The sequence below is a fragment of the Ambystoma mexicanum genome, chromosome 13, assembly GCF_040938575.1.
Source record: "Ambystoma mexicanum isolate Mex_15411 chromosome 13, UKY_AmexF1_1, whole genome shotgun sequence".
NCBI lineage: Eukaryota > Metazoa > Chordata > Amphibia > Caudata > Ambystomatidae > Ambystoma > Ambystoma mexicanum.
The window spans coordinates 625179693-625323871 of NC_090938.1; the positions used below are offsets into that span (position 1 = coordinate 625179693).

The 144179-nt window shown below is 45.7% G+C and overlaps 1 protein-coding gene across 1 annotated transcript; it reads left to right on the forward strand.

Moving 5' to 3' along the window:
* The first annotated feature begins 13488 nt into the window (after window positions 1-13488).
* Window positions 13489-84782, forward strand: LOC138520469 (keratin, type I cytoskeletal 19-like). The gene is made up of 7 exons (XM_069632842.1): window positions 13489-13945; window positions 63383-63465; window positions 68192-68348; window positions 73446-73607; window positions 74465-74590; window positions 75426-75643; window positions 84707-84782. Exons 1-7 carry the CDS (start codon window positions 13550-13552, stop codon window positions 84765-84767), a joined length of 1203 nt encoding a protein of 400 aa, XP_069488943.1. The 5' UTR covers window positions 13489-13549; the 3' UTR covers window positions 84768-84782.
* The last annotated feature ends 59397 nt before the right edge of the window (window positions 84783-144179 follow it).

A 144179-nucleotide genomic window follows, 5' to 3' on the forward strand; every position in this document is an offset into this window, starting at 1 on the left:
ATGCAGGCACGTGTTGTGCCTCAAATCCTGCTCCCCCGAGTCGGAGGCGAGTTTAGACTTCCATGCGCATTCAAAGCTTGCTTGGCCTCTCGTCTGAGACTGGGAACAGTGGGAACAGGGGCCCATGGGGTGCCAATTGTGGCAGTGCTTTGTGGCAAAGTTAAATGAAAAGTGAAAACAGATACACAGTCCCCTGACTTCTGGTAGTGTTCTTCGCCATCTTTAAGCTACCCCAATGAGTGAGAAATCTGTTTGTACTGAAATGAAATGGGAGAAGTTTGGACATGAAAAGTAAACCAAAAAGACTCCTCCCCATGTCCTCTGTCTAAGAAGAGACCTGCATATGCATATGCCTTCTCAATACAGTTGGGCTCTAATATTGGATAATAGGATTTAACGTTCTCTAAAACACTGAACCCTTTGAAATGGCTACTGCTCCGCAGGAGTCCAGGGATGGGTAGTTGCTAAACAGCCTACTCTGCCCCACAATACCACTTAACCAGTATTGGCCCCAATCATAAATTGCCTCATTTGGTAACGCGGGCCATGGGCAGGTCTGCTCTTTTAAGGTGCACCAGGGGATCAGGGTGTCTTCAAATACGTCATGTGCCTTATCTCTTTGGCTGAATAGCATTGAGCTAGACTTCTGGGCACTTTACTGCAGTCAGACCGTGTTGAAAACGTCAAGTCTTAAAGTCCCCGCTGTTGGGTTGGCATCGAGTCAGTTCGATGTCTGGGCTCCCATTGGACTGCGTTCATGTTCAAGACAGTTGAGCTAATGTCTTAAAACGATGTGAGGAGACGGTTGAGTCTGCTGCGATTAAAAGCTTTTGCTGGGTCAAGTTGACATTAGAGACTGTGGGTTGATTGTTTCCAGCAGGTCAAGTTGACGTTAGAGTTCAGTTGCTTCCACGGAGACAAGACAGCTATTGGGTCGAGATAAGGCAGTCCGATACAATGGGTCGAATCGACTTCTGGATGGCGGGGATTGCAAGTAAGTCATTCATAGAGCGTAAATTGCCAACACAGCACCAATGGTTCTGTAGTTGATCAAGGCGAGTTGAGCTCATTGAGTCACCTCAAAGATCTCTTTTTGTGATAAAATAGGATCCAAGCTGCTTCTGTACTACTTGGTTTCTTTGAGGCCCAATCCAGGCTCTCCGGGAACAAGTTAAGCCCTATTTCCATACTTCCACTTCAGGAATGTTGTCTGGAGCCTGCTGGGGTTTCTTCACCTCCATTTAGTAGAATCCTGGTTCCAGTGCACAGGCATCAGAGAGGCCTTTGTCCAAAGCAGTTTCATCCCAAATTATATCTTGCAATAGTTAGGGAGCAGAGCTTGCCTCTGCCTTGGGGAGTCTTCTGACTTTTTAATAGATTGTATTCCCAACAGAATTTCAATGAATCTTTCTTCTTCTGAGAATCCAAACAACTAAGGAGAGTGTTTCCTCTCCTTATTAAGGCAAGGGTATTCATCCAAAGCAAGCAAGCTGTTGGGTGTCCAATTAAGGCTGTTGTAAGAAGTATTCTTTGATTTCTGACATCATAACTAGAATGTTTTATTCTTCATGAAATGTAGGGACAGGAGGTTGTGGATGGCATCTAGCAGAAACCAAGATGGTGCAAATTGTCTCTCAGACTACCTCTCTACTCCTACTACTCTATGTTCCTTCACATGTCTACTGACTTCATAATGACTCCACTAATCAGCACCCTGGTGTGTGTCTTTGTAAAGTAAGTTCTGCTTTGAAACATTAAGGGACCTCCCAGGAAGGATTTTGGTGGCCTCGAAGGAAGGGGTTGGACTTCTATTAGGTGACAGTTGTCCCACGTGGCAGTTGTGGGGTCATCCAGGCCAGGCGGGTAATACAGGTCAGCCCTATCATAGCTGAGCCCTGCTCAGCAAGCGGACATTAATATGATATCAAATGCTGTGGCTGTATACTTGTGTTTCCCTAGTAGCCACCCTTAAAAGAACAGACATGACTTACTTTTATATTTTAACATGCCACCCAGTCAATTAGGATACACAGTTATTACGTTTTGAAACAGGTGTGGCAACGAGTACAAGGCCACCTTTACCTGCTGGAACGTAGTGTTCCAGCAGCAGCCAGAAATGTACATGGAACTTTTGAATGTGCCCCGGTGCCTCTGCAGGGGTGATGCTAGGGCTCTCCGGAGACAGTCTCAGCAAAGAACCATGGAAACACCAACATTTCAGCATTGAGCATTATGAAAGGGGGTATGATTAGCTGACCTCCCTTTCCGAAGCAGAATTGGCTGCATCATTTTATTATTATATTTTTTTTAAAGGTACTGTTTTCACACCCTCTCAGGAGACATTTTGTCACAGAGGGGAGTTCAGAGTACATGCCCAGCAATATTTAAACTATCCCAATGAGGAAGAAACATGTTTATACTATAATGAAATTCAGTGAAGATTCTAAACGAATAGCAAGCCAAAAGATCCTCTCCGCATGACCCCGTCTAAGAAAGGCAAAGTACATGTGTATATGCCTAAAACTTTTGTAACTAAGACATAGTGCTTGCAACAGCGCCTCAATGCCCTCGGGCTGAAGCGCTCTTTACAAATTCAAATAAAAAAATGCCTTCCCAATACGATGATATCCTAGCTTGAGAAATAAGTGTGAGGAATTCGACCATCCGCACAGGGAGAGTGTGCTCACCTGGGCTACTTGATTTTTTTAAATGAATGAATGATGGGAGCTCAACCTCCAGAAAATTTGTGGGGCCATTCCCACACATATTTTCCACACTTACCGCACAGCAGAAAAATAGTCATGTAGTCTGGGAGGACATAGCTTACCAGCACCGCCCTTCCCTGTCATATGTAGCTGACACCTGACTGCTGTGGGTACATCAAAAGCCTCTGGCCGTGGGCAGCCTGATTAACATTTCAAGGCCCCATGGATTTGCATCTCCATTGCTAGATCTTGCTGGTGATGGCATATACTCAAGAATGTTTATTAGCAGGCCTCGCGGAGGCTTGAGTGCAGGAAGTGACAAAGGAGAACAGAGAACAACACCTCTTTGTTCCAAGTGGACCAGGGGGGCAGAACCACAATGTACCTGGTACGGAAGAAGTTCTTGGTGCTCGACAGCGTCAATGCGGTTCCAGGGCGCAGTGCAGCCTGTGAGACAGAGTTAGTGGTGAGAGACAGCTGCAGGTACCAGGCGGCAGGCAGTTCGGCAAGCGAGGCTGGACTGATGTTTGCAGGCTGTCCGGCGCAGTGGCTCAGGGCCAAGAATCTTTGTCTCTGTGCTGGTTGGCAGATCTGGAATGCTGGTCGAGGCATCTCGAACGGCTCTGGGGACTGCGGCATGACAACAGTTAGTGGTGCAGTTAGAGGCTGTTCGAGGACTCAACTGTCTCGAAATTTTCCTTAAAATGAAGGATGCTGGATGATGCTTGTGTGGCACTCCTCTTAGCCTCTTCGTAATGGATGAAACCTTCCATAGGGGTTAAATGATGAGGACAACCGCATGAGCAGTGTTTCTCGACAATCATCCGACTGGGGGCAAGTGTGGTTTCTCAACACTCGTGAGTGTTAGTGAGGACAGGGGCTAGTGCGGCATTCCACAGGTCCCAGACCTCAGCACAGTCTCTAAGTGGCCCAGTAATTGTTCTGGCTGTTAGTGAGGTAGCAGCTAGAAATGTCCTTCTCGAGGAGAGGAGACTAGCGCTAGAGGAACAGAAACAGTGGTACAAAGTCACCATAGAGCTGTGCAAGCTGGTACTTGAATATCAGAAAGAGGCCAACAGGTCCGCCTCTAGCGAGAACCGCAGTAATGGCTCAAACCAGAGTTCCCGGGATAAGCCCTGATGGCACATCCCCAAAGATTTAATACAGGTTTATGAGGTGGGGAAGGATATTTTTGACTTGTTTTAAGCGCTCAAGCTGGCATTCTAGCTGCAGGAGGTGGATGAGGTACTGTGGGGTGCAGCCCTGATGAGTCGCTTACCGACACCAGGGACTGATGCAATTCTTCAGTTAACTCCTGAGGAAAGGCCTGTTTATGAGAGCATGTATGTAGCCCTCTTTAGGAATTTCTGTAAAACCACAGAACAGTAACTAAAGAGCTTCAGAAAGCTCGGAAAGAAAAGTGGGCAGACTTTAGAAGCGTTCACGCACTTGTCGTTGAAATATCTGAGCGGGTGGGTGACTGGCAACAAAGTTGACACATTTAAAGGGATGTACAATTTGATTGCGTGTGAGCATGTGTTGAAAAATTGTGAGGTTGACCTACACCAGCATCTAGTGGACACAGATGCTATCACAGATCCTAGGGAGCTTGCAAAGGGTGTCGACAGATTTCTGAGTACTTGAGTCCAGAAAAAGGCTCAGGCGAGCACACAAAAACCAGAAGAGAAATCAGCAGACAAAAAAGTAAACAAGGATGGGAAGGACAAAGGTCCAACCCAATCTTATTCAAAGTCAGGTCCCCAAAAGAGCGAAGGGGAAACCCCCAACTCTAGTTCAGCTGTGCACACCGAAAAGAAGAGCGCGGGCACCCCTAACACTGGGACACCTGCGTTCTCACCACCCAAAGGTTGTTTTGTGTGTAAGGAGCTGGGCCATAGGAAAGGGGATCCTGCTTGCAAGGACTTACCCAAGCAAGCCATAGTGAATGTTGGACTCATGGGAGAGGCCATCAATAGTGTGGGCCTCTCAGAGGGGGGTTGCCCACTAGGCCAGGGAGTGGCAGAATGTGGATTGGTTACACTGAGTGGGAACGGTACCAGATCTCCAGAGGAGACCCCAGTTCCCAATAATACTTAACTCTATCAATGGACACAAAACGCTTGCGGTCCGAGCCACTGTAGCTAGCATCACCTCTATCACCCGGCAGTGGGTACAGCTACGGTCAGTATATTGATGGGCCTGAGTTGTGCGTAAGTGAATTTGATGGTAAGAGTAAGTTCCCCTTGGCTAAAGTAGAGTTCAGCTGGCAAGTTGTAATGACCCAGGACCGTGTAGCGGTGAAAGACTCCATCCCTGCCCCATGTCTATTGGGTAATGATATTCCTGATCATGAAATAGTTGCAGCAGCTACAAAATCGAGGGCCAAAGACAAGGCCAGTTTGAACACTCTGAAAGCCTTCGGGCCTGTAGTGTTTCCAGAGGACTTGTTGGAAGGTACAGCGTGGCCGTTAGCCCCTAGTTTAATTTTACAGACTACTAAGTCACCTACTCATGTGGGAGAGGGGAGAGTAGCCACGGAGGAGCCTACTTTGGTAGCAGGGGACCCAGTGACTTCAGAGTTGCTTGCCTGGCGTAGTGCAGGTACCTGAGATGGAGGACCAGGTGGGCGCAGATCTGAAGGGCCTGCCCAAGCTGGATGAGTTTGCATCAGCTGGCGGCCTTCAGTCTAGAATGGCAAAGTACATGGAACAGTCAACCAAGAATCTAAAGGCCAGTCAAGAGCTGATGAAGCACTGGCACGACCATAAGGCGACAGTGACAGTCTATTCTCCAGGCCAGTGGGTTTGGATTATGGAGCCTGTCAAACTCAGTGCCTTTCAGGACAAATGGATCGGGCTTTAATGTGTGCTGTAAAAGGTCAGTGAGGTGAATTATCTCATTGATGTGAAAGGACCTAAACAGATGTGCAGGTTTTTTCACGTCGACCGGCTAAAACCCCATCATAGCTGGGAAGGCTCGGTCATGGTGTTAGTGACTGACAGAGTGACTGAGGAGGAGACTGATCCCCTCCCAGACCCCCTGCACACTGAATCCACAGATGGGTCCGTTGAAGGTGTCAACCTTGCAACAGACCTGTCAAAACAGCAACTGGCAGACTGTCGCCGTTTACTGGGACCGTTTGCCGGTATGTTTTCGTTGACTTCAGGTCACGCAGATTGATTCACCCATGATGTGGACACTGGAGACAGTAAACCGGTGTAGAGTAGAATTCACTGGATGTCCGATAAGGTCAGGGACACCATCAAGGAGGAAGTTTCCAAGATGTTGTCCCTAGGAGTGATAGAGCCAACCCACAGTCCCTGGGCTAGCCCAGTGGTACTGCTCCATAAAAAGACCAGTAGTGAGAAGACTGAAGTTCACTTTTGTGTGGACTACAAGGGGTTCAATTCTGTCACGAAGACAGATGCTCACCCCATTCCTCGGTCAGATGAGCTCATTGACAAGCTTGGCGCTGCCAAGTACATGAGTACCTTTGACCTCAAAGCGGGGTATTGGCAGGTTGGCTTGACAGATGGAGCGAAGGAGAGGTCAGCATTCTCAACCCCGGAAGGACATTATCAGTTCAATGTGATGCCCTAAAGATTGAAGAATGCCTCTGCCACTTTTCAGAGGATGGCTAACCAGGTTTTGTCCAGACTGGAAATCTTCAGTGTCGCCTATCTAGATGACATTGCTGTGTTCAGCCACACCTGGGAGGATCATGTATCCCACCTGAAACAAGTGCTTCAGGCACTGCAGAATGCAGGCCTGACTATCAAGGCCACAAAGTGCCAGATAGCGCAGGGTACCGTGACTTACCTAGACCAGCTGGTCGGTGGAGGTAAGAAACAACCTCTTGAAGCGAAGATACATGCTGTGAAGGATTGGGACATGGCCACCACACAGACACAGGTGAGGTCGTTCATCAGAGCGTATGGGACCATTGCCATGCCCCTAACGTTGAAAAAGATGCCAAAAAAGGTAACTTGAACCCCCGCCTGTCAAACCTCCTTTCAGGATTTAAAGGATGGATTGTGCATGGACCCCATTCTGAAAGTGCCAGACTATGGTCAGGAATTCATTATCCAGACATGCGCTTGTGATTTGGGGATTGGAGCAGTGTTAGCGTAGCTGAACTCTGAAGGTGTAGAGCAACCTGTTGCCTACATCAGCAGGCGGTTGACAAAAAGGGAAAGGAACTGGGCTGTCATAGAAAAAGAGGCCTATGGGGTCATAAAGAAGCTGAAACTCTACGTGTTCGAGTCTCACTTTACGATCCATACGGACCGCAAGCCTCTGTGATGGCTAATGGCCATGTAAGGGGAGAACCCTAAGCTTTTGTGGTGGACCATATCCCTACATGGATTAGATATGGACACCCAGCACAAACCAGGCATCCAGCATGGAAATGCAGATGGCCTCATCTGGTACTTTCGCCTTGATGATGAACCAGACCCTCTGTAGGGTGGTGGTTCACATGTTGAGGCTGGCGGGCAGGTGTGGAATTTGACCATCCACACAGGGAGAGAGCACTCGCCTGGGCTATGTGATTTATTGTTTATTCAAAAGAATGAATGATGGGAGATCAACCTCCAGAAAATATGTGGGGCCATTCCCGCACATATTTTCCATGCCCACCGAACAGCATAAAAATAGTCATGTACTCTGGGAGGACACATCTTACCAGTGCCGCCCTCCCCTGTCATGTGCAGCTGACACCTGACCACTGTGGGTACATCAAAAGCCTCTGGTTATGGGCAGACTGATTAGCATTTCAAGGCACCATGGATTTGCATCTCCATTGTTAGACCTTGCTGGTGGTGGTGAATACTGAAGAAAGTTAATTAACAGACCTCAGGGAGGCCTGGGTGCAGGAAGTGACAATGGAGACCAGAGACCAAAACCTCTTTGTAATGCAATGTGTCAACTTGGTACTAACACCCCTCCTTTGTATGACAGGGCAGTGAATGTCCTGTCTGGGACCACTCCTTTCAGAGCAGGGAAATATGTGAATTGTAGGAGAGGAATGTCTGCTTGCAACCCACTATTCAAAGGAGGTCCGTGTTTGACCAATTTCTGCATTGGGCTTATTTAATTAGACACTTCATGTACAGCAGACAGGAAGATGGGTGGGACTTCAAAATATATGTTGTCATCTTTCCCCTGTCTGTTGCAAGCGCTCTGATTCTGACCTGAAGCATCACTGAAGATTGTTAGTGGGGACCCAGGATTGGTTCATTACGGTGGGCTTAGCCTGCACCAATAATTGGGGCCTGTTTGGCTTTAAAAGGGGGCTGAGCCCCTCACTGATCAGATCATCTGAAGACTTTGCAAGGAGTAAGAAGATGGACTCATTTGGACCTGAGCTGAAGGTACAGTCTACCTTGCATCTTCCGCCAGTGAAGGAAGACCAGAAGTTCCAAGAGGGAAGCAATATCCGTCCCCTAAACATCTCCCAGGGAACAGAGGGAGACACTGGACTCAGAGGACCCATCCAGAAGCTCCAGAACCAGTACCCAGCCAGTACCCAGCCAGTACCCAGCAGGCACACAGCGTGCCCTGCTAGGTTCTGACAACAGGCTTCCTAGGTGGGAAGTTCCTGAGAGTCTCTGGACACAGGACAAGGCAGTTGCCTGATAATACCCTCCTGAGCTTTGGGCCGTCTGCCTTGAAAGGACACGAACCCTGTGAATAAGCTAAGAGGAATGCCACACAAGAATCATCCAGCGTCCATCTTTTTAAGGACAATTTTGAGACGGTCGAGTCCTCGAACCGCATCCGCTGCACCGCTGACTGTTGTCACGCTGCAGTCACCAGAGCCGTCCAAGACGCCACGACCAGCATTCCTGATCTGCCAAGCAGCACAGAGACAACGATTATTGGTCCTGAGCCGCCGCTCCGGACAGCCTGCAGACCTCCGTCCAACCTTGCTTGCCAAACTGCTTGCCGCCTGGAACTCGCAGCTGTCTGTCTCACGGGCTGCAAATAGCCCTGGATCCACCTCAACGCTGTCGAGCACCAAGAACTTCTTCAGCACCAGGTACATTGTGGTTCTGCCCCTCCTGATCCTTCTCCAAAGGCCCCTACAGATGGTTATGACTCTTTGCCCCTTTGGTGTTGAAACCAAATAATCTTGAACTATAAGAATGATTACTTTACCATCTACCCTCCTGTCAGTATCAAGAGTGCATCCCTTTGCTTCTGTCCTCTGGGTTCCTTTACAGTGTGGGTTGTAATTGTAGTTTGCTAGAACTGTCTGCTGTAGTAGTAATAAAGTAGATATTTCTATACAACATTGACTGGACAGTCCCTTTTATCATTGGGTAATAATTGTATTTTCGCTTTATTGAAACTAACCAACGATACATCCTGCCGTTCCGTCCACGTTACCAAAATTGGACAAGGAGGTCTTATAATTTACTTGTATTTCAATCTTTTCTGATCCCTACTGGTGTACTAGAGGTGTGAGGTTGATTGATGGTTTAAAAACCGATATTCATCCCTGGACCACTGGTGCCCCCGAAGTTGATTCGTCACAATAGGATTTAACATTGTCTAAAACAATGCTCTTTGTCGCGAAAATCCCTGTACAATTTCCCCTCCCCAGCACATGGCATCCAGCGGTATAGCTTCTTTTCTGGTTGGATTGTAAACCATCACAGAATGTGAGGCTGCCCAGACTCCTATGCCTTTGTTACACCCCGAACAGAAGAGTGTTAAAATCCAGCAGAGAGAGCAATGAAAAATGATTGCGGGAGAGGTTGTTTCTGTTGATTTATCACATTGTTTATAAATAGCCCCTATGTGGTTGTGTTAGGGCAGTTTTTGAACAAATGCTAATACCGTGGACTATTGCACTGCGATCGGGGGGGGCAACGTTTTTGCAATGAGGCTCCTGATCCAGTAACCTGTATCCTTGCTGATGTTCACCTGGCCCTGCTTGGAACTTGGCAAAACAATATAATAAATAAGTCAGACAACTTATTCTTTGTTTATAAACTGTTGAGATAAGTCTCATAAGCACAATGACTGCAGCTAAACACCTTCTTTATTTTATTGTTTAGAGCGCAGACCTTGCTCGAGAGCAGTGGCGCGCTGTTCAGAGTGTGGGCAGACAGTGTATGGGTTAGCATCTGTTAACGGTAGCACAGTACTGAGAGTCGGAGTCCGTGCATCGGTATGTGCGTCCATTGGACATAGTCCTTGGTCAGATGGTATGATATGATATTTCATTTATATAGCGCTCGTACACAAATGTTTCAGAGCGCGACAAGACAAGGGAGTGAAACAAGGGAGAACAAAAACAATGATCTTACTAGGCCCAGTGACATTGAGAACGCGCAAGTGCATGGGAGGGGGGAAAAGGGAAAAGTGCATGGAAGGGGGGAGAGTTGGAAAAGTGTGGAGCAAAGGAACAAAAAAGATAAATAATAAATAAGTCAATAAAACAAGGCAACAAACAGTGCTAGTGCTGGGTTTTAGGCAGGGTATGTCTGATAAGTACGGGGAAGAAATGTTTTTTTAAAAAAAATAAATCGGGGGTGGGGGCGCTGCATGGTTGCAGATACAGACCCCCAGTGCAAGGGATTGCCCAGAGGCAGTGCGGGTGGGTGGCAGGGTGAGCAGGTATCTGGACTTGAAAGGCAAAGGGTTGACATGATGCACCGTGCCGAGAGACGATCAGCAGGGGAGAATGCAGAAGCAAAGAGGAAGGTCTTGGGGTGCTTCCAGAACCGGAGATTGTTTTCCTCAAGTTTCAGAGTGTCAGGGAGGCTGTTCCAGAGGGAGGCACCAGCCGAAGTCAGAGATCTACCCCCAGCTTGTTTCTTAGTAAAACAAACTGACACTGAGGGAGTTGGTGGTAGAGGAGCGAAGAGCTCGAGAGGGCAGGTACTTATGAAAGGATAGCTGCAGGTATTTTCAACTCAGGCCCCAGAAGGCCTTGTGGACAATGCAGAGGGTTTGGAATTTAATCTTTGCGTCCACTGGGTGCCAATGGAGAGATTTCAGGGCTGGAGACATACGATCCCAGGGCTTGAGGCCAAGGACAAGTCTTGCAGTCCTGCTCTGGATAAGTTGCAAAGGGCGGAGAGTAGAAGCAAGTATATTTAGAAAGAAGCTGTTACAATGGCACAACCTAGAGAGAACCAGGGCTCAGGAGACAGTGAGCTTCTGGGGGAAGGAGAGGAAAGGCAGACTACCTCTAAGGAGGTGCAGTAGGAAGTTTGACTTTTTTGAGACATCAGAGATGTGGGCAGAGAAGGAAACGTGGAGTCAAAGATGTCCCTGAGGTTCTTAGCCTTGTAGGTGGGGGTAGGAGGAGGGCCAAGGAGACCGGCCAGAGAGTGAGGGGAAAGGAGGGTGAAGGTGTGCCAATGATGAGGATCTCCGTCTTGCTGGCATTCAGGTAGAGATCGTTGGTGGCACACCAATCCTGAATGGCAGTTAGGCAGTCAGAGATGAGAGAAGGCGAGGAGGTGACAGAGGGAAGCCTGAAAATGAGTTGAGAGTCATCAGCATAGCAGTGGAAATTGGAGCAGAAAATGGCAATTCAGTGGGCAATAGTTGCCAGGTATTGGTTGAAAAGCCAGGGTGAGAGGTTAGACCCTTGGGAGACCCACAGATAGAAAGGGAGCTAGATTAGAGGAAGGACCCAAGTTGGACCTGGGAGGGTCGATCAGAGAGGAAAGAGGTCAGTCAGGCCACATCTTGATCAGTGATACCCAGGTTGTCACAGAGACACTTTAGCAGGATGGTATGGTTGACTATGTTGAAGGCAGAAGAGAGATCGAGTAGGAAAAGGACAGAGGGGATATTAGAATCAAGGTTGGAGAGCAGATCTTCACAAATGTTCAAGAGAGCAGTTTCTGTGCTTCTGGCAGATCTAAAGCCAGACTGATGGTCGTGGAGACAGCCAACAGAGTCAGAGTGAAGGTTAAGCTGAGAGATGGCCAGATTTTCCAGGCGTTTGCCCAGAAAAGGAGTAATGGAGATTGGGCGATAGATGGCGGGGCAAGAAAGATCAGCTGTGGGTTTCTTGAGAAGAAGATGCACAAGAGAGTGCTTCAGAGGGAAGTGGAAGGCTCCTGAGGCAAAAGAGTGGTTTCAGAAATCAGCAAGTGCTGGAGCGAGGGTATCAATGTGGTCCTTGATGGTTTTAGAGGAACAGGGGTGAAACTGTTTTATGAGGCTTTGATAGATTGGATTTGGCTATCAACCTCGTCGGGGGAGAAAAGAGGAAAGGATGAGAAAGTGGGAGGATGTGGCTGAAGGAGGGTGAGCGTTCAGAGCAGGAGAAGGGAGAGGAGGGAGGGGAGATGGTGGACAGAATGTTCTGGATTTTTTAGATGAAGTGAGATGCAAGGGCATTGCAAAGAGCCTGTGAGGCGACAGGAGGAGTAGAGGCTTCAGCAAGGTTGGCCAGCTCCTTGCAGATTTGAAAGAGTTCAGCCGAGTTGTTAGATGCCGCAGAGATGCAGGCTTGGATGTGGGCTCTCTTCTTAGTGTGGACAAAGAGTCAGTATTGTCTTTGGAGCAGGCGACAGGCCAGTTTGTCAGAGGATGAACAAGAAGCCCTCTATTTCCTCTCGGCCGCCATACACTTACTTTTAAGTGTAGCTTGGTCAGAGTCATATCAAGAATTGCACTTGGCTTTGGGCTTCAAACAGATCCTCAAGAACATCAAGAGTATAAGAAATGGAAGAAAAGAGCACAGATAGGGCTTTATCAGGATGTGAGTCAGCCAGAGGTGGGGAGGGGGGAAGAAGGTAGCGAGGAAAGCCTCCAGTGACACACGCTTTATCAGCGGATGTCCGAGAAGGTAGGTGGCAGTGTTGGGGTAGGCTTGCCCTGAGGGAGTAGAGGGAGAGCTGAGAGGAGAGGAGGGAGTGACTGCTCCAGGAGAAAGGAGTAGTCAGAGGGGTAGAGAGGAGGAGGTCAGTGGAGATCAAGACATCAAGTGTGTGCAAAAGCCACGTTTTGAGAGATTTGCAAAACTGGAGAATCGGGGCATTCTGAGTTGACACCAGGATCGAGTTCCAGAGTGTGGGTGCGTGACAAGAGAAGGATTGTTTGCAGAGCCTCTCTTTGCAGACCTTGTGCCAGAGAGGAGGCGATGTGATATGTTTGTGCATTTACCAGCGAAGTAGAAAAACTGCAAAGCTGTGCCTTGCTCAGAACATGTGCCAGAGCCCTTGAGACTTAGCCGCAAACATCTGTCCTACCAGTATAGGGTGATACTGTGCCAGGATTGTGTTTGCTGTATTAAATGAGATTCTCTTGCCAGGTGAATGTCACTGACGACCCTAAGGGGTAGCTCTGCATTGGCCAAGCAGCCTTTGGCACGTGATCACATCCAGGGGGAAAGAACCAATGGCTACTCTTCTCTGTAAACATGCTCTGGGTAAAATGTTATAAAAACATACACATCGACTTCTACCACTGCACGTTTTTACACGTTTCCTTCAAATGTGCGTTTATCTGTCATCCATCACATAACCAGCAGAAAATAAGTATATGGTGCTGATTTATTGATTGGTGAATTTTGTCATTGTCTGACGGCATAAACGGTGCTTAACCGTTGAGCCATCCCAGGAGAATTATTAATTTATCAATTCTGTTGCCACCTTTTTGCATCTCTATGCGGCACACAAGTCAGTCCATAGTTCAGTTTCGCTCTGCGCTGCTATCAGTTCTCAGAAAGAAAGATAATAAAGAGGGTGGGTCTGGTGGCAAATAAGCCTTCCACCTGCTCTATAAAAACCGAAGGCAGCGTTTGCTTCCGCGCAGTCCACACTCCAGCCGTAGACTCCAGCTCTGACTTAGACTCCTCACTCTCCGTCACAATGGCCAATAGGGTAGTTGTCCAAAGATCCAGCTCCTCTTCGTCAACCCGCTTACCCAGTGCGGGCTACAGAGTTGCTGCTGTGAGTCAGATGGCCCCCAGCGTCTATGGCGGAGCAGGGGGCTATGGTACCCGGGTTTCCACAAGCTCTGTGCCAGTCAACTACAGCTATATGCAGTTAGGTTCCAAAGACAATATCTTGCTGTCGGGCGGTGAGAAGGTGACCATGCAGAACCTGAACGACCGCCTAGCTGCCTACCTAGACAAGGTGCGCTCCCTGGAGAGCGCCAATAGCCAGCTGGAGATCAAGATCAAGGAACACAGTGGCAAAGTCTCGCCCACCACTGGCCGCGACTTCAGCAAGTACTACCAGACCATCCAGGACCTTCAGGCTCAGGTAGGAAGGCACATGCCCTCTGTTGAGTAGAAGTTTGTAGACCAGACAGCATGCACCCACGCACCGGCTAGTGTAGTATTATCAAACCCCATGGGAAGAATGTAGAAACAGCGGCAATGTGTTTGGTAATCAGTTACTATGACTGCTTCATGACTTTGTTGTTGATCAAGAGAAATAAAACATTAAATTTATTAAATTTAAAATAATAAAGTAGGTCTTAAAATGTTATCAGAGTTGGAGGGCAACCCAACTGCTGGTATAACTTGCCATGGGAAGGGATGAGGCCAGCAGATTAAATTCGATTTTTGTTTTATAGTGGTAAAACCTTGAACATTAGAGAGAGAATAGCAACCAATAATGTTTAAAAAATGTAGCACTCCCAAAAACAGAATACACGGCTCATAAAGTTCATTGTGCAATTATTTAGGGGAAGAGGCCATCTTCTCACGTGACCTCGCACCCCCCTCCCCCCTTCCCACACCCCATTGCTACTAATGGTCCACACAGGTCACTGTTTCCTTATCTCATTTCTACCACCATTGGTTGAAATTATGGGAAGATGGTAATCTTAGAGAGCATCCTTCTGGTGTCTTAGGAGTCCTGGCCTTCCCTCCTTTCAGAGAGGCTTTCCGTCCTGACCGCCCTGGTGGCATTCCGAAAGGCCCCCGCCATTCAAGTCATGCTATCATCAGAGTATCTCAAACAGTGCAGCAACGCTGGCCAGCAGCTAGACTAATGCTTCTAACAGACATAGAAGCCGGTCCACGTCACTCTGGCTCTCCATGGCTCTGCAAAATATGTGCACTTTTATTTCGAGGACTCGCCTGATATAAGCAGTCGGAACGCTGTAGAACAAGGGTATGCTGTAATAGGGTGCAATACAATGGATGAATCTGATGGGGGAAGATTATCAATTGGAAAGGCGTGGAGAGAGGAGATAGAAGTGATGAGAGGCAGAAGATACAGTTTAAGAAGAGATAGGAAGATCCAGCCCTAAATGGTGCCTTTTTTTTTCTCCAACTTTGAGTTCCCACATTCTGACCCCTCCCCGCCCCCCTCCGCCTATCCCTCGCCCTCCCGCCACCTGCACCAGCCCTTGGGTCTGCAGCAGGGCTTCTCTGGATTGACTGATTCTGATTTGTGAGAAGAACCAAGTCTGTTCCCACTGAATCATTTCAGAAGACCCCAATCTTTCCACGCCACTAAGCAACTCCTCCCGCATGTTTCCCGCATGTTTCCCGCCTGTTTTGTGCCAATCTTTACCAGCTTTAGAAAGCAACTCTGCATTTATTGTTTCTGTGCTTCTCTCTCCAGGCTTCCGCCCTATTGATTGTAGCCACTTAGTTCGATTTTCACGACATTTGTGTTGGATAAAATCAGGGAACACTATCCACCCGCCAACGAAGCACTTCTTTTGTTGAGGGGGTGAGGCGTCTACTACCTGTGTACCCAGAATATGACATCACTGTGGAAGCATACCCCTGAACGCATCATCACTGCGTCTCAATATTTCCAGAGTATTTCATCTCTGTGCTACAATCTAACACTGGCACCAGAATGATGCCCAATTAGCTCATGGCTGTACCAGAACAACAAGCCATTGGGCCAGCACTGGGCCGGACTTCCTTATTTTACATTGCGCCAAAACTGCACTAGACTTTTCTAGTAGTATGTTCCTGCCAACATTTCTGTATCATCTCCAGCCTTTGTTAAAGATGTGGTCATGTAAATGCACTTTTCAGATGTTTTTAAGTGCAGATACGTTTTCAAAGGGGAGTTCCAGGAAGTCAGAGCCATTTATTGACACCACTTTTCTTGAACTATCACCTTAAGATGCATTCCCTCAGGATGCTAAAGATTTTTCAAATAGACTTCTTCACAGACCCCTCACTCCACTCACTCCCCTTACTCCCCTTCGCCCCCTCACTCCCCTCACTCCCCTCACTCCCCTTAGCCCCCTCACTCCCCTCACTCCCCTCACTCCCCTTACTCCCCTCACTCCCCTCACTCCCCTCAGCCCCCTAACTCCCCTCACTCCCCTTACTCCCCTCACTCCCCTCACTCGCCTCACCCCCCTCACTCCCCTCACTCCCCTCAGCCCCCTCACTTCCCTCACTCCCCTTACTCCCCTCACTCCCCTTACTCCCCTTAGCCCCCTCACTCCCCTCACTCCCCTCACTCCCCTTAGCCATCTGACTCCCCTCACTCTACTTACTCCCCTCACTCCCCTCACTCCGCTCAGCCCCCTCACTCTCCTCACTCCCCTTACTCCCCTCACTGCCCTCTCTCCCCTCAGCCCCCTCACTCCCCTCACTCCCCTCACCCCCTCACTCCCCTCAGCCCCCTCACTCCCCTCACTCCCCTCACCCTCCTCACTCCCCTCACTCCCCTCACTCCATATGCCTACAAATGTGAAGGCTGCTCTGCCTTCATGGGTGTTTTCAGACTTGACAAACAGAAAGCACAAGCAGCCTCCCCACTCTTTGCCTAAGAATTGAAGCCTTTTACTGCCCACACTTTAAACATGACAGTATTGTTACTTTAAAAGAAAACATGGGCAGACTGTCACTTTTTTTTATGAATTAATATTATGACTTCATATAAAAAGGCATCAGCCAAAGCTGTGTGTACGTGTGTTAAAACATCAAGCAAATTCATCTATTGCAATGTTCTCCCAATAAAAGGGGCACCCCAATCAGCAGATACATTTCACTGAGAGCAGAAGAGATTAAGCCATAATGCTGACAGGCACCATTGGACAGGACTCATAACTGCAGTCTTGTTAAGTCTCCACTCACCATGAACACAATCGCAGGTTATAACTCTGTTCGTATATTGCGATGTATGGCCATCCTGGCCACGACATTCAATCGTACCCTGGCTTTGTGTAAAGTTAAGTTTATAGGTGTGCCAAATGAATGTTGGCTCTACCCCACCGATCTGGTACCTATATTAACAATTTCTTGTGAGATTGGGTGGTGTATAGCTGCATTGGTCACAGAGAAGTGACTAAAGCCCCCAGTCTGGGGCACAGATATTACTTCTTTTCATGTAAAGTGAGACATGGATATTGTAGCTCTGACATCTGATATAGCTTCCAATCATGTTGACATGTATATCCTCATCATTACTCCAACATGAATATCCTTCATTTAAAGATAGGCATGGATGTCCTAGCCATGACCTCTCATGCTCTGTCCCTTCCCATAAATATAGAGAGGAATATCCGAGCCCTGATCTCAGTTATCATTTTGCATCATGCACATTTAGATGTGGCTATGTAGCCATGACCTCAAATATGTCTTTCCTTCTTGTAAAGTAAGTCATGATACCATAGACATGACCACTGAAAGGATTACTCTTTGTGTAAACAAACATGAATATCCTAACTGTGACCTCATATATTACTTCCCTTGATGCAAAGTTAGACATGGATATCCAAGCCATGACCTCTGATATTACTTTGTTTCATGTCAAGTTAAACATTAATATCCCAGCCATGACCTCCAATGTTAGTCCCCCTCATTTTAATAAGACATGAATATTCTAGTCATGTCCCCGGATATTACTTTCCCTCAATTAAAGTTTTAAATGCATAATCTAGCCATGACCTCTGACATGACTTTGCTTCATGTCAAGCTAGACATTGAGATCCTGGCCATGACCTCAGATATGACTTCCCTTCATTTAATGTTTGACCTGATATTTTACCCATGACCTTCAACATGACTTCCCTTCATTAAAGGTTAGACAAGGTTATCCTGGCCATGGCCTCAGACATTACTTCCCTTCATGTAAATTAGACATGGATATTCTATTAATACATTTAGAACATATCCTCTGTTTATTCAGGGTTAGTTTTGGGATGTACTGGTGTAGACCGCTAGACGTAACCTCTTTCATTTTGCAGGAGCATATGGAAATGTTATTCATGGCCAATATTCCTACTGCCTTTTATAGAAAGAACTATTTGATAATTCTAGGAATAGCCTCGGAAGGTCCCATCCTCCCTGTTGAATAAGATTCATCAATGCTAGTCATGCGCTTCAACCTCTTTTTCCCTTTACGTGGCAAAGATGCTCATCCTTACGATGAGTAGGTTGGAGACACGATACTCAAGATCTAACCACTATGCATGCGTAGTGTGATGACACTATTTTACACTCATTGCATATCAGTAATGAGGGCATCATCCTAGCGATGGAACTTGCAAGTAGCATGCCCTCCCCGAAAGAATGACACGACGCCATCTCAGTCATACGTTTGTAACATGACCTTCACCTCTATACAGAACTGAGACATCATAAAATGCATGTCCCCCTATCTTATCAGGATATGAGATGACAGAGTCTTATCATGATTACATGCAGTGCCCTCTCTTTCCACAGAGCAGGATACAGCAATGTTATTCATTAGCTTACCCCCCCACCCTCCCGACATCTTGGCACATAAAATGTACACCATGATTGTCGCGATCAGAGATCATACCATCTCTATCACCATACTCCGTATGGACACTGCCCTCCAAACTTTTTTGCCTTATCTTCTGATAGCATCTTTAACATGTTCTTATTTCACAGGATTATGCCTCAGGCCCGTGAGTCACACCTCTTACCTCATATTTCTTTGAGTAAGACTGTGTAACCCATCCTGTGATAAGGTGGTTGATAGTATCTGCTGCACCACTGCTCACTATCTAATCTTGAAGTTTTTGAGCAAATGCTAATACCGTGGACTATTGCACTGCGATCGGGGGGCAACGTTTTTGCAATGAGGCTCCTGATCCAGCAACCTGTGTCCTTGCTGATGTTCACCTGCACTGCTTGGAACTTGGCAAAACAATATAATAAATAAGTCAGACAACTTATTCTTTGTTTATGAACTGTTGAGATAAGTCTCATATGATATAGTATGATAGTTTATTTATATAGCGCCTATACACAATGTGTTTCAAAGCACTTCAAGGCAAGGGAGGGAACAAGGGAAAATACAATGACATTCTTACAGGCCATGAACAGTAAGGATGTGAAATTAACTATCGTACTCGGCCTGACGACATTTCAGATAGTGCAAGAGCTAAGACATAGATAAGGAAGGGAGGGGGAGAGTGGAAAGAAAATGGAAACAGACAGGTGACTACCATACTAGGCCTGACGACATTTCTGGTAGAGACGGAGAAAAACAAGAGGTGTGGGCGAGGGGTGCAGAAAGGTAGGGGAGGAACAAAACAAGCGACTATCATACTAGGCCTGACAACATTTCAGATAGTGCTGGAGGGGGAGTTGGGGAGGAAAAAACCAGTAAGGGGAGGGGGGGAGGCAGACGAGGTTGCTATCATACTAGGTCCAGGGACAATTCTGATAGAGTAAGTGCTTAGAAGAAAGTAAGGGGAGGAGATAGGAAAAGGGAGAAAGGGGGAGGAGGAGAGAACAGAGAGTAAGCAGTCAAAAAGAGTCGAGAAGCAAGAGGGGAGAGCGAATACAATTGCAGAAGTCAGTAGTAACACAATGTTGCAAGCCAGGATACAAGATGAAGATGGGAACAGAATGATTCAGGCCCACCATGAGTACAAGATGCAAGGGAAGTCCAGAATGAGAGTTGAGAAAGGGTGACGCACCATGAATGAATGAAGTCCAGAAAAGTCAAATCCAGCATTGGCCACAAGACAGTGATGTGAAACCAGAATTTATCAGGACAGACTCCTGCAGAAGTAGGCTTGAGTGGGGTGAGGGGCGAGAAAGGTAGAAGAATCAAGTAAAACAGGCAACACCTGTGTGCGAGAATGGTGGGGGCACAAGGGAACATGACGGGGAGGGACTAGAGGGGGTGGGATGGCCTGTGTGGACAGAGGGAGTAACACATGTTGGTGCATGCTTACCTGCTGTCTGAGCAGGGGTTTGGGCCCTGGGTCCTCCCAGTTGGAACAGGAATTGTCCTTTTCTTCTTCATAAGCACAATGACTGCATCTAAACACCTTCTATATTTTATGGTTTAAGGCGCAGGCCTTGCTCGAGAGCAGTGGCGCGCTGTTCAGAGTGTGGGCAGGCAGCATATGGGTTAGCATCTGTTAACAGTAGTGCAGTAGTGAGAGTCGGGATCTGTGCGTCGGTATGTGCATACATTGGAATTAGTCATTGGTCAGGTGCTATGATATGATATGATATTTTATTTATATCGCGTTCATACACAAGTAATTCAGAGCGTGACAAGGCAAGGGAGGGAAACAAGGGAGAACCAAAACAACGATCTTACTAGGCCAAGTGACATTGAGACCGCGCAAGTGCATGGGAGAGGGAAAAAGGGAAAGTGCATGGAAGGGGGGAGAGTTGGAAAAGTGTGGAGCAAAGGAAACAAACAGATAAATAATGAATAAGTCAATAAAACAAGGCATCAAACAGTGCTAGTGCAGCCAGCAAGTGGCACGTGCTGGGTTTTAAGCAGGGTATGTCTAAGAAGTGCTGACATAAAGCAGGGTGGGGGGTGCTGTATGGTTGCAGATACAGACCCCCAGTGCAAGGGATTGTCCGGAGGCAGTGCGGGTGGGTGGCAAGGTGAGCAGGTATCTGGACTTAAAAGACAATGGGTAGGCATGATGCATGGTGTCGAGACAGGATCAGCAGGGGAGTAGGCAGAAGCAAAGAGGAAGGTCTTGAGTTGCTTCCAGAACCGGAGATGGTTTTCCTCAAGTTTCAGAGTGGCAGGGAGGCTGTTCCAGAGAGAGGCCTAGCCGAAGACAGAGATCTACCCCCAGCTTGTTTCTAAGAAAAACAAACTGACCCTGAGGGAGTTGGAGGTAGAGGAGCGAAGAGCTCGAGAGGGGAGGTACTTATGAAAGGAGAGCTGAAGGTATTTTGGGCCCAGACCACAGAAGGCCTTGTGGACAATGCAGAGGGTTTGGCATGTAATCCTTGCATCCACTGGGTGCCAATGGAGAGATTTCAGGGCTGTAGACATACGATCCCAGGGCTTGAGTCCAAGGACAAGTCTGGCAGTCTTGTTTTGAATAAGTTGCAAAGGGCGGAGAGTAGAGACAGGTAGATTTAGAAAAAGGCTGTTACAATGGTACAACCTAGAGAGAACCAGGGCTCAGGAGACCGTGAGCTTCGGGGGGAAGGGGAGGAAAGGCAGACTAACTCTAAGGAGGTGCAGTAGGAAGTTTGACTTTTTTGAGACATCAGAGATGTGGGCAGAGAAAGAAAGCATGGAGTCAAAGATGACCCTGATGTTCTTAGCCTCATAGTTGGGGGTTGGAGGAGGGCCAAGGGAGACCGGCCAGAGAGTGAGGGGAAAGGAGGGTGAAGGTGTGCCAGTGAGGAGGATCTCCAGCTTGCTGGCATTCAGACCGAGATCGCTAGCGGCACACCAATCCTGAATGGCAGTTAGGCAGTCAGAGATGAGAGAAAAGCGAGGAGGTGGCTGAGGGAAGCCTGAAAATGAATTGAGTGTCGTCAGCATAGCAGTGGAAATTGGAGCAGAAAATGGCAATGCCGTGGGCAAGAGTTACTAGGTATTGGTTGAAAAGCCAGTGTGAGAGGTTAGACCCCTGGGGAACCCCACAGATAGAAAGAGAGATAGATTCGAGGAAGGACCCAAGTTGGACCTGGGAGGGTCGATCACAGTGGAAAGAGGTCAGCCAGGCCAGAGCCTGATCACTGATACCCAGGTTGTCACAGAGACAGTTGAGCAGGATGGTATGGTTGACTACGTTGAAGGCAGAAGAGAGATCGAGTAGGATAAGGACAGAGGGGATGTTAGAATCACGGTTGGAGAGCAGATCTTCACGGATGTTCAAGAGAGCAGTTTCTGTGCTTCTAGCAGCTTTAAAGCCAGACTGATGGTCGTGGAGACAGCCAATAGAGTCAGAGTGAAGATTAAGCTGAGAGATGGCCAGTTTTTCGATGAGTTTGCCCAGAAAAGATTGGGCGATAGATGGCCGGGCAAGAAGGATCAGCTGTGGGTTTCTTGAGAAGAGGGTGCACAAGGGTGTGCTTCAGAGGGAAGTGGAAGGCTCCTGAGACAAAGGAGTGGTTGCAGAAACCGGCAAGGGCCGGAGCGAGGGTATCAATGTGGTCCCTGATGGTTTTAGAGGAACAGGGGTGAACCTGTTTGGATGAGGTTTCCATAGATTGGACTTGTCTAGCAACCTCGTCGGGGGAGAAAAGAGGAAAGGATGAGAAAGAGGCAAGGGGTGGCTGAAGAAGAGTGAGCGTTCAGAGCAGGAGAAGGGAGAGGAGGGGGGGTGGACAGGATGTGCTGGGTTTTCGAGATGGAGTGAGAGGCAAGGACATTGCAAAGAGCCTGTGAGGTGACAGGAGGAGTAGAGACTGCAGCAAGGTTGGCCAGCTCCTTGCATGTTTTAAAGAGTGTAGCCGATTTGTTAAATGCCACAGAGACACAGGCTTGGATGTGGGCTCTCTTCTTAGTGTGGACAGAGAGTCGGTATTGCCTTTGGAGCAGGCGACAGGCCAGTTTGTCAGAGGATGAACAAGAAGCCCTCCATTTCCTCTCGGCCGCCCTACACTTACTTTTAAGTGTAGCTAGGTCAGAGTCATATCAAGAATTGCACTTGGCTTCAAATGGACAGGGGCAAGAGCATCAAGAGTATAAGAAATGGAAGAAAAGAGCACAGATAGGGCTTTATCAGGATGTGAGTCAGCCAGAGGTGGGGAGGGGGGAAGAAGGTAACGAGGAAAGCCTCCAGTGACACATGCTTTATGGGCCGGATGTCCGAGAAGCTAGGTCGTAGTGTTGGGGTAGGCTTGCCCAGGGGGAGGGGAGGGAGAGCTGAGAGAAGAGGAGGGAGGAGGGAGTGATTGCTCCAGGAGAAAGGAGTAGTCAGAGGGGTAGAAAGGGGCAGATCAGAGGAGATCAAGACATCAAGTGTGTGAAAAAGCCATGTTTTGAGAGATTTGTCGAATTGGAGAATCAGGCCATTCTGAGCCGACACTGGGATCAAGTTCCAGAGTGCGGGTGCGAGACAAGAGAAGGATTGTTTGCAGGTCCTCTCTTTTCAGACCTTGTGCCAGAGAGGAAGCGATGTGGTATGTTTCTGCATTTACCCGCAAAGTAGAAAAATTGAAAAGCTGTGCCTTGCTCAGAACATGTGCCAGAGCCCTTGAGACTTAGCCGCAAACATCTGTCCTACCGGTATAGGGTGATACTGTGCCAGGATTTTGTTTGCTGTATTAAATGAGATTCTCTTGCCAGGTGAATGTCACTGACGACCCTAAGGGGTAGCTCTGCATTGGCCAAGCAGCCGTTTGAAGGTGATCATGTTCAGGGGGCAAGAACCAATGGCTACTCTTCTTTGTAAACATGCTCTGGGTAAAATGGTATAAAAACGCATACGCCGACTTCTACCACTGCACGCTTTTGCACGTTTCCTTCAAATGTGCATTTATCTGTCATCCATCACATAACCAGCAGCAAATAAGTATATGGTGTTGATTTCTTGATTGGTGCATTTTGTCATTGTCCGACTGCACAAACGGCGCTAAACCGTTGAGCCATCCCAGGCAAATTATTAATTTATCAATACTGTTCCCACCTTTTTGCATCTCTATGCGGCACGCAGGTCAGTCCATAGTTCAGTTTCGCTCTGCGCTGCTATCAGTTCTCAGAAAGAAAGATAATAAAGTGGGGGGGTCTGGTGGCAAATAAGCCTTCCACCTGCTCTATAAAAACCGAAGGCAAAGTTTGCTTCCCCGCAGTCCACACTCCAGCCGTAGACTCCAGCTCTGACTTAGACTCCTCACTCTCCGTCACAATGGCCAATAGGGTAGTTGTCCAAAGATCCAGCTCCTCTTCGTCAGCCCACTTACCCAGTGCGGGCTACAGAGTTGCTTCTGTGAGTCAGAGGGCCCCCATGGGCTATGGTGGAGCCGGGTTCTATGGTACTCAGGGTTCCCTTAACACCAGCTCTATGCCACCCAACTTCAGCTATATGCAGTTAAGTTCTAAAGACAATGTCTTGCTGTCGGGCAATGAGAAGGTGACCATGCAGAACCTGAATGACCGCCTGGCCGCCTACCTAGACAAGGTGCACTCCCTGGAGAGCGCCAATGGCCAGCTGGAGATCAAGATCAAGGAACACAGTGGCAAAGTCTCGCCCAGCACTGGCCGCGACTTCAGCAAGTACTACCAGACCATCCAGGACCTTCAGGCTCAGGTAGGAAGGCACATGCCCTCTGTTGAGTAGAGGTTTGTAGACCAGACAGCATGCACCCACGCACCGGCTAGTGTAGTATTATCAAACCCCATGGGAAGAATGTAGAAACAGCGGCAATGTGTTTGGTAATCAGTTACTATGACTGCTTCATGACTTTGTTGTTGATCAAGAGAAATAAAACATTACATTTATTAAATTTAAAATAATAAAGTAGGTCTTAAAATTTTATCAGAGTTGGAGGGCAACCCAACTGCTGGTATAACTTGCCATGGGAAGGGATGAGGCCAGCAGATTAAATTCGATTTTTGTTTTATAGTGGTAAAACCTTGAACATTAGAGAGAGAATAGCAACCAATAATTTTTAAAAAATGTAGCACTCCCAAAAACAGAATACACGGCTCATAAAGTTCATTGTGCAATTATTTAGGGGTAGAGGCCATCTTCTAACTTGAACTCGCAGCCCCCCCCCCCCAATCCCCTCCCCTTGCTATTAATGGGCCATACAGGTCACTGTTTCCTTATCTCATTTCTTCCACCATTGGTTGAAATTATGGGAAGATGGTAATCTTAGAGAGCATCCTTCTGGTGTCTTAGGAGTCCTGGCCTTCCCTCCTTTCAGAGAGGCTTTCCGTCCTGACCGCCCTGGTGGCATTCCGAAAGGCCCCCGCCATTCAAGTCATGCTATCATCAGAGTATCTCAAACAGTGCAGCAACGCTGGCCAGCAGCTAGACTAATGCTTCTAACAGACATAGAAGCCGGTCCACGTCACTCTGGCTCTCCATGGCTCTGCAAAATATGTGCACTTTTATTTCGAGGACTCGCCTGATATAAGCAGTCGGAACGCTGTAGAACAAGGGTATGCTGTAATAGGGTGCAGTACAATGGATGAATCTGAAAGGGAAGACTATCAATTGGAAGGGCGTGGAGAGAGGAGATAGAAGTGCTGAGAGGCAGAAGCTACAGTTTAAGAAGAGATAGGCAGATCCAGTCTTAATTAATTAGTTATTGTCTTTTTTTTTTACATCTTTGAGTTGCACACAATCTGACCCTCCTCCTCCGCCCCCTCCCCCTCCCGCCACCTGCACCAGCCCTTGGGTCTGCAGCAGGGCTTCTCTGGATTGACTGATTCTGATGTGTGAGAAGAACCAAATCTGTTCCCACTGAATCATTTCAGACGACCCCAATCTTGCCACGCCGATAAGCAACTCATCCCACATGTTTCCTGCCTGTTTTTGTGCCAATATTTACCGGCTTTAGAGAAGAACTCTGCATTTTTTGTTCTGTGTTTCTCTTTCTCTCTCCAGACCTCCGCCCTATTTATTGTAGCCACTTAGTTCGATTTTCACGACGTTTTGGTTGGAGTAAATCGGTGAAAACAATATCCACCCGCCAACGAAGCACTTCTTTTGTTGAGGGGGTGAGGCGTCTACTACACGTATACCCAGAATATGACATCACTGTGGAAGCATACCCCTGAACGTATCATCACTGCGTCTCAATATTTCCAGAGTATTTCATCTCTGCGCTACCATCTAACACTGGCACCAGAATGATGCCCAATTAGCTCATGGCTGTACCAGAATAACAAGCCATTGGGCCAGCACTGGGCCGGACTTCCTTATTTTACATCGTGGCAAAACTGCACCAGCCATTTCTAGTAGTATGTTCCTGCCAACATGTCTGTATCATCTCCAGCCTTTGTGAAAGATGTGGTCATGTAAATGCACCTTTTAAGATGTTTTAAGTGCAGACACATGTTTTCAAAGGGGAGTGCCAGGAAGTCAGAGCCATTTATTGACACCACTTTTGTTAAACTATCACCTTCAGGTGCATTCCCTCAGGATGGCTAAAGATTTTTCAACAAGACTTCTTCCAAAGCCCCTCACTCCCCTCACTCCCCTTACTCCCCATAGCCCCCTCACTCCCCTTCGCCCCGTCACTCCCCTTACTCACCTCACTCCACACGCCTACAAATATGAAGGCTGTTCTGCCTTCATGGGTGTTTTCAGACTTGAGAAACAGAAAAAAGAAGCAGCCCCCCCCCCGACTCTTTGACTAAGAATGGCAGACTGTCACTTCTTTTATGAATTAATATTATGACTTCATATAAAAAGGCATCAGCCAAAGCTGTGTGTACTTGTGTTAAAATATCAAGCGAATTCAACTATTGTAATATTCTCCCAATAAAAGGGGCACCCCAATCAGCAGATACATTTCACTGAGAGCAGAAGAGATTAAGCCATAATGCTGACAGGCACCATTGGACAGGACTCATAACTGCAGTCTTCTTAAGTCTCCACTCACCATGAACACAATCGCAGCTTATAACTCTGTTCGTATATTGCGATGTATGGCCATCCTGGCCAAGACATTCAATCGTACCCTGGCTTTGTGTAAAGTTAAGGTTATAGATGTGCAAAATTAATTTTGGCTCCACCCCACTGATCTGGTACCTAAATTAACAATTTTGTGTGAGATTGGGTGGCGTATAGCTGCATTGGTCACCGAGAAGTGACCAGAGCCTCCAATCCAGGGCACACACATGTTCTATGTACTAAAGTTTAAGTTAGACATGGTTACCTTAGCCATGAACTGGGATATTATTCCTGTTATTCAAAGTTATACATGGCTATCCAAGTCATGAGCGCTGACATTTCCTTCTTTCATGTATAGTGTAGTTATCTTGGCCATGGCCTCAGATATTACTTTGCTTCATGCGAGGGTAGAAAAGCATATCCTATGTCTGACCTCAGATATTAATTTCTTTCATGTAAAGTGAGATATGGATATTGTAGCTCTGACCTCTGATATAGCTTCCAATCATGTTGAATTACACATTAGTATTCTCATCATTACTCCAACATGAACGTCCTTCATTTAAAAATATGCATGGATGTCCTTGCCATGACCTCTCATGATCTGTCCCTTCCCAAGCATTTAGAGAGGAATATCCGAGCCCTGATCTCATCTATCATTTTCCATCATGCAAATTTAGATGTGGCTATGTAGCCATGACCTCAAATATGGCTTTCTTTCTTGTAATGTAAGTCATGATACCGTAGACATGGCCACTGAAAGGGTTAATCTTTATGTAAACAAACGTGAATATCCTAACTCTGACCTCATATATTACTTCCCTTGATGCAAAGTTAGACATGGATATCCAAGCCATGACCTCTGACATTGCTTTGCTTCATGTCATGTTAAACATTAATATCCCAGCCATGACCTCCAATGTTAGTCCCCCTCATTTTAATAAGACATGAATATTCTAGTCATGTACCAGGATATTACTTTCCTTCAATTAAAGTTTTAAATGCATAATCTACCTATGACCTCTGGCATTACTTTGCTTCAAGTCAAGTTAGACATTGAGATCCTATCTATGACCTCAGATATGACTTCCCTTCATTTAATGTACCAATGACTTTCAACATTACTTCTCTTCATTAAAGGTTAGACAAGGTTGTCCTGGCCATGGCCTCAGACAATACTTTTTTTCATGTAAAGTTGGACATGGATATTCTATTAATACATTTAGATCATATCCTCTGTTTATCCAGGGTTGGTTTTGAGATGCAATGGTGTAGACTGCTAGTCGCAACCTCTTTCCTTTACAGGAGCATATGAAAATATTATTCATGGCCATTAATCTTAGAGCCTTTCTTAGAAAGTACAATTTGATCATTCTGGGAATGGCCTCGGAAGGTCCCATCCTCCCTGTTGAATAAGGTCCATCAAAGCTAGTCATTGACTTCAACCTCTTTTTCCCTTTACGTGGCAAAGATGCTCATCCTTATGAGTAGGTTGGAGACACGATACTCAAGATCTAACCACTATGCATGCGTAGTGTGATGACGCTATGTTACACTCCTTGCATATCAGGATATGAGACGACAAAGTCTTATCGTGATTACATGTGGTGCCCTCTCTGCGCAAAGAGCAGGATACAGCAATGTTATTCATTAGCTTACCCCCCCACCCTCCCGACATCTTGCCGCATAAAATGTAGACCATTGTCGTGATCAGCGATCGTCTCTATCACCATACTCTGTATGCACTCTGCCCTCAAAGCTTTTTTACCTTATCTTCTAACAGCATGTTTAAAATGTTCTTTTTTCACAGGACTATGCCTCAGGCCCATGAGTCACACCTCTTACCTGATATTTTTTTGTAGTAAAACTGTGTAGCCCTCCCTGTGATAAGGTGGTTGATGGTATCTGCTGTGCCACTGCTCACTATCTAATCTTGGCCTAGGGTCCCGCCCAGGCGTCAGCTCTTAAAGCACAGTGACGGGGCATTGTTAGTGCCCTGTCATCTCGTCAGCAAACGGTTTGCAAGTGTTTCGACACTCCGCCCGTCGCTATGCTCACAATCATTACCACTGCATTAGAGACCACTTCAGGGCCCTCTGCACACTTTTACCCATGTCTCAGTTGATAAATGGTCGCTCTTTTCCCTTCTCTCTGTGGCAAAGATTCAAAAGGGTATTGCATTAACAAATTGAAGTTGATGGCCATAAAACACACTACATGAAAAGATTGCTTCACTGCTGTATGCAATGTCTAAACTGCAAACAAATGGCTAGGACTTTTATTTTGAAAAGGTGTCAATCTGCGGTCCTTGGGCATTTCCTACTGCTCTGGTGTCTGAGACCTAAGGAGTTGATATGCTACGTGTCATCTTCTGATCTTGAAGCAGAGGCAGAGATATCACTCAATAAGAGATCAGATTTGCAAAATGGCTATGACATGTAAAAGGTAAGATCAATGGAGCAGTCGCATGTCATTAAACGCTGTTATATGATTGGCTGCAGCAAGCCCTCTGGCCTTTACGAGGTGTTTTCTTCCCAAAAGGGCCGTTTACCACTGGGATGCAAGTCTTTATTACACATTAGCACGCTGTGCAGGTGCTTCAACCAATCAGGTTGCTCAAAACCTGGGCAGATTCTAACAATCCAAGCCCGAGTTCTGAGCAACCCGAGCAGTGGAGGCACCTGCAGCCATCTCCCCTGCCCACTCTTCACCTCCCCACTCTTTCCTTCTCCATTCCCCGCTTCCCTTTGCTTACCTGTAGCAGGGCTGCAACGCTGCGGAACTCACTCCATAACAGAGCCCGACTTCCTGTTCCATAGCTGCCATTTTAGGTAAGGAATGGATGCCTTTGTATGAACCAACGGGTCACGCGCTCGCCGTGACCTTGTTGATTCATCCAAATGTATTGCTGTTGGCACCCCGAGGGATAGACTCAGGGTGCTAATAGCAAGAAGCGCCCGTTTTGGGGCCCTGTGTTAAGGTCCTCACTTCGCTCTGGCCTATAACTTGAGCCCTGGGCCAATACCAGCTGGTTAAGCCCCCAAACAGGTGATTATTGCCATATAAAGATGTATATTGGACAAAGATGGACTGAATAAGGGTCGTAAGCTTTTTCTATTGGTTGTATCCCTGACAGTAAAACATCACCATCCTGCTACTCCCAAGAACTCCTACCAACTTACTACTTAACATGAAGCTTCCCCAGAGGAGTGTCATAATTCTTGAAAGATGACAGCCTAAGCATGTATGCACTGAATGACCTCTTACTGGGAGCTGGGGCTGGTATCTCAGTGGGGTGATGTCATGTCTGTTGAATCCACACACGAGCAAGGCTTCTGAGTTTTGTGACAGTTCCATTTTCTTCTTGGAAACATACCATAATGGTCTCTGCTAGACATATTAGACCTTCTCCAGGTGTGTAGGCTATCCTGTTAAAATGAGGACACCCACTTGGCTAACTCCCACCTCCGGGCCACTACTTTGCATAGCCATCCCAGCAGGCTATATCATGATCTGCTTCAACAAGACACCCAAAAAAGGCAGTGGAGTCACCCCCATCTATAAAGTCTCCCCCCCAATGCATGCAATGGCGCAAATGGGCTAAAACACGGTGGTGTGGAAGGTTGCCCAGAGCAATGCCAGTGGCTCAGATTCATTCAAAACCTTCCACCCATCACTTTTGTGCTTATTGTTTGTCTCACTATGTGGGAGAGGGTATGCCCAGACGTGGGTCCCTTGCTCGCTGCGCCATAGGGAACCAAGCTACACCTCACTGAGGAAACCCAACAAGGCCGAAACATGTCTGGGGTTGCTTGTATTTCCGTGCAGAGGGGACCTGGCCTAGCAGTTTAGGGCTGGGCTGCTACCATTGGTGGCAGTACCTGACTGATTTGCATATGGCTGAACCCCTTTTGCAATGGAGCAGACGGGCTAAAAAACGGTGGTGTGGAAGGTTGCCCAGAGCAATGCCAGTGGTTCAGATTCATTCAAAACCTTCCACCCATCACTTTTGTGCTTACTGTTTGTCTCACTATGTGAGAGAGGGTATGCCCAGACGTGGGTCCCTTGCTGGCTGCGCCATAGGGACCCAAGCTGCACCTCACTGAGGAGGCCCAACAAGGCCAAAACATGTCTGGGGTTGCTTGTGTTTCGGTGCAGAGGGGACCTGGCCTAGCAGTTTCGTGCTGGGCTGCTACCATTGGTGGCAGTACTTGACTGATTTGCATATGGCTGGACCCCTTTTGCAATGGCGCAGACAGGCCAAAAAACAGTGGTGTGGAAAGTTGCCCAGAGCAATGCCAGTGGTTCAGATTCATTCAAAACCTTCCACCCATCACTTTTGTGCTTACTGTTTGTCTCACTATGTGAGAGAGGGTATGCCCAGACGTGGGTCCCTTGCTCACTGCGCCATAGGGAACCAAGCTGCACCTCACTGAGGAGGCCCAACAAGGCCGAAACATGTCTGGGGTTGCTTGTGTTTCCGTGCAGAGGGGACCTGGCCTAGCAGTTTTGGGCTGGGCTACTACCATTGGTGCCAGTACCTGACTGATTTGCATATGGCTGGACCCCTTTTGCAATGGTGCAGATGGGCTAAAAAACGGTGGTGTGGAAGGTTGCCCAGAGCAATGCCAGTGGTTAAGATTAATTCAAAACCTTCCACCCATCACTTTTGTGCTTACTTCCCTCCCACTGCATGCCATCAACACCTGCCCCCTACCGAACTGTGAACCACTCTCAGCCAAATTGAAATGTTCACATAATGCCATAAACACCATTCAACTCATATATCGGCCCTACTCACACGTTCGAAGAGGACCTCATTTAACTCATTTCATCCAAATGCAACTCAACCACACAACTCCTTCTATTAGGTGAGCTTAATTTGGGTTTCAGCAACCCTTCCAACACTGAGGATGCTGCCCTGCCTAACTCTCTGGAAGCCCTAGGTTGCACCCAATTAATCACAGAACCTACACACTCCCATGTTCGTATCCTAGATTGGCTTGTGGTCCCCGCCCACATCAGATACCACCACCTTAGTTGAGCACTACAACATCTTGTTACGCACGTCTGTTGACGAGCTAGCCCCAAAGCTAAAAAACCCAAACAGATTAAACACCTAAATTCTTGGTTTACCCCCAGCCTTCGCTGCACCAGAGCTGCCAAAGGAACGGCAGATGCTGCGTGGCTCAAAGAACCCACGTGGCTAACAAAGCCCTCGTCTTGAACATCTCTCTCCACTATGAACAATCTATCCTCACCTTGAAAGCTGCCACCTATAATGAGAGAATTTCCAAAGCAGGCTCCAGCTCCCGAACACTCTTTGCAATCCTTAAGTAACTAGAGACTCCCATCTCCCCACCCCCCTCCATCATAAAAGACAAAACCTGGTGCATTAGCATCCAACACACCCTTACAGGCAAAATCTTTCAAATACAAGGAAAAATAAAAGCCAATCAGATTACCTTGCCAGCCCCATTACTTTAAGTTTCCTCTCCCCATGGCCCCATAGCCATCCCACATTACAGTTCCAACCAATCACCACTTCTACTCTTGCCAACATCATTAAAGGCCTCAAGCCTTCCTGCTGCAAGGGAGATGCCTGCCCAGCCTCTATGGTAAAGGAATGCACAGAACCTCTTCTCCCCCTCATTGCTACCATTATCAACACATCCTTCTCCACCTGCATGGTCCCTGTCTCGCTCACCAACTACTGACCAATCACAATGGTGCCCTTCCACCTGACAATCATGGACATAGTCGCATACCTGCAGATCCAATCATCCATCGAGCTTCACCACATCCTGGGAACCCGACAGTCAGGCTTCCACCCCAAACATGGGATGGAAACAGCTATCCTAGACTTGAAGAACCAGCTTCACACCACCAAAGACAAGGGCACCCTTTCACCTCTCCTGCTTCTTGACCTTTTGGCTGCATTTGACCTTGTGAACCACAAGATCATATGTAAAACCCTCTCCACCTTAGCCCACTTTTCCCTGGATGCTGCTAAATGGATCTGCTCCTTCCTGGCCAACTGATCCTACCAAGTCTTCAATGAGGAGGCCACCGCCGCCCCCACTTCCCCACCTCCTATGGTGTACCAGAAGCATCCTGTGTCCATGATTGCCACACTCTACAACTTGTACACCAAACCCCTATTCAACCACCTCGGTGCCCTCAGCATCTCCCACACCAACTACGCCAATGACACGCAAATCCTCATCCCTCAGGCGATCATCCCAAAAACACCCACAGAATAAATGCCATCTATGAAACCATCCACTCCAGGATGACTGCACACAGCCTGTGCCTCAACTATGAGAAAACCAGGCTCCTCATCATTGGTACACTGACCTGCCTGGCTAGACTCCATGAGGCTTACAAAACCTTCATCATCGATGGCCATAAGATACCTGCCACATTCTCTATCAAGACCGTAGGCGTCTACCTGGATTCTTCGCTCTGCATAATCCGTCACATCAACCACATCGCCTATTCCTCTGATTTACGCCACCAAACTCATTAACGCTAGCAAACACTTCCTCTCTACTCAGAACCATGTTGAAATTGCCCATGCACTAACAGGACCCAAACTTGATTATTGCAACTCTGTGGCACATCTGAAAAAAACCTGATCAAACAATTAGAAACAATGCATTCTGGGCTGCACTAGACTTTGGTAAACATGTCCACATCTCAGAGGCCAGAAAGGCCGCCCACTGGCTACCAGTCAACGACAGCATCAAGTTCGAGATCCTGTCTATCACCCACCGGTGCATTGCCAAGGATGTCCCCCAATACATGGCCGAAAAAATCAAAAACCACTCCTCAACCAGACCAGCTAGAGCAGCCTACAAAAACTGACTTGTCACGCCAAGATACAACAGGAAAAGAGCGGGAGATGCAACCTTCCTAGTTCGTGCCCCAGCATTTTGGAACGACCTTCCTCCCTATATGTGAAAATGAACCTCCCCCCAATACCTTTAGGAAACAGCTTAAAACATATCTCTTTAAATAACTGCGCTCCCCCTCCCTTATGTGCCTTCCCCTGCTCCTACTGCTTTGTTTTGCTTTCCTCTGTAACCAGCGCTTAGATGCCCATGGGCTTTTTGTGCTTCTCATAATTGTACATAAAAATAAATACAAAATTAATTAATGAAGGCTTTTTATGCTCTTGGCAAATTGCAGTACCAGAATTTAGTTGATGGCTGCACCTATGCTCTCAATGTCAACTTTCATGCTGACATGTTGGTTAAAACTTCATGAGCCAGAATGGAGCATCCTCATTACTGTTTGCCATTTTATGTAAGCCTCAATAAAGGAATTTAGTTCCTGATATAGGAAGGCACATGACCTTGCCAGTAAACCAGCGTTAAATCTTACTGAAGTTCAAAGAACACTGTATCATGTTCTGTGGGTGATCGCCCAAGAGATCCTGCTTCAATCTCTGTCAGAGTGGCAACCTACGGCACAGGCTCTCTTTTTCATTATCGGGGTTATCTTCGACTTCACACTCTCCATCTCTCCTCATATATCTGACGTCTCTAAGAAGTCACACTACCAGCTGCACCTCCTCAGAGGTATTCTTCCCTTCCTCTCCTTCCCCCAGAAGCTCACTGTCTCACGAGCCTTGGTTCTCTCAAAGCTGGACGACTGTAACAGCCTCTATCTTAATCTGCCTGCCTCCACTCTCCGCCCTCTGCAACTCATCCAGAACAGAACTGCGAGACTTGTCCTTGGCCTTAAGCCCAGGGACCGTATCTCTCCAGGACTGAAGTCTCTACACTGGCTCCCAGTGACTGCGAGGATGAAGTTCAAAACCTCTGCATTGTCCACAAGGCCTTCTGGGGCCTGGTGCCTAAATACCTTCAACTCTCTCTTCCTAAATATCTTCCTTCCCGAGCCCTTCGCTCATCCGTCTCCAACTCCCTCAGGGTCAGCCGCTTCTCGAAGCAACGAGCTGGGGGTAGATCTCTCTCCGCGGCAGGGGCCTCCCTCTGGAACAGCCTTCCTGCCTCTCTGAAACTTGAGGAGAACCTTCTACGGTTCCGGAAGCACCTCAAAACCTTCCTCTTTGCATCTGCTTTCTCTCTCCCTCTCCCCTGCTAATTCTTTGCTGAATCTGCACCGAATCTGCAACTGGGCCACTCTCGCCAACCTCGGTCCTGGGCCCAGCCACTCTGCACTTGCACTGCCTCGCTGGCAATCCCTGCACTGCGGGACTGTCTCTATATCCCTACAGCCCCCGTACCCAGCACTTGTCTGCACTTACCTTGCACTTGCCACCAGCTGGCCCTATTCATTTTATTATATATACTTACCTTGTACTGCACTTGCCCCCTCCCCTCCCCTTATGCTTTCTCCCTTCCCCCTTCCTCTGCACTTGCGCTATCTGAATGACACCTGGCCTAGTAGGATCGTTGTCTGTCTTCCCCCGTTTCCCCCTCCCTGCCTCGTCGCACCTTGAAACACTTGAAACGCTTTTGTATAGGCGCGTTACAAATGCCATATCATATCATATCATTATCAATTTTCATTGGAAATCAATCAAATAGTTGCAAAGAATGATTTAAAATATTGCAAAGACAAGTTATAGATAGGATTGAAAGGCTCACTTTAGGATTCTGCTCTACCTAGACAATACTATACATTTGAGAATCAAGAATATTTTCTATTTCCTAAGCGAGAACAGTAAACTCAGTAGTTTAGAAAAGACCATGGGCCTCATTACAAGTGCTACCGGCGCCCTTGTTACCTATCCGCAACATTACCAGTATGCTTGCGGGTGAGACCAGGCATGCAGAGCGGCACCCGCGAGCAGTACCGGATGGCAGCAACGGCCCCGTTATCAACGGGGCCGTTGTTATCATCCTCCACATTCTCATTGAGCCCTATGGGGGCTCAAATGGGAATGGGGACGTACCGGGTCCGAGTCCCGTGAAAGGGATTTACTGGACCCTCCAAGGTCGGAATGGCCTGGTAAATCCCCTTTTGCGGGACCCAGACCTGGGTTTGGGGTAGCCGTGCTCTTATTAAGGGCATGGCTACCTCCAAACTCGTAATGAGGCCCCATGACTTTTAAAATCCCATGACATTCTTTATTGAGACAACACACGAGAACTACAACAAAATGCAAGAGACGGGACAAGGTCAAGGACACCAGCTGGGATAGGCAAAGGCAAACTGATCCATTGCCTCCTAGTTCTTCAGCTCCTTGCAGTCAGTAGTGCTGTCACTTGGGCAGTGTAAGGAACTCATGGTGGCAAGTGTAAAGACATACACAAGTGATCACACACAGTTCAAGGGTGTTTATTAAACTGTAAATGCAGGGTGGAAAATCGCCCTATTTAAACCTAAATCTAAAATACGAGCAAGTGTCGGCCATCAAATGAAAAATAAGGCAGTCCTAGTGGTGTTGTGTCAAATAAAAAGGCCTCTACTAAAGAAAAAAAAAACAATTGCCAATTCCTTACAACTAATTACAGAAAGAGTGTGGGATAGGGTTTCAATAAAGACAGGAGTGTTCACAAATAATAAGTCAGGATGTGATTGTCAGGGATCTCCCTTCCCCACGTTTTCAACACTGGACAAGGTGGGAAATTCAGCACAGCACACGCTCAATCTATCCCAGCATGAGCTGACAGTTTGTTCCAGCTATCATGTTCTTCGATGGTTAAGTCTCTTTTCAATAAAAAGTCTCTTAACTTTGAGGGCCTGATGTATTTGACAACAAACAAACAAACAAAAAGTTCCTTTCCAAATGGACTTTGGGTGAGGACGTTTCACCCCAGTATCTCCCTCGACTGGGCCCGGACCCACTTGATAAGGGGGACAATTCACTTACCCTGGTCATCCAATACTTTTAATTTCACAAGTCTTAATGTCTTTTTAAAAAGTTCTTCAGGCATCCCCCCATTTTGTGTTGGCTTCACTCTTGCCAACTTTGACCAAACTGTTCACTATGGTACTTTAGACTTTGCCCTTTCTCATTAGCATCCCTCTGCCAGGTTCACTCTTGACAACTTTTGCCACACAGGGTTCAAACACTCAATTCACCAAGCGGGATTCATTTCTCTTTCTTTCACAATCATCTGTCAGGACAAAGACTTTCAACCTTACAGAGGATTTTACAAGATCCCTGTATGACCACTTTGACATCTTCTCGCCTTTTCCTAAGGTCTTCTGGTTATGGTAGTCTCTACCATTGGGTAATTGCCCAGAGTTTCCTGTGTACGCACCCATGTGGTGCCAGAGCCTTCTGTTGTTGGTTGTCCCCCTCTTTTCTCAATAGTTCCTTTAAACCTTTCAAAGTTCAAATTAGCCACTTGATACTCTTCGTTCAACACAGTTCGTTTTCTTATTGACTCACCTCTCAACTCATCGGCAGTGATGAACAGCTTGGCTTTCTTCTCTTTCGAGTCAAGGTTGGTATCATGGCGACCAGCGCCTCTCCCCATCTTGGTTATCAGCGGAGAAGGGTCTTGTATACTGTAGACATCTGTTGCAACACACACTAGTTATTGTTTGCGGTCTTATTATTCCTTCTGTGGAGGATTCATGGGCCTTGGTCAGAAAGGGCAAGGTCGCTTCTCTCCTTGTCACCTTCTCGGTATGTGCTGTCTTTTCGCCTCCTCTTGAACTGCCGTGATGAGTTAGCTCTCACGTTGTGCAGTCTGCCTTGCTCGTCCTGTGCTCTCATGCACCACCTATTATCCCTGTGGGGAAGGGCCGTCAGGTGTGTGTGTTTCTGGTCAATTGCCTGAGTCTGCCTGTCCCTTGGAATGAGACATGTCAGGTAAATGGCTCCGGTGTTTGTCTGTTGCCTTTCGTGTTGTCTGAAAGTGTTTGTGTTGAAAAATGGGGGGGCAGTGTTTAGGAATAGCCTACGTGGTACGATGGGGAAAAGTGTTGAAAGAAGGGGGATACAGCGTCTCACTCGTCAGTGTGCAACTCCCACTCTGCAAGAACCTACTCAGGTGATCCTACCTCACTTGTCCACCCCCAGGTACTGGATCCAATAGCGATGGCTGTGTCCTGGCCAACTGGATGACTGCTCCATGGGGACTAGCTAGGGAGACACTTGCAGATTTCTCACAGCTGGTCGAGGCACTTTGAAAGCTATAGGGCTCTGTGACGAATCAACTTCTGGGGCACCAGTGGTCCAGAGATGAATATTGGTTTCTGAACAATAAATCAGACCAACAACTCTAGTACACCAGAAGGGATCTGAACAGATTTGAAACACATGCACTTTGTAAACCTCCTTGCCCGATTTTGATAATGTGGACGTAATGGCAAGCTTATCTATGCAAGATTGTTGATCGTTAGTTAGTTGAAACACAGGAAAAATGCAATTATTATCCAATGATAAAAGGGACTGTCCAGCCAGGGTTGTATACAAATAACTACTTTATTATTATCACAACAGCCAATTCTAGCACACTACACAATACAACCCACCCTGTAAAGGAATGCAGAGGACAGACAGTTTCAAGAAGGAAAGGGAATGCACTCTGGCTACTGACATGGGGGATACTCAGTAAAGTAATGAATCACAATAGTTCAGGGATACTTGATTTCAACACAAAGGGGCAATGGGTCATAAAATGTCACTACGGCCTTTGGAGAAGGACCAGGGGAACAGAATCGCAATGTACCTTGTGCTTGTAGAAGTTCTTGGTGCTCAACAGGGTCGAGTCTGTTTCAGGGCACCTTACAGCTTTTGCGAAACAGTTCAAGATGAGAGAAAGGTGCAGGTTTCAGGCGGCAGGCAGTTCGGCGAGCGATGATGGATTGACGGCTGCAGGCTGGTCTACTCAGCGGCGCAGTGTCAGGAATCGTTGTCTCAGTGCTGGTTGGCATGTCTGAATCACTGTTCGAGGCATCTCAGACAAAGTTAAAGGCTGCGGATTGACAACAACCAGTAGTGCAGTCGGATGAAGCTTGAGGGGCTCGACTGGCTCTAAAATGACCTTTAAGGTGGACGTTGGTTGATGGGTACGTTTATTCATGCCCAAGTTTTTTTTACAGCGGCATTTTTTGCCAAGTATTTTTTGCCAAAAAAAACATTGAAAAAATGGCGGGGAGCTCATATAAGGGCTAGGGTGGAGTGGAATATAGGGAATAAATAATGAGGAGGTGGAGAGTGTGGGGATCCCCCAAATAAAACAAAATTCAATTATCTTTTTTGGCCAAACAATTTTGGCAAAAAATACAGCAGAAAAAAAAATTGCTGATGAATGAAAAAAGAACCGGTTGATGCTTGTCGATGTACATCTCCTAGCTTCTTCACTGGGCTTCTCTCATCCTTTAAGGCGGACAGCCCAAAGCTGAGGAGTGTGTTACAGGCACCGGCCTTGTCCTTGGGTTGGTTCAGAGACTCTCTGGCACTTTCCACCTAGGAAGCTTGCTTGCATAGCCTAGCAGGGCATGCTGTGTGCTGGCTGGGTACCTGTCCTGGAGCTGCTTGGAGGGTCCTCTGGATTTCGTATCTCCCTCTGTTCCCTGGGAGATGTTTAGGGGAAGGATCTTGCTTCCCTCTTTGGAAATCATGGCCTTCCTTCACTGACCGAAGCTCTAAAGCAGACTGTACCTTCACCCAGGGTCCAAAAGTGTTCTTGTTGTTACTCCTTGCAAAGCCTTGAGATGATCTGCCAAAATAGGTGCTCAACCCTCTTTTAAAGTCAAATGAGCCCCATTGATTTGGTGTAGGCTAATTCAACCTTAATGAAGCAATCCTGGATCCTCACCAACAATCTCCTGTATGCGTGAGGTCATAACCAGAGTGCTTTGCAATAGAAAAGTTAAAGGGGTGAGCACGTGTACTACTAAGTCCCACCCATCTTCCTGTCTGTTGTGGATCAAAGGGTCTCTCTGGTTAATAGAGCTCTCTGTGGTTCCTGATTAAAGTGGCAGGTCTCCCTTGAAGCTGTGGCCAGACCAGACTTTTGGTCACTGCCAAACCACATACTCGTACCTTGGGAATGGGGTCGCTCTGCGGAGATGACTACTGTAAACAGCTGTCCAAGACATGACATTTCACTGCCCATAATACTAAGAGGTGGGAGCTGGCTTCAGGTTGACACAGATGCATATCAAAGGTGTTGGGGTTTCCTGTCTTTTGGCATCCCTCCAACCAGACCTCTCTAGGGCCTGCTTGAATTAATTCTCAACAGTATACGAAGTTGCCACCAGCAGGGCCAACAAAGGACAGTGTGGATCCATGGAGCCTTGTCATTTAATCAGGCTGGCCATGGCAGGAGGAAGGTTTTGCCCTCCCCCTTTTGAGATGCCTTGATATACTCCTGGCTGTCACATTCCAGCTAAATTTAACAGGGAGCGTGGCACCAGTAGGCTTTGTTCACCCAGAGTAAATAGGTCTACGTAGTTGTTGTGTGGTGAGCATAGGAAACTGTGTGCAGATTAGCACCACACATTTTCCGGAGGTTGATCTACCATCATTCAATTTCATGTAAAATTTCAAAAAAGCACAGGTGAGTGCACATCCACTGTGCCCTTGGTCGAATTCCTCACAGGCTCAGAGTCACATCATGCAGGTGTGTTTACTGTGGGGTGTGGATACCTGTGATTGACACTAGCATATATGAGTGGTTGTGCAACTGTCATGGCTTTAATGCTTACTCGTGTGGCCTTGGACTCAATAAAGACCTAGTATAGATAGGTTCAACAAGAAGAAACTGTTAGTGTCAAAACGTTACATAGTTCATTATGGTGGCATCGTTCTTGATGACACCAGCCATACATACGGAAATACTCCTATGATAAGAGTAAAGACAGGGCTGTGTAAAAAAGATGAGGCCCAAACTTCCACATTTAACCTGCCCTCAGGCCAGACGGGCCCGTGGAAGTGACTATGTGGTGACTTAAAGTGCTGTACAAAACCTTGGGGTCATCTTTGACTCCACGCTTTCCTTTGACCCAAACATCTCTGATATCTCTAAAATGTCAAACTACCAACTACACCTCCTCAGTGGTGTTCTTCCTATACACTCTGTCGTCCCCCAGAAGCTCACTGTCTCCAGAGCTCTGGTTCTCTCGAGGCTAGACTACTGCAACAGCCTCTTTCTAAATATGCCTGATACTACTCTCTGCCCTCTGCAACTCATCCAGAACAGGACTGCAAAATGTGTCCTTGGCCTCAAGCCCAGGGATCGTATCTCCCCAGCCCTGAAATCTCTTCATTAGCTCCCAGTGGCTTCAAGGATTAAGTTCAAGATCCTATGCATTGTCCACAAGGCCTTCTGGGACCTGGGTGCACAATATCTTCAACTCTCCCTTCAGAAATACCTTCCTACTCAAGCTCTTCGCTGCTCCACTTCCAACTCCCTCAGGGTCAGCCGCTTCTCCAAGCAACGAGATGGTGGTAGATCTATGTCTTTGGCTGGTGCTTCCCTCTGGAATAACCTCCCTTAAACTTGAGAACCATCTTTGTTTCCAGAAAGCACCTCAAGACTTTCATCTTTGCTTCTGCTTTCTCTCTTCCTCTCACTTGCTGATCTGCCTGTTTTTTGCACTGGACTCCTGGCTACCCTCTGAATTCGGGCCTAGTTCCCTGCCCACCCAGATGCATACCAGCACTGCCTCCTGGTAACCCTTGCACTTGGGTCTGTATCTGCAACCCTACAGTTCCCTTAACTGCACTTATCAGACACCCGTTGTCTGCGCTTAATTCTTGCACTTGCCACATGCTGGCCGCACTATCTGTAGTTGTTTATGATCACTTGTTCAGCATTTTCCACTCCTCCCCTCCCCTTGCAATTTCCCACTTACCTCTTCCCTGCACTTGCAGGTTCTCAATGTCACTGGGCCTAGTAAGATTGTTGTTTGTGCTCTCTTGTATCCCTCCCTTGCCTCGTCGTGCTCTGAAACACTTGTCTATGGGCGCAATATAAATAAAATATATCATATCATAAAACCAATCAATGCATAAGTACATATATAGGCATATGGTGTTAAAGAAGCTTGCAAAATGGACACACCTGAAGTACTTGGTGGTGTCTATTTTCTGACAATTTATTCATGTCATGTTTTAGTTTAAGCTCTTACGTGCCACCTATAAACCACAACCTTTGCAGTGGGGTACAGCTATGGGGAGATGACATATTTGTAGGGAACACTTGTAGGTGTTCATTGGTTGTTTACCCACCTATTAACTGTCCATGGACATGATAATCCCTATGGCCATCCCCGTCCACTTTATGCCCCCCCTACCTAAAACACATTCTACTAGTATCTTTGTTTAGCCTGCTTTATCAAGCTGTAACATCAAACCTTGTACTCAAAGTACGTATCAGTGTTATTTCAAAGTAGTTTTCTGAGAGTTAATGGCTTAATTGGAGCTGTAAACTCTCTACTGGTGTAATAAAAATGTCTTAACAAGGTGCCTTCAGCCATTCTATTCATAAGCAGCGTGTGTGCGCTTCACTGAAGTCATGTTAACAACAAGCACTGAAAAAGCAAATAGTTGTGGCTTTTGTACAGGTGCTAGATAGGCATTGGCCAGGCGATGCTATTACATGCCCCGGTACGTATACCATTTAGTACCTGCTACCATTATGCGCCAATTATTAGCATTATGGTAGTGCCTGGCTAAGGCCTTTCTCATGCCTACACAAAAGCCAATGCTTGTTTTAACTGGGATGCTCTGTTCGCAATATCACAGAGGGAACGTACTCGTTGGCGTGTGTTGTAGGCTGCAGAAAAATTGAACAAATGATGTAGCATTAGATATCAGTTGCAGTTAAAATGTCTGTTTTTTGGTGGTCACATGATGTCAGTCTCGAGCAATCTTAAGGGTAAGGCTATTGAGCAAACTCTTGTAAGGCAGAATGTGGGACGTCACAGCGATTACCGGGGAGATGCGATGGAGTCATTGCTGTTATTACAGCGTTGCCATATCTACATGGTAGCATCTTCAGCGTTCAGTGGGATCTATCAGAGGTGGGGGTGTCATGGGCCCCAGGTAGGTGGTGGGTTGGGGGGTGCTATTTGAATAGCTTGATATTGCACAAAGAAGGACGCATACGCATGGAGGATGATTAACAACTTCTTTATTTACCAACAAACAACTCCTAACTGGTGCGCCTTACCCAGCATTCCCTTTCCCCTTCCTCGCCGCGTCATGCGAGGCTCTCCTGTGCGGAGGGCAGGGCTAGTATTAACCCTGTGAGGGCCAGGCAAACCCACCCCCGGACAATATGTCCAACCGTAAACTTTAGCACTCCTCGACTAGGCGCGCTGGTTTCTTGATTATCCGACGCGGCCTCACCTCTTGAGCTTCCGGATCCATCAAGCTCTGTGGTTCCGCGGCAATCTCCATCCTTCCCGCATCGTCTCCAGGTGGGGTCCATGTGTCGTCTCTTGGATCTTGCGGCTCTGGGGTAACAGGTCTCCCTAGTGCCTCTGGGGCTTCTCTCTTGACATAATGCTTGAACTGCTGGCAGTTTCTCATGATGGCTTTCTCTTGGTTCTGGGCGGTGACCATGGTCCCCTTTATCTCAGTGACTCTCATGGGAAGGCAACGATCTTCACTACTGGAAACCGTGAGTGCTCGTCAATCAGGAGTAAGAGGTAGTCGCCTGATTCAGTGGGTCCATAGAAATCCATGGCTACTCTTTCCCATGGGTGGTCAGGTATCTGTGTGTGCTGTAACAGGGCAGGGGCCTCTGCATGTGACGTGCATTGGCAGGCATGGCAGTTCTTTACCCATTCATCGACTGCAGCGTCTAGGAATGGAAACCAAACATGGCATCTTAGTTGTTTTTTTGTGTTCTCGGCCCCCCTTTGTCCTTCATGCGTGGTCCGAACAACTTCGTTCCTTAATGTGGCTGGGATTACGATTCGGCACCCTCTTAGTCTTTCAATCCCTTGTTTGCTCACCCCCGGTTAGCCCAGCATGTCTCTCCGGTAGTCTCTCCACTTGCTGGGTGACGTAAGGCCGATCGCGAGGGCAGTCTGCGGCGGAAGCGGCAGCGACCGTCTCGAGCGACAGAGCTGGTGGCAGGGAGCTGGCTGCGATGTAGTGCATGTAGGCTATGTCTCCTTTGCGCGTAACGGGGGCCCCTACCGGGTGTCGTGACAAATAGTCGGCAGGGTTTATGTCACCTCAGCGTCGGTGGATGATGTCGTAGTCATATTCTTGTAGGCGTATGCCCCATCGCTCGATCCTCAGGGGCATCTTGGTGTGCGGGTTGCCGAATACAGAGAGGAGGGCCTGATGATCTGTGATTAACGTGAATTTTTTCCCAGTTACGAAGTTGTGAAAATGTTCACATGCCCAGACAGCGGCCAAACTCTCTTTTTCTGCTTGGGAGTAGGCTAATTCCGGCGTTGACAGTGCCCTGTTTGTGTAGGCCACCACGTGCCTGGGGTTGACATCCGCGCCACTGGTTTGAGCTAGAATGTCTCCGAGCCCAACTGGACTGGCATCCACAATAACTTCTGTGTGCCATGACGGGTTGAAGTAAGCAAGGAGATGGGCTTCAGTGAGCACATTCTTGATGTCCAGGAAGGGGCAATGACATTCTGGGGTCTATGTAAACACGGCCTCCTTCTGCAGAAGTCTCCGAAGCGGGTCCGTGAGGGAGGCATAGTGAGGTATATACCTCGCGCAGTAACCGGCCATTCCCAGGAAGGAGTGGAAATCTGCAACCAGGTGTGGTTCGCTGACATTGGTGATGGTGTCGACTTTTTCCGGATCTGGCATCATACGTTCACTGGAGAAGATGTGACCGAAAAACTTCAATTTGGTTTTACTAAACCGGCATTTGGCAATGTTCAGCATGAGGCCAGCAGCTTGCAGTGCCTCACAGGTGGCGTAGAGAGCTTTGTCGTGAGCCCCCCTTTGACGACCCGAAGATGAGGATATCATTGCTGTAGTTCAGGGCGCCACGTATGGGTCTGATGATTTGACAGATTGTCTCTTGAAAAATTTCTGCAGCAGACGAAATCCGGAAATTCAGCCTCCGATGCCTGAACAAACCATTGTGCATTGCAAAGGTTGTGATCGCTCTGGAGTCGGGGTGCAACTCGAGTTGATGGTAACCCTGTATTAGATCGAGCTTCGAGAACATCTGGGCATTGTTTAACTGTACAATCATGTCCTCAATGCATGGACCTGGATGCCTTTCATGTTGGATGGCAGTGTTGGATACCCTCATGTCCACGCACAGGGGTATCTTGCCCCCTTCCTTGGGAACGATCACAAGGGGGGACACCCACAGCGTTGGCCCTGTCGCTGGTTCGATGATATCATCATCGAGTAGATGTTGGAGTGCCTCTGACACTGCCTCCTGTAGGTGTAACCCAACCCTCCTGGGATGTTGAGGTACCGGTCTTACGGAGGGGTCTAAGTGGAGTCTGAAGGGGGGACCTTTAAGTTTCCCCAGGCCTGAGCATATCTTTGGACATTTCTGTTCGATGTCCTCCTGCGTGATGAGTTGCTGAGGTTGTCCACACACAAATGTCCCAATGAATCCCTTCAGGTTTTGTTTGTTCGAGGTTGCGGTGATAGTGTCACCAGCTTTGACGTGTATTTCAATCAGTCCTAAGCGGGAAGCTGTGTGGTAACTGAGTAGGCATCGACTTCTCGTCAGTGAGCGAATGACATGGATGGTGGTATCTGCCTGCCTTTCGTTAAGGAGGAGGCGGCGCGTGAATTATCCAATCGTTTACAATGGGGTGTTGGCTCCCCACTGGAAGATCGTGACTGGGATGGCTCTAGCTCTGGTGGGTTTGTCATCTTGGCTTAGTCCTGCTCGCTCATGATGTTGACAGTGGAACCTGAGTCCTCCATGAATTGAAATACGTTGTTTTCCATTTTGATGGGGATTTTGGGAGCTTCTCTGGCTTCTTCGTTGTCGAGAATAAGGTTGACGTATTTGTCCTGATTGTATTGATCGAGGAATGTGTTGTACTGGGACGCTTGCGTGTCCTGGTAATAGCCATCATCGCTATATTCATCTGGTGGATTGTCATATTCGTCCATCAGCTATCGTGGTTGGTCCGTGTGCTCGGGAGTATGTGGGTGGTCATATCCCTGGTACTCATCGATGGCTCTGACAAATTGCAGTGGATTCTGCTGGTAGTATCTTGTCTGTCTGTGTTGCAGGGCTGGTGGTCGAAAAGGTGTCCTGGTGGGTGTCTGCGGGCGAGATGGGGGAAACGGTATCCCCTCCCTGCATACTGAGTGGAAGTGGCCTTCTCTCCCGCAGTTGGAACATCGTTGTGATAGCGCTGGGCATGACCCAGAGTCTGGAAATGCCATTCCGCAATTGTAGCATTGTCTCTGTTGGCACGGTACTTGTGGGGCAGGTGTCCTGTAGGGCTGCTGTCCTCTGTCACCCTGGCGAGGCAGCTGTATGGCTGCTATGAGATTGGATGTGTCTTGCTTGGGGCCACTGGCACCTCCCATGGAAGCCGCTTGGGGATCAACCCTCTGGTAAATGCAGGCGAGATCACTGACTTTTGGGATGGTGAGCGGCTTTTTCAGCAATTGTTTTTTGAGTGTGGGGGAAAGGCAGCCCTCTATGACCCTTAGCCTTATTGCTTCTTCGAGTGAATATGCATCAAATTGGCAGTGTGCCCCTTTCACCCTGAGGCGAGTTAAGAACTCATCGACTGTCTCGTGTTGTTTTTGTGTGCATTGGTTGAATAGGTATCATTCATAGTCCCGGTTCACCTCAATTATCCAGTGCTTTTATTAGGTTTGCGAAATTGTTCTGTTCGACTGCCGGGATTGTCTTTACAATAGTTTTGATCTCGCCCCCTACCAAGTTGAGGAAAATGTCTCTAATGTTGGGGGAATCGCCGTCCCCCGACCCTCTCACAAAATGATGGAAGTCCCCGATCCATTCAGTCCATCTTGGCTCTTTCGTGGTCTGGGCGTCGTTGAGTAGGGTGGAGGCATCTGTAGTTGTATCGACTTCGCTGCACGGGTAGACTGGGGTGACGCCGGGTTGCTCATCCTGTGATGTGAGTGGGGTCTCAGGCGTCACTTTGACAGGTGGTGTGCAGCAAGCTCACTGCTTTATGTTGATCAGAGTCGGGCAGCAGGGCAGGGCACCCGTGGAGGTCGGAGGGGATGCTTGTTTGTACCTGTCTGGCGGAGTCGTGGTCAGGTGCTCACGGTCCTTATGAGGTCCACACAGCAATATGTGCGTAGCTTGTGTTGGCAGTAGTGGTGATATCTTTGCAACCAGGCAGACTGGGTCAGGCAACTCCCTTTGACTGAGGTTGGCCCCAGGGTTGAAAGATAGCATGCAGTTTGTGTGAGAGGAAACGTTCACATCGCAGTGTGGGCCAGGATGTGGTCTCCGTGACTGTCCGATGTCATCAGGTGGAGGAGGAAGCTGGGGCCGGCGGATTGCTTGGGCCCTCTTTTCCGTGGCGGCCGGGCCGCTCGCAACTGCCCATCATGTGGGATCAGGAGGAGGAGTATGCCCCACGTGGCGCTAGATCAATGCGTGCACTCTCTGGGCGCGCGTTTGCTTGGGCCGTGGAGGAGGGGGCTTGGCAGGCTTCCAGGAGGAGGAGCGGGCACCGCGCACTCGTGCTGTCGTCTGAGTGCCGGCAAAGGAAGAGGAGGAGGAGGATGGAACTCGGCGGACTGCCGAAGGAGGGCTTGAGCGGCTCGAGGTCCGAGCGAAGGAAGAGGACTCCGGCGTATGCGGGAATCTCCTCGTCGCCAATATTGCATGGAATGTGCACAAAGAAGGACGCATACACACAGAGGATGATTAACAACTTCTTTATTTACCAACGAACAACTCCGAACTGGCGCTTGGCGGGCCCTACCCAGCATTCCCTTTCCCCTTCCTAGCCGTGTCATGCGAGGCTCTCCTGTGCGGAGGGCGGGGCCAGTATTAACCCTGTGATGGCCAGGCAACAGATATCTTTTCTAAGCAGGGTCCATATGTGTTAGTAAAGGTCCCAAAAACCCTGCTTGTCAGAGATATCTTCAACCTGTAACTCCCTTCAATGACATCCTGCCCATGCATACCTGCCCCCCCACCCCGAACTGCATGGGCACACAAATGATGCATTCTACTGTGCTGGCCATTGTAGCGCCCAGAGGTGTTGCTAGGTCTGGAAAAGTTCTGGGGCTATGCTAATGTAGGGTCTGTTGGAACTCGGGGCTAGCTGGACTTTCGATTGTAGCCCCTGAGCTTCTATCCGGGGCTACAACCAAAAGATCCGGGGCTATAGCCCCCTCAGCCCCCCTCCCCCACCTAGCAACGCCTCTGATAGCACCAAGAGGAATTTGTGAGTTTTACCACTACACTAGCCACTCATTGAGACAAGTAATCGATCTCCATAGTATAAGGTCCTCGGTCGGTGCACAATGATGGTGAGGCTCATGTGGGGCTCTTTTCTGTTCAAAGACACCGAAAGAATCCTGATGTTAAGCGGGGCAGGTGATAAGGGGGCAGAGAGTACGCCGTACGCATGCACAGAGCCTCGCGTCGGTGATGGACTTTGCTGCGTAAACACACGCCCTGTTGTAAACGCTTCATTCAAAGCCATGATGCTTCAGGACCTGGGGTCACACGTTTACAACTTAAGGCACTCGGTGACGCGGTGCGCACAGCCTGAAGGACAAAGAGCTTATTTTATGAGTTGATGACAGGTGCAATAAAATGAGCTCTGTGTGCGCACACAACATCGATTTGAGTTAATCATTGAAAATTTCCACTGCCCTTCATACAATAGTTCCGGGCAAACAACTGTCTGGGGGCGTTACCAGCCGATGGCCAAAAGTGACGAATGTTTTGCCCCTTAATCGATCGAGCGATTCAAGCCTGGATTGCCTGCATACGGGGAGCGCGGTGACGTGTACCCTTTGCACATGGCCAGATGCTCCTGGCGGATTAATTGAGTGGGTTGCAGGCGATTGTGGCAGGGGATGGTGATAGGAAGGATGTGATTTTGGATATCAGGAGGAAGATTGATCAGTGTGTGCATGGGGGAATGGATTTGGAGTTGGCGAGGGTCCCCAATCACAGTGGCATTTTGGGTAATGAGTTGGTGGATCTGGCGGCGGGTGAGGGTATGAGGAGGGGAGCGGTTGATGTGAGGTTGCCTTTGAGTGTGGATGAGGTGAAGGCTGTGATGGTGAGACGGGTCATGGATCAGTGGCAGGAGAGGTGGGTGAGTGGGATGAAGGGCAGGTGGATGTTTGGTGTTTGTGGAAAAGTGTTGGTAAAGGTGGATGCGGGGAGTCTGGAATGGAGGAGGGGGGAGGAGGTGATGCTGAATCGGTTGAGGATAGGGCATGTGGGGCTGAATGACTGTCTGTTTCGAGTGGGGAAGCGTGAGTCGAGGGACTGTGCGGTGTGTGGGGTGCCTGAGACTGTGGGACATTTTTTGCTTAGGTGTGAGAGACATGTTGAAGAGAGAGAATTGATGAGGGTTCGGTTGACTGCGCTAGGTGTGGCTGAGCTGAGTGGGAGGACTTTGCTGGGAGGTGACGGGGTGAGAGGCAGGAGGAGGAGCAGTGTGATGTTGGATTTTGTGAGGCCGACGGGGCGGTGGGAGGAGTTGTGAGTTTATGTAAGCTAAGCAATGATTGGTGGGTCTGGTGCACATCATCCTTTAGGATGGGGAAGTGCCTGCGTGGGTCCGCCCACGCCTCCGATAATAGAAAGAAAGAAAGAAAGAAAGAAAGAAAGAAAGAAAGAAAGAAAGAAAGAAAGAAAGAAAGAAAGAAAGAAAGAAAGAAAGAAAGAAAGAAAGAAAGAAGTGTGTGCCACCATGGAAATGAGTAACTCGGGGGTTGTACAGAGAGTGGCCTTTAACGTGAACAGGAGGTTGGGATTGCCCTTAGCTGGCATAACCCTGCTTCTCCAATGCCCAGGGTGCACACCTTGCGCAAGCTGTGTATCCGGTGCCCCTGACTTGGGCATCAGGAAGGATATTCTGTGTTCTGACATCTATCCCAATAGCCTCCCGTTTAGAGAACGCAGCAAATGTGGAGGAGGTGGCCGCTCTCGTCCTTCCTTCCCACATAATATGGGGATCCCCTGAATTGCTAACACGTAAAGGAAAGTGATGTCTTATTTGCTGCCTGCTGAGGGGACTAGACCAGGCAAACTGGCAGAATTCAGAATTCCCAGCAGCTCACGAAAGGGGCAGTGTTGCCAAACTGTCACAGCGTCAGTTCAGCGGGGTGACAAGGGTGTTTGTCCACTCCCCTCCCCACATCCCATGTGGCACACTATGTTGTCCACTCATGCCGCAGGGGCCCCTTTCATTAAGAGGTCATGCTCCCTCGCCCGCCCTCCCCCAATAGTTTCAGCAAGTTACTCCACTGCAAACTGTGAGTGTGGTTTAAGTTCAAAAAGAGAATTCCCCAAGTTCACACATCGCTTTTATTATTAAAGAGTAAATGTTAAATGTTAAATGTTAAAGGTATTTGTACCGCGCACCGTCACCAACGGAATTGGTCCCTAGGCGCTCAGGCAGATCTGTAAACGATAAAGGTGGGATGGGTTAGTAAGGTGAAGAAGGGAGTAGGATAGTGAGAGGAGTGGTGTTCTGTTGGCAGCTTCAACTTCAGTATACACCTGGTGCTGAGCTTTGGTGCGGGTATCGGATTGGAGTCTGTCCGCGTGTGCTGTTGTTCCGGCGTATGTGTTGTTGCAGTGTTGTGAAGTGCGTGCGGCTTGTTGTGCGAGAGAAGGTTGTGTGAGTTTTTGAGTTAGATAAGTATGCAGAGTTTGAGCTTATATTGGTTAGTGGGTTACCTGACCTTTACCATGCTAACATCCATAGTTCTGTCTGAGTGTGACACCTGTTGGCCCTTCATATTCCCATCTAGATGCGGTGCCGGCCAATGATTAGGACTCCATCCAGGTGTGGTCATGCCAACCCTCACACCCCCATCCAGATGCGGCGCAGGCTAGTGTCTAGAGACCCGTCCAGATGTGGGCATGCAAACATTCACAACTCCATCTGAGCGCCACGCAGGCCGGTGTTCACAATTCTAGGTGTGGCACATGTTAGCATTCACGTTTTATGGGTGTGGGCATGTTGTCCTTCAATCGATCCTATCCAGATGCGACGCAGGCCAACGTCTATCCAGATGCATCTGCCGGTCTGGATATGTTTGTCCGGTACGTACGAGTGGGAGAGTTACTTGGGGCTTTCATCTGGGTCTAGGTATGTGGTCAGTTTCTGCAGCCTTCCTTTGTGGCTATTTTCCATGATGTCTTATGCTCTGTCGAGTGGTTGGTTATTTGGTTTGAGTGTTTGTCCAATTTGAGAGTGGTCGAGGTTGCAGTTATTTTTGTCATTGTTTTAATGTCTGGGCATTCTGGTGCGTCTCCGCTGTGGTTACGCTTTGAAGAGCCATGATTTGAGGAGTTTCCTGAATGCTAAGTGGTTTGTTGTATTCCGTATATTCTTAGGTAGGTCATTCCAGGTTTTGGGTGCCTGGTGAGAGAAGGACGATCCTCCGAGTTTTTTTCTGTTGTAGGGTTTTGGTTCCAGGCGTATGTCGGTGCTTGATCTTAGTGTTCTTGTCGGTTGGTGTAGGTGTAGTTTGTCGCTTAGGAATTCTGCGCCTTGTTTGTGTATTGCTCTGTGTGTGATGCACATGCCCTTGAACTTCATTCGTTGTTTCAGTGGTAGCCAGTGTTGTATTTTTAGCGTGGGTGTGATGTGTTCTCTTCTGGGTAGCTTGAGGAGGAGTCTGGCTGCTGCATTTTGTATGCGTTGCAGTTTTTTTAGAAGTTGTTCGGGCATGCCCAGGTATAGGCTATTGGCATAGTCTACTCTGGACATGATCAGAGCGATGATGGTAAGTATTTTGTTGGCGAATGACAGGAACGGTAGGGTCCTTTTTGCTGCTCGCAGGAGGAGGAAACATTTCTTGATTACCGAGTTTACTTGTGGCTCCAGAGTGAGGTTGTTATCCATCAGGACCCCCAGGTTTTTTACAGTTGAAGAGGGTTCTGGTGTGGTGGCGAGTTCTCTTGGCCAGGGGATGTAGTTGATGTCTATTTGAAACAATCATTATCTCTGTTGTGCCCGGGTTGATTTTGAGATGGTTGAGGTTCATCCAGTTGAATATGTCACGAAGGCAATTCTCTAGTGTGGTGTTTTCTTCTCGGGTGTCTTGTATGTTGAAGATTATTTGCGTATCGACGCCGTAGTTGTAGCATGTGAGGCTGTGTTTTTTTATGAGTTTGATTAATAGGTACATGTAGATGTTGAATAGAAGCGGGGAGAAGGATGATCCTTGTGGTACTCCGCACGTGGAGACTCTGGGTTTGGATTTACAAGGTTTCATCCATATTGTTTCTGTTCTGTTTGTTAGGAAGGATTTGATCAATAGTAGGGCAGTGTCTGTTATCCCTAGTCGTTCTAATCTCTTTATGAGGATGGCGTGGTTGACAGTGTCGAAGGCGGCAGACCGATCAAGAAGAATCAGGGCGCTGCTGTTGTCTTAGTCTGCATTTGTTTTTAGGTCGTCCCATATTGAGAGGAGAGCCGATTCTGTTCCTCTCATAGGTCTGAAGCCAACTTGTGCCTGGTCTAGTAGGCAATGCTCTTCTATGAATTCTTGGGTTATTTGGTAGACGTATGTTTCTAGTAGTTTGGCTATGTAGGGTATGTTGGAGATGGGTCTGTAGTTAGATAAGTCCTCTACGTCTCCTGTTGTGTCTTTGAGTAGCGGCTTGATGTAAGCCGATTTGAAGGCCTGCAGTACTTTACCTGTTGAGATTGAGAGGTTGAGGAGGTTTCTGTGGTATTCCATGGGGGTTCCTTGTTTGAGAATTGTTTTGTATATGTCCGGGGGGCAGGGGTCTTCAGGAGAGCCCGAATTGTTGCTTTGGTTTACCAGTTTGACGAAAGCCTTAACTGATATTTCTGGGAAGTTTCGTAGTTTGTTTGCGTGTTCCTCTTCTGTGTCGGTGGGGTTTGAGCTTTGAACGCTTGGTCTGTTTTGTATGGTGTGTTGGATGGAGGTTATTTTGTTTTTGAAGTGGTCTCCGAGGTCCTCACAAAGTTTTGTCGATGGTATTGGCGTGCTGTTGCAGGCCGGTGGGTTTTTTATTTCGTTTATGATTTTGAATAGTTCTTTTTGAGCGTTTGGTGCTCTGAAGATTCGGTTGTCATAATGTTTCCTCTTCACTTTTTGTATTTCCTTTTTATATGCGCGGATCTGTTGTAGGAATTTCAATTTGTTTGCGGTGGTGTTGTTGTTCCTCCATTCAGATTCTAGTTTTTGGTTTTTCCTTTTCATGGCTTTGAGTAGTGGGGTGAACCATTTTGCTGTAGTTTTCTTGCGTGATGGGGTGAAGGCCTTTTCTTTGGCGATGTCGTCCAGGGTTGTTGCGATCCAGGTATGAAGTAGGGCAACTTTTTTGTCTAGGTCTGCTTCCTCCACGGTTGATGCTTGTGGTTTGCTGAGTTCTAGGAGCTCGGTTAGGTTGGAGTTTTTAATGGTTCTCCAATTTCTTTTTATCATGATGGGTTTCTTTTCTTGTTGCTTTTTGTTAGAGCGGCCGTTGTGATTATGAACGGAATAATGAGGAGGTCGATCCAAAGTATTTGAATTGGGGGTGCCGTGGTAATGAGATCCTTGTTGGCGAAGATTGCTTCAAGTGTGTGCCCTGCTGAGTGGGTTGCTCCTTTGACTTGTTGTAGGTTCATGGCTGCTATTTGGGCGGTTAAGGATTTTTGTGTGGTTGTGGTTTCTTCGTCGAACCAGATGTTGAAATCTCCGAGGATGATCAGATGATTGTACTTGATGGTTAGGGTGGTGATTGCTTCCGTGAAAGCGTCTACGAAAGTCGCACCGTAGGTTGGTGGTCTGTATATCAGTATGAATTTCAGGTGGGTTTTGGGGTTTGCTGAAAGTCGTAGTATTAAGTATTTGCATTTATCGATGTTTAGTGAATCTTCCATTTCGATGACCAGTTGTTCCTTGTGGATGATCGCTAGTCCCCCCACTCTTTTGGATTTTCTGTTTGTTTGGATGCATTTGAAGTCTTCAGGCAGGCAGTTGTTGAGGGTGATCTTGTAGTTGTCGTCTAGCCATGTTTTGGTTACAAATAGGATGTCTATGCCTCCTTCTGACAGGAGGTCGTATATTTCTGTTGAGTGTTTGGACATTGACCTTGCGTTTATTAAATTACAGTGGATTCTCTGGGTGAGATTTTGTTTTGAGGTTATTTGTTGCTCGAGTTTGTAATTGTCTGTGGAGTTTCCGCATTGATATCGCAGGATGAAGAACGGCGACAGCTGCTTCTTCATTGAAGCAGTCTAGTAGGTTGATAACAGGGCTGATTAGTCTTGGTGTTTCTGCTGTGATGCTCCTCGGATGATGATCAGCGGTGGTTTCATCAATGGGTCCGATTGTTGGGTGGGAGGTGGCGTTGCTGGTTGTTGATACTTCGCCGTATTGTGCGGGATGTAGTGGAAATCGATGTTGCCCCTCTGTTCTTGTAATGTAAGGGTTAATGGGGTCAGAGCCCTCCCACTCTCTTGTTGACTGCCCCCGTCTTTTTTCTGCGTGTATCAGGAAATTCTTTGCATGTTTTGAGGTTTCCGTGTTGGGGTGTCGGTGTACCGTGGTTGTTGTGAGGTAAGGTGTGAGTTATAAGGATTTTTCTCTTGTGGTTTTTGTTCCGGTTGTGGCTGTTTTAGGTGTGTTTTCTTCCAATGTGGCTGTTTCTTGTGGGTTCTGTCGGTGTTGTATGTTCGCGTCTCTTGTTGCACGATCTTGTTCTCTTTCTCTGCGTCCATTTCTGGTACGGGCCATTTTCCAGTCTGGGTGCAGGTGTGGTATGGTAGTTGGTCCTCTATGCTGTGCTGTGCGGTCGCAGTGACCTCGGTTTTCCTTCTCTGGATACACTGGGGTGTTCTCTGGCTCAGTGTTGTTTCCGTCGGTGGGTAGGGTATGTTTCCTAAGGGCGCACTGTCGGTGGGGGGCGGGGTTAGGGTGTTAACCGTCTGCTGGTATGGGATTTAGTTGGGTTAGGTAGTGGTGGGTTTCCGGGATTGGTAGAGTGCTGAACTAAGCGCAGTTAGTTTATTTGAGAGATCTGTATAGTGGGTGAGAGTCCCGTCAGTGCAATCTAAATATCACACAGTGCCGTTCGGGGACAAGGCCCCTGCTACGTTTGAGAGAACTGCACAGTGGGGAGAGACGTCCACCAGCGCAATCCAAGCACCACACAAAGCAGTTTAGAGACGGAGCCCCCATTGAGCTTTGAGAGACCCGCGCAGTGGGAGAGAGGCCTATCAGTGCAGTCTCAATAGCCTACACAGTAATTTGGGGAGAGAGCCCCCGCTAAACTTGAGAGACCCGCACAGTGGGAGAGAGGCCCATCAGTGCAACCCAAACATCAAACAATGCAATTAGGAGACAGAACCCCTGCTAGATTTGAGAGACCTGTATAGTGGGAGAGAGGCCTATCAGAGCAATCTGAACCTCATATAATGCAGTTTGGGGACGGAGCCCCTGCTAGATTTCAGAGACCTGTATAGTGGGAGAGAGGCCTATCAGTGCAACCTAAACATCATACAATGCAATTAGGAGACATAATCCCTGTTACTTTGAGAGACCTGTATAGTGGGAGAGAGGCCTATCAGTGCAATCTAAACCTCATATGATGCAGTTTGGGAGACCTGTATAGTGGGAGAGAGGCCTATCAATTCAACCTAAACATCCTACAATTCAATTAGGAGACAGAATCCCTGCTAGATTTGAGAGACCATTATAGTGGGAGAGAGGCCTATCAGTGCAGTCTGAACCTCATATAATGCAGTTTGGGGACAGAGCCCCTTCTAAATTTGAGAGACCTGTATAGTGGGAGAGAGGCCTATCAGTGCTATCTGAACCTCATATGATGCAGTTTGGGAAACCTGTATAGTGGGAGAGAGGCCTATCAGTGCAACCTAAACATCCTACAATGCAATTAGGGGACAGATCCCTGCTATATTTGAGAGACCTGTATAGTGGGAGAGGCGCCTATCAGTGCAACCTAAACATCATACAATGCAATTAGGAGACAGAACCCCTGTTAAATTTGAGAGACCTGTATAGTGGGAGAGAGGCCTATCATTACAATCTGAACCTCATATAATGCAGTTTGGGAGACCTGTATAGTGGGAGAGAGGCCTATCAGTGCAGTCTGAACCTCATACAATGCAGTTTGGGGACGGAGCCCCTGCTAGATTTGAGAGACCTGTATAGTGGGAGAGAGGCCTATCAGTGCAACCTAAACATCATACAATGCAATTAGGAGACAGAACCCCTGTTAACTTTGAGAGACCTGTATAGTGGGAGAGAGGCCTATCAGTGCAACCTAAACATCCTACAATGCAATTAGGAGACAGAATCCCTGCTAGATTTGAGAGACCTGTCTAGTGGGAGAGAGGCCTATCAGTGCAATCTGAACCTCCTATGATGCAGTTTGGGAGACCTTTATAGTGGGAGAGAGGCCTATCAGTGCATTCTGAACCTCATACAATGCAGTTTGGGGACGGAGCCCCTGCTAGATTTGATAGACCTGTATATTGGGAGAGAGGCCTATCAGTGCAGTCTCAACCTCATAATGCAGTTTGGGGACGGAACCCCTTCTAAATTTGAAAGACCTGTATAGTGGGAGAGAGGCCTATCAATGCAACCTAAACATCCTACAATGCAATTACGACACAGACTCCCTGCTAGATTTGAGAGACCTGTACAGTGGGAGAGAGGCCTATCAGTGCAGTCTGAACCTCATATAATGCAGTTTGGGGACGGAGCCCCTGCTAGATTTGAGAGACCTGTATAGTGGGGGAGAGGCCTATCAGTGCAACCTAAACATCCTACAATGCAATTAGGAGACAGAATCCCTGCTAGATTTGAGAGACCTGTATAGTGGGGGAGAGGCATATCAGTGCAATCTAAATCTCATACAATGCAATAGTTTTTTTGCTTTTGGTTTGGTAAGTGGCTGGGAGTCTGGGGTAGAGTAGTTGCTCTAATCCTGAACCAGGCCACTTCTACCTTACAGGTCCTTGTAGTTGCAGGTTGACGGCTGGCCACTGGCTTCCCCTGCGGACACCTGCTGACACCTCCTGGAGCCGCCTCTTTTGGAGCCATCCTTGGCCTTGGGGCCCTTAGCCACAGGGGGCTGCCGGGCAGAGGGCTGCCCTGGGAGGACCAGTGATGAAGTGTGGGTGGGCCAATCAGAGCGGGCCTGGGCGGGTCAGGAGGCGGGAGGGAAGGGGAAAGCAGGAAGAGGGAGCAGGTGGACGTGGGCTGCAGGGGGCACAGGAAGGCCTCGAGGCCTGAAATTAATACAAAAAAAAAACACAAACACTGGCGCTCCTGAAGGGGACTGCCTACTCACCGAGCTCCTGTGCAATTGGAGCCGGTGAGCGAAGCGCGTTGTTGGCCTTCTGTGGCTTTGGTCCGGTGGACCAATCAGAGCGGGCCTGGGCGGGTCAGGAGGCAGGATGGAAGGGGAAAGCAGGAAGAGGGAGTGGGTGGACGCGGGCTGCAGGGGGCACAGAAAGGGCTCGGGGCCTGAAATGAATACAAAAAAAAACAGTAAAGAAAAAAAGGAACTTTTATGTGAATGCAACAGTCCTGAATTCCTACAAACAACCTGACGTTGTAGGTGTACAATACTTTATCTGCAATGTTGTTGTTAGGTTTGGAAAAGTTCCAGGGCTACGTTAATTTTACGGTTGTCAGGACTGGGGGTTAGCTAGCCTTTTTCGTTGTAACCCCTGAGCTTGTATCCGGGGCTACAACCAAAAGACCGGGGGCTATAGCCCCCTCAGCCCCCCAGCCACGCCTCTGGGCACCTTGTTTTTGCCAGACCACCTGGTTTAATACAAAATCACCACCCTAGTAAATCACAACCTCTCTCACAACCCCTCTCATGGCCCCGCCTCCTTTGCAGTAACACCTCTTCCACAGCAAAAAAAGGTCTCTTTCACGTAACAATGTCCCCTCCTTTACTGCAGCCCATGCCCCTGCACATCTGCACACGTGACCACACCGCCACCCTTCGATCAACCCTCCTTGCACACCCCACGCTCAATACCACTAGCCCACACTGCACCCCACCACGCTTGCGTTTATAAGACCAAGCCTCACTCCACTAAACCTCGCCTCCTTCTATCGCAAGAATTCTCTTCCAGAACACCTAGGATTACTGTCACATTTACTTTGATTGGTGATATCTACGTCTCGCCTCAGAATATCAACATGCGTATTTACTCGTAGAACCGGGGGAAACAATAATAAGGGAACAGACGACAGTGGATTCGGGGACATGATAATACATATGAAAGCACGCATAAAGACACCTGTGTACAATGGAACAGGAGAGAATAATTACCAGTCAAGTCAACGGAGAGCCTTACAGAAGTGCATTGGCACTTAGAATACCTCTGTGTTAAGACAGAATCCATAGGTACATAAGTAGCTTTAGAGAATACAATTAGAGCCATTTGACATGTCAAGTTGATAAATCCTGCTGCGGCCACCATAGAGGAGCAATAGTATCTGTGTGACGTGACCGTTTAGACATATGTCACTAGTAGTTTTGGGATCTGTGTAAATATCTCGAAAAAATAAAGACTAACACCGAAAATGTCGATTTTTCACAGGCAAAGTCTCACCGCAGAAACCTCCCCATACGTAATGTATTTCCCCAACCCCCCACATATAATTGTGTGGAAATGCACAGTTAAAAATTCAGCATTTTTGGGCCTCTGTATTTTTTGCTGCAAAAGGATGGGGTGATACCGTAGTATTGTGAGGCCAATCTCAACCAAGTTGCAAAAGACAACCAGGTGTGGTCGGGCCTGCTGTACCTAAAATCCCAAACCACACATCACTGATGATGCCCAGTGAGGCCAACATACGTCGTGGTTGCTTGCACTCTTCTGCACATGGGATTATGAGGCAGTTTGCCCCATTTTTAATGGGACCAAGCCTGATTTGTATAAGGATGTCCCCATTCTGTAATGGCATTAGCAATGGTTTGCAAAATTGCCCTGTGCAACGCCTTTGGTTATGATTTGACTCAAAACAGTTGTTTTTAATGCTTCAGTGGTGCATAAGTACTCCTGGTTAGGATGGGTATGCTCGGATGTGAGTCCAAAGTTGCTCTGCCTTGAGGCCCAAGCTATACCTCACTAACTATGCTAAAGGAGGACAAACAAGCCTATTGGTGCAGGTGGTCTCGTGCAGAAAGGAAGTGACCTACCACTATGGGCTTAACTACCCATTTGGGGTGGGACAAACCATGATTTGCATATGTGTTTCCTCTTCTGTAATATGCAATAGCCCAGCAGGTTGAATAACATTGGCTAGGAGACTTTTTCCAGAGCAATGCCAGTGGTTCTGACTGATTCAAAGCCTTCTGTCTTTCACTCTTCAGATTTGTAATAACACTTATGACCTGAGTTAGATAACAAGTTTTCTTCTGATTAGGATTAGGAAGTGTGAGACCTTTGGCGAAGGGTATGTGATGAACCTGATGATGTCATCACTCCTTTCCCAGAGGTAGCATCTCCTCATTTGGCCAGGGGACGGCAGCCACCACCGGATCCTGACCCTGGAGGTGGCTATTTCAGGGAGGATCACTTGAGAGGAGGTAACCCTCAGGCTGAGGGACAGGAATCATCAGTTGAGACATGCAACCCCCCTTTCTCTTTTAGGGATATCCCCTCCATTCCTCATGCCTTGATGGCATACTGTGATAATCCCCTTCAACAACCCATAAAACCTGCTTGCAGTATGCTTCAATATTCTGTAGCAAACCTAACGACAAAGACTGAGACGAAGCAGAGGACTACCCACGTGAAGATTACTAGGCTGAACCAGAAGGAGCAGTCTAGTGCTTGGATTAAGCAGATTGGCTCCGAGTAACTCCCTTCCTTGAAGCAGGAGTTCAAAGATGGAACAGCTGAGAGCAACAGGGAGATCCAATCAGCTAGCAACTGCTGGGGAAGCAAATATATGCTAAAAAAAATAAATAAAAAAAAAATATTAAGAAGATAAAAACAATTGGGAATATGTCATAATTACCAGTTCTAGTTACGTCATAATCGTTTTCCGTTAACACTACAATACCGTCTTGGAACTGGAGGTAAATTTTCCAGATACCAAGGTTCTGTTTTTTTTTCTTTCTTATGGGCTTCCATAAGATTCCATTGGTTTTGGAGGATTAATCAAGGGCGGTAATTCAGCCAGTGGTAACTCATCCACATTTGGAGGCAAAGAGTAGCAAATTCAGTGCAGTAAAGTGGTGGCAATTCGATTACGGCCACTTCTACTGCACCGCTACACTCGTAATGAGGCCTTATATTTTTTGAAGAAGTGAATGTTTAATGTATATAGGTTTCCTATTTATGACCAAATACTGTACACTGCCTTTCATATGGGTAACAGATGGGACTATTATGGGAGGAGTCTCCAGTCCCAGGGACCTCATTTATTTTAAGTTTATTATTTTCCCCTATTTTATCATTTTTTTGTGCCTAAATATTTGATATATGCCATCAGTTCCATCTTCTAATGTAGTCAACATCTCACCGTCTGGGAGTGAAGAATGGAGAGAGCAAACATTCACCCGATACAGTATTTCAATCAAGGAACAATGTTATCCTGGAGCATGGCATTTTGTATCAGATGGGTGCTTTTCACTTTGGCTGCCTTTAAAAGTGTCAGTCTAGCTCTGTGCTTTTTCTCCCTTGATAACGGACATTGGGCCTCATTACAACTGTTGTGGTAAGGCAACAATGGTGCCGGTAGTGCTACCGGTGCCGTTGTTGCCATGCTGCAACATTACCAGTTTGCTTGCGGGTGCCGCTCTGGACGCCTGATCAGACCAGGCGTGCAGAGCGACACTCGCGTGCAGACCAGGATGGTAGCAACGGTACCGTTATGAACAGTACGGCTGCTACCATCCTCCCCATTCCCATTGAACCCTATGGGGGCTCAAATGGGAATAGGGACATATCGGCTCCGGGTCTGGCGAAAGGGAATTACTGGGCCCTCCAAGGTCGGAATGGCTCTTTAAGTCCCCTTTTGTGGGACCCAGAGCCGGACCCGAGTATGGGGGTAGCAATGCCCTTATTAAGGACATGGCTACATCCAAACTCGTAATGAGGCCCATTGAGTCGCTTGAATTTCCGACTTACGAGGGCAGACTTAGACCTGAGGGGAGTCATCAAAATATTTGCGTTAATGTTCTGGGTAGAGGAGCGGAGTTGCTGACCACAAGAGAATACAGATGCCTTGTCCGTGCAAACCATAGACATATTCTATTTTGCCTCCAGACAAAAGGAAAATCCACTCAAACACCTCACCAAAGTTTCAAAGACTTGCGTCTCCCAGGGAGGAAATGAGCAGTATGTTGGCGCATGGAGGAAATGGATTAGCGGCCCCTCAGCTCCCTTCTCTGAACTCTCCCGGCTTCTTGGAGACACGGCTCCAACCACACGCTTTCTCCTGCCTCATCTTGCAGCCTGACAGTTTCTCAGCAACCCGTTTTCCCTGCCCTGGTTCTCGGCATCTCTCTCTCAGCTGCTCCTATGTCTCACCATCCAGCTTGCCTTTCTTCTGGGCCACTGCCCCACTCTGCGTGTCTTTCTGTGCTCCAATGTTTATAGTTTGGAAAATGGTCAATGAGTTTCAGGTGTGTGTGATAGGGACTGAGTGCCTGACCTTTCCTGGCTTTATTAGTGGGACATGGTCAGTGCATGTTACTATTGGTTATCCTCCTAGTCTCAGTCTTCCTCTTCCTTGTCCAAGTAGCTGGGCTGATAAGAAAACGAGGGGAGTTATGAGAGTTGTAGTATCCCATAAGGGTTGAGGGAATGTGGGGTAAATAACTGTCAGGAAATCTGGGATACCATATATCACCCTCCGGTGTCTCCTTCACACTCCCCATGGACCCCCTACCCAGGTGATACTCCCTCGCTTGTCCACCCCTAGGTTTGGGATCCAATAGCGATGGCCCTTCCCTGGCCACCTGAATACGGGATCCTCAGGGACTGAGTTGTGAAACACCTTCAGGTTTGTCACACCAAGATGATCGATTCTCAGGATTGTCTTGTCAAGCAATTTAGTCGACTGGCCGAATAGTGACATTCAATCAGTATTTCAGATTGGCAACACATACACGGAAAATGTTCACTAAACATATTATATGTAACTTCCTCTTGTTTGTATGCATTATGGATATCAAGAAAGCTGGACTCTATTATAATATTTGGCTGGACGACACAACTCTATGTACCATGTAGCATATAACATCCCCAGGGAGTTTTTGCCTTCACAGAATAGAGCCGGCTGTATGAGGTTGTCAAGAAGAGCTCAACATATATGCAACTCAATTACACTGGATCCATGATGCACATTTTCCAATCTTTTCAAAACCATCATTTTCCATTTGACTTTTCCACCCTGATATATTGATTGGTTTTATTTCAATATTCTCTTTCATGCAACATAAGGCTTACTGATGTGATTTTATGTGGGTGTTTGTGGTTAATCATTATTTAGATCCCCACATCAACTTCCATTATGCATAGCCATCATAATCAGTATTAAAGTATCATGGGAGTTGTAGTCCAATACATCTGAAGGGCCACATAATGAGGGATTGTGATCTAGACCAAAACTTTTTTTCTGGACACAGACATCTAATTAATCACATCCACTTCCAATTGGCAGCACTGTTTGCTTCCTGCACTATACCACCCACACCTCTACTAGACCATGCCTCCCAAATCTGACCGCACCCCTACTGTTAGATGGCACCTCCTCCTTCTTTAGCACTCCTATTAGAACATACATCTTGTATCAGAGCACCATTCCCACTATGTGTGCACACCTGATTGTTTTAGGTATTGATATTGATATTTTATTCAGATTGCGCTCGTACACAAGTGTTTCAGAGCGCGACGAGGCAAGGGAGCAGAACAAGCGAGAACAAAACAACAATCTTACTAGGCCCAGTCACATTGAGAATACTCAAGTGCATGGGAGAGGGAGAGGGGAAAAGTGCATGGAGTGGGGGGAGAAGTGGAAAGTGCGGAGCAAAGGAGAAACTGATAGATAATAATGAATAAATAATAAAGGCAACAAACAGTGGTAGTGCAGCAAGCAAGTGGCTAGTGCTGGGTTTAAGGCAGCAGACAGGGTATGTCTGATAAGTGCAGGAAGAAACGTGGGGGGCCTGTATGGGTACAGATACAGACCCCAGTGCAAGGGGTGGCCGGAGACAGTGCGGGAGGGTTGCAGGGTGAGCAGGCACCTGGGCCCGGAAGACAGAGGGTAGGCCAGATGCATGTTGCCGAGAGAGAACAGATCAGCAGGGGAGAGGAGGGCAAAGGCAGAAGCAAAGAAGAAGGTCTTGAGGTGCTTCCGGAACCGGAGATGGTTCTCCTCAAGTTTCAGACCATCTGTTCCTTAATTGCACCATGACCCTTGTCTTGTAAAAGCCCAACATCACATTCCATGTAATCAGATTGTGTATTCTGGTTTTGTATTGTATACATGTACACACATAGAACAATCTTATGGCAGTTATGGAGGCTGGTCCTAAAGACAATTAACTGCAAAGGCAGCTGCATTAAACTCATGTCTAATCTCGGGTGGGCCACTAGTACATTTAGATGTTTGTCATTTGGATGTGCCTCAGGTTGGCAGTCACATATCGGGTGCTATTGATCGGGCATCCATTGGTGAGGTAGGAGGAAGACCACAGCTTTGACGCCATCTAAGGCACACCTTCACGGAGCAATAATGTCTGATTTTCACATCTGTGTTGATTATGGAAATCAACAGATATCCTTGTCGAAAACAACGAGGCACGTGCCCAGCTACCGCAGAACATATTATTTTAAAGCCTAGTGTGTTTTAATGCTTGTAATATTGACCACTCTTCTGCCATTTTCATTTCCAGATATTCGATGCCAGACAAAACAATGTCAGGCTCTTGCTTCATGTGGACAATGCCAGACTGGCAGCAGATGACTTCAAGACCAAGTAAGTTCTGGTGGAAGCATCTACTGTTGGTGATCTGGTGGATCCGGTATGCACCAGGAGGCATAGGCACCTTTCCTCATAGATTCCTGGGCTACGTAGGTGGCTCTACATTGCTCGCAGAACAGGAACATGATGGTGGCCCCACAATGGCACTGCACAGTTGGAGGGTTGTGCCCCCAAGTTGGGTTTTCTTCTGGCCACTGTTTGGGAATGCAGAACTAATTATGTTTGTACGCTCCAATTTTTTACCCCTTTTGGATGAGTAGTGTACGCGCACAGCACCAAATCTAGCGCGTGCTAATCTTTATTTTTTTGGATGATCAATTGGCTCACGATTCAGGCTGCTTATTCTGATTAATTTGGAATGACTTGACTATGATTCTGAAATGAGGTTCATGATTGCTGCTGTATGCAAACAAATGGGGACATGTCAAAATATCGGGTGGAACATGAAGAAAGTCAAACTAAACAGAGAAAAATATCTAATATTTCAGAATAAAAAGTCAAAAATGTCAGAGCGAATTACACCCTTCAGTTTTATAGTGTTGTGAGCGATAGAGGAGGGAAGCAAAGACACAGCTTTAGGGAAACCTGGTTAATGGGACCTTTAGGGTCTGCACCTCTAATGTGTTAAATACGTCGGGAAAACATTGACATCGATAATACGTCCAATAAAAGTGTGTTTTCCTTTTTGCACTGGTTGCATTGTAATTTACAGAAATTCTGTATTCTAGATAGTATGAGATCGATAATATGGTAAACTTAATTTTGCTTCAGGATATTATAACATAGACTCACGGGTCATTGTTCCTTCAGTTGCTATCAACTTATGTAAACAATACTGACATTTCTAAAGGCATTTTAATTATAGGCATGCTAGTCAAAGAATTGATGACGTGTGCATAGTCATGGTATTCGAATACCAGCACGCCATGTCCTACTAGAGTGGTCAGAAAGAACTGCAGTGCAGACCGCCACTCTGTGAGGCTGCTTTGGCTCTGCAGCACAGCTGCGCGCGCCTCCTTACCACACACTCTAGCCCTGTGGCAGTGCAACACACCACAATAAAGTCCAGCAATTGCATCAGTGATCTCTGGAACTCATGCAAATCTATTTTCAGGTGAGAAACCTTCTTCAAGACCAACCTGCTGGAGGCTCATGATAACCTGCTTTGCTTTCACTTCACCTGTGCTCCTTATCCACAGGTAGTCATTTGGGCTCTCCTAATGTTCCTGGCCTGTGCCATGTGGCTGCCCCACACTATGGCAAGGATGTCTCTCACATCCAACAGACACTTCGGAATAAATGGGTTGATTATGGTAATCAACAGATTTCCTTGTCGAAACATGATGCACGTGTCTATCTATCTTAGAGGTCTGCAAGCTTTGTCTCTACTGATGTGTTGGACTACAACTCTCATGAGCCCTAGCAAGCATAGCCAATAGTGAGGGATCCCAGGAGTTGTATTCCAAAACATTTGGAGAGTCACAGTTTGCAGACACCTGATCTACCTGTAATCCCTCCTATTATCTTATGAAACTCACACCCATACCACTTGAAATTAGTGGATTTGCTTGGCTGTACACACAGACACACATCATGTGGTTTTACACAAACTGTTTTCTGCCAGTATTGATTTGCAATGGGTATTCAGTTACACAGATAGTATAGCTTTATAGACTGAGGGAGGTGGCCTTATTGCAGGATAATGACCTGCCAAAAAGTTATGGCTAGAGTCAATGCCGAGGGCAATATGTTGGGTAAGGGTCATTATCGCAAACGATAATGACCCCTCCTGAGGTCTATAAGGCTATTAGCACATAGTGGCTGTAGCAATGCATGTTTTGGAGTTGTTGTGGTGTAGTAAATATTTTTTATTTTTTATGAGTGGATAAAGTAATTAGACAAACTAAGTTGGTAAATTAAATGTGGTTTCATTTTGTAGCATTTCAATATCATGGTTGTCTTCATAAGCACACATTTTTTGTTTGTTTTGAAACTTGATTGAACTGGAACAGGTTTAACACGACCATGCATTAAGTGCCATGCAAAAAAACGTTTCTTTATAAGAAAGTGAAATCATGTTCCTACAGTTTATCTTTCTTTGTGTTAAAAAGCATGTTGAAACAACCCCCCCCCCCAAGAGAGGAATTATCTTGTTGAAACAAAATCTTATCTGGAAGTTGTATTGTTGTTTAGCTGTCTGCTTTTGAAGACAGAATGTTCATAATGCAATATATCAGTAGTTATTGACTGCATTCTAAACATTCTGATTGGCTGAGAGGTCAATAACTCTTCCTATATGCTAATTTGTATTAGACATTAAGGGTCCAATATGAAATGATGCGTGTCCGTGGGTGAGTTAGCTGGTATACTCAGCTGGTCATTTTATATATGAATCCAGAGCTCGGGAAGCAGCCATTCAGGTTACTCAGAACATGCACTGAATCCCATGGTAACGACCTGCATTCCAAGCACACTGTTGCCTCCTCTACTCCACACTCCTCCTCCACACCTTTTCCATTTCCACCTGTCACAGATGAACCCAAATCAACAGTTTTCACTTAACTGCCTCCAGGGACATTAATTCTCCAAAATTCCAAAGGTAGCAAAAGTGACCTCACAATCGATGACATCACAGTAGGTGTCATTACATGACCTTATGATTCCAATGGTGTTCCAAGAAGCAATTTCACAAGGACTGTGACCGTGTTACTTATATTAAACATACTTTAATTTGTGTAGTGCTGCTGTGATGTACCTGGGTGCAGGCAATATTTGACAGGGGCACACTCAGACTCATCATAGGCCAGAGGCACTGAATCCATACGCCATTGTGGCCTCAAATGAAAGCCCGTTGCAGCCTCGCAAGCTCGTGAGCATTTACTGCCACCATATGCCAGCTGCGACCTCATATGCCAGGCATAGTCTTCATATTGACAGCAAAGTTCTAGAGGATCAGGTCTTGCAATCACATGTATTATTTAACCTCAAATGCCATCCTCTTTGTACCACAGCAAACACCTAACACTAATATGTATGGACAATCAAGGTACATGTTAGGAAATACCATAAGTTAGTGAGCGGGAGTGCTACACATCGGTTCTTTCTTGTAATGTGTTTTCTCTTCATTTGCACACTCAATAAACCATGGCACAATCTGATCTGTATCCTAGGCTTTTTATTGGTCAGCAAACCCAATATTGCAAAACAATACTTTGCATGTATGTGGGTAAACGTATTATTGTCAACCGTATTCCATTCCCAGGAACCCGAGTTCTTCCCAAATGGCTCAGAAGGCCATCAAGCCATATTTTCCATTCTTGGGGGCAGGCTTGAATGTGTTAGTGTTTACAGTCACCAGGCTGTTGAGGGGATCATGAGTTACATTAACACCTATTTTACAGGAGGGATAGTTGGATAATTAAGTCATACAAATGATGTTCCAATAACAAATCAGAACAATTGAAATAGTGCTAACATTTATTTACATAGCAGTTCATGCCAAACATCTCTAGCTTCTAAGCGCTTGGTACATCTTGCAAACCTTCAAATTACAAAGTGAACATGTTCAGCTCTAAGTCCAACTGGAGGCAGATGATCACAGAGAAGGGCCTCCTTGCGGCTATCCACCAGGCCGCACATTGGTAGCGTTGAGTTCCAAAAGGTGGAAAAAATTACCTTTGGAGACCAGGGGAGAGGCGAAGCAAAAAAAGGCTCAAGAGGCAGACTAAGGCTCAGTAGTTCAAGCTGACGTGTGCTGGTCAACCCGTATGGCAAATGGAAGCTTTTGAATCACAGATCCTTGTAGATTTTGCATTACAGGATCCCTTGAAACTTTGCTCTTTCGTGGGTGTGTGATGTAATTGACTTATGAAATTAGAAATTTGTTTTGTCCCTTTCATTAATGAGGAGTATTCTTCTTCGCTTGCATTGTGATTGATCACTACATTCTTTCCCACTCACCTCCCCATCACCCATTCCCTTGTTGTTAGAAGAGATTGTAATGCAAGTTGCCCCATCACAAAACTTTAAAATAACATTCATACAACATATATGTTTCCTCGAACCCAATGATCGTTTGAACTGAACTGCTACTTTTAAAGCAATGTCGGGAAACAACATTATCACTGCTTATCAGAGGGGCGCAAGCGTTGTCTTTTGGCCGCCTACTTGGGACAAAGGCCTCCCGGCATGGCCTCTCACTTGCATGTGCTTCCCACTGGCAGGAGAGCCAATTCCACAAGAACAGTGGGTCTAATCTTCACCGCCATATTCTCCCTAGATTTGTTATGTGCAGTTTGCGGGGGACGGGAAGGGGTGGTGGCAAATAGGGGTGAATTGCTATTTCTCACTCTTCATTCCAGGTAGGATTCACTGCTAATTAATGCATGAAAATAAATACATTTTATGACCAACGTCCCCTTGAGGTCAATGGTGTTAGCAGGGGACAAGCAAGGAGTGCAACATTGTTTCTGACTCGGGTGTAGGTTTTAAAATATTCCACCTTGGGGTCAGAGGCATAAACAGGGTAGCGCCTGAGCGGGCAAGGCCCATCCAAAATCTGTAAATGCCCAATCAGCAGCGCTGTGTAGGCATTTGCAGGTGTTAATGTCACTGTGATTGGCCCATCTGCATTAGCTTCAAACCCCACTTGTTAGACAATACTGGCTACGCCTCTGCTTGGGGTACAAATGCGTGAATGTAGTCCTATTTCTTTCTCAAGGTATGAAACTGAGGTCCCGTTGCGGAACAGCGTGGTAGTAGACATTGGCGGGTTGCGCAGACTCCTGGATGATCTGACCATGAAAAGATCTGACCTGGAGATGGAGATTGAACATCTGCAGGAGGAACTGTCCTACTTGAAGAAGAACCACGCAACCGTAAGGCACCTCTCGCTTCTATCTCAATTGTCTATTTCTTTACCAGGGAGACTGGAGCGTGCCGAGTGGCCATATTACGCAACATTGCGCACGGCAGAAGAAGTCTGGTACCTATTACTATTCTGACCGGGGAAAGCACCACTGAGCAGGGCGCAAATTGGTACACACTCACCACATATTCAATATGGGGGTATCAGTGTCTCTGGGAAAAGGCATGTCTCTGAATGTTTGGCTTTCTTTCTGCCCCATGAAACATGGATGTATGACAGAATGGTTCAAGTCACTATATCTGCCACAGAAAAGTGCCAACAGATATAACATTGGAATTTATGATGTAACTAGTTCTTCCGGGCATATTTATCATACACTGATTTAGCGCTCTCTCTCTCTCTCTCTCTCTCTCTCTCTCTCTCTCCCTCTCTCCCGCTCTCTCTCTCTCTCTCTCTCACTCACAGACAGACAAACACACAGACTCTGGTTCCCGCTATGTCCCTTCTCTCTCTCTCTGTCTCTCTCTCTCTCTCCAAATCCTGTGTTCTCAGGTGTGCATGTTCGAGAGCCATGCCAGCCTCTGCATGACCAGATGAAAAATCATATATATCATTTTTAGGGTGGTTGTTCTGGTTTTATGTCACATACAATGAGAGAAGAAGCAAGAAGCCTCCCCCTAGGTAGAGTCCGGCCTGGTATTTGGGGACATACATTGTCATTGCACGTGTTCTGCAGAAATGACTCTATCACTCTGATGGCTCTTTGTATATCTGGTGAGTATAAGGTGGGTGGGGGGCTTGTGGTTAGGCTCAGCGGGTAGGTGTTGGGGTTCTGACTGTTCTTCTAAGGGACCATAGGACCAGATTTAAGAGCCTACAACTGTGTTTGTTGCGTCTATTTTGTTAGTTATTAGCATTTGGGCACACTGTAACAAATGTGTACATTCAGCAGCACTACCAACCAATCAAAGACCAGCACACACAATCAAACTTGTCCTTGGTTCTCGCTGGAGATACAGGTAATTCGTTTTTATCTGAGCCAACCCTTCTCATCAAGGAAGGACATTTTGAGAAAAAACAGTGGTGTGTATTCTCAGCAAAAGGAGCTATTTAACTAAGGACATTATTTAATTGTACTAAAATTGTAAACTGGCACTTTTTTAACAATTTACAATATTTATTTCTAATTATCACCTCCACCACATATTGCATCTTAATATATGTGTTACACTTGTCTTATTGAGAAAAGCACAATCTTACAACCTACAAAAACACGTAAACAATTGTCTGATAATAAATTGTCATTCTATGATGGACAGTCTGGTGCACTCCTACTGTACGTTTTGGAAATACCCCTCTAATAAAGGGGACGAGGACCAATAATACCAGTAAATCTTTCAGGCTGGCTGCTTTGCTTAAACGAAAAGGCCATTTGGGAACATAAGAATGACCAACACATCTTTATATTTGACAAATATGTCTGAGAAAAGGGGTGAATGCTTCATTCACTAAGTGCATATTGCACACGAGCTCAGTGCTCTTTTAATTGTTCACAACAGTCACCCTAACATTAAGGTATTTGTAGTAATGCACCATATGTGCCCATTCAGACAGCCTTGGGATTTGGATATGAGGATATATAATGGCTGGGACATCTGTCCCGCCGGGGGCTGTTTTGCTTCAAGTTTAAAAAGAGGAGCCCTGCAGAATTTTAGAAGAGGAGAGACTGAGAGGGGACGTCGGGTCCACGGACACCCTTATAGAATTAGTTATATATTGTAAGTGGTCTTGTATAGCACCCTTCTGCAACTATTGGTGGCTATATACATAGGGTTAGCAGACGTCCCTGTTTTCACGGGACAGTGCGGGGAAATCACCCTCCGTCCCGGGGTCCCGGGAGTTTTTTCATTTTCGAAACCCTGTCTGGGTTTTGCATGGTTGGGTGGCTTCGGTAATTTAAATTGTAATTATTTTTAACAACACCTTCAGAATTTTGACACCAGAGGATTGGCTGAACCCCCGGTCTTTCAGGTACAAGTCATAACACTTACTTATTGTTCCACTAAGACTGGCTTGGAAATAATTTTACAGCAATCCATGTAATATCAATTAGAGCAAACGCTTGTTTTGAATTAACAAGACAAGGTTCACAGACAAAACTGCACAATATACAGTTTATAGAAAGGAGAAGTGCTGGAAATATGATTGGCTGGTGGTTGTGGGGGCGTGTTGGGGGAGGGGTGGTAATTGGTGGGCTGCGATGGGGTAGTCCCTCTTTTATGTTGTTGGTCGTCCCGGTTTTTCGTTTTGGAAATCTGGTCACCCTATATATACAGTATAGGAAGATACACATTAGACTTCTATTCTGAATGCAATTTATTTGAGGACATTGTTTAGAAACATACACTAGCAGTGTATCGCCTGACCGAATGTGTGGGAAAGGATTTGTATGCGTACCACACTTGCATTGCTGATGTCGTTCAAAACCTGGAAGCATTTTCAAATCCTTGCCAATCGATGAAGTTAAAGTTCTTCTTAATGCTGAAATCCTCATTTGTTGTAGTAGGGTTTCAAATGAAAAACTTTCCTGCTGGAATACAGGCTTGTCATCGATACTTGCCAAATCTTCATTCCAACTGGCCAATACTTAGTGTAGGTAAACCACAAGTTGGAGAAGAAATTAGCTAAATTGGCCCTGGCCGTGCTTCATTACCAGTAAGATCAAGTGATTTCCACACACCAGAATTTGATGCTCATAGTTCACCTCTGACGTCTTCCAGAGTTGTATTGACAGGGTAGATAATGGTAGGGAAGTGTAAGGAGGGGAAGAAGGAGAGGTGTGTACACATGGAAACATGTACATTTCAGAGGAATACCCTAGGGTTGAGCAGTATGAAAGACGCTAACACGTCAACACAGTAAATACCAGAAATAACCCTACCTTCTAACAATATCGTTCTCAACTCCCCTCACTCACCAAATGCTCGCCAATTGCGCAAACACAAACAGTGTGTCAAACCCCCCCACCTACCAAAACACTAACAAACCTCTCGAATCAACTTGCAGACTGCATCCACTAGCCAAAGCACAGTGAAAACTCTACACTTGAGGTCAACCTTCTGGAAACACAACATCTCCAATGTTCAAATCAATACCCACCTGGAAAACACAGAGGAAACACACTCCTACTGACACCAGTTGCTCCTGGTTCTATTTGCACCAACAATTAAGTACAACTGCTTCTCTTTTTCCTCTCCTCCCGTAACCAATCCTCCCGTCATTTTCCCTTTCATATGACTGCCTGAAGACAACGCAAAAGGCAGCGGTGCGAGGTGTAAATCCTAAACCATACCATACAATACCATACCATAATATAACATACACAGTTAGTTACACATAATTCATAACACACAGTCATAGACAGCAAAACGACCAGTGAAAAAAGCAGATGCATGTGTAACACCTACTTTGTATCACCAATAGGGGACATTCCCAAACATACTGAATAGGTGAATTGGCGTGATGAGTAAATAAATTCAACACATGCTGTTTATATTGTTATAGTTAGCCCAGTTCTTCATGAGTATTGTTCATAAGTTCTAAGTTGTTGACAAAACTATTTCCCCTACGTTTCAGTTGATGTTTGAGTAATTCTGCCTTCATCAGGACAAAATGTTTGTTTCACACTGTTACAAAATAATAATTATCACAATAATATATGAATTTACGAAACCAACTCATGGCATCAGTGTGCTATGGTAATCACTACTGGTATTGACATTTCATCCATCTATATAAGAAATTGAAAGTGTTTGTCAAGGTGATGCCATATTAAAAAATCACATTATATCTTTAGTTATATCAATAAGTATCCCTGTAATAATTTCTAAGTAATCATCAAATTCCTTTATTCAGAAAATAAAAAAATACCATCAAAGTACACAAAACAGCAGCAATCACGTAAATGACAGTTTAGTTGTTAATGGCAATATTGCATAGCTAATTAAAATATGTAAAATTGCCCTTAAAATAGCGGTCATCTACTCTAAAAGTCCTGCACATAGAATTTTCTCCTTATAGCGAGAGCTACAGATAGAAAACAGGAGACAGCATGACCAATGAAAACATTCAGAAACAATTAGATAATCCACATATCCACATTAAGTGCCGGACACTATAAATATATATATTTATTAATAATTGTCACAAGAGTGTGGGAGCCCCTCTACTGAAAACGAACACGGGTCATGTAACCTGTTCTATGGAATTTCGTCCACTCAGGAGGGTCTACAAACACGATTTAGCTCACTGCCCCCTTCACAGAGGAGGAACATTCATTTGCATATCAGTCTGGTCCCACCCACAAGGGCATTTCAGCACCAAAAGGGTACGCAATTGTCCTCTGAACAAAAGTACCAACTGCAACCCAAGACACATGTTTCAGCCTTGTTTCGCCCCCTTGATGAGGTGAAGCTGAGCTGAGCTTCTCAAAGGCACAGTGAACAAGGGGTCCACATCTGGATCCCCTGGGTTACTTAGGGTGAAATCCCTAGTTTTATAAATTAAACAAGACTGTGGGAGCCCCTCTACTGAGGAAACATGTTTCAAATAACCTGTTCTATGGAATGTCTTCCACTCGGAAAGATTTACAACCATGTTTTAGGATACGCAGCCTTCACAGAGGAGAAATATCCATTTGCATATCAGTCGGGCCACACCCAAATAGGCTGAAACACACGTGTCTGGCGTTGATGTTTATTAATAATTGAGTATAATAATCTTTTCCTCAACCCTCGATATGTGCAAATAAGTGCAAGCAAGACTCTCAGCTAAGGTCCTTACTTTCCATGTAAACATCCCTTTTTTATTTATTTATTTTCTCCACAAAGCAGTGCTCTGTGTCTCATAGGGCGATTTGTCTGCCCTCCTATATACATGCATGATCATATCAGAAACCCTCAAGACAATTCATGTTAGTTTAACTTTTATGTTTCTCAATACTGCTTAGAGACTAACTTTGCTTTGTGTGCTAGTGTTCGATTGGGGGGGTTCTAGGAAATTGACGAGCCTTAGCGACCAATGCAGAGTGTCTCGTTTGCCTTTCCAGGAGGTGGAGGAACTCAGTCAGCACCTCGGTGGATCTGTCAGCGTGGAGGTCGACGCTGCTCCCAGTGTTGACCTGGGCAAGGTGATGGCTGAAATGAGAGCCCAGTATGACAACCTAGCTGCAAAGAACCGCGTGGAGGCCAAAGAACGCTTTGAAAAAGAGGTACCGTCGCACATTGGGAGAAAGCAAGAGGGCAGGGAGGAAATGGATGGACCATTTGGAATTCTGAACATTTGCATTAAGACTCTAATTTCTAAACATATTTGATTTTAAATAAAGAGGTTCAGAAAAATAAACTGGAATTCTATTTAACTAAATGGAAACATGAAGCTCTGTAGTAAAGTCTGTATCGGCAGTGACTGGGATTTTCCATGCCAACAATCAACCATATACCGGAACGGCCATTTGTATTCCTAATTGGAATATCTACAGACACTCCATTTTCCCAAATGATCACTGTACAACCAATGTGCATGTCCACACCCAGAATTGCTCACATCTTCAAAAGTGTTTGCAGGGTACATGTTATATTTAAAATGACCATACTTTGAGTAGGGGGTGGGCTAGACACATTATCTAGCTATAATTCATGACCTTCTTGTTACGCATGGGCATTTTATGTTCAGATGTTGAATTTTTGTTTTGCTTGATACCACACCCTTGCAGAATCCTGAAGCATGCTATGCTATTTGCTCAGGGGCAACCAGCCTGGTGCCATTTAAGATCATACAGGACATATTGAGGGCTCCTGTAATCTGCCATGTTAGTCTCTGACCATGGCATTGTCTTCTCATTGCTGATTACTTCTATCTTGCTGTAACTGGCATCTTCTATCTACGCCATAGGACCTCATGTATGTTGGCATAAATGATGTTGTGGAAATGTGCAGACAACCGGTCATGTGGGGTTAACCCGATGTCTGTGCATTTGTCTCTGAAGATGTTTTACATTGTCTACGGCAGGAGACGTGCGATTTTTCTGGAAAGGAGGCTAACTCTTTTTTGGTGAATCTGTTTCAGAGCCAGCAGCTGATCAAGCAGGTGAATACGAGCAGTGAGGAGTTGACCAGCCGGAAAAGCGAGGTTACGGACGTGAGACGAAGGGCACAGTCACTGGAGATTGAGCTACAGTCTCTGCTGAACATGGTAAGCGGGGCTCACAATTATCCATGGTTCCCATGGTCAGGTAGCACAAGAGATCTCATATATTTTCGACTGTGCGTCACAAAGAGAGTCAACCTGTTCTGCTTGGTGTTGACCATTTCCTGTTGTTGAGGTCTGCACTTCAGATCCTATCATCCAAGCTTTATCAAGGCCCTCAGGATCTCAGGCTCAGGTTTTGCCACATGCAACCACTGTTGAGGTGGACATGTGAGATACCTCTTTTAGGTGCCTGAAAGTGTGCAGGTCACAAAGTTATGAAAGATAAGCTCTGTACCCTTAGGATGATTGGGTGGGTAACCTCTAAGGCCACAGCAGGGAAACAGGATGCAGAAAAACAAAGCTCATGTTAACATACAGGCATCTGACTTCGCCTGTCATCATTCTAAACCCAATTATATTAAACCTATTGATATTAATGAGATTCATGATAATACGCTATTACTTGAGGCCCAATTTAGTTTGGAATGTGTATTTTTACAAGGTAGTCTTTGTCATGATCACATTGTTAAATTGTAGCCAATGTCTCAAAGTCTTCCCTCTCTATTCAGAAAGTCTTTGGATAGTTACAAATACTATATTTCCCCGCCTTCTTTTGCACCTGTCCCTCAGTTTCTCCTTTTCCACATAACCTGTTGAAGAGGCCCAGAGATCATATGCTATGGACCTGTATACCGGATTCTTGTTTTATTTTAAATATTTGAATAAAAATAGCAGATTAATCAGCAGCCATTTTCTTAAAAAATGAAACAAGGTAGGGTCACTGTCGGAAAAGGTGGGTAAACTGTACTTTCTTTCAATTTTCTTTATCGACTGACAGAAAGCTGCCCTGGAGGGTACTGTTGCAGACACAGAAGCTCGCTACGGGGCGCAGATTGAGCAGGTCCAAGCCCAAATCCGGATCCTAGAGGCAAATCTGGGCCAGATCCGGGGTGACATGGAGCAGCAGCGCAACGACTACAGCCTGCTGCTGAACATCAAGCTGCGGCTGGAGATGGAGATCGCAGAGTATCGACGGCTGCTGGGCGGAGATGAGGAGTAAGGCACAAGTCATGATTGAAATATATATCAAGTTCAGACTGAATGTCTTCCCAGGAGCACATCCTTCTGGAAATGGTCTCAAAGCCCTGCCAAATGTTGTCTTTTCTTCCCCACCGTAGAGGAATATGATATGCCTGATGTTGCCAATATGCGTGACCTACGCAATATTGCACGCAAGATGGGCTCTCCCGATTTTCTTCTAAAATGTCATGGCTTCACTATAGCAGAGCATATGCCTCATGTAAAATGACCGAATACGAGGATGTTACATTTGCAGTCTTTCATTTTTTTAAGTACTAAGGACGAGTATGCTTGTCCTTTTTGCATAGACTTGCATAATAGCCTGGCAGTTAAGGGGTTAATAAGGCCTGGTGGATTCGCCGAAAGGTACTGACTCGGTCTGATGTAAACATGTGCCACTTTATCCCTGTACTATTCATAGATGCAATCATTTTGGACAACCATCCTTCTTTCATTTCCATGGTTTGTGATGGTATAGTCTCACACTTTGAACAAATCATTTCTTTATTGTACTTTTATGGGCTATGCCCGAAATAAATGTGCTTGATGATGATTGAAATATTGATATTCGCTTGAACTAACTAACGCAAGGTGATCACTCCCGTGCAAGTGAAGCACAGAAACCCAGGAGTTAGAGTTGATGGACCTTGTTACTTTAAGGACTTGTTGGTACCCCACCAGGTAGGGTGACCAGATTTTAAAATTAAAAAGCCGAGACAGCGCACCTAACATAAAAGTAGGACTAACTCTTGAAAGTGGCTGTCAAGGCACCACACTTCAGTAGCGGTTGGAGAAGTGTTGCTGGTAGAAGAAACACATATCATTAATTTATCATTCATTTATCACAAACTAACACTATCTTAAGTTGTAAAATACAGCTTTTCTTCAGTGCGAGATTGTGAATTCCTACCTGCCAGCTATGAAGACCTACTGCCAAAAACCGTTACCACTGCATTTTCCAATGGAACAATCGTCTTGAGAAAGGGGGACAGAGCTCCAAATTCCGGGACAGTCTCTGCAAAACAGGGACGTCTGGTCACCCAACCACCATGTCTTCTTCCCCAATAGACCTCTGCCCCAAAAGATCCCGCTTTCCCTCAGTAGACCCAATTCCTCCCACAGATGACAACCCCTCCCAAAGAAGAACCCTGCTTCCCAAGTAACGTAAGGCCATACAATCGAATATCTCCTCTTTATAATGTTACCTCCGCCCATCCACGACCCAGCAACCTCCACAACTACAACAACCCAACCTGCATATTGTTTCGACAATCCCACATCACCCAAATGCTAGACAGCAAATCACAACTTCCAGTCAAAGGTTGATCATTACCCACAAACGCCGACCCCCAGGAACCGCAGACAGCCCCGAGGCTGATACCCTGTGACATTGAAACCATTCTCAGTTAACGCACAAATCCACAAACGCACACATTAACAAACTCACACCAACAATGACACAAAAGGGTTGCGGAAGGCCAAAAACTGACCACCAATTGTGCTGCTGCCAAAACTCTGGGCCTGATTCATAGAACATTTTCCTATGGGATTGTGCCATTATAAAACACGTCCATGAATCAGGCCTTCTATATCAACTCTGAAGCTCTTTGGTGATTCTGATTGGAACCATTATTTTAAGGACTTGAATAAAGATATGAAGCACTGTGACGGTGTCTTTAAATGTGGTAAACTCACGTATACAGTATTACCTATTGAACGTATAACCAGGAAGTCCTGTTTTAGTTGATCCATGTATGGACTTTCCTCTAATGGCCTGGCTGTCATGTTTTTGTTACCTAGGAGACGGGGTCTCGAGGGGAAGAAGGAGAGAAGGACGGTTATGCCTGGGCATATTGAAGAGGAGGTTTTCTTAAAAAGAAGCAGCTGTTGGCTTCGGCCTGAAGTTTAGAAAAATCGATACAAAGTTGCGCCGTTGCGCAGTTTGAGGAGTTTTTTTTGTTTGTGTGAGTTTCAACACAGCGATCGTAGTCGCTGACTTGGCCGAGAGGAGCGCCGCCCTGAACCAACGAAAACCGCCGTGTCCGGAGGGGAACAGCTGATCGCGGACGTAGCGGAAACAGGAAGCAGTAGACGCCGTTGTCCTGGAGAAGCCGTGCTGAACCAACTACGGGCCGTGTCCGGAGGGGAACAGCTGATCGCGGACGTAGCGGAAACGGGAAGCAGTAGACGCCGTTGTCCTGGAGAAGCCGTGCTGAACCAACTACGGGTCGTGTCCAGAAGGGAACGGCGGATCGCATATGTTCTTGTCCAGAAGGAAGCAGTAGGCGCCGTTGAGACGGTGAACAAGTAAGATCAGAAAAATCGTATGGGAGAGCTGGCTACTAGTGACAGACCTCTAAAGAGGGATAGCATTATAGACTTCAGGGAACCGCAAATAAGGAAGCATCTTTATTTAATGGTCATCATTATGGAACCGAATGCCTGATAAGGACTACGATACGACCTGCAGAATTTCTTGGAGAACATAACTAGAAGAAGCGGAAGTGGGTGAGAGGTTGAATCCAACATCACTACGAATAGGAGCTAAGTAAGAAGGGAGTCTCAAAGGTATGTCTACCACTTCCTATGAACCGAAATACCTCGTGAAGAGAAGCTGCAGAGACTTTGCGACGATGTGATAGGAACCGGGACTACCAATATTAGCCTCTGAATATATATATTATCAGAAGTGTTAGAGGATAAGTTTGGGCAAAGTGAGAAAAACAAACATAGAAGGTTACTCTGAAGAAAAGAGAATAGTAAAACTAACGTAAGGAGGTCAAGGGATAAGTCACTGAACAGAGAAGAGAAAAGAGACAAGTTTTCAAGACTGTATGGTGAAAGGAGGGATGTAACCTCGACCCAGAAAGGAAAGAGTCAACGTAGATTAAAGAGACAGACAACTTACCTTAAGCCGGAAGAGAAGTCCATATTGCTACAAAGCTGGCCAGATCCAACAGTGAAGACGTATCCTTTTCTTTTAAACTGCCTCTGAAAGAGAAGAGGAAAACATTGTTAATAAAGTTATTTGGGTTCTCGTTGAATTCCATAAAAACTATTTGTTGTCTCAGACCTTTATTTATACAACATTGAAGACAGGCCATCACAGTTGGTGTCAGAAGTGGGATAGAGAGAACGCAATGGAGGAACTTATCAAGACCCTAAGTGAGGGACAACAAATGTTACAGCAGGCCTTGCAAATGCAGAATCAACAGGCCCAAGCAGACAGACTAGCTTTTCAGCAAGCATTACAAATGCAGCAAGCACAATTACTAGAGGTTACTAATACTAGGAACAACCCTCAAGTACCTACATCTGTCTTGCAAAAATACGCGACTGGGGAAGATCCGACCCATTTTTTTGTGAACTTCGAAAGGGTAGCTGGGAACGCCCAATGGCCAGCCGAGAGATGGTGCCATTACATTGCACCATTAATGACCGGGGAAATGCAGTCAGCCTATCAGGCCGCAAACCCAACGGGGGATACCCTATACGGAGATTTGAAGAAAGTGGTGCTGGAACGAATGGGACATGATGAGGAAATGTACCGAATCAAGTTTAGAGAAGTCAAATTGACTGGAGAGGAAACCCCCAGACAGTTATTTTATAGGGTAAAGGAACTGGCAGAGAAATGGTTACAACCTAGTCTGACCACTACAAATGAAATAACAGAAAAAGTGATCTTGGAACAGTTCATTGAGGCCCTTCCCGGTCCTGTGCAGAGATGGGTCAAACAACATCATCGACTGTCTCTACAGGAAGCGGTAGATGTGGCCTCCGCTTATCAGAAAGCGGGCCAGGGACGGTTGGTATCCTATACGACAATGTATAAAGCACATACAACCAACAATAAAGCTTGGCCTCAACCAAGATGGCCACACTCCATGCTGAAGAAGCCGGAAGGGGAAGTGTTACGGTCTAGACCCAACAGTGAGGGCCCCGTAAATTATCGTCCTTCCACCACAACCGTTCGAGGACCTCAATGTTTTGACTGCGGAGACTGGGGCCACCTTGCTAGATTTTGCCCAAAGAAACCAAGAACAGAACCAATGGATGTGGGGGTCTTCGACTCCATTAAAGAAAGTGAATACGTTGAACAAGCGCCTGGAAGGCAGTCACAATACCTATATACGTGTGAGGCTGAGGTGGATGGCAAACCTACAACTGCCCTAGTCGACTCGGGAAGCCTTCAGACTGCCGTGACGTCAGAATTGGTAGGTGAAAGTTATAATTCCTCAGGGGAGATCCCAGTTCGCTGTGTACATGGGGATGTAAAGGCTTATCCATCAAAGTACATACAGATCAAATTGGGAGGGGAGGAATTGGGAGTGAAAGCAGCCGTACTACCCTCTTTACCAAAACCCTTATTAGTTGGGTCCGACATACCTGAATTTCCTAAGATAATACGTGCAATTGAGAAGAGCTGGTGGGAAGAGGCCCCTTTCAGGGAAGAAGAAATCTACGCCCCCTCATGTAAGCAACAAAAGAGCAAGAAATTGAAGAGAACTCAAAAAAGGGAATGGAAGGACAAGAATATGCTTCCGTTAGCCGTTGATTGGAAGTTGGAAGAGGATGGCGATAGTTTTAGGTCGGCTCAAGCGCTGGATCCATTACTTCAGTATGCTCGGGAGCGAACGTCAGAAGATCCTAAGGGACAAGGTCCACGTTTCATAAAAGAGAAGGGGTTGTTATACCGAGTGAGTAAGTCCAGGAGTGGAGATGAGGTGAAGCAACTTCTGGTCCCAAGAAAATATTATCAAACAGTTCTGGAGGTAGCTCACTTACAAGTTGGTGAAGGCCATCTCGGAACGGAAAAGACTACTAGAAAAATTTTGGATAGGTTCTACTGGCCAGGCGTATACCAACAAGTGGTTAGGTTTTGTCAATCCTGCGAAGACTGTCAGAAGAAAAATAGAGCTAATATAAAGAAAGCACCGTTGCAACCAATGCCACTTGTTCTAGAGCCTTTCAGTCGGATTGGACTTGATATTGTCGGGCCGATAGAACCCACAAGAAGAGGTCATAAGTACATCCTCGTTGTGGTAGACTATGCCACTAGATACCCAGAAGCTTTTCCATTGAAAGCCACCAATACACAACAGATATGTGATGTATTGATTCCCTTTATTGGACGAGTGGGGATCCCAAGAGAAATCGTAACAGACCGAGGGTCGAACTTCATGTCTAATGTCTTGAAGCAAGTCTGTGATATACTAAAAATTGGACATCTAAAAACAGCTGTATACCATCCCCAGACTGATGGGTTAGTTGAGCGCTACAACCAAACTATTAAACAGATGCTAAGGAAGACAACTTTGCCAGGAAACGGAGACTGGGACAGAATGTTACCTTGGATATTAATGACTCTAAGAAACACACCCCAGTCATCAACAGGTTTCTCGCCTTTCGAGTTACTGTTCGGAAGATCAGTAAGAACTTTATTAGACATTCTGAAAGAAAATTGGGAGGAACAACCAGATCAGGAGTTGACTTTAACAGAATACGCATCACAGTTACAAGATCGAATCGAGAAGCTACAAGATATAGCTAGAAACAACCTTCTTCAAGCTCAAGTGAAACAAGAAAAATATTATAACCAAAAGGCCCAGTTACGTACGTTCAAAACAGGGGATCAAGTACTAGTGCTGATGCCCACCTCAGACAATAAGATGTTAGCCAGCTGGAAGGGACCTTTTGAAATTCAGGAAGTTCTGGGGCCTTTAACGTATAAGGTGAAGCAGCCAGGTAGTAGACTGGCTTGTCAGACATATCATGTGAATTTACTGAAAAAGTGGATACCTCCAGTGCAAACCGTTGCTATGATTACTAGTGAAGTACCACCAGAAGAAAACTTCCCACAGATTAAGGAAAGGTTCGGGGTGGAAAGCTTAAACATTAACCCTGAATTGTCTATCCTACAAAAATCTGATCTGTCTTCCCTCTTACAAGAGTTCACAGAGATATTCTCATCCCTACCAGGAAGAACCAAACTAACTTGCCATCGTATATATACTAAACCTGGATCTATAATAAGACTCCGACCATATCGAATACCTGAGTCTAAAATAAACGCCATCAACCAGGAAGTACAGGAGATGTTAGATTTGGGTATCATCGAGCCATCACATAGTGATTGGAGTTCGCCGGTAGTCTTGGTACCAAAGCCAGATGGCAGTGTAAGGTTCTGCATGGACTTCCGAAAACTGAACGAAATTTCTAAATTTGATGCTTATCCCATGCCACGCATAGAAGATTTACTGAACAATCTAGGGAAGGCCAGATTCTTAACCACTATTGATCTAACCAAAGGCTATTGGCAGATACCGTTATCACCAACAGATAAGGAGAAGACAGCCTTTGCTACACCTACCGGCCTATACCAGTTCACGGTGTTGCCCTTTGGGTTACATGGAGCACCTGCAACATTTCAAAGATTGATGAATTACCTCATAAAAGGTCATGAAAGTTATGTCGGGGCATATCTTGATGACATCATTATCTATAGTCACTCATGGCAAGAACATCTAGTACATCTGAGGAATATACTCTCGACTTTGAGACGAGCTGGATTATACATAAACCCTAAGAAGACACATGTAGCAACATTTCATACTAAATATTTGGGATACTATGTGGGTCAGGGAATGATTAGACCCCAAGAAGAAAAAGTGAAGGCTATAAAGCAGTTGAAGTTCCCCGAAAGTCCAAAACAAGTACGGGCATTTCTAGGATTTGTGGGGTATTACAGACGGTTTATCCCGCATTTTTCTACTTTAGCCACTCCTCTAACAGATCTGTTGAAGAAACCCACGGTACCTAAGAAAATTTGGGAAACAGTTGAAGCCAGAAAAGCCTTTAATCTTCTAAAAGAGGCCCTCACCGAAAAAGCTGTCTTGCAATGTCCAGATTTTAAATCTCCATTTACTCTTCAGACTGATGCTTCAGGAACGGGACTCGGAGCAGTGCTTCTTCAGAATCAAGGCGGAGGGGAAAGGCCTATACTGTTCATCAGTAGGAAATTGTTACCACATGAGTTAAGTTACCCGACCATAGAGAAGGAGTGTCTGGCCGTCAAGTGGGCCATTGATGCACTTAGGTACTACCTGCTTGGTCGAGAGTTTACGCTGATTACAGATCACGCTCCCTTGGTCTGGTTAGCCCGTAATAAAGACTCAAACCAGAGGGTTCTAAGATGGTTTCTTTCCCTCCAGCCCTTCTCCTTTAATACTGTTCATAGACCTGGAAAGATGCTATCACAAGCTGATTATTTGTCCAGAGCAGAAACCCTTCCCGAACGTAAGGGTTTAGTAGAGGGGGTGTGACGGTGTCTTTAAATGTGGTAAACTCACGTATACAGTATTACCTATTGAACGTATAACCAGGAAGTCCTGTTTTAGTTGATCCATGTATGGACTTTCCTCTAATGGCCTGGCTGTCATGTTTTTGTTACCTAGGAGACGGGGTCTCGAGGGGAAGAAGGAGAGAAGGACGGTTATGCCTGGGCATATTGAAGAGGAGGTTTTCTTAAAAAGAAGCAGCTGTTGGCTTTGGCCTGAAGTTTAGAAAAATCGATACAAAGTTGCGCCGTTGCGCAGTTTGAGGAGTTTTTTTTGTTTGTGTGAGTTTCAACACAGCGATCGTAGTCGCTGACTTGGCCGAGAGGAGCGCCGCCCTGAACCAACGAAAACCGCCGTGTCCGGAGGGGAACAGCTGATCGCGGACGTAGCGGAAACGGGAAGCAGTAGACGCCGTTGTCCTGGAGAAGCCGTGCTGAACCAACTATGGGCCGTGTCCGGAGGGGAACAGCTGATCGCGGACGTAGCGGAAACGGGAAGCAGTAGACGCCGTTGTCCTGGAGAAGCCGTGCTGAACCAACTACGGGTCGTGTCCAGAAGGGAACGGCGGATCGCATATGTTCTTGTCCAGAAGGAAGCAGTAGGCGCCGTTGAGACGGTGAACAAGTAAGATCAGAAAAATCGTATGGGAGAGCTGGCTACTAGTGACAGACCTCTAAAGAGGGATAGCATTATAGACTTCAGGGAACCGCAAATAAGGAAGCATCTTTATTTAATGGTCATCATTATGGAACCGAATGCCTGATAAGGACTACGATACGACGCTGTGTAGATAAACAGCGACCTGCAGAATTTCTTGGAGAACATAACTAGAAGAAGCGGAAGTGGGTGAGAGGTTGAATCCAACATCACTACGAATAGGAGCTAAGTAAGAAGAGAGTCTCAAAGATATGTCTACCACTTCCTATGAACCGAAATACCACGTGAAGAGAAGCCGCAGAGACTTTGCAACAATGTGATAGGTACCGGGACTACCAATATTAGCCTCTGAATATATATATTATCAGAAGTGTTAGAGGATAAGTTTGGGCAAAGTGAGAAAAACAAACGTAGAAGGTTACTCTGAAGAAAAGAGAATAGTAAAACTAACGTAAGGAAGTCAAGGGATAAGTCACTGAACAGAGAAGAGAAAAGAGACAAGTTTTCAAAACTGTATGGTGAAAGGAGGGAAGTAACCTCGACCCAGAAAGGAAAGAGTCAACGTAGATTAAAGAGACAGACAACTTACCTTAAGCCGGAAGAGAAGTCCATATTGCTACAAAGCTGGCCAGATCCAACAGTGAAGACGTATCCTTTTCTTTTAAACTGCCTCTGAAAGAGAAGAGGAAAACATTGTTAATAAAGTTATTTGGGTTCTCGTTGAATTCCATAAAAACTATTTGTTGTCTCAGACCTTTATTTATACAACATTGAAGACAGGCCATCACAAGCACACACTTTAATGTATGGCCACCCCTCTTTATAACTCGCCAAACATACAGAAGTATCTGTGACACACCCAGTTCCCTTCCATGTATGTTAACTGAAACTAGAGCTGTGTCCTCTCCAGGATGCTCGTCCATCTATATCAAGGGAACTTGGGTCTACTTGGAAGAAGCATCATATTTCTTGAATCAGCCATCTCGATTTGTGACATGTGAGTTTCTGTGGTTTTGTAATTGTCTTTATTGTCTGGGTTTTTCAGGAACATGGAACTGGAGAAGAACCTATTGGAAGAAGCAAAAAAAGGTGAGGCCAATCTTTAAGGTATAGAAGGACAGGTAGATACATCATCAGATCCCTATGGCATGGGGCGTGACTCTTCTAACTTCTTGTCCAAAGAGTCTGGCATTTCTTCCCATTCCTTAATGTACGTTCACAGCAGTAAACAGCGCACATACCTGTGTTAATTTTGCAACCTCATATGATATAAACAAAAAAATATAAAATGAAGGCCTGTTCCTTCAACTAAAAAAAGGGTATATGAAATGAACCTTTGTATTTGAATTTGTTTGAAGGACAGAGGTGCCATTTTCGATCAGAAATGACTTACAATAACATATTTACAGATAGTGGAGGCATTCCCCAGATGGGTGACTGCACAAACAATTATGCAATAAATTCCCCTTTGCTGGTACACTACACATAGGAAATGCCTGCATCCACTGTGAATCTGGTAAACATGCTCCTGTGCACAGGTCAATTATACTCTGAGAAGTATTGAAACAATAAAGTAATGGGAGTCATATTTGAGACCACGCAGATACATGTGCAGGGACCATCAGGATGGGCTTTGTTAGTCTCAGCTTTGGCGAACGGTAGGTGCTTGTTGGGGCCCTATTGTTGGGTGGCGAGTCTGGAATTTTAGGATGTAGCAAGGATGGTGATTGTTCACCTGTACATACATTCACATCTTCATGATGATGCTAAAGGCAATCATGCCATGTGCTCTTTTCAATTCTAGAGCAAGCCAAACAGCGCAAGACCAAGACCATTGTCGAGGAGATAGTCGATGGCAAAATCGTCTCATCCGAGGTGAAAGAGGTTATGGAGAAGATGTGAGGAACCGCATTGTCTAAGCCGAAGACCGTCTCCCACAGGATAACACCCGCGTGATAACACCCATGAGGAGCGTGATCCAGAAGAAAGCAAATGTTTACAGGATCCCATTTCAGCCTCTACTAAAGCATAATCCATTATAACAAGCAGGGGTGAAAATAAAATATTTCCACAATGACAGGGAATCATGGCCGTTCTTCATCTGACTCTTTTCTGTAGGGGAGCAGATTCAGGGACTCAGGTTTCTGCAATTAAACAGGATCACAGACGAAAATTCAATACAAATACTGCTGACTTAAATCTAGGGTAGCTGTACTTTGTGTTTCATATGTTTATCTGGTCTTCTTTGTGCACTCTATCTCTCTGTTTCTTTGCAATCTCTCACTCTCCCTTTCTCCATCAGTACAGTCTTTGTTAGTGGTTAAGAGCCACCTCGCTGTGCTATCTGTCTCAGTGGGTGAGAGGTGGCTTGCCTGAGGTGCATTTATCTGCTCCCTCTCTCTCTCTCTCTCTCTCTCTCTCTCTTTCTCGCTCTCTCTCTCTCTCTCTCTCTCTCTCTCTATATATATATACACATACTCTGTCCATCTCTATGTCCCTATGTCTCTGTTTCGCTCTCTCTTTATCTCTGACTCACACTCTGCCTCTGGCTGCTTACCCCCCCCTCTTCTTGACCCTCGGGGGCCGCATGGTCAGTAGTAGACAAGGTGGTCTCTACCCTGGTCTTGCCCCTTCCTTTTTCTCACACCGTCTGGAGACTGAATATTGAGGAAGGGTACTCGCTCTCTCTCTCTCTCTCTCTCTCTCTCTCTCTCTCTCTCTCTCTCTCTCTCTCTCTCTCTCTCTCTCTCTCTCTCTCTCTCTCTCTTTTCCCCTTTGCTTCTTCCTTTTTTTTAACTTTATTTTATAGAGAGTCACATCCGAACAGAGCCAGTACAGGTTTAGTACAGCACCACAGCAAACATTACATTTAGTTTCCAATATCTTATTACATAGCATTTGATAGATCAAGGCGTTGACAAGGGTGTAAAGTCATTTTCCGAAAGCATATTACAAAGGTAGCTTCTGAACGGAGCCCAAATATCTTTAGGGCGGCAAATGGCAGATACAGTTAACACAAATTGTTTTTCACGTTTGTTCATCATTGTAAGGTCCTTAAGAAAGTCTTCACGCGGGGTGATTTCCAACACTTTAATATACAACTTTTTGCGATCACACATGCAATATTAAATAGTCGCCAAGTAGTCCCGGCTGTTTTACCAATGTCTCCAAATAGATATTTCAGCAGGGACGGGGACACCGGAATTGATGTGATTTCCTCAATGATGTCAGCAACCTCACCCCAAAATACCCCTTTGCTTCTTCCTTCCTCTGCCCGCTCAACATTTGCAACCACTCTATTAGAAAGTAGTATACAAGCCATTTGTAATAAGTAAGTCTGACACTTCCTTTAAAGTCACTGGTAAGTTTATTTATCAGACCCGTCAACCCGCCTGCATCCACTCCACATACATCCAGCCAACCGCTCTGCCTTCACTAACGCTCTTCTCCGCTCGAGCCCCACTCATTTGAACACAAACATATCGACACGCCATACTGACACGCGGATGCAGGCTGAACGCGGATGCAGGGTGATACATAATAAAACATAACATTGAATATACAACACCATTCCCCTCCTCAAAACATAAAAAGAAATAACCTGTAAATAATATTACAGTATAAAAAAAACAAAAACAATAAAGAACATTTTATAACTAAAAACATTAATCAACAATCAAAATGTAGATTAGTTCATTACATAGTCCTTCGACCACACATGAGGTCTCTTAACCGCACCCCTTTGTAAGAAAGAAGCATGTGGAGATATGTGTGCACTCTCATCACTCTCATAGTCTTCACTCTCCTCCTGTGCGAAATCCCCAACATGTTGTTCTTCTACCTCATTAACAACATCACCTTCACTTTCTTCCCTTGAATTCACTTGAGCATCTTCATCAAACAATTCAATAGCTCTTCTTCTCCTGCTTTCTTTTACTCTGTCCACTGTAGATCACCTGACCATCTTCATTTGCTGTTTCTATCCATATTCCAAACAGTACCATCCTGAATTCTGACTGCACGTCCAAACACCTCTTTAACTTTTACTTGGTCAGAATATTTGGATTCTCCCTTCCTTACCACACGTCCTTTCCTTATTCTCACTAAATCACCTAACACAATCTTTAACCTGTTTTCCTGAAACTGTCTATCATTCTTCCTATGACATTTTCTAACGCCTCTAAAGTTAACCCAATTTGGGTTTAACAAAGTGTTAGGAACTCTGCCCCTCATTAACTCAAAAGGGCATTTGCCTGACTCTCTCCTGATAGAAACTCTACTAGTCCAAATTCTATCTCTCAGAGCATCTTCTACAGACATGTTGTTGTGCAAAGCCAATTCTATAGTTTCTACAACAACTCTATTACACCTCTCGACCATCCCATTATTCTGGGGATGATACAGATGAACATGTCTATTCAATTCCTAAATGTTTTGCAAAATCCATCATTTCTGTGCTTTTAAATTTTACTCCATTATCACTTACTATAGACTTGGGAAAACCTTCTTTTCTGAAAATTTGTAGTAGAAATGTTATTATCTCCGTAGTATCAATTTTATTCACCAATTTCACCCCCATCCACTTGGAATACTAATCCACCAGTACAATTACACATTTCTTTCCTTGCATGAAATTCCCATATGGTCCTATTATATCAATACCTAACTTCTCCCACAAACACTCCACATTAGGTATCTTGTTGGGCACACTCTTGAAACTCTTGCAACTCTTGTCACTATTCTGGCATGGCCAACAATCTCTCACAAATCTCTCCACTGCCAAATCTACTCCTGGCCACAAATATTTGGTTCGAACATAAACCTTGGTACCTGAAATGCCAGGATGCCGTTGATGCGCTTTCTCAATTAATTCCACCTGTAAGCTTTGGGGAGGAGTTTGTTTGTCACTCCTGAGTAATAATTAATCATCTACTGAGTACTTGTCTCTCACGTCCCAAAACTTTAAACATTCTTCATTCAACCTTTTCCTTTAAGGCCATCCTGACCTGGTATTTTAAATGACTTTAGACAAAACCTGATCTTTCCTCAGTTCTTCTAACCATTCCTCTCTAGAGGTCACTTAAAATAGTAGCTACTATCTCCATGTCTTCATTAGTCTCTTTATTAGAATCTATCGAAGGTAACCTTGATAAAAAATCTGCCACTACATTCCTTTTTCCTGGAACATATCTCACCAATAAATTTTAATCCTGTAATTTAAGACTTATTCTGGCCCATTTTAGAGATGCCTTGCATATGCCCTTGACTGATAAAATCTAGAATAATGGGTAATGATCAGTTTGCACCACAAATTTGCTTCCCCACAGATATTTTCCAAAATATCCAATTGCCCATACACAGGCCAGTATTTCCCTTTCTATGACTGAGTATCTACTCTCTGTATCTGTGATTGCACGAGATGCATGACTTATGATTTTTCTTGTCCTAGTTCTGATATTTGAGATAGTACCACACCTAACCCAATTCCACTGGCATCTACTGTGAGCTTAGTTTGTCTGCCAAAAACAAAAATCTCCTAATTCCGCTGTCTCACTGATACTTTTAATGATGAAATTAGCTGCATCTTTGCATTGTTCTTCCCAGACAAATGTTACATCTTTTTTCATCAACCTCCTTAATGGTTCAGTTATATTAGCAAAAATGTGCACAAATCTTTTGTAATTCTCGCATAATCCTAAAAAGTATCTTAACTCATCCTTGTTGATTGGGTCAGGCGATTCTCTGATTGCTTTCATAGCATCTACTTTGGGTTTGTATCCCTTTCCATTCACCACATGTCCCAAATATTCAACTTCACTAACTTTAAATTTGCATTTTTGTTTCTCAACAGTCAAACCCTTTTCATTCAATCTATCCAATACATCATTCAATGTACTAGCATGTTCCTTAGCACCTTTCCCAAACACAATTATATCATCTTGATATACCAATGTTCCCCTCAGTCCCTGCAATGTGTGTGCCATAGTTCTCTGAAAAACAGCTGCTGCTGACGCTAATCCAAATGGTATTCGTTTATATTGATATAAACCAAATGGCGTGATGAAAGCCGTGATGTCTCTGCAATCCTCTGTCAGTGCAATTTGATGGTAGGCATTAGATAAATCTAATGTAGTGAAGGTATCTGCCTCCTCAATGAAATTTAGCATTTCTCAAATTATGGGCAATGGCTACATCGCTACAATGATGTTCTTATTCACATCTCTTAAATCCACACATATTCTCAATTTGCCGTTTATCTTCAAAGCCACTACTATAAGGCTTGTCGATTGTGATGCCTCAATTTTCTCTATGATATCTTCACCTTCAAGTCTTTGCAATTCTTGTTCTACTTTGTCAATTAAGGCAATCGGTATCGGCCTGGCTTTCTTGTGGTCCACTGGTATTGCATCTCTTTTTTATTTTATTCTCTGCATGAAATCTTTTAGTAATCCCAATTTTGTTTGGAATACATCTCCCAGAACTTTATCTCCTCTTTTAATTTGTCCATTGTTGCTTTTCACTAGCAAAATAGACTATTTTTCACATGGGTCTAACCTGATTCGCAGAGCTGCTTGATCCCTCCATCCAATTGCATTCACTCCCTTCTCTGCCACATACACCTTAATTTGAGCCTGGTGACCTTTGAATTGCACGATGCTGGTAAACCATCCCTTTATATGGATTGTAGACGCTTCATATCCTCCTGTTTTTTTTTATGTCTGGGGTTTTAAAAGTATGTTTTAAACCTTTGTTCATTAATCTTTGCCAAGTTCCTTTCATGATATTTGTGTACGGTGAACAACTGTCCACAATGACCATTACTTTCCAATTATCCAGGATAACTTTACAACATGGGCACTTAAGCTCTTCTCCAGAAGGTTCTCGAATCACTATAACTCTTTCCTCATCTGATTGTTCTTCTTCTTTTCTTCTTGTACTATTGATATTCTTTTCTTGCATCTACACACAACTGCAAAATGCTCTTTAACTACACAATTTCCGCACTTTTGTCCAATCGCTGGACAATTTCTGGAGTTCGAGTAATGTTCCAACTTACAACAGTTGACACATCTGTCTCCATCTTTGGAGTTCGATGGATATATCCTTGAGTCGCCACCTTTTGCCCCTGGTTTCTTGAAATTCCCTCTGGTTTCTTTATGTTCATGTCCTGAACTCCAACTTTTGGTTCTGTTGATTTTGTTTGTGCCTTCATCTGTTTTCTCTTTAGCACGTACCGCATTTACTAATCCTTGTTCATCTGTTTCTACTGGTTGCTTAATGTTATTCTGTGGAGTACTTTGGGATGCTTCCAACTTCTTGGCCTTCATTTCTTTTGAGCACAAATGACTGTGGTCTACTCTTGTTGCTATTGCCAAGGTCTTGTAATGATGGATTTCCTACCATCCATAATCTATCTTGGATTAATGGATCTTTGGCATAGATTATGATTTGATCTCTTATGGGTTCTTCTAGGGTAATACCATTGCCAAAACAACATGTTCTGGATTACGTCTTTAAAGCTATTCTTCAATACTTTCATGCTCTTTTTGTGCTCTTGTATAGAAATGGTACCTGTTGATGTCTAAAATGATTTCTGGTGTATAATACTTATCCAATTGTCTTAACGCCTTTTCATGTTCATCACTCTCTCCTGCTTCATCAACAGTCAATTCAGGAAGTTCTCTATACTTCCGTTGTCCCTCTAGGCCTAAAGCATGTAATAACAATAGTTTTGTCTTTTGAGGTGTCAGCCCCTCTTGTTCCACAGTTTTTGTGTAGTTTACCCAGAATTCTCTCCATTCTGCCCAGGTAACTACTGGTTGTCCTGGACCAGGCATAAAATGTGCTGTTGTTGTATGCTTATTCCTTGCATTATTTATTTTCTGTAGATTGTGTGGTTTGGCTATCTTATATGACTCTGACTAGTCTCTCCTTATGTCTTTATGGTCTTATTGCATCCGCCTCTGTTTCCCTTTGGCAAATTCTTAATATTCTATATACATTTGTTTTATAGGTATTGAAGGTATTGAAGGTATATAGGATGTGTTTATGGTGAAAACATTTTTTTTTCTACTGTGACGAGTGGGAAAAGGATTTATTCATCTGCCATCCAATTAGTTGCCTGACTTCCTGATTCTGACTGCAGAATCACGTGTTGTACTGTATTTTTCATGTCCCTTCCTCTAATTTATCTTTGTTATAATTTGGGAGATTTATATCACAACATGACGTGATGATGCGTCTATCATTTGGCCCCTTTCCCTCTCACCGTTCACTTCTGAGATTGCGATCCAGTTCCTAAACACTTTGAAAAAATTTCGATCACTGTGAAATCTGCACAGAGGAACGACGGTTGCGTCCCTCCAGAGCTCCTGCTCTCGCTTTCCTTGCGTGGGTGTCAGCGCCAGGTGACCTCCTCGCCAAAATGTAATAAGTCTGACACTTCCATGAAAGTCTCCTGTAAGTTTATTTATCAGACCCGGCACCCCGCCTGCATCCACTCCACATACATCCAGCCAACTTCTCTGCCATCACTAACGCTCTTCTCCGCTCGAGCCCCACTCATTCGAACATAAATATACTGAGACGCCATACTGACACGCGGATGCAGGCTGAACGCGGATGCAGGGTGATACATAATAAAACACTATTCCCTCTCCTTCTTTCCTGATGCCACCTTCTCTCTACCTCTTCCCTCTGTGCTCCTCGCCCTCTCCTTCTGGAAGAGGTGCTATATTTCCCTCTCTTACTAGTCTCCACCCCTGTCATCTCCTCTCCTCCTCTGTATCCATCATTATCACTCTCTCTCCCTTTGGAGTTGCACTATCAGTCGATGCTGGTCTCTCTCTCTCTCTTTCTCTCTCTCTCTCTCACCTATATTAAAGTAGGTGTCCCATAATTCTCAGAACGGTGAAACACTTAAAAAAAAAAAAAAAAAAATCAGACTCATAAAAAGGTGTTTCTCACAAATAAAAATACCCTTCCTATCTGAACTGTACTATGAATACAGCATCAATTGTATTTGCTTCAATTTGATTAAAAGAAAAAAAAAAGTTTAGGTACCAAAATTAGGTCCACCAAAATTACCACTCATAACTGTGTGTCTATCAAACCACATAGGGCCATTTTATAGGGCCAACATGTGTTCTTCCAATCTCAAATACGAACTGTTCCTACTTTCAAAACTTCTGGCAAAAGAAACGATTTGCATCCAATGACTATCAGCCAGGAGAAGAAAGAAACATGCTAGCACTCACCCCCAATCTTTGCACTATCTGTGACTAATCAACTTCCAGGGCACCAGTGGTCCAGGAATGAATATAGGCTTCTAAACCATCAATCAACCCCACACCTCTAGTACACCAGAAGGGATCCAAACAGATTGGAATACAAGTGAATTACAAGACCTCTTTGTCCAATTTTGGTAATGTGGACGGAACGGCAGGCTTATCTCTGCAAGGTTGTGGATTGTTTGTTAGTTGTAACACAGCGAAAATACAATTATTACCCAATGATAAAAGGGACTGCCCAGTCAAGGTTGTATACAAATAGCTACTTTATTATTACTACAACAGACAGTTCAAGCCCACTACAAAATACAACCCACATTGTAAAGGAACACAGAGGACAGACAGTTTCATGAAGGAAAGGGATGCACTTTGTATACTGACAAGAGGGTAGTCTGTAAAGTAATCAGTCTTACAGTTCAAAGTTATTGATTTCAGTACCAAGGGTGCAAAGGGTTGTAACTGTGTATAGGGGCCCTCAGAGAAGGACCAAGGAGGAAGAAACACAATGTATCTGGTGATGAAGAATGTATTGGTGCTCAAAAGCGTTGAGGCGGTTCCGTGGTGCTTTACATTGCTTGAGACAGACTTAGTGATGGGAGACAGCTGCGGGTACCAGGCTGCAGGTAATTCGGCAAGTGAGGCTGGACGGACGTCTGCACGCTATCCGGTGTGGTGGCTCGGGGCGAAGAATCGTTATCTCTGTCCTGGTTGGCAGATCTGGAATACTAGTCTAGGCAGCTCGGATGGCTCTTGTGACTGTGGCGTGACAACAGTCAGCGGTGCAGCCAGATGCGGTTTGAGGACTCGACTGTCTCGAAAATGTCCTTAAAGGATAGACGCTGGATGACGCTTGTGTGGCACTCCTCCTAGCATCTTTGCAGGGCTCATGTCATTTCCAGGCAGATGGCCCAAAGCTCAGGAGAGTGATTGCAGTCAATGGCCTTGTCTATAATTCAGGTACTCTCTGGCACGTCCCAACTAGGAAGCTTCCTGGCAGAACCTAACAGGGCACGCTGCGTGCTGACTGCGTACAGGTTCTGGTGCTGCTTGATCGTTCTCTGAGTCAGGTTTATCCCTCTGTCCCCTTGGAAATGTTTAGGGGAGGGATCTTGCTTCCCTCTTGGAACTCCTAGCCTTCCTATACTGGTGGAAGATGTAAGGTAGACTGTACCTTCAGCTTGGGTCCAAATGAGTCCTTCTTCTTACTCCTTTTGAAGTCTTCAAATGATCTGCTAAGTGAGGGGTTCAGCCCTCTTTTAAAACCAAATGGGCTCCAGTGAGTGGTGCAGGCTTAGCCCACCTTAATGAACCAATCCTGGGTCCCCACCGAAAATCTTCTGTCATGCATGAGGTCAGGACCAGAGTGCTCTGCAAAAGGACAGACAAGGGGGTGACAACATATACAAAAGTCCCACCCATCTGCCCGTCTGTTGTAGATCAAAGTGTCTCTCTGGTTAAATGAGCCTTCTGTGACTCATGATTAAAGCCCTGTGTTCCCTTGAAGTCTGTGCAGGGAGCAGTATTCCTGTCTCTCCCAAACCACATACTTCTCCCCTCTGAAAGGGGTCAGATCGGCAGGGGTTTGCCTATGGTAAATAGTGGACCAGACATGCATTTCACTGCCTTTCATACAGAGGGGTGGGAACTAGCTTCAAGTTGACACATTATACCGAAGGGGTGTTAGCTCCGCCTTTCCTCTTGTCTATTCGGCAACCAAGCCCCTTCAGACTTGCTTCAATTTTCTCTCATTAGTATGCACTGTCAACAACCGGAGGACAAAGGAAAGCAGATCCATGGGGCCTTTGATATTTAAATTAGGCTGCCCAATCTGGAGGAAGGTTTGCCTTCCCCCTCCTTGAGATGCATTGATGTAGCCGGGGCTTTCACATTCTAGCTGAATATGACAGGGGAAGACAGCGTCTTTAGGCTGTGTCTTCCCAGAGTACATGTGACTATGCATTTTGCGTGGGTTGCAGATGGAATGTGTGTGGAATGGCCTCACATACTCCTCGGAGGTTGGTCTCCCATCATTCCTTTTCATTATTAAAAAAAAAAAAAAAATCCCCAGGCAAGCGCACTCTCCCTGTGCAGTGTTCAAATTCCTCACTTGCTCCCCAGCCTCAACACGTGAATAACCACCCTACTGAGGGTCTGGTTCGTCATCAAGGCAAAAGTACCAACTGAGGTCATCTGCATTTCCATTATGGGAGCCTGGCTTTATGCTGGATGTCCATATCTGATCACTGTAGGGATATGGTCCAACAGAAAAGCTCAGGGTTCACCCATTGCATGGCCACTAACTATCACAGAGGCCTGTGGTCTGTCTGGATTGTAAAGTCAGACCCAAAGATGTAGGGTTCCAGCTTCTTTAGGGTTCCCATGATCACAAATGCCTCTTTTTCTATGACAGCCCAATTGTTTTCCCTTTTTGTCAACCGCCTGCTAATGTAGGCTATAGGTTGCTCTACCACTTCAGAGTTCAGCTGCGCTAACACTGCTCAAATCCCAAATTCATAGGCGTCTGTCTGGATAATTAATTCTTGACCATAGACTGGCTCTTTTCAAACTGGGGCCCTGCCTGCAAAATCCATCCTTTAAATCCTGTAAGAAGATTTGACAGGCAGGTATCCAAGTTACTTTCTTTGGCATCTTTTGTACGTTACATCATTCAGGGGCATGGCATTAGTCCCATACTCTTATGATGAACGACCCCTAGTACCCGGTGAGACCTAAAAAGGCTCTCACCTGCGTCTGTGTGGTGGGGATTTCCCACTTCTTCACAGCATGTACCTTTGCTTCGAGAGCTTGTTTCTTACCTCCACCGACCAGGTGGCCTAGGTAAGTCACAGTACACTGCGCTATCTGGTACTTCGGTGCCTTGATAGTCAGGCCCGCATTCTGCTGCACCTGAAGCACTTGTTTCACTCCTAGGGACAACATCTTGGAAATGTCTTCCTTGATGGTGGCCCTGACCTTATGGGACAACCAGTGAATCCCTACTCTTCATCGGCTTACTGTCGCTAGTGTCCAAATCATGGGTGCACCAATCTCAGCGACCGGGAGTCAGTGAAAACAGACCGACAAACTGTCCCTGTAAAAGGCGACAGTCTGTCAGTTGCTGTTCTGACAGGTCCTTTGCAAGGTTGTCACCTTCAACTGACCTATCTGTGGCTTCAGTGTGCAGGAGGTCTGGGAGGTGATTGGTTTCCTCATCAGTCTCTCCATCATTCCCTAACGCCATGACCAAGTCATCCCGGCTATAACAGGGTTTTAACCGGTTGACGAGAAAGACCCTGCACATCTGTTTATTTCCTTTCACGTCAATGAGATAATTCTCCTCAGTGACCTTTTCCAGCACACAGTATGGCCCAGTCACTTGTCCTGAAGGGCACTGGGTTTGACAGGCTCCATAGACCACACCCACTGGCCTGGAGAATAGACTGCCACTGTGGCCTTTTGGTCATGCCAATGCTTCATCAGCTCCTGACTGGCCTTTAGATTCTTTGTTGACTGTTCCATGTACTTTGCCATTCTAGACTGAGGGGCGAGTACATAGTCCACCACATCTCGTGATGGAAATGATGGTTTGCATTCCCATCCCTCCTTCACTAGACTGACGGGACCTTGTACAGGGTGTCCAAACAGAAGCTCTAAGAGGCTAAACCCTACTCTGTTCTGTGGCACCTCCCTGTAGGCGAACAGAAGACATGGTGGAAGAATATCCTACTGTCTCCTCAGTTGCTCTTCCAAGCTACCTATCATCCCTTTCATGGTCTTGTTGAACCGCTCAACAAGCCCATTGTTTTATGGATGGAAGGAGGTAGAGAACCAGTGGGTGAATCCACACTCTTCCCACAAGGCCTTCATATATGCTTATGTGAAGTTTGATCCCCTGTCAGAAGTGACTTCATTGGGGAATCCAACAGGGGAGAATAACCCAATCAGAGTGTTCACAACCATGGGGGCATTGATGCTGCTCAGACGGCAGCCTCAGGATATGTTGTGGCGTGGTCAAGCACCACCAGATATATCTATTCTGTGAGCTGGTTTGAGGATCCAAAGGACCCACAATATCCATGCCTATTGTCTCAAAATGTGGCCCAACCACGGGTAGTGGAATTAAGGGGGCCTTTGTGGCACCATCTGACTTGCCAGAAGCTTCTCAAGCTGCGGCCAGTAAAAGTGCGGAGACAACCGGTCCGATGTCTTAGTCACTCCCAAGTGACCCGCTAAAGGAATTTGGTGACCCAAATATAAAAGGAACTTTGTGTGGCATTGGGGAACCACCAACCTTCTGATGTCCTCAACCTCAGAATACTTTAACTCACTGTACAGGAGTCCATCCTCCCAGTACACTTTGAACAGTCCAGGGGTCTTGCCCTTAGCCTGCTCCTCCGTCTGCTTCTGCAGACCCACCAGAGTGGGACAATCTTTCTGCGCTGTGTAGAAGTCAGTCTGATCTAGGCCCCCAGCTGATGCAAACTCATCCAGCTTGGACAGGCCCTTCAGATCTGGATCCACCTGGTCCTCCACCTCAGGTTCCTGTGCTGCGCCAGGCAACTCTAAATTCACAGGGTTCCCTGCAACCAAAGTAGGGTCCTCCATGGCTACTAGCTCTCTCCCACAGGAGTAGTTGACTCAGTAGTCAGTGGAACTGGACTAGGGTCCACCGGCCATGCCGGTCCTTCCAACAATCCCTCTTGAAGCACTCCAGGCCCTTAGGCATTCAGAGCTTTCAATCTGGCATTCTCTTTGGCCCTCGATCGTGTAGCCGCTGTGACTATTTCAGGATCAGGAAGATCATTACCCAACAAACATGGGACAGGGATGGAGTCTTTCACCACTACACAGCGCTGGGTCATTACACCTCGCCAGCTGAATACTTCTATCGCCAAGGGGCACTTACTCTTACCATCAAATCCACTTATGCACAATTCAGACCCATCAATATACTGGCCTGGTCTGTACCAACTGCTGGGTGACAGAGGTGATGCTAGCCACGGTGTCTCGGACCGCAGGTGTTTTGTGTCCATTGATGTACACGTTCTTTAGACAGAGTTGAGTATTATTGGGAACTGGGGTCTCTTCCTGAGATCCGGTACTGTTCCCACTCACTGTAACCAATCCACATTTAGCCACTCCCTGACCTGGTGGGTAATCCTCCTCTGAGAAGCCCACACTAATGATGGCCTCTTCCACGAGTCCAACATTCACTATGGCTTGCTTGGGTAAGCCCTTGCAAGCAGGATCCCCTGTCCTATGGCCCAACTCCTTACACACGAAACAATCTTTGGGTGATGAGAGTGCAGGTGTCCCAGTGTTGATGGTGTCTGTGCTCTTCTTTTTGGTGTGCACAGTTGAACTAGAGTTTGGCGGTTTCCCTACATTCATTTCGGAATCTGACTTAGAAAAGGATTGGGTTGAACCTTTGTCCATCTCATCCTTGTTTACTTTTTTGTCCGCCGAGTTCTCTTCCAGTTTGTGTGTGTTCGCCTGAGCCTTTTCCTTGACTCAGGTACTCACAAACCTGTCGGCAGCCTTTGCAAGGTCCCTAGGGTCTGTGATAGTCTTGTCCACAAGATGCTGGTGTAGGTCAATCTCTCAATTTTTCAATACATGGTCACACGCAATCAAATTGTACATCCCTTTAAATGTGACAACTTTGTTGCCAGTCACCCACCCACTCAGATATTTTAACAAGTGTGTGAATGCTTCAAATGTCTGCTCACTTTTCTTTCCGAGCTATCTGAAGCTCTTGAGGTACTGTTCTGGGGTTTTACAGAACTTCCTGAGGAGGGCTGCCTGTATGCTCTCATAAAGGTGCCTTTCCTCTTGAGTTAACTGAAGAATTACATCAGTCACTTGTGTCGGTAAGCGACTCATCAGAGCTGCATCCCACAGTACCTCATCCACCGCCTGTAGCTGGAATGTCAGCTTGAGCGCTTCAAACCAGTCAAAAATATCCTTCCCCACCTCATAAGCCTGCATTAGATCTTTAGGGATGTGCCATCGGGGCTTATCCCGGGTGCTCTGGTTTGAGCCACTACTGCTGTTCTCGCTAGAGGCAGACATGTTGGCCTCTTTCTGCTCTTCAAGCGCCAGCTTGTGCATCTCTATGGCGACCTTGTCCTGCTGTTTCTGTTCCTCCAGCGCTAGTCTCTTCTCCTTGAGCAGGAGCTTTCTAGCCGCTACCTCATTAACAGCCGGAACAATTACTAGGCCACTTATAGACTGTGCTGAGGCCTGGGACCTGCACAATGCCACACTAGCCCCTGTCCTCACTGACACTCTTTAGTGTTGAGATACCACACTTGCCTCCCAGCGGGAAGATTGTTGAAAAACGATGCTCATGCGGTTGTCCTCATCATTTTGCCTGTTCAGAAGGTCTTATCTGTTCGGGTACATGGGGCCTTTCCCATCCCCTGGAGTCTTCTCCCCAACTGCCATCGCTTCTACCCACACTTGGAGGCTGGTCAGCAACTCAAGTTTAATAACCTTAGTGCTGTGGGGAAGTCCCCTCTCTTGACATAAGACGCACAGGACATCCTTGGTCATTTTTTTTTTACAGTCTCCATGTCAAGCTCCATTGCTGGTACTAATACCTAGCAGTGACTAAACGTTGCCTGCAACAGTACTTTTATCATTGGGTGACTAAGCTGTGCGCAAGGCTCAAACTAAACCGACCCCTTGCCACCAATGTGACGAATAAACTTCGGGGGCACCAGTTGTCCAGGGATGAATATTGGTTTCTAAACCATGAATCAACCCACACCTCAAGTACACCAGAAGGGATCTGAACAGATTGGAACACAAGTGATATAGGACCTCCTTGCCCAATTTTGGTAACGTGGACGGAACAGCAGGCTTATCTGTGCAAGGTCGTGGATCGTTTGTTAGTTGCAACACAGCGAAAATTCAATGAACACCCAATGATAAAAGGAACTGTCCAGTCAAGGTTGTTTACAGGAACACAATCATACAGCACCAGGAGAGGTCGAAATTTAGAAATCATATGGCACACCAGTAAACCTTTCTCTGGAAGTGAACCCATAATGCCAGAAAAAAGTAAGCCTAGAAATCAAGACTTCCCACCCAACAGTCTTCCTGTCGCTCATCATTTACCCTTTCTCCAAACCTATCATTTGGTCGGTGCAACAACATGAACCAATGTAATTGGGTGCTTTAGTGCTCCGATATAAAGAAAAGCAATATTTACTATTTCCCTGTCAACATAAGAAAATCTAATAAAGCATTTCAACGTTTGAATATGGCATAGCATAATAACTTGACATAAAAGGATGTCAATCTTTCCTTGTGACCCCAAACCTTTCCCTTGATCTCTCTCTGTTGGTTGAAAGAATGAGCTGTAGTTGGTTGATCACCTATGGCCGTAGAAACATTGCATCAGTGCAAACAGTTGTGGTAATGGAAAAAACGTCTTGGGGGTCACTCAAGGTCTGGGTCGGGGAGGAGTTTGGGTGGGGCGGTACCTGAGGAGGCGGGTTGGGGCGGAGCTGGCAGTTGACATCCGATCGAAGGAAATGCCCAAAATAATACTTTAAAACAGCGCAATTTCTTTATATATCAATTCCACTTTAAACCACTTCCTTGGCACTGGTGAAGAGTTACGTCATTGTGCGGATAATAGTTTTGACCAGTTTTGCTGGGTGAATATTATTTAAAATACACAATTTGCATCCCATTTTATATGTGTACTATTCAAACGGGGTGATTTCTGTTCACCATAAGCAACGTTTTCTTTTACTTTAACCACACCCACACTGCTCCTGCAGCTCCCCTCTGAAAGCAGTTGGGTGGCTGCATCATGTGTAATAGTTTCAATGTTAATAGGGGTATTTATTTTTTCATGCATTGTTTGTGGATACCTGTATATTTATTTATTCATGCAAGGTTTGTTGGATACAAGTATCAGACAAACCTGCATAAATAAATAAATAATCTGGGTCCATGGATCCGGCAAACATTACATGAATATATAAATAAAGCGGTTCATGGCCGAGGACTACAACTTCCATTGGTGACCCCTTGCACGGTGTCATCAGAGGAAGTTACAGTTTGCTTGTCCTGCAGCTGTGACTTGAATCAAAGTCCTGTAGGGGGGTGGAGCAGCTCAGCAGCGCATTGACACCATGAGCGCTCTGCCATCGTGGGCGTTTTCTTTAAACAAAAATGTTAAATTAGTTTTTCCTTGTAACCCAGTGCAGAGCTTGGGTTTGGGGTTTCTGGTGGCTGACTCTGGCCGGATCCCGAGAACAATTTCCCCTAGAGCAAAAATGTATTAAAAGCACCTGGTTAGATCTTTGCATTTGGACAAAGGTTTCCCTGCTGCTAATTCCATTTGCAGTGTTGGAAAGTTTTGGTGATATCCTTCTGACCTTATTCCTCACTGTACCATCTACACAAGCCTTGGCCCTTGAAGACTTGTTCATTTTCTTTTTAAACCACAGGTCCGTGGCACCAAAGAAAGGCCACTGGTTGCCAGTTTTTCAGTGTAGGCCTGCTCCCACCAGGATTCAAAAGTTAGGGCTCCTGGTTGGGAGCCTATTCTACCCGTTAGGGTTAGTAGGGAACAATAATTACAATTGAATAGGTTCAAGAAAAATAGGTGCTGTCAAAATACTCCTGTTTTTTTGTCACCCTCTGCATAAAGAAAGAATACATATTTTCAAACTCTGTTGTAGAATCAATCTTATCCTTTATCTAAAGTTGTACAGTTCAATATAAAATGGGCGCTCCAGAGTTAACATCAAAACAAAGGGGAGGTCATTGACCTGAAGTACAGAAAATATTTACATCACACGGAGCCAAACGTTTTTCGGTAAAACAACCATTTTGTGTGTGCAAGACAAAATCAAATTCAAATTTCATTTGTCATGAAGTTCACATGAAAATAGCAAACATATAGACAGTTGGACATTTACAACATCACTTAAACATTTCAACAAAAACAAGTCATTTTCTCTGTGTAAAGCAGCATGAATATACTGCAGTTGGGGATAGTGCGTCTACACCACAGTGGTTCAGCCGTTTCTAGGTGGGCTTAATATGCCACATCTGGTATACGGCCTTCATCAGGACGAGGGTCTGTACTGTATGTTGTCTGCGCTGCAGGGGGAATGGAGACAGTTGTCAGGGGAGTATTCATGCACCGATTATTTAAAGAAGAATGAATCATGCGCTGTGCAGCATTGAAAACACACACAGCTTACGTATGGGTGTATTAATTCCACAGGTTCTGTTATTTGAAAGTTGTATAAGCCACAAGGGCTGATCTCTGTCTGATCCTATTGTGAAAAAACAGAAAGAAAGGGGTTTCTTGTTGGTATGAAGATCACCTTAGAAGGGATCGGAAACAACTCGGTTATGGCGGGCACTATTTTCATAACACAGACTCTTACCTCTCAGCTGGAGGTGAAATTTCACTTTTAAATGAGCCTAGTTTCTCTTTTCTCTGAAGTAGCCCCGCGGACAAGAACCTAAATGGAGCGAGAATATCCAATTAGTATTTTATCGCACTAAAGGCACCTCAATGTTTCTGAATGTCTGCCGAGTGCGGGCAAAATGGCCTTACCTGTCAGGGTGCAGGACCTGCTCGCAAGGTAAGAGTCTGTGTTATGAAAATAGTGCCCGCCATAACCGAGTTGTTTCCGATCCCTTCTAAGGTGATCTTCATACCAACAAGAAACCCCTTTCTTTCTGTTTTTTCACAATAGGATCAGACAGAGATCAGCCCTTGTGGCTTATACAACTTTCAAATAACAGAACCTGTGGAATTAATACACCCATACGTAAGCTGTGTGTGTTTTCAATGCTGCACAGCGCATGATTCATTCTTCTTTAAATAATCGGTGCATGAATACTCCCCTGACAACTGTCTCCATTCCCCCTGCAGCGCAGACAACATACAGTACAGACCCTCGTCCTGATGAAGGCCGTATACCAGATGTGGCATATTAAGCCCACCTAGAAACGGCTGAACCACCGTGGTGTAGACGCACTATCCCCAACTGCAGTATATTCATGCTGCTTTACACAGAGAAAATTACTTGTTTTTGTTGAAATGTTTAAGTGATGTTGTAAATGTCCAACTGTCTATAAGTTTGCTATTTTCATGTGAACTTCATGACAAATGAAATTTGAATTTGATTTTGTCTTGCACACACAAAATGGTTGTTTTACCAAAAAACGTTTGGCTCCGTGTGATGTAAATATTTTCTGTACTTCAGGTCAATGACCTCCCCCTTTTTTTGATGTTAACTCTGGAGCGCCTATTTTATATTGAACTGTACAACTTTAGATAAAGGATAAGATTGATTCTACAACAGAGTTTGAAAATATTTATTCTTCCTTTATGCAGAGGGTGACAAAAAAACAGGAGTATTTTGACAGCACCTATTTTTCTTGAACCTATTCAATTGTAATTATTGTTCCCTGCTCCCACCAGGCCAGCACACTTACAGATGTGTACGTACCTCTCAATATGGCTTTGCTTGTGCATACAAACCACCACTCCATACCTTTGATGTGCTATCCACAGTTGTCAATGATTTTTGCCTCTTCAGATATGTTCATACTAAGGTAATTTTCTCTATGAGCCTCCCTGGAGTAACAATGCACGTGCAGCACTCCAACTCTCCTGTGGACCTGCTTAGACTCCCACAAGGGATCGTAAGAAAATCATTGGATATTGTGGTCCCTTTTAATGACATGTCCAGCAGACAATGGTGGCATCACTAAGAGCTTTGGCCCGAGAAAAGAGGATGGGGTATATCTGGGCATTGAGTGGGGGGATTTCTCCAGAAGTATCTTTCTCAGGAGCCAGGAAACAATCCCTGCCAATGTAAGGTTGCAATCTGTAAGAATTTTCTTTTCTGCTTTTATTGGAATGTAAGGACGAGCATGGGGGTCTCACACTAAGCATGGCTTCTTTATATTGGCAATGCCAATGTGGCTGGTAATGGCCTCTGAGGTCAGCGAGGGCTTTAGGGAGTTGGCCGACATGCCTTCCCTTGATCCGAAGGATGAATGTTTTTAGCAAACCAGATACACATCTCACGTGCTGGCAGGTGTTTGGGTATGTGGGTAGTCAGCTATGCACATACAGTGTATGTGCTTTTCCCTTAAAAATAAATTACAAAGATAGTCCTTTTTATTATTTCCATGGCTGTGTGGTGGGTGGGCAGGATTAGGAGTAAGATGCCAGGGCCATCTACTGCTAACAGTGCCCCAAAATACCTGCCCCCTTTAAGGACACATACAAATGCGAGCATTTGCTACTCGAAGGACAACTGCCATCATGTCATCAGGCTTTGCCCCATAATTTCATCATTTGCCCTTGTAAGCAGGAACTTGTGATGACTTGGCCCCAAAATGCAAGCATTTGACTCCTTCAAGTGCACATCTGTAATAGCTTCCGTCAATATGCTTGCTTATGGACTTCTAAGGCAAACATTTGTATTCCAACCAGCCGCTCGCACCTCCACGGCATTGCATATGGGATGTCTATATAAGGGGGAGGGTAGTGTGGCCACTCTGTTCCAAGAAACAACCTGCATGGGGCCACAGGGGGTGGGTGATCGAGACGGCCTGGCACATGGTAATTTGCCAATGCCCTTGGATACCATACATCCTATTGAGTTTTTACAGGAGTTGTGGCAGATGGTTCTGGGGCCAATTCTATTGAAGTCAATGGGGGGGGGGGGTTGGGTCGTTGGGAAGATGAAAATGAATCAAAGAAGATCCAATCCAAATGACTGAGATATTAAAAAAATATACGTGTACTTAGCAAGAGCGCTGGGAGTTGTGCTCTGCACGCCTAATGTAGCAGGTGTTTGGGTGGTGAGGGTGAAGGGGATACATGTTGCGATCTGACAACATCATAGAGCAGGTCATTTGAGGACAAAATCAACAGAGTAATGCATCTACACATCCCCCTCACAGGGATGCCATTTGGGGGTTTGGAAGGCGTAGCAGCTCTTATTCCTGGCTCTCCCTCTGCTCCCACTAGAACTGTCTTTTCTACCCTGGGCCACTGGACAAAGAGGCAGTGCCAAGAGCAGATATCTGTGTTGCATCTGAAAAGGGCAGTTGTTAAATGCAGCTAAATGTCCCACAGCTTTTTTCACCTGAAATCGAGATCTTGTTAGCTGGAGAACAGACAGGGAGCAGGAAAAACAAAGCTGCCATCACTAACAGGTTGGCAGTCCATTAGTGAAGAATGCCTGCATCATTGAGTTCAGAGGCATGGCTGTCTGTGCAGCTCATACCCACTACTGTAGCAACAGGAAGGGCTATGTCTAGCTGGCTGGGAATGGGTAAGAGCAGCCTGCAGTACTCAGTGACAGCACAGCATGAAAGCAAACTTCATCAGTGTTTCTGGTTGTCTGATTTGCACAACCAGTGAGCCACTGGGCCTGTTATAACAGGAGTGTGCCCCAGTGGCCTGTGCCACCAGTCCTGCTTGGGCACTGTGTGGCCCGACCCAGATCTGGCAGATATGCATCACATGCAAATGGTAGATAGACACATGGCGAGATAAATTACATGAAGTTGCCCCCGCCTTAGAAATAGAGCATCTGTTGCTTCCTCAAGCAAAACAAAACACATATTTGAAACAATAACTCTGGGGCAATGCACTTGCTTTGGCAATGAGAGGATGCACTGCAACATGGGTGCAGTTCCTGACCCAGTGCTTAGAAGCTGGAGAATGGCATTAATCAAGATATAAGGGACCAAAGAAAATAATAAAATTGGCCTTTTCTAAGGGTGATGTCATAGAGCAGCTGCTGTTTGGATTTTAAATTGTTTTTTTCAAAACCACAATTACTGTGACCTGCAACACATCCTTCCCCTCTATCTCCCATTTAACTAAAACACCTGTGGGTAACTTACCAAATTAGAAGAAAAGAAAGGTTATGGCTGGAAGAATTCAAATCATTTGTAACCACTGGCACAGTTCTGGGCAACCCACCAGACAATAGTTTTTTCTGGTTGGAGTGTTGGTTAGTTGCTGTTTGCAGTCTGTGGCTAGACACTTGGCAGGCACTGGATGGCTGTGCTTTGGGGTTTAGGCTTCTTCGAGATGCTCTGTCAGTTTACAGTTTAGCCACAGTGATGTACAATAGTCCAGGTTGTTGTGTTAGATGGCTGCTTACATTCACAGTACTTTGGTAATATGGGTCTATACACATTGGTATTAACACTACATATCGTGATCCATTCTTGTACGAAATGTATATCATATTACAGCGATATTGTAACCATATTTTCTTATTGTACTGAAGAACTGTGCTATGTGATGCCACTTTCTGTTTCGTCAAGGGGTGAAAGGTTGTGTGCCCTCACCTCCCGTGATGCAACTTCGGGTGGGGGTCAAATGACATTACTTCCTGTGATGTCATCAGAGGTCAAGGGTCATATGATATCACTTCCACTACCTCTGGCATTTTGGTGAAATGACATCCCTGACCCCTCAAAACCTCTGCTTGTTACATCGTTTTGTGTTCAGTAATGTCACTTCTCCTTGGATCTCTTCCCTTTCACTTTGCTTTGCTTCCCCTGTCTTCTCTCTCCACTATTCCTCCATTGGTCACTCTCCCTCCTCTGTAATTGAACTGTAATTGATTTTCATTCCTTAATATTCTGCCACTGATTTTCCTGTCTTTTCTCAAGTCCTCTCTCACTTGTCAGGCATCTTTCCATCTAGTTCTTTCCTTCACACTCCCCTCGTGTTCTTTGGTCTTTCCTTTTGAAATCTTTTATCCTTCACTCAATTTACTATTCAGTTTTCCTCCTTGTCAGTTTGACCTACTTCTTCCTATTATGTGTTTTCTCTTGGCTCCTATTCTTCCTTTATTCATTCACTCTCACTCTCTATCTCTCTTGTTCACTCTTTTTCTTTTTCTCCTTTCCAGTCTGCTTCATGGATCAACCTCATTGGGTGTCGTCAGTGAGGGAAAATTGGGTCTTTAGGGAAGCAACCTTGAGAATCACATGCTATATACCTGTTCTAATGTAAAATTAAAGAGAAATGGCTGAACAGTTTTAAAAAATGACGAATCTGCAGTATTTGTCTGGACAAACCTGCAATCAATTATTGTTCAGTCTTTCCTGTTCGGCAGTGGTATGGCAGGCTGAAAAACGATAGGTTAGAATTGCCAGATCAATGCCGGTGGCTATAATTAATTAGAAGCCTTCCAGCCATCACTCTCAATTTTGTTTAAGGATTGTAATCAATTGTGAGCACCTGCAAGACTATGGTAACAATATCTTTTGAGGTAGTCCTATGTTTCATGCATTGTGCAAATCCATTCTAGGAGCAAGACATCTACTGGCAGTACTTGACTGTCAAATACGTATTGACACACTGATCATGGTTCATACAGCTGTAGGGATATGTACTAATTATGCATAAGGCCAATGGCTGACGTTGCAGCACAAGCCGTTCGGATAATTCGACACACTTGTTTCTTGTTGTTTTCTTTTTTAACAAACAAGCGTTGGTTTTCTCTAATGGGACTCTAAAACAACTCAAGACATGTTTGCAAAGGTGAAGCACTAACCATGAACGCTGTCTTCCTTCCCTGTGTTGTTAAGAATTAATGAATCCCTACTAAAGCACCATTACATGTTGTAGTTTATTGACTATTACATGTTCGGAGGCGTATGTTGCCCCCATTCTTGGTCAAGTCATTTTGCATCGCTCATCTGGAGCACATACCTCACCTCGTCGCCAAATGCAAACACAAGCATTTCCAGACTTTTCAGGGGTAGATTTGGTCCTGCTTTTGGTGCACGAGAAGTGTTGCAGAAGAATTCTAGGTCTCGTTATTATGTTTTTTCATTTTTCACGCCTACCAAATGGGGAAGCATCCACACTGTTCTTCCATGAGTCACAGACTAGAAGATTTTATATCCCTTATCTACTAGCGACATTAGTTGCTGAATCTCCCTATGCTGTCATCAATGCCTAGAGCACAGTTGGACCCAATCCAACACGCCTTCCCCCTTCCCTCGATTGACCTTACGCTTTGTGACATAGACCATTGTCTGGGGTCCCAACCTGTTAATATTCTCAAAACCATATATAAGAAATGTAAACTAACATAACGCCCCTAACATATTCTCACAAGCACCTAACACGTATGCAAGTATCCAAATGAAATGGAGTGAATCTGCAATTCACACTTTCAAAAGACAATGGGGGGCATTTTCTTTCCAAGATTAATGTTTTTTTTTAAATTATGTCTGTGTTCATTGACCCACCAAATATTTACATATTGCCAGTGTATGAATATGCAAGAGAGAAATTTGCATACGAGGAGTGATAGGGCCTCATCAGCGGTTGGGTGGAAAGTGGGAGTTTTACCTCCAGCTTTTTGCTGGAGGTAAAAAATGTTCCCTTTCTGCCAATTTTCCAGGCTATTGGCACTGTGCTAATTGCACCGGCACTAAATGCACCAAGAAACCCCCAATGGGAGTGGGAATTTACCTCCCCACTGCAACTCAGGATCTGGCGCAAATTGCACCGGACCAGGTTGCGGTAACGCTAATAGCGTTGGGCGGTATTCCGCCCATGTCATGACGAGGCACATAGTGATTGCTTTTGTGCTGGTCTTGCAATCATTCTGGTCTTTCTGAAAATCGAAATGGATTTTACTTCTTGGTAAGTCAAGAAGCCCAGTCCTATCTTAGAGGGTCTTATTGTAAAGTAACCTTATGCTTTAAAAAAGGCTCTTCCTTCAGTATATGCGGGTTAAAATACTCAAATTATTCAAGACATGTCCAGTGATTTTTTAGTCCTTGCTACTAAGGGTTTTACCTCTCTACCAAAGCACTGTTACGGTACCTATTAGAATAGTCCTGATGTCAATCTTCTGCTACATGATGCAGAACGGGTGCGTGGTAGCGAAAGATGGGTTTTAGAGGCAGCCATTTTGTAAAGGCAAGTGGAACTATTTAGGTTGGGGAGACCGTTATTGAATTTGCCTTTTAAGCTCTTGCTTTGCATTCTTGCTGTTTTGTACACTAATATGTTTACCACATTTGTGCTGTATTACTTTGGTACAGATTCAAAAAAGCAGAGCAAATAGAAGGAGCACGGAGAATGTGCTCATTTCATTTGTGCTGCTTTCAGATACGCCCAGGTTACCTCATTCACAGAGGTTACCTAAGCATTCCGGGAGGGGCTGGACCATGGCACAAAGATGAGCTGGACAGCCCCCTTGATAACAGTAGTGTTGGGAGGGTTCCCGACACGAATGTATGACATGCTCCCAGCAACCAGAGACTTCCCATCTCACCGAAATGATCGGGAAAAAAAGCATTTCCATTCCCGTTGGGGGATGGAAATGCTAGTGTGACAGCCAGCCACGGTTTAAACCGCGACTTTCACACTTCAAAAACAAATCATGACAAGGTAAGACATGACCCTGCCATGAGTCGCGCTTTACCCTGTGCCTGTTCCGAAGAGGAGCAGGGGGAAGATCCTCATTGATGTACATTGTAAAGCGCATCCGTTTGTGAATTTGGGATGTCATTTTAAAAGTGCAGAAGTACACCCTTATTTGCACAAATCTACAAAGGGGGGAAATGGGCATCTGAGATGCTCTCATTCAGATGTACTTTGAACATTGAGCTTTACATTTTTATGTGCAGGTGAAGACTTGAACTAGACTAGACAATCTTCTCACTTGCAGCAACATAGTTTTGAGAATCTGGCACATTGGGGGTCATTCCGAGTAGGGCGGTAAGGGTTAACGGTCACCGTTAACGAGACCGGTGCCGTTGAACCCTTACCGCCCTATTCTGAGTTCCCTTTGCGGGTTGGTACTTAACGCCTGCTTTTTGCAGGCGTTAAAAAATCAACCCGCAAAGGGTCCTAGGAGCTAATTACGGCACCGTAATTTACGGTGCCGTAATTAGCGCCTTCCCCATTCCCATTGAGCCCTATGGGGCAAAAATGGGAATGGGGAAGGGCCCTTGGTGAATGGGGAATTACAGACCCCGCCAACCTTGGAATGGGGCGGTAAATCCGCCATCCACCATGGCGGAGTCGGAAAGATAACGGCGTCAACCAAGGCGCTAATAGCGCCAGGGTCGTAATGAGGCCCATTGTCTTTCTTATTTCTTGTGTGATCTCGATTATTATTATTATTACTATTATTATTATTATTATTATTATTATTATTATTATTATTATTATTATTATTCATGTCTGCGGCTGCCACTGTTTGCATGCTTAAAGAATGTGGCCATGGGGTATAAGAAACCTCATATTTAAAGCTTTATGGTGCTCCCAATCCATCACACTTCTATTTTAACACACATTGCAAATGCCAATAGGTCTGGCTGTGCATATGTAGAGGGTACAATTTTCGTGACACTCCAGCAGACACACATGTATTGTCAAATCCAACAGTTTGGGCTTTTGTGTAGGCAGGGGATAGGCATTTTCCAAGCACTGCCATAATGGTACTACCTGGCCATAAATTGGCGACAACAGGTTAATGGTGTTTTTACCTGGGCATATGAGAGCAGTGTCTATCAAAATGCCTATCTAATACCAATATGCAAACCAAATATGTCGGCTTTGTCAATGCTAGTTTTTACCAGGATTTCAGACCATGAAACAACTATAAATAAAGTTCTTGTAAGCACACTTGGACAAGACAATGGGCCTCATTACGGGTCTGGCGGTAACCCTGCCAGTGCTCATGGCGGGTTGCCGCCAGACCCGTAATAATTTACCGACGACTGACTTCCTGGTGCCACCGGGCTATTCCAAATCCGGCGGCCAGGAAGTCAGGCGCCGGTACATTTGTAAATCCCCATTCCAAGTGGGCACACAGGAGCACCGGCACCGTTACCAACGGTGCCAGTGCTCCAGTGACAAGTCTGCCTACAGTGGCTGCTGCGCCGAGCAGGGTCAGATCTGTTGGGCACAGCGGCTCTGGCAGGCAAACTTGTACTTTGCCGGTCCGGAAACAAGGGTGCCGATGAGCTTGCCGGAACCCTTGTTTCCGGACCGGCAAACATGTATTGAGGCCCAATTTGTTTCTACTTTGGTAGTTCGTTTACAGCTTCAATTAAGCCATTAACCTTCAGCAGACTACTTTGAAATTTCACTAGCAGGCCAAAATGTGATGTTACTGATTTATAGAACTTGCTCAAAGATGAACCAGGAGAATGTGTGTTTATGGTTGGGAGGGACAGGTAGTGGGTGGGAATGGCCATAGAGATTAACCTGGCTATCGGCCGTCAGTGGGTGGGTAAATCACCAAATACAACTCACAAGCTGTATTTCCCTCCTGACATGTCATCTCCCTCCTAGTTGTAATCTGATGCAATCATTTCGGTTTACAGGTGGTGCTTGCACTACAAATGATTGCCAAAACCGAACAAGTTTTAATCTTTACGTTTCAAAAGCAAGATCTCTTGGCTTTGCCAATGCTTGTTTATCTAGTACCTGTATTGTGCGAACGACATCCTCTTGTTTGTCAAAACAAGCTTGTCCATGGCTCATGTTAAGTTATGTTATCGAGCAAAGCAGCATTGTTTGTACCTCACTTGGAAGGCTCAGTTGACATGAACCCATGACCTTGGGCAAGTACAGACACTTCACGAAATCAGCAGCGGAGGTATGTACAGAATACCTATCTGCATAGGGGTAAGGAGGACATTGCCGGCACCAGAGCTTATCTGATGTTTGCAGCACGCACGACAAGCCATCCATCCTCTTTCTGCACTGCAGTTAGGTGGTGAGTCCTGGACATCTGACTCTTGGCACCAAGCCGCCTTCCAAAGGTCGTCTGGGAACGGTTACATGGGAGACTGGCTTTGCGGGAACACTTTTAGAAGGTTACCAGCGCCCTCTCCTTCATACAGGCAGATACAAGATGGCGTCCCAAATCCTGAGCGTCCCACAGAGCCCCTGTACTAGGAAGAATCTGTTTATTGGCAATGTCGCAGATGAACAATGTTGAGGATGACGTGTAGGCTTCTCCAGAAATACCAGTGGTGCGACTTGATTTGGTGGAAAAAGTTGCACTCTCCAGTCTGGTCCCTGCCGCCTAGCATTGACCTGGCACTCTTGAATCCCCTCGTCTCCACATATTCTGCGAGTTTGCCACACGTATAAAGCAGGACTGAGCTTAGCATTAGCTGCTAACAGCTCATAGTTTCTTACACCGCCTCCCAAATAAACACTGCAAGCTGGATTTCTGTCAGGCGTTCTGTCTCGTCATATAAGATTGCGCTAAGGAACATTTGCACGTGCCATGCATCTGGCTAAGTTCCGAGGTCATATTTAAATTCGCTTGAGTTGGGTAGGGCAGGACATTCACTAGCAGGGCTTGTTTGACATTATTAGCGCAGGCCTAAGTCACCTTTTTCCAAGGAGAGTGACGGAAACGCATACAGTGGGTGCTTGGGGGAATGAAGATGCTGTGTAAATTAATAATTGTGATGTCAGTTTCTGACTAGAAAAGTTGGCCAATGTGTTGATCACAATATCTGTATGCGGATTATCATATAACCAAGTCTGCTCTCTCTCTCTGCTCACTTTCTCTGACTGTCTCTCTCTCTCTCTGGTACCGGTAGAAATTACCGAAAAAAAGTTCGACCTATACAAAAAGGTCGTAAATGCATGACACAAAAGGTTCGAAAACCAAAAGTTCGAACCTTTAGTCGCATGCATTTAAAAAACAAAAAACACTGCGGGAGCTGCCGGGTTGTCCCCCGGAGCACCCCGCTCACCAAACTATACAGTATGGTGAGTGGGTGTTGCGGGGTCACCCCCGCAGCACACCTGAAAAAAAAAAAACAGGGGCTGAGGGGGGTGTCCCCCGCAACATCCCGCTCACTATACTAGACATTATAGTGAGAGAGGGTTGCAGGGGGAAACCCCTGCAGCTGCCCGCAAAAAAAAAAAAATGAAAAGAGTAGGACCCTGCGGCGCCGGGCCCGTTCACAAAAGTGAAAGGGAACTGGCACAAGCCAAGTAAGAAGGGTGTGGGCAGTGGTGTGTTGTAGGTGTGTTGTGGGTGTGGGTTTTGTAGTGTTTTTAATAATTTGTGTGCATGGGAAATGTACGAACATTTTGGGCCTCATTACACGCAGTGCGGTAAGGGTTTACCGGTACCGGTAAGGGCACCGGTACCGGTAAACATTCACCGCCTTACTACGAGGTCCCTTTGCGGGTTGGTACTTTAACGCCTGCTTTTTAGCAGGCGTTAAAAACCAACGCGCAAAGGGACCAGGGTGCTAATTACGGTACTGCAATTTGCAGCACCGTAATTAGCGCCTTCTCCATTCCCATAGAGCCCTATGGGGCAAAAATGGGAATGGGGAAGGGCAATGGGGGAAGGGGGAATTACTGCTCCGCCAACCTTGGAATAGGGCGGTAATTCCCCTTTCCTCCAAGGCGGTGCCAGTATTTTACCGGCATGGACCAAGGTGCTAATAGCACCGTGGTCCAACGCCTACCGTGTAATGAGGCCCTTTGTGTTTGTGCATTTCCCATGCAAATATTTCCGTAGCGGTAAAAGAAGACGCGGTGGGATCACACAGATCCCTCTCACTCATTCTCATCTCTCTCTGCTCACTTTCTCTCTTTGATTGTCTGTCTGTCCGTCTGTCTCTGGGTCATTTTGCAGTAAATGCAAATTGCATCCCTAGGGCCACCATCGTTTAGACCTGCGTGCTGCTAGGTACCCTGGATGCAATTTTAAACATTGTCAAAGCGCAATGTACAAATCCGAGTGAAACCAGGCAAGATGACCTTAAGTCATCAGTTTTGATAGCTTTGAAAAAAAGTAAACACTCCCTGCAAACTACGCTCTGCAGGTAGTATTTACTAATGGATTCGTATGGAATCCGTCTGTGCTAATTGGAGCCAGATTCTATAGGAATCCATTCATTTTACACCTATAGAAAAACGTGGCAGGGATGTAAACTGCAATTCAAATCCCTCCTGCACCTTTAAACAGGACACACATGGGGTAGAGGGCATAATGAGGGTGAGTCAGCATTACTCCTTGCTGTTATGCTTTCATGTTGGGTTCCAGCCCATTTTACAATGACCCTCATGTATCTGTCTCTCTGTCTGTCTATCTCTCTCTCTCTGGGTGGGAACTGCGCTGTCAGGTACTAGTTTAACGGAGCTACCCCAGCTATAGCTGACAGAGAAAAAAACAGTTATCTAGGGCGATGTAAGTCCCCATTGTGGAATCCAGAGGACTCAATGAGGGGTTGCAACGAAATTACCACTTGCTGTAATTCTGCTGCGCTAATTCTGCCGATTTTTGGCCATCAGCAGGATTAGTTTTAGCTGCAGGTAAATCATCCACTGTATCACCAAACTCGTATTACAGCGGTGCAATAATGCATCAGTAATGTAATTTCTGCCACATTACCACTGTTTTTACCCACTCTGCCCTACTTGTAATGAGACCCATAGTGTAGTCATGTTAATAATGTTATGCTTGTCTTACTGAGCTGAGCAAAGAAACAAAACCTAGAATAAATATCCACATATTTTCTGATAGGTTATCGTTCCAAGAAGAACAATCTGGAATACTCTTAGGGTACATTTTGGAAACATCTGCATAAGAAAAGGGAAAAGGAACAAATAGAACCAATGAGGCTACCTGGCTGCTTTGCATACAATTAAAGAGCCTGTTAGGGACATAAGAATGACCGCAGATCTTTTTGTTTGACAAATATGTCTGTGATGAAAGGGTTGCATGCTTGAGTCGCTAAGTGCATAATGCACACTGGGGTTGATGTTAATTTAATTGTTCACAAAACTCCCTCTAACATTAAAATGTTTGTAATCATGCATCATGTACAGACATTTGGACACCCTAAAGATTTGGAATTGAGGTTATAAAAGCTACAGCATCTCTCCCTTCATTTTTGTTGTAGGAATGCCTTAGCTCTTACAAGTAAGGCCTGGCTCTCATTGTGGGCATGCCCAGTCAGCAATGGACAGACACACTTATAGAATTATATACATATGTAGCCCCTGGTTTTCCAGCCCTGGTCCATGCAAGGGTGTACTCTTCCCTTCCCCAGAGCAGGGACAGTTCCCATGGATACCGCCACTCCCACCCCTTAGCCCGCTGGGTAGGGAGGGGCGTTGTACCTGCTAAATAAAATTGCTGAAAACAGGAGATGATCTACACCCTGAGTTCTGTGATGACCAACAGACACAAACACCAGAGGGAACCTTTATAGGAATCCCAATGGGGACCCCTCTTTATTAAACATACCTTACACCTTCTCCATTAAACCTTAACCCTAGGATTCCCCCGGCGTGAGCTCCATCTAAGTGAGGACTGATTACGTCAACTCACCCTTCCTTTGGGGGTGTCTCAGGGATCCTCAGGATGAGCATGCCACAACCAATACCCTTCCCAAACTCAGGTACCACCCACATGGAGTATGAGGTCAGAGGATGGCCTCTGTGGGTGGTCCTGTCTTGCCTGGCAGCATCGGGCAGGGCAGCCAACCTATACCTCTACCTCACGCAAGGGTACCTCCCCTCTACCCCCTATTAACAACAATGGCCATCTACATAACTTCCAATCCCTACTTATTAGTTACCTTACTTAGCATTTCCACAATACCCCAACTCTTGACTTCACCCTACTTAAACCTTACCCTACATAGCATTAATTACATATACAAATAACCACTCATATATACATATCCATAGACTCACAACATATATGCAACATAAAACGCTATCTCACAATGGGTTGACTGGTGCAGTCAGTCACCCTTCACAGTACTTTGCAGGTCTGTCCTTGTGGTGTTGTGCTGCTGGCTGTGAATTGCTGGTTGCAGGCTGGGGGCCTGTTCTCTGATGATGCTGGTGACCCCTCTGGATGGCCCTCTTTTGAAATATAACTGGGCCCTTGCCCCTTGTCCTCCTTTAGGGTGACCCCGTCCACCACATGGGGTCACCCTACTGCCCGTGCTCTGCACACTGTCCTGGGTGCCCCCTATGCAGATGGGGACTGCCCACATACACTACCGGACCCGTGTTAAAGCGAATGATCAGGGTGGGCCACGTTGACTGGGGGCCCACCGAACATCACTGCCGTGACCCGTAGCATTCTTTAAATTCCATGGGTCTGCTCCATCACCGCTCCAGGGCACCATTTTCTATTTTCGGAAGCATCCCCATTGCTATGAGGATGCCGCCTTGCTCACCATAAGTCTCTGCGGCCTCCTTCTGGCCAGCCCCATCAGAAATGCATTGTGGAAATGTGGGGGGCGGGTCACGTCTTCACACCGGCCGCTCCGCTGGGCAGCCTGGGGCTTTCTTCATTCAGACCGCTCAACAGAGTGACCCGGGGCTTCACCACCACCTTCTCTTCACCCGGTTTAGCCGTTGAGGCCAACCCGGGGCTTCCATCTTCTCCGCTCCACCCCACGTCTCTGCATTACCTCCCTGGCTGCTCCTGACATCTGCAGCCCGGTTGGATTTCATTGTTGTCAAGCCCGCCTCGCTGGCCTTGAGGCGGGCCTTTGTGGGAACAGCCAGGCAGCCCGGTCGGGGCTGCCCACCACATGCTCTCCCACCCAGGTTGTTCTTGATGGGCCTGGGCAGCCACCGCCATGCTGCCCTGCCCACAAATGTCTCTGGGGCCTGACAGACACAACCGCCCAGGCGCGGCCGACCTGTCCTTGACAGAGCAGTTTGCCCCCCACCACTCATAGTCTCTGCAGGGGCTCCCTTATGTGTCGCCTGGTGCTTTTCAAAGGTTTAAGGCGCCAGGGGGCCACAAGAGACAGCAACCCCTCCAGGCAAGTATCTCTCTTTCCTTAACTGTCCTTCTCAACTGTGCTCTTTTTTTAAAGTCCCTCTGGATTCTCTTCTCTCCCCTGCCCATCCCATTCTTGTGCAGCAGAGTTCTTTTCTATTGATCCTTTTAGTTTTTTCTTGACATTCCATCCAGGCCCATGACAGGCTGGATGGTTTCTTCCAAACACAAACACAAACACACACATAAATAAATCACACACACGGTACACTACACATTTAATGCAATCTTTATTACTCTGTTGTCTGTTTCTTTCTTTTTGAATGTTCCCTCAGAGGCCCACATGTTGCCCCACTAGCCGGGCCTGATGGGGCCTGGGCTACAAATAGGATGAATAGCTGTTGCCTGCGGTTTCACTCGCATGAATTTTGAGATTTAGTACAATTGTTTTTTTAAAGACACATGATTTTTTTTGTTCAAACTGTACGAAATATAATATACAGCTTGTCTTAATGTACTAAGAAATGTTTATTGCAGACCTTAGTCGGGGCATGTTGGCTACAAAACAAAGATAGTTGTTCAATTGATGTTCATCCGTGAATTGTTTTGTGTTGTAGTTACAAACAGACAATGAGACAGACAAAAAAAAATGAAAATTACTTATTAGGCATATGCAACTTACAAAAACAAACTATTTATGTACTTCTTTGCAAATTACATGAGTGGTTCTCCCTTTTGGTGCTAGGATTACCAGAGAGTTAGGTGAGCTCACTCTGGAACAGGCCACGTAAACAGGCCCATGCGAGAAGCAGTCTTCCCTTAGGTCAATCCCTGCTACCGTAAAATTCTTCCCCGAGATTTGTTGATGGTCATGGTGAAACAAACCTCTGTGGAAACTGAAGCCTTTTTAATTCAAATGGATATTCTGAAGAAGAGGTATTTGTTGTACGAACACAGACTCCCTCTGGGTAGAACCAGTTAGCACCATAGCCTCAATCACATTTCTGTGGAGAGCTTTCACCCGCAATCTGGTGCCATAACAAAGCTTAACATGGTTGATGTTCCGCAATAACATCAGAGGTGCTCTAACTATCCCAATGTTAAGAAGCAACTCAGACAACTGACCTGCAGACACATCATTTTGCAAATTCAACTTCTCTTAACATGGATTTTCGGAAAATGGTACAGCATGTGTTTCTCTATTTTTGAAGAAGAATCTAAATACCAATTTCCATGTCTGTAACATCTTCGGTTTCTGAAATATATGTATCCTCATCAACAAATTCACCCCCCATTTACACCCACTTAGGGACAGAATTACCATAAATCCTTCCTTAGTGGGTGCCCACGTCATGAAAATAATGTACAATCCAAATTTCACGTTCCTAGGTTAAACTGTTTGAGATGGGCATTGATGAGTCAGTCAGTCAGTCAGGACTTCTTGTTTTATTTATATATAGAGAATTTACAAATGGTACCCAGCTCTAATGTATTGAGCCCAGCCAAAAGAATGGTTTTCCAGATTTCATATATTTGAGGATAAAAGGCTCCTTAAAAAAATCTTAACAATATTGATCACACATAGCAATAATGCCCCTCACCGTCATCAGTTAAAACTCTATGCCCCCACCAAATATCAACCTCTGCAAATGATCTCATCATGCCCTAATCTGGCACAGTCAGAAGGCGTTGTAACAGTGTTTAGAAGCAAGCACATCTATCCACCGCTCATTTCTGCCTCCATGCCTTGCCATCCCTTTCTCATCTTTCCCTTCAGTCCCTGACTCTGCTGAGGGGTGGCTAATGGGGGATTTAAGTACTAAGCTTCTGGATCAGCATTCCGTCTGATCCAATGCCTACAATTAGACACGCACCCCTGCCTATACAATCCTTTTCCCTCTACAACAATGAAATTGTATCTTCATAATGTATTAGATTTGTGCGTCCCTGTCCTATTCCTTCTTTTTCTGATCCCCACTTTTTGCCCCGTTTAACGTTCTTCTTCCTCCATTGACCACGGCCGGTAACACCCCATCGGAGGCCCACTAAGCCATTATCCCAGCCAAGCGACTAGAATCCTAAATTCACTACAGTGGTGAGTGGCTCAGTATAAAAGCTTTGCAATAAGGAGGTTGATAATGAGTTGAGAAGACATCAAAGAAATGACAGTGTCATGCTGGTAAATTGTGGTGGGCCAGCATGACCATGTTCACTTGTTTCTACAAGCTCCTAGCCTGGATCAAATATGTAAAGCTGCAAGCAAGGATTAAACAATGTGAAAGGAGTAGCAGTGACAAATCTATATTAACACTGTGCCGCCTGTAACTGCGCTGATAAAAATGTTGATGCCAGTTACGGCACGGCGCAATGATCAGATAGATCACTTTTCCCCATGCAATACTCTAACGCTCACCCCACTTACCTTAACCGCAGTGCACTTCTATGTGCACCGCTGACTCCCTTGTACCCCTGCAGCGTCAGTTCACCCCAATTACGTGGAACAGTGCTGATGGCGCACGGTCCTTTTTTTAAATTTGTTTTTTTTTCTTTTTCCTGTCCCCTGCAACTCTTGACTCCCATTACTGCAACCAAGAAGAGCGGGGGACACCCCCAGCAATCCCCACTCCACTTGGCCGCAGTAACGGGAATTGACATACTCTAAAATATCGACAGCACAGTAAAAGGGCAGTCAGTATTTTAGAGTCGCAGTTTTTTCCGCAGTGACTAGGTCCAGCTACATTTCTTAGTTTTTCAGCACATAACATGAAAGCAGCTCTGCAGATAATAAAGTTTCAATGGTTTACTATTTTGACACATCACCACCTATATTTAAATATGGAGAGTCATTGTGGCTCATTATGGCTTTGCCGGTAACGTGCCGCTGATTCTCACCTTACCATCAGTGATTCCCGCCTTACCATTACTGGTGCCCGATATCCCAGGTATCACCAGGATATTACGGGTGCCAGCAATGATGGTAAGTTCCCATTCCATGGAGTTCCACATTACTCCATGGAATGGATTTGCCGCAATCACCTGCACCGGTAGTACCGGTGCCATTTATTGCAGCAATTATTTGCCGGTAGGTGCATGAACTCCCAGCAGATCAGGTCTGCTGGTAGTTCACTGCCCATACCGGCAAACTCGGAGTGCGCCGGTAGGGTAAAAATGCCAGAGCCAGTATAACCATGGAATGCCTTTTGATCATTATGTAGATATTCATTGTCGGTGTGCAATTCTGCCATTTCAGATGGGACATAGATGGACTTCTCAGTAGGCTTTCTCCACAGCTACCCACCTCAGTTCACTACCCTTGAACTAGCTCCAAATGATGCAAACAGGGTGTTCCCGGCCCTGCTCATTAAGATTGGATACTCCTGTTCCAATTCCTATTCCAGAAGCATCAATCTAAGCAATAACAAGTCTCTGATAATCAGGTACTCTGAAAGATGAGATATCCTTAAGTCAGTGAAAGGAATTCTCAGATTCTTGAGGCAAGTCACCATTTCGGGGTGTTTGGGGGAAGTGTAGAGAGGCAGATGTACATGTTATCTATAGAGCCCACTGCCTCACCTCCGTCATACTGGAAGAAAAACAAGAAAACACTGTGCATGACACCAGGTATCATCCCAGGTATCATCCCAATACCACATTGAATATATGAAAGACGTTATGCACTCAGCCAACCATATCGAATGTACCCTCGAACTGAAGTGGCGGAAGAAAGCCTGCAGACACCACTGAATAAGAGATATAAGGCAAATCAGACAGGTGCAAAGTGACGTCATGAAGTGAAGACATGAGGACGCACTGAAACAATGTACGAATACCATTTCTTAAGAATAAAGATGTAACTGGAGTGACAAAGTGAACATATATGCGAATATGAAGAAATCATCTACACTGAGAAGATAAGTGAGAAGACATGCAGTAGATGTATATATGTAGAAATGCAAGGTAGACGAGACATATAGAAGCTTACTGCAGTCGAAAATAGAACACAGATAAAGCAGCCATAATGGGAAAATGGATGTCAAATCTGTGTAATAATAAGTGAAAGGCCAGAAGGAGAGAGATCAAGGATGCAGAGCTGACAGGCACTGGAATAACAGATTTGTGCAAGAACAAAGAATATTTGTTTGCCCATGGATCAAGGATGCCACAGCAGGAGGCAACTGTAAGGCAGAAAAGAAGTCAGAGAGGATAAGCCCTGTAAGTAGGACATAATTCTCTTAGATTAAGCAAAGGAGTGAACATTTGCGAGTGCCAAGTATTGTACAATGAAAGACATGGAAAGCATATGCAAGACGGAGCAACCAAGTCTCCAGAGGCCGAAGATAGTAATAGCACCCAGTATAATTGAATCAAATAGCACTAAATAAAATGACAGAATGGACAAAATCCTGGTCTCCCCACACGTGGTGCAAGACCAGAAAACAAGGCCTATTCATAAAGCTCTAGACCAACATAGCAATGTACCTTTACTCCCTTTAGAGTTCTGGAGAAGAGAACAGCCAGCAAGGTCAACTACAAAGAAAAAGCCTTGGCTTATGACCTAACTGATGAGAGAGGTTAGGCTAATTAGCCAACTCTGTAGTTGTCTGACGTTGTTCCCTGCACCTGGATCTCATTTTGCTTACGTGCTGCTAACGAGCCGAATGTCCAAGTTTGGAAGAGAGTGCAAACCAATCTATGCAATGGTGAACTATACATTATTGCAGAAGCCAATCCGCTGCCTGTATTCTGCTATGTTCTGTATTATAAGTATTTAGAGGGAAGTTCAAGATGTGCCTACCATATAAGGGGCAGCCATTGATGTTACTAACACCTAAATAAGCTCTAGGTATATGTGTTCACTTAACCAATCCCTCCACCCAATAGGTTTTATTATTCGTCACATAGAATGACATCATAGCTGACGTACATCTGGGTATAAAGCCTTTGTGTAACAGAAAGGTACACAAGAGTGGTTGAGATACAATCTGTTTGTTGGCCAGGTTTCCCTACTTTATTGAACTGATAATAAAGTAGTATTTTGCCATATTTTTTGAGTCTGTCTGGTTATTTGGGCCTGAGATCAGTTATTGTGGAAATCCCATCCAGCACTTGGAACACTCCAGGTGCTGCTGCACAGAAGTAATAGCTTGGGAGTAAGCAGGTGGTGCTATGGTCCCTTAATCACTCATTACATTTCTGTAATTAGTAGTGAGGCCTAAAAAGGCTCCCACCTGAGTTTGAGAAGTGGGGTCTCCAAGTCCTGTACATCATGCACTTTATAAAGCAGAGGTTGAATCTTACCTCTTACCTCATCCCCAAGGTGAATCATTGACCCTTTAGCAATCAGACATTTTGATGCCTTGATGTTCAAGTAGGATTTTTGAATAGCGTGAAACTCTTTCCCAAGGCGGCAAACCTGTTTCTCCCATGTTCAGCTGAAGGTAGCAGCATCGTCAAGAGAAGCCATCTAGCCCATTCAGAACATGGTTTACCTGCCTTCGAAACATGGTACAGGAATTCTTCTTTCCGAAAGGAATTACCTTAGAATGGTAGCGGCCATTGGGAGTTCAAAATGTTGTCTTCACCTTGGCATGTTTAGTTAAGGCTATTTACTGGGAACCACTTGTTCTAACAAAAGTAAAACGTTTTTTGGAGCACTCGTAGAAATGCTGAATGCACATAGCTACACTCCGTAGGAGCTGAAGGGTGGGCTTAAATTACAGAATAGTGCGCAGATCCAATCTCAGTAGCTAAATAGGGATTCTGCATGTTAATGTAAATATGAACCTTTTATTGCTGGTGCGTTGGTTCATTTCTGAACAGTCTCATTGTCAGAGTAAAGAAGTACGAGGTAGTGGGGCTCAGCAAAACACTTCTTTCCTGGGCTTCAGAAGAAGCACTGGTCAAGAGGCGGTTCAGTTGCCAGAGAAAGGAAGAACTTCACAGATTGTTATTGGTGAGCTGGAGGTGAGTAGGTGTCATGATTCCTACCCCTCTTGTCCCCAGCCCTCCAAGATGTCAGGCTGGAGCCAGGCCACGATCACCTACATGGCCCTCAAGGGCCTCTCCATCCCTCCAAAGACTCATTTGGAGTCAGACTTGGCGCTTGTGGCACCAGACTCACTCACTCCCATAGGATAACATTGGGGATTGGACTTGTAATGCATTGATGGGGACAAGATGGATGCCCCCACATATTTCGGTTCCCAGAACTGCATGTGCGGTCTAGACTTTTGGGTGTGGTTCAGCCCAGAGGCACCTGGGATACCCAGAGACTATTTAAGCCAGACCCAGGCTGAGAAGCATGCTTTGCGTTTTCTGCACCTGCAGCATGACACTCACCGTGTTCGGATCGGTCTCTAGTGGGCCTGCATCTTTCTTCTGCGCCCAGCTCCTGCAAGAACAAGAACACCGTTAGGAACAGCCTTACCTTGCAGCCCTTCTGCCCATCATTCAACGCTCCTTCTGTTCTGCGGGCATCTTCGGCGGTGTCATTCCCATCCCGGCACACCGCTTCCTAATGAAGAGGAAAAGAACAGAGAAAAGGCATTAGTAAGCATTTTACAGCTCTTCGCTTATTTTTTTTCAAATACAGTACAAGCTTCAAACGCTTACCTGAATACCAGCCGCTCTGGGGATCTGTGTCTCCGGATCTTCTCATCCATCTGCGAGGGGGAAAAGACACTCCAGGTTAGCGTGGAAACATCTAGAGGTGGCGCATACCATGCTTACTAACCGCATTTGTTCTTCATAACCGGCATCCATGCTGACAACGTCGCGGCACCTAAAAGACACAGAAAAAGAATTCAGTTCAATGCAAATACGAAAAGGGTGCATCGCGCATCACGCTCTCACTCACCTTCAGTGCCACTCATCTCAGCAGTACGCCGCCATCCCCGGACGCCGGCCATCATCTAAGAAGGAAAGGAACGAAGTTAGAGAACTGTTCAAAGACTCATCATACTTACCAGTCGGACTCTCGCCAGTGAAGTAACTAGGCACCAACGAGTTGGCATCAATCAACGCGCCCCTGCGTTGAAAGCAGGATGGAGAGCACACCATCCAAGAAAACAAGTTGAGCTGTGGATCAAAGGGAAGGGTTGGACCCCGGGGAGGAAGGGGTTGAAGCAAACAGAGACAATAGGGAGTTAAAATCTACCAATCCTGTGTTTCAGGCCCAGTCGCCAGTCGAATAGCCTCCGGGGAAGGGTTTGAGGTCGTAAGAGGCCAGGAACGGTTGAGTGATGTCCCCGTGGATACCAGGTGAGTGTTACAGTAGGCGAAGAAGTGAATGAGGAAAGGCAGCAGATATCCTTTCCACTGATAAAAAAGGAGAGAGAGAGAGAGAGAGAGAGAGAGAGAGAGAGAGAGAGAGAGAGAGAGAGAGAGAGAGAGAGAGAGATACCTGGCCACCATGAGATGTTTATGAACAGGATGTACACCAAACAGTTCTCTGAGTGTGGAGTGGGGTAATGCAGGTGCCTGATCATCGTGGCCCATTCAAGTGAGGGGAGATGGTAGAGAAGCAAGCAAGGTACTGGTTGGCCAGACTTAGAGGTGGTTGGCAGCATGGGAACAGGATAAAGAAGAGGCATGATAACTATTTGATTTGAGCATCAAATGCTTAGTGAGATTGTTCTTTGAACTCAAGTTGGGCTCTTCTGTCAACCCACATGCACAGTGGAGGGATAAGACCAAGGGAGGGATATCACATGTGGACCACTTCTCCAAAATTGAGTTTTTTTAGAATCTTGGTTGGTTGAGTTCTTATCTCATGTCCTGAGGTAATTTATTCTAATCCTTTCACCCAACACTTACTTAGGAGTGCTGTGGGTTGGACCAGCTTTTTTGCTGCAGTGATCTCGGGGGAATGTAGCAGCAAAATATGTTGGATAGGTATCTAGGACAAGATTTCCAAACTGCCTAGTGGTTGATGCATGGGGCCTTATTACAAGTATGACGGTGCTGTAAATAACAGTAGTAACGTGTTGGTAATTCTATTAGCCCCACATTACCGCACTGCCATACTATAGGTTTGGCGATGAGGTGGAGGATTTTTCTCCAGAAAAAACTGGAGGAAACTCTGTTGCCTTACTGCCAAATAAAATGGCAAAATCGGTCAAAAGGTGGTAATTCTGCCGAAATCTCCATGCAGTCCTATTGACTTCAAAAAATTTAGACTTACACTGCCACTACCACTTGTAATCTGGTTGTAAATCCGCCGGACCAAGTGGTGATAACAGTAATTCACCACTGGAACAACCCAAAACTTGTAATGTAAATCCACACACTATTTGATGGAGACCCATTGATGAATCAATCATGTCTTTCAGATGTAGTTGTGAATGTTTAAGACAAGAATCAGGCTGAAGATTTGCTCTTAATCAGAGCTATCGAATATCTTTGTTAGTGAAGCATACATACATACTGTTACACTTGTGTACAGGCACGTTATAAATTACTTTTCATATTAATCCCGGTTTTATAGTGCAGTAGAGTGGATGGTCATATTGTTACGCTCACCCAGCTCCCACGGGGGCATAGATCGGAACTGGACAGCTGCGGTTTCCACCCACGTGACGCGTAGTGCAGAGATGACAGACTGGACTGGCCCACCACATTTCGTGTGCTTGACCCATAGAAGTATTCTCCTCAAAGTGGAGAAAGGGAATTAGCCAACCGTGGATTTGAGTGATAACCCCCCCACTGTTCTCCCCTCTAATAACCTCTGATGTCTCCTTTTATATTCTCACCTTAGGTTTTTAAAAGATGAGCTCTCCATCCTGCGTGGAATGCAGGGGCGCGTGGATAACCAGTTAGTTCACTGGTCCGAAGGAATTGGGGAGTTCCAGAACAATATTGACTCGGAGGTTCCTGGCGAGGAGCCGTAAGTATATAGTTCGTAAGAGTTCAAAATGTCTGACTTTCATTCTTGTCCAATTCCTTGCAGCTTGCAGCTTGACCCAAGAGAAGATTGCCTCGTGGCTGCTGGTAAAGTCCAGGTAAGAGTTTGAATTACCCAACACTGTCCGCCAAATGACACCTGTATGTAATGTGTTGCTTTTTCCCTTATCACAGGTGCAGAGTGAGAAATTATGGCGTCTTGAGGAATAATGCCTCCGGCGGTAAAATCAGGTAAGTCTATTATGGTGAAAGAGATTCCCTTGGTTTGTTCTTTCGGCTCACCTGGCTGTCCTTTTGTTCCCTTTAGGTGCCAGAGTTCGGCGAAGATGAGATGGAGGCTGCGCCGGCCCGTGGAGATGAAGAATGCCTACGGCGGTAAAATCAGGTAAGTCTATGGTGGGGACTAATATTGCCTTGTTTATTCTCTCGGCTCACCTTGCTGTTCTTTTTGTCCCCCTTAGGTGCCGGAGTTCGGCGAAGAAGTGGTGAAGACAGAGGTGGATCGTGGAGGTGCTGCGAAGGCTGGTGAGTATAGAGTGGCGCTGCAGCAGGCGATGCGACACGCATCAAATAACGTCTTTCTTCCTATTCGAAGGCGCGATGGACCCAGAATCAGGGAGGAATAAAAGTATTGTTCTTGTTTAACCTTTTTTCCTTCTTTCCCCTTTTTTCTAGGAGCTCCAGACTCGAGACGGGCGTGGCAGAAGACTGGATGCTGACTTGCAGGCACAGTGAGTGTTACGCTGCAGGATGCAGAATAATGCGAAGTGTGAGCTGCTCTTCGGGGGTGGTTTAAATAGCCTTCAAAGTAGTCCCAAGTAAGAAGTTCCCAAGACCAAACCCGAGTAAGAAAATAGTCCCTGTAAAGTAGTCCCCCTTCAGACTTCACATTGGCTTGAATGCTGAGCAGCATGGTCTGCATGAGGTAAGAGAAAGCAAATGAGCCTGGCGCCTACGGCGCCAGGTCTGTACCCAGATAGTCCCTAGCCGGGGCTGCTGGGTTTTTCCCAAGAATCTGGATGCCTGCTCCCGGGACAGATGGACCTGGTCCAGATGCCTGGGGGTAGGCATCATGACACATATACTTGTGTCACAAATTTACAAAAGGGAGGATCCTTGTTGGTGTGTGTATTTGAAGATTACTTTTGCTGACATGTCCTGAGATCAGAGGGGACCAAGTTTCTCCCTTTTCAGTCTGCTAACTGTTAGGGCCAAGAGATGGTGGCCATAAAAAGAACAATGGAGCCTGATGAAGGGCAGCAGATGAGGACCTGGGTCTTGGACGTGTTGATGCAGAGGTTTAGGATGCTCTATGAACATTTGCAGAAGTCCAAAACTCCATGTCAAACTCCTTATCCATACTCAACTTCTATACCTACCTTTGCCCCATCCTCGCCTCTTCCTATTGCGGTCTTTCTTCACTTTCATGTTATCCTTCAATTGACATTTGATCTATGAATGAAGCAAACCAAACCCATCCATCCCGGTCCAAACTTCCCCTTGACATTTATATCTTTAAAATGAGATTCGGGCTGCAACAGAAAAAAAACAGGAACCTGCAAAACAACTCCATCTCACTTAGAAATTCACTTGAGTGTGCTTGACCACAGTTATTAGAAGGGAAGGGGCAGGAGTCCTGCAATTCAGTACAATTGGAATCACAGACAGACAGCATCAAAAAAGTGAAGTTCGGAAATGTGGGAGTGTAATAGTGCAATAGGAATGCAGCGTGGCTCCTACTATGATGCAATATGGGCGTTACAAAGCCATGGGGAGCTCATCACATGAGTTCTGCAAAGGGCAAGATCTGGACTAGTATTTGGTCGAAAATCTGAAAGACCTTATGTAATAACCTGGCTTTGATATGATGAAGAATTCAGATCACAGTTAGATCAGGACTAGACGTTGTCACTGTACATGGAAACATGTGTTGTACAATTCAACTTAAATAACTGCAAAAGGGTAGAGGAAATGGTGGTGCAAACAACAGATAAGATTGCATGCCCTTGTTGACAGACAGATGAATATGTAATTCATAGCTTTGGCCCCTCCCCGACCCCCATCCCCGCATAGGCGAGATACTCTATTCACTAAGGTGACCATACCAGTCCTATCCCAGACAGATACAGGAGGAGCTGAACATGTTGTAACTAAAGATGGAGAGACTAAGCAAACTTAATGCTAACCCGACACACATGCATGCAGTAGACACAAAGCAAATATGCATCAACCATGCATCCACCAACTCTAAAAGGGGTACTCATGGCCTTGGAGTAAGAGATAGCATTTTATTTAATTCAAAGGAAAGCAGTTCATGGATGTCTCCCCTATATTTTGGCTTATGTGGTGACGACCTGCCAACTGCTCAAGGTTGGTAAGAAAGGTGCCAACCAATAGAAACTCCTAATGTTGTGCCACCCAATATATGTTGCATTAACCAATGAACTACTTTAAAGACACCATTTATTCTCTATTATCAATTTAGAAGTGGTCCCAGGTGAAAAGACTAACCACTATGTTTTCTATATGTAGAGAGTTCCCTTAACCGGTCCCCACACCTTGTAGTTTTTTGTAACCAAGATTGTGATATGGCGGCATTGATGACATGTTTTCCGTTTTTAAACCATTGTCATGCCTGAGAGAGGCAGAGAGTTGCAAGATCAATGCTTTAATGCTGTCCCTGCTTTATGTGGATTGTCAATAAAGCAGGTTTTTTCCCTTTACCATGTCCATTTCCGTTTTTGAGTCTGGGATTTCCCGGCCAATCATGTCCGCCTAAACTGGGGTTTTCCAGACCATTATTACATATGGTAGCATTTTGGATGGTTTCACCACGGAGCCCGGACCAATGGGATTCTCGGCTGTGGCCCGAAGACTGCGAGGTGACCTGTGGAGATCTGTCCGATCCCCATAGGTTGCCCCACAGGACAGAGGGTGGCTGGCAGATTGAGGGATACCGGATGGCTTTGGCTGATCCACCGAAGAAAGTATAGATAATTGACCTGACAAAACGGGAGAGGTAACGGTTTGAATAATGGGAAATAGTGAAATGATAAAGGATTGATTATAGTGAAAAACCTGTGACAAGGTTGCTGAAGGCTACGCACTAAACCTTGCATGAGGTATTAATAAGTGGTGGCATATCCCGGAGGAAGGTCATGGAAGAGTGCATTGCAAACCCCTATTCTGGAGTATGATAAGGAGATAGGATTTCCTCACTAGCTGATGAAAAAATTGCTGTATTATAATTGCTGGCATATTCATGTGTTTAGTGATTGCTGGCACCAGGGGTAGGATGCAAAGTAGTTTTGATTTGTGAAAGCCGAAGTTTTGTAAATATTGACACATATTGTGCAGAATGTGATGTTGTGGTTTGCACCAAAAGGGTGTGGTCGAGAGCGTGGGTGGCGTTTGCAGTGCCTACCCAGGTGGTTGGTGGAATGAAGAAGGTGTTGGAATGCGATGTAGAACTGTCGGAAGAAGAAAAGGAAAAGAAAAGACAATGGGATTTGGAAAGAGGGTGAGAGAGAAAGAAAGAGAGAAAGAGAGAGAGAAAAGGAGGAAGACATGGATCGAGAAATAAAAAGCAGCAGAGAAAGGTGATGAAAAGGAATCGATGAGATTGTTAAGGAATGCATGATTCAAGAGAAGGAGAGAGACAACGAACGGGAGCGGGGGGAAATGGAAAGGAGTTTAGAAAGACTTTGTAAGAACTGGATGCAATATGCAAAATATCTAGCTGCTCAGATAAGAGTGAGGGAGAGGTCATGCGAAGGAGGATTGGTAATTTGTACATAAGCAGGAGGGATAGTGATGTCCACAGAGTAAAACCGAGTATAGGAGGGTCTCCTCGGGGAGTGGGGGATACAATGAAATAAGTGATGAGTGGATTGTATAGTACAATCCCCCTGATGAGACTACATTTTGAGGATAGAGAAGATAAGGGAAGTGATGAAGTGATGATACAATGTTTATTGATGAAGAAAGAGAGGAAGATGGAGAAGAGGAGGAGGACAGGGACGAGAGAACGAGGTTAGGTTTGGAAGCTGTTAAACGTGCTGTACTCCCAAATAATGGCCAAGAAGCCTAAAGGAGAGAACACCTTATGTGGACACGTTGAGAAATTAACCGGGAGGGAAGAAATTTAACTTAACTGAGGTGATACCCGAAACATGAGGGCTGGCTGTGGGCAGACAGAATATAGAAACTACACAATTTCCATTGTTAGAACAGGGGGAGGAGGACCTCAATATATTCCATGGCCACGAAAGGACAAGAATAATTTATTATTTAAGCTACCAACATTGACATCAGGAGCGGGCAAATGGATTTATGAATTAGAAAGAATGACAGCAGGCATGACGTTAGTCTTGGTTGACCTAAAGAGTTTGCTTGCTGCTATTTTAGGAGAAAGGGCAGACGAGATTTGGAAATGAGATGGGTATTCTGGAGTGACGCACCGAGACACCACTTATGATGGAGCACCTTTTAACAATTGAAGGGTCAGGGTATGGCGATCACTTAGGGTACAATATCCTGACTCGTCAGACATGAGCACGATTACGCCACGCAAAATACGTGCTGACAAAAACCAAGTTGCTTATATTCAGGAGATTAAAGAGAAATGGCGGCTTGAAGCAAGATAGCCATGGGACAAAACTATATTTCTTTTTTTATCACATATTATGCCAGGGGCTGCCTTAGGCAGTGCAGAGACCACTGACAAGCTAGTGGGAATAGAAGCAAAATATTGGCCGGTGATTCGGTTAACTATAGTTCATCACTGCTAGTTGAAACAAGAGAAAGCTAAAATGAAACTCGAGGAAATAAAGCTTGAGGGAGCAAAGCTAGTTCAGAAAAAATTGAAAACATTTTCAGTGAAAGGAATAGTGTTAAGCAGTGGAGAGGGCGTGATTACATAGGAAGCCCAGCAGGTACAGCCAATGGCTGGTGGAAACTTCAGAGGAAGGAGAGAATATCATTATTTTCTGCGAGGAAGAGGAAATGCACCCAAGGGCAGAAGGTTCGGTTTTCAGGAGGAGGATTCAATGGAGAACAACCTAAGTTTGGGGGACAGGCTCAGCAGTGTTGGACGTGAGGAAAAATGAGGCACATTTTAGAAGTGTGTAGAAGCAGGGGAGGAATGCAGCAGAATTGGAAAGATCAAAGAGGGGGGCATCCTACTGTATAACGCAGAACCACCTGAATATTATAGCCAAGATCACACGCATTATCAGACACAAGCATCACAAATGCAACCTGCATAACCAGGAAGGCCAATTCATATACAACAAGCACCAGTGCAAGCACAGAAAACCCCCATGCAGACACAGCAAATACCAATGCAATCACAAGTACCGTACAACAAAACACAATGATATCAGAACGCGAACGCAAGGTCCCAGAACCCTACACCCAGAATATGGAGTGTGACCGTGGTGGGAGGGAATCCTTTTACCGGCACAGGGATGAACTTATACCCACAGTAGGACAGCTCCCAGAAAGACTTGATGAGTCCCATCCCATCCGTTACATCAGAACACCAAGAGGAACTGGGAGTCAGGGTAACTATAGGTGACAATAAATGCTCCTTCCTTGTAGATACAGGGGCGACTATGTCCTGTGTTAGGGCGGGGAAGTACCCAATGTCAGGCATTGCCATGAATGCACACGATTTTTCTCGGGCGACAAGTACGGTTCCTTTCACTGATGATTTATCTATCACTATTGGAGAACATGAATGATCCATGCCATTATTGTATTCCCGCAAGACACCAGTTAACTTGCTGGGGTGAGATTTGATGAGCAAACTGAACATGACAATATCGTTCACTGACTAGGGGATAGTATGTTCTACTGCAGGGATTAATTATGTAAATGCAAAATAATGTATAACAGTGTTTCATGGCCAGAAAGCACAAAGGGGCGTGCCATTAGGCCCAAACGTATTCCTTTATGGAGTGCACATATTGTTAGCATGGCTCCCAAGAATCAGAGGCAGGATGTTACGACTACCCACAGAGTTCTTGTTAAGACCAGAAGTATCGATGGACGAGGAAGAAGGGCAAGTGATTATAATAGAATTAAAAGAAGCAATAGTGAGGCAACACAGAGTCATTCTTCATGGGATTGATGATGAGGGAATAAACTGGAGGACAGTGATAGCTCTTGATGAGGGGCATAGACTGACCAATTTGACAGATGATGATTTGTTAGCAGATGATGACTCGGATGATGATGTAGTGTTTAACATAAGCCTTACCTATCAGTTAGAAATTGAAAAAAGAGAAGTGCCACAGAGAATGTCGTTTATAAAAATACACCGCCTTTTTTCCAGGAAGATTTGGCACAGGTACCAAGCATATTGTGGACCAGTATTCCACATGATGTTCACCTATTAAAAGCAGTAGAGGCAGTCAAAATTAAAGTGAAGCCAGGAGCTACTGTGTTGCGGGTGAGACAGTTCCCAATGTCAAGAAAAGCAGATCAAGGTTTTTATGATACCATTCGCGCGCTAGTTCAATGAGGGATACTAGTGCTCTCAGAATGCCCATGCAACACAGCAGTACAAAGTAGACAAGGATAAATTACCAGGAAGAAGTACTGTACATAGGGGGACATGTGATTGGAACAAATGAAAAATAACAAATGAAATGTTAACAAAGAAAAGAAATTTCAATGTATTTTAACTTGGGGCTTTGCCCCCCCTTAACTCCCCATTTGCCCATACTTCCAACTCCACTCAAACCCCCCACTACTTTTTAACCCTTTACCCCAACCCCCATATGTATATTTTTCGACATGTTTTCATTATCAAATTAATTCATTATTTTCTGTTTGTTAAAATCACTGCATACCTGTACATAGATCAGTTCAAATCCCGAGAAGGAAGAAAGGTGAACCCTGAAAGAGCAGAAGCGATTATGAAAACAGCCAAACCAAAGACATTGAGAGAAATGTAGCAATTTGTGTGCCATTGCAATTACTGCAGGGCATGGGTCTTTGACTACTGTGCGTATGTCAGACCACTGTTAAAGTAACTCAAGGTAACACAGAAGGGCAACAGTGACATAGCCTGGACAGTTGAAATTATGGAAGCTTTTGATGAGTTAAAAATGGCAATCAGCACAGCATCTGTGATAGGGATCCCAGATTACAGTGCAGAACTCTTCTTGTTCTCCATTCAAATGGAGAAGTAATGACCGTAGCCCTCGCACAAAGGACTTCACTGGGACACAAACCACTAACATTCTACTGCAGGATTCTAAAACCAGTGATGTGAGGTCATTACCCATGTGAACAAGCATTGGCGACAGCCGTCTTTGCAATTGGAAAATCTGCCAGTATTACAATGGGCCGTGCAGTAACGTTATATGTTGAGCATGCCCGATTTGTGACCCTTGAAAAGCCTAAATGTACATTAACCACACAGACAGCCTCTGGTTATGAAGTAATTATATCAAACCCAACAATCAAAATGATCAGGCCCAGAGTAGCAAATCCAGCAAGGTTCATAGCAGCGCCTGTAGAAGAAGGAGACTGTGTGCATGATTGTACCAAATATACTGAATATCATGACTAGATACCACACGTTAAAGAAAATGCCCTACACTGGGGGAGGCCGTCTTTATTGACTGGTCATCATCAATTGACCAGAGCACAGGGGAGAGGCACATAGGAACAGAAGTGTTAAAAGTAAAACTGAAGGGCAGCTTTGAGACAGTGACAAGCACAAGATTGCCTTTGCATTTATAGGCATAAGCAGCAGAATTGGTAGAGCTTATTTCAGCACTTGAAACGCACGAAGAGGAGGCATTAACAGTGCATTCTGACTCTGCTTACGTGATGTCAACAGTACATGCAGGACTGTCAAGCTGGAAGGGGCATGGTTTCTTATGTGCAGACAGCACACCAGTGCAGCATTCACCACTATTGGACAGGCTCATAAATGCACTACATCTCCCATCGGCCATCATTCTGGTGAGGTGCACAGTCACGCTAAAGGTGCGATTTAATTTCTCGTGGCAATGAAGCCACTGACTTAGAAGCAAAAAGAGCAGCATATTTTGCTGAAATACTCAATTATGATACAGCACCTAATAAATACAAGCACGAAACATGGTAATGAATGAAGGCTTTAATATACTGTCCATAACCCAAATTACTGAATTGCATGGACAATCCCTATAAGAGGAACACAAATTGTGGGAGAGAAGGGGGTGCTCATTGTTCCCCAGAGATGCAATGTGGTTACTGGACAGGAAAGCACAGTGAAACCAGTTATGCCCCTAGGATTACTTAAAGTAGTGTTAGAAAAATGACATCACCCAGTGCATACAATACGAGAGTGTCTTGCAGCTTTGATCTCAGTAGAATGGTTTGTGCCCAATATAGCAGAGCATGTTGCTGCCTTCATTGTGAATTGACTGACTTGTCAACAGTACACACTGCAAACAGTAAAAGGAGCAATACCCCGTCCTACTGGACTCTTTCAGCATCTGCATATCGACTACGTAGATATGCTCCAAATTTGTAACTGCTACAGATATATGCTGGTAGTCGTGTGACCCTTCCCTCAATGGATCGAGGCTGGTCCATGCATACATTACTATGCCATATGTGCTGCAAAGTTCCTCATATGTGAGGTCTTCCCAAGGTGGCAGTGTTCGAAGTGCTCCAGTCTGACAATGGTCCACTTTTTGAAAAAAAAGTTTTTGAGCACATCATGATCATGTTCGGTATTAAGCACAAATTCTCTTCCACTTATCACCAACAAGCAAACCGTATTTGTGTGTGTCTCAATGGACTCCTCAAAGGACACATTGCAATGCTAAAAGTGACCCTGAGAAAGGATGGCTCCATTGGCTACCTTAGGCCTATTGCATTACATATTCAGCCTACATAAACAGCCCGGCTCCAACCATCACCTAACTCCTCATGAGCTGGTGAAGGAATGCTGTATGTGTATACCTCTTGCTCCTACCTCACGCTCAAACTGATGCACATAGTGTGTCAACTGTACATGAAAATGAAATGCATTAATATTTGGCTGCTATGGCGGTGAATATTGCTTCTATGTCTTAACAGGTTCATGCACGGCAGGGGAGGTCAGATGAAGACAATGAACCAATTTATCTAGCAACAGTTTTAAAACCCATATTGTTGTATACAGGAGACAACGTTCTCGTCAAGAACTTTGTGAAGCGTTGGCACAAGCTGCGCTGTAAAGGACCATATATTGTAGAGGATGTGACACCAACAGCCATAAAGCTACAAAGAAGGCATGACTGGCTGCATCTCGGTGACGTAAAACTCTACAAAGCAGAGACTCCCCTGCCTCAACCCCCTGAATCCAAAGGTGAAGAAGAGATGACATGCGTTCAAACAAGGTCTACCACAAGAGCCGAGCAGCAGCCAGAAGAGTGAGGACAGTGCTTGGATGGACATAAAACATCAAATAAAAGAGATGTGGAGGACATCTTCTCTTTAATCATACCTGCACAAGACAAAGAGTAGCACTTTCACAAGAAGGTAAGTACACCCACTGAATGGTTCCTAGGAAAATATTATTGTCCATGATTTTTTCTTATTTAGTGGATATGAATCTCCCCACTTTGGGAGGGAGAAATATAACCCTCACTGACATTCCAGGAAATCCTAAAACATGCTTTATTTTTGAAAGAATATTTCTTGCTGTAGTAACACAGGTACCCCATAAACGCTGATGTGTTGAAGAAACGATGCAAGACTTTGTGAAGGAGAAACATGGAACTTTTCAATTTTGTTAGATACTCGCTTGTGGCTCACAGACAAAATAATGCACATGGTTATTTACAGACGGTAGACACGGTGGCAATAATGCGTATAGCAATATTCTTTACATTTTGCAGCCTTCATTTTATTATCCTTATTCCATCATGGGAACTAGTACTTTACAATGTATTCAGACCAGTCTACAGTAACATAACCCCCATTGAAATGACAAATCAAATGATTACCCAAAGATTTGCTGTGATATCAACACTAAAAACAAAGACTCAAAAGGGGTATACAGGGTGACTTTTAGCACATGAACTCATATATGACACATCCTGCACAAGTCACTAATACTTTGTGGTACCAGCAAATGGCCCAATTGGGTAAGGGGAGGTCTGATGAGAGCTGTTATGTGTGCTTTCTTATTCCTAATGCCATGTCGTGTCCAGAATTCTTATAGCAAATCAGATACCAGCACATAGAGCACACTGTTTAACCCACAAAGCCCTATGTATGACTAGGGGACAGTATCATGGGAACAGGGCTACCCTACGATGGATGTCAAAGGAGATATTCCCATAAGAAGATAGCCACATAAAAACAAAAGAAATGATGAAGTGGAAAGATAACATGCTACAATACATCTTACAAGGCTCCAATCAAGGAGAAGTAAAAGAAATAGACCAGAAGCTGTAACAGTGCCCAGATACCGCACCAAAAGAAATCCCTGGGATGCCTGAGAGTTGGGAGAGGCCCCCATCTCAAATATACAGACATGTTTTAATCTCAGAAGTGTGGGATGAGGGAATGATGGAGTGCAAAGCCCTCATAACCCTACCAGTAGAGGTGGTACAGAATGCAAATGATATATGCCTCAAAGTCTGGACTGAACATTCCCAACTACTCACATGGGTAGAAGACGAAACAGGCCCCCTAACTATAGTACCCATAAAAAATGCCTCCTTGTGCTGTACGAATACTGGTCCTTTAATAGTAGGATAAAACAAGGGATGCTAGCACGACTTCGAAGTGCCAAGCATGAAAATAGACACTGCTGTATTAATGGACCACTACTGGGCGTGTGGTTCAAAAGCTTACATGTGATTACCCCTGAATTGAGAAGGCCTATGCTCTTTAGAGGTGATATGCAGACCCGCTTTGGTAGTACCTCAGAACAAAGTACAAAATGGCAACTTTGCCCAAATGGATAGGCATCAAAGAAATGGAAGATCCCTTAGAGCCTGCACCTTTAAGTGCTGCAAAAGAGAAGTTTTCTTTTAATTTAAATCAGAAGGGGCCTTTGAGGATATACCAGATTAGCACAAACTGCTCAATAGAGCAACAGCGTTCTTCACGTCTTTCTTTGCTTGTGGGCTGCAAACAAACACAAACTCCAAATGGCTGCAAATAACCAGGCGGGAACTGTTACAGATGAAAAATGCATCAGTGAAGAGCTTTAATGCCATAGAATAAGAACTGAGAGCCTGGTGTCTCATTACCCTCCAGAATAGGTATGTCCTTTACCTGATAATAGCCATAGAGGGTGGCGTGTGCACAAAAGGTGAGCCATCTTGCTGCATGTAAAAACCCGCCCATGATGATGAAAAGGGGGCCCTCACAGAGGCCATAGCAACCCTGACAGACTTGCACACAAAGATGTTGGAGGAGGTAGATGAACCTGAAAGTGATGAATGGTTGAGTTCTCTATTCTCCTGGATACCCACGTTGTTGACCAATGAATTCAACATATTATTTGCTATAGTGGTATTCCTTCTACTGGTCTTCTGTGTTGCAAGAATAGCAATACAATCTTGCCAAAATACTTGCAAAGGACCAGTCAGAATTGTGATAGTGATCAATATAAAAGCCTCTAGACCTGAGAATGCACAACCAGATGACCCACTCCATGCCCAAGTAAGAGGAAGTCCAATTGCACCTCCGGGATCGAAATTCTTTAATCCCCCAGACCTGCGCAATTAGGTTGGATGCTGGGTATTTTGCAAACCAGATGGGGAATGCTACTATATGCCCTGGGGTGTGGTTGAGCACGTAAGACGGGCCTTTAACCTGAGGGGGTGACCAAGATATGTACTCTGAAGATACCGTATTGGGGGTAGGGTCCTAAAAGGGGCATGGTGGAGGACTCGACCAGAGGGGGGAATATTGACAGACAGAAGCATACGTCATTCATAGCTATGGCCCCTCCCCCAACCCCATACCAATATCGCATTGGCGATAAACGCTATTCACTAACATAACCATACTGGCCCTATCCCAGACAGACACAGGAGGAGCTGAACCTGTTGTAACTACAGATGGCGAGAATAAGCAAACTCAATGCTAACTGGCACACATGCATGCAATAGACACAAAGCAAATATGCATTCACCATGAATAAACATAGACACCACTAGGTCGAATGTGCATTTAGACAAGAAGAATATCACTTGAAACCATAAAGACACAAAGAACATAACACAAGCAATGGATAAGCTGAAACGCAACACAAACAAGCTCACTAACATAGAAATGTGACATTAATGGGCAGCTATCTTTTTCAAAATGAAAGTTGCAGCATGCATTAAAATGAATAAAGGCCTAGAGGCTTTAAAAAAACTCAAACTACTGAATTCACTTTAATACAGAGTCATGCAGGGGGCAGGCAGGATCTGCACGGCCCCCCTTCCAAGGTTACTGTGACATTAGGGAGGCCGTAGACGGTTCTGAAAGAACACAAGATAATGATTCCCATGAAAAGGCATATTTCTCTAAGATTAGCTAAGAACAAAAAGCCTTTGAAAACCAGATGCCGAATATTCAGAGGCTGAAAAATTCATAAGGAACGGATCAACAAAGTACCTAATGGTCAGAAATGCAATAACACCTGCGTTCATTTTACCTAAAAATCCCAACAAATGCAGGGTGAAATAACTTAGAATATTGTCCTATCACATGTGACCTCTAAGTAAAGAACAATGTCTATTTATTAGAGACAGACGCAGATAAACACATGTATTGACTCCCCACAGATTCTCAGAGTAGAGCGCCTCGCAAGGTCAACTACAAAAGGCGTACTCTGGCTCATGGCCTAGGAGTAATAGATAGCATTTTATTTAATTGGAAGGAAAGCAGTTCCTGGAGGTCTCCCCCTATTCCCATTTTGGCTGATGTGGTGATGACCTGTCAAGTGCGACCTGTCAAGTGCTCAAGGTTGGTAAGAAAGGTGCCAGCCAGTTGAATCTCCTAATGGTGTGCCGCCCAACATATGTTGCTTTGACCAATGAACTACTTGTGCGAGAAGTGCAGGGGGAAAGGAGAGGGGGGGAAGTACAAGGGAGAGGATAGGGGCAAGTGCGATCAGGGCAGCATGGCTCTGAGTAGGTGCAGCCAGGGCAGTGTGACCCTGGGTAAGTGCAAGGAGGCAGGGGGGCTGTAGAGGTGACATTTACAGCCCCGAAGTGTGCTGTAGGCCAAGAGGCAGTGCAAGGAAGACTGGTTGTGGAGGAGCCTGGTACCCAGTGAGACTCTGATGGTACTGGGCAAACAGTCGGCAAAGCAGATGGGTACAATTAGCAAGCAAGTGAGAGAGAGAGGCATAGGAGAAAAGGGAGGTTTGGAGCTGCTTAAAGAACTTTAGGTGGTCTGGCTCAAGTCTAAGAGGGACAGGAAGGCCATTCCAGAGGGAGGCACCTGCAGAAGAGAGAGAACTACCCCCCACTCTCTGCCTGGAGAAGCGTCTGACCCTCAGAGAGTTGGAGGTAGCTGAGCAATGGACTCTAAAAGAGATTGGATGTAGTGCAGGCCTCGGCCCCAGAGAGCTTTTTAGGGTCCCTGGGCTTAAGCCAAGCATAAATCCTGCGGCCCTCTTCTGGATTAGTTGCAGAGGGCGAAGAGTAGAGGTAGACAGATTGAGAAAGAAGCTGTTGCAGTAGTCCAGCCTGAAGAGAACCAGGGCTCTGGACACAATGAGCTTCTGGGGGAAAAGTGAGAAAAGGTAGAATATCTGTGAGGAGGTACTGCTGGAAGTGGGCCTTTTTGGCAAGGTCTGTTATGTGAGGAGAGAAGGAGAGAGTTGAGTCAAAGATGACACCAAGGTTTTTTGCCTCACAGGAAGGCCAGGGTAGAGGGGCCAGGCAGGGTGGACAGAGTGAGAGAGGGAAAGCAGGAGCAGGGGTCCCAATGAGAAGGATCTGAGTCTTACTCCCATTAAGGCAAAGATCATTGGAGGCGCATCAATTCTGAATCGCGGATAGACATTCAGGAATGAGCGAGGGAGAAGAGGAGGTGGATGGAAGCCTGAAGGAGAGCTGAGTGTCATCCGCATAACACTGAAAGTTAGAAGAGAAGGTGAAGATCAGGTGTGCCAAATGGACCAGAAAGACATTGAAGCCAGGATGAGAGGATAGAGCCCTGCTGAACACTGCATGTGGAGATAGAGGCAGTGGAGAGAAAGGACCCAAGTTGGACCTGGGAGGGACTCTCCTGGAGGAAGGTGGTCACCCACACCAGGGCCTGACCCTTGATGCCCAGGTTCACATGGAGTTGGTTGATTAGGGTGCCATTATTGACTGTGTCAAAAGCAGAGAAAACATCAAGGAGGATGAGGAGAGAGGGAGAGTTGGACTTAAGATTAGAGAGCAGATCTTCAGGGATGTCCAGGAGAGCAGTTTCTGTGCCGGTCATGGAGACAACCAACAAATTCACTGTGGATAGTAAGCTGGGAGATGGGCAGTTTTTCCAAGAGTTTTCCCAGGAAAGGAGTGATAGAAATCAGGCGATAGTTTGCTGGACAAATAGGATCGTCAATATTATTTTTTAGGAGGGGTGCACAAGGGACTGCTTGAGGAGAGAGGGGAAAGATCCAGTGTCAAAGGAGTGACTGCAGAAATCGGCCAAGGCTTGAGTGAGGATGGCAATGTGGTCCTTGATGGTTGTAGAAGAGTAGTGGAGAACCTGTCTGGATGACACATTCATAGATCAGAGTTGTCTAGAAACATTGTCAGGTGTTGTCTGAGAGAAGGAGGAAAAAGTAAGAGGAGAAGGGGAGGTGGCCAAAGAGGGCTGAGAGAGGTAGAGAGAGAGGCAGAGGAAAGCTAGGACAGATTGTCCTGAGTTTCAGTGGTGAAATGAGAAGCTAGAACTGAACAGAGGTCCTGGGAGTGAACAGGAGAGGTGGGGACTGCAGTAGGATTGGCCATCTCCTTGCAGATTTTCAATAGTTTGACTGCGTTGTTAGTGGCCGCAGAGATGCAGGTTTAGAAATATACCCTCTACTTGAAGAGGACAGAGAGTCTGTATTGCCTTTGGAGCAGGTGGCAGGCCAGTTTATCAGAGGATAAGCCCAAAGCTCTTCACTTCCTCTCGGCCATCCTGCTCTGTGAAGTGGGAGTCATACCAAGATTTGCACTTGGAGGTAGACTTCAGACTGACTCTCATGACAGGGGCACGGAGGACCAGAGTGTTGGAGATAGAAAGATGCAAGTTAGAGAGGGCTGTGCCAAAGTGTGAGTCAGCCACAGGAGTAGGAGGAGCAGAGAAAATAGAGACAAAGGCATCCACTGACACTCGCTTCATGGGCCGAAGGGCCGATAAGGAGGGTGGCATTGCTGGGGCAGACTTTGCTTCCAGGCCAAGAATTTTCAGGTGAGAGGAGAGCAGAAAGTGGTCAGTCAAAGAGAGAGGAGTGGTGAGAGGTTTAGAGAGGGGATGTCTGAGGAGATGAGAACTTCTAATGTGTGTCCGGCAGAGTGTGTCAGACCAGAGTGTAGAATGGAAAGGGAGAGAGAGTCGCAAAGGTTGCGGAAGAGCCCAGAGGAGGGATTGGAAGCAACCAGGTGGATGTTGAGGTCTCCGAGGAGGAGAAGTTGAGGGGTTGAGGCAAGGAGAGAAGAAGAGAAGTCAGTCAAGTCTGAGAGAGGAAGAGTGCGACCTGGCCAGGTGGCCTGTAGATGGTGGCCACAGTCAGAGAGAGGGCAGGAGAGATAGAGAGGCTGCAGACAAGGCATTCAAAGGAGGAGAAGGCCTGCATAGGAATGACAGAAGAAGGGATCCACTCTGGAAATATCAGGGCCACTCCACCTCTAGGCTGATTGGTTCTGGGCTTGGAGACAATCGTGCAGGCCTCATGGTGGATGGTGTCAAAACTCGTGACAGAGCTGGCAGTGCGCCATGTCTCAGTGAGAGCGAGGACATACATATGAAGGTCTTCGAGCAGGCAGAAATGTCAGAGGAGTGTTTGACAGCAGAGCTAAAGTTGGGAGTAGCGGCATGGAGCAGGTTGCCACATTTGAAAGTCTTCCGGGGAGGGGTACATAAGTGAGGACCACCCAGCAGAGGAGGTAGAAGGACCTGAGAGAATGGGCAGAGGCAGTAGAGGGAGGTGCCATAGGGGCTAGAGCGGAGTAGGAGGTGGGTGCCAGTGAGGCAGCGGAGGAGGAAGGAGGTGGCAGAAGTGCCAGAGAAATGTTAGAATGAGTGGCAGGAGAAGGGAGGAAGTTCATAAGACACAGGAGAGGCTTATCAAGAAGGAGGAGATTTGGTTGAGAGCCCTGGACCATGACAGTGCCATTAAGATAGACATTGATGACAGTACTGCAGAATTGGAAGGAGTCCAAGAGGACCTCCCAATGGGTGCCACCATGGGAGGGGGGAGAAAAGAGAGAGAGCACTGAGACCTTATGTGGGGTCCATATGTCTGCGGAGGGAACGACAAAGAGAGTTGGTTGAGAGTCTGTCTGTTGGAAGCGCTGATGTAGGTATCAGAGATAGGGAGGCCTGGGTTGGAGACCAGGATATCCTTCTTGAACTTTTTCCTTCCAGACTTAGTGAGAGGGCTAGGATAGGAGATAGAGTAGCAGTTTGAGAATTTGGAGGAAATTGAGAGCGCCATAGAGGGTGCAAAGAGGAAGGAGGGGAGAGTGAAGGAGGAAGGAAGCACAGTACAGAGCCCTGCACCACAGGAAGCACTGGAGGGGGAGGGTTCACATAGAAGGAGGCACACAGAAGGCAGAAGCAGGTATCACACAACAGGAGAATGCAGGAAACAGCTGGATGGAAGACAGGACAGGGGCCTGGGGACAAACAGAGGTGAAAAGCCAATGGAGAGGGCAGTGGCCACACAGGGTAAGGTATTTCCTTTCTTTACATTTTCAAAGTGTATCCCATTTATGAATTCGGGGTGCACATTGACATGCGCAGAAATGCCCCTTTACTTGCCTTAACATAGAAAGTGTATCTGAATTATTGCATCTGTTATTCAAACAGGCTCCTGGTTACGCCCCTGTTCTTACCAGGTGATTTGAGTTTTCAATAAGACAATGTGAACAGGGCCAAAGACACCTGGACTAACACACTCCCCCCAAACATACAATGAGTTTTCCAATGATTGTAGATTATATACAAATGTTACTATGTATCAAGGCAGGGTGCTCAATTATTATACAAAACGAACAACAAATGAAACCATCAGTACAATTCAGATTCAAATATCATCTGGTGAAATTACAAACACAAACCCTGAAAATAACTCAAAGGTTCACATGGGAATACAGTATTGACAAAAGAGTACAAAGTCTTGTGTGCAATAACAATTGGGACCAGTGTGGAAAGAGCACTGGGACTTGGAGTCATACGGTCTACACAACAGTGTTTCGGCCTATAAGTGCTGTATTGGCAGCTGTTCTTGGGTCGGCCTTCATCAGGACGGGATAAAGTTCCTGGGAGAGCTTCCTGCGGATTCTGTCAGTAGAATGAGACAGAAGGATGTCTGAGGAGTGTGCGTGGGCATCTCAAATGAAATTGTTGTTTTATTTAAAAGACAATCAATGAATTACTATTTAATCTGTTGAGGCCCTGGCAGCAATCACTGCAACATTTCCTATGGTGACATTGTGGCCTTGATCAGCAGACCCCCCTGTAACTTACACAGGATCATTGTCCATCGACTAGGCAAGATAAACAAGGTGAGATAACTCAGACCATCTCGACACGCACTATAATTTTCTGCAATTCGTGTACCTGTATTAGTCCTAACCTAGACAAAATAACAAGATTGGTCTTTCTCTAACAGATTCATCCCACTCTACGGCTTCTGTCTGTACCATGCTTCAGGACTCATCGATACAGTCCTCCTAGTCTGCCACCACTCACTGTGTTACTCACACATCACAGTAATGAAGCACAGACTCTACTCCGAAGGAGTTCTTTTAAATAGTAATGCAGTGATTTTCTTTTAAATAAAACATGTTTTAACATTATCAAATGTGTTAGTAACACAGCAGTCTTCACTACCGAGATGGTCACCAGAACTGATGAGTAGTCTCATCACTTACCCTTATGATTGAATTTTCTCTTGCTATGGTGCTTTCTAGGATTCTGGTAGACACCAAATACTGATTGGTACATTAAGTAGTTGCATCTAGGAGAAATGTTTTTCTACAAGGATCATGCGTGGTGCCCGCTTCCTCTATAAACATTAGTACAAGCATGTACTCCAATTGTTTTACACTGCTCCTTTGCACTCTGGTGTGCAATTGTTGAAAATTATGTGTAGGGGACCTGTGTACACCAAGGCGTAAATATAGCAGGGCCCTTCTGTGTAATTTGTTGGGTCTCTGAAAATGAGTCCCATTCTGCTTGGTGTTTTTGAAACAATACAGTGTGCACGTCTGGCAGCACTTGACAACTGCATATATGCGACCCCTGGCGACCCCTAAATGACGTTCCTGCATACAGTGCTGGTTGTAGTGACCAATAAAACATGAGTGGTCAAAGGACAGAA

What these genes read in the sequence shown, in the direction of transcription:
- LOC138520469 (XM_069632842.1), top strand. Translation starts at nt 13,550, where the DNA reads ATGGCCAATAGGGTAGTTGTCCAAAGATCCAGCTCCTCTTCGTCAACC. An exon ending in TGAAGAAGAACCACGCAACC is followed by an intron (nt 68,349 to 73,445) that starts GTAAGGCACCTC and finishes TTGCCTTTCCAG; the next exon opens with GAGGTGGAGGAACTCAGTCA. An exon ending in CTGCTGGGCGGAGATGAGGA is followed by an intron (nt 75,644 to 84,706) that starts GTAAGGCACAAG and finishes TGGGTTTTTCAG; the next exon opens with GAACATGGAACTGGAGAAGA.